We start from the raw sequence: 131,685 nt of genomic DNA on the forward strand, positions 1-131,685 counted from the left end.
AGCCCATGTGTTCTTCCAGACATTCTACATTCTACATTCCAAATTTCATCGAGATCCGTTGACTCGTTCTTGAGATACCATCTAACAAACATCCATCCATCCCTGTAAAGTTATAGTTTAAAATATAAGTAAGATTTTAGGGAATGAGAAAATTAATTTAAAATTCAAATTTTATAACACACGTTAATAACTTTATATTGAAAAATATTGACATAGATTTTTAAATAAAGCGAATCGTTTAAAAAAATGTTTTGTAAAATTGAACATTTTGCTAATTTATAACGAAAACTTGATAAGCAATTTCGATACTCAATTAAAATGTCTAAGCGCACATCGTAACGAAGTCTAACGATGTATAAATTACACGCTAACCGGTGTAAACTGTCTTTAAAGAAAATTCAGTTTGGCAGCTAAATATTTACTAGCGAAAACAGTTTCCTTCTCAGTCGCCCGTCAAAGTGGAAAAAGCTTTGGTTCTAGTAAATACGTCTCTTGAAAGGTTCGCACACACGTAAATATAACGAAGACTGTTGTAGATGAAGAAAATGATGACTTGGCAAGTCAAGTATAAGATAACTTATCACAAGAGATGAAATCATTTGTATGGTGTCTAGATCAGAGCTAACATAGACATAATCCTTGTGTAAGGCCAGCTAACATAGTCCTTACCTTGGATAACGTCCTTGGATCTTTGATTAAATGGTTAATTATCTTATTTGATAACAATATTTGTTTGTGCAAGTAGCGTACCAATATTAAGTAAAAAAATGTATATGTATAATCAATCCAATGGTTAATGACCGTTTTTGGAACAAACAAACAAACTTCATTCATATTGAATACATTGAGAATGTTAAATGTTTCAAGATAATCATCTTAACTATTACAACAGCATAAACAGCATTTAAAGTACACAAATATATTTGTGGTGTAAAATAAACTGATTACGTGATTCGGTTTGTACGACCGCGCCACGCCGTGGGGACACAAAGTCAAATTTTGGGCTTAATTGGTCGCCGTCTGTCTGTGACTGCGTCGTTCAACTCGACAGAGACGGTTCCAAATATTTTGCATTCAGTGCACAATTTAATTTAAATTATATTAAACCTCTCTATCAAGTTGTATCATAAAAGCGATGAAATGAATCTTTAAAATGCCTTTTATCTTATAATTTAAATTGTTATTTACCTTTTATTGTTATATGATAAAATTAAAAGAGAAAGGCAATTATTAGAATCATTAAACGTTTAAATGAAATCTGTCTGATTGACAAATGATATTTACTACGTTCACTTCCTTCTTTCGTTGCATTTACTATTAAAGAAAACCTGACAACATGGGAACAGTCAGAGTTACTTTCTTTGTAAATAATACGAACATGAAACTTTATAAAAAAGTAATCCAATGTTCGGAAAATATTTCGCATGACTAATCACAGGTGCAAGAGTAACTGGGCGTTTGTTTCAAGTTTATACAGTACACGTCAGAGTGAGCCGTGTTTGGGGCTTGCGGTAAACATTTCCCCACGTCCCTCCGGCGTTCTAACTCGTGTTTCTGTATTTTTCTACCATCAGTATTTTGAAAATATTACAATGAACTAAGGAATACCTTTGACGTCACAACTATAATACCTTTAAATCCCTATGCCCAAAATTTCAAGTTCGATCCTAAATTTTAAACTTGTCCTCCCTATGTTGACTTTATACTCCTCTTTACTTATCTTATTTTAAACTGGTAATAAGTCTGTAACCTGATTTAGCTAGAAGCATCAATGCTAAGTCAACTTAGTCCCTTGCTCATCCGCCTTTTAATATATGTAGGTTTTCCAAAGGTTTATTTTTTAATATCGTAGCATCGTAGTATAGCATAAGTATCGTAACCTAATCTACTCAGAACGTATATAATTTGGAGCGGCGAAGGAATGCAGTATCCATGTTTCCCCTTCAAAACAACGCGCCATGAATATTTTGTTGTTCGCAAAAATTTCGAAGTAAAAATTCGTCACGACCCCTGTCGTGCAGCGGCCAACAAATGCATTTACTATCTCTCCCTTGTGAATACAAATCGCCTTCTTCAGTGGAAAATAGGCGCGGAGGGGACGCATATATTACTAGAACACATTTAATATCTTAAAATGTTCCGACATATTTTAGCGAAGCAAAATAAAAATAGGATTTTCGTGCGCGAAAGAATCGTTTAAGTGAAATATTCACCCCGCACAATAGACATTATTGATATTAGAATATCTAATAGCCACTAGAATTTCCCATGAGCGAGACTTGGTTAACTTATTGTATTCCTTTACCATCGATTTATAGTCTATAGATAGAGTGTTTCGTGTAAGTTTGTCATTTGATCGAGAGTCAATTTTTGTGATATCGGTAATATATTTTTGCGTCACTTTTTACTAAAGATTAAGTATCTTTTCATTATAAATCTATTTCCCTTATTGTGGAAATTATTCATCATAAAAAGCACAAATAAAAGATTAACTTAATAGTATCAGAGTACACTTATGTAACTTTATGTTACGAGATGAAAGACATAATATTGTCGTTATGTAAGAATACTTAACTACTCTCACTTTCAGTCGAGTTACTTTAGTCGATAGAAGTTTAGAGTGTGCGTGTTTTTGCTGTTTAATCTTTTAATCCCCTAAGCCTCAAAGCCTTGACTACTTATAACGCCCTCCGCGGCGCGCTGTCGATTAAACGTTTGATTTAAACCTTTGCTGTATTACCTTATTTAACTCTATAATTTGTTTTAAAGTTGTTGTTACTAAATGTTGTTGCCAGAGACTACGCCCGCTTCGTTCCGTTTTACAAAAGAAACTTAGTTAAACTATGATTATTTATCCATCTCCGTTCCTAATTTTATTCAATTGTTTTCAGCTGTTCTAGAGTTATGTGGTGAAGAAGATGCGTTCATCCATACTTTCATATTATAATATTAGGTAGGACTGATATCATTCTTTATTCAAGAATTATTTTCTATCTTGAATATTGTATGCCTAATCTATCAACTCAAAAAAGCACTTCAGAAAATATTATGAGCTACCGAGCTAATAAAAACATGCAAAACTAACCGTGCGTTTCTGAGAATAAAATTTTCATTTAAAACATATTATTATCTCTGTTTTGTCAAAGATATTGACAGTGATGGTCATATGTTTCATACATAAATTTTTGGCCTCAGAAACCCACAGTAAGACGTGAGTAATATTGCGAGTAGAATAAAATTTTACCATTATAAATAAGAAAATATTGCCAATCTTCAATTTCAACGTTAATGCAATCAAAGGGTAATTTTACGAATCGACCATTTGGAAAAAGATCAAAGACATTTGAAACCAATGTAAATAAAGGCGATACAAAGTACTCGAGCGGAAAAAAACAAAATGAAGTACAGAGAAATTACCTCTGCTTTACAAACTCGAGTATGAAATGCGAAAAATATTCTCCAACCGCTCCACTCCACACCAATAACTAAATTGCATGTCGAATGAACTCAACCAATGTTGAACTTATGTTTAAAAGTTTCCTTTATGTTTGATGTAAAAACTTCGACTGAAAAATTCAAACTTTTTTGGATTTTTTTATATCAATTAATATTTCGCTTTAACTGTGTATGTTAAAAATATCAGTACTATTAAAATTGTTTATATTCCAAGTTCAATTGTGGAGAGCAAGCTGTACCCGCGATTTCGTCTGGGCTCAATTAAAAAAAAAACTTAATAAGTAGCGTGTGTGTCCTTCCAGAATATGTTCTAGATCTTTATCAAATTTCATTAAGATCCGTTGAGCCCCATTGGTCTTTCCTTTCACCTTTCAACTAACATCCATCTATTCATCGAAACATTCCCATTTATAATATTAGTAAGATATTGATTCAATTACGAGAAAAACTTATAAAAATGTAAGCTATAGGTATGTACAGTATGATTTAAATCAACTGGCTTACTCAAGTTTTAATTTCATTTGAAACTAATCGAAGGAGACTAAGAGCTTACAAATGAACCTCTCCAACCGCCCCTTGCAGGTAAAGGGGCCCTTACTAATTGCACTTCACTCATTAGTGGTTAAGGCTTTTTAAATAAAGGATAAACAAGCACTCTGTATACGAATGCATTAAACGAAGTGCATTATACTCAACACAGAGATTTTTTTTAGAATTTTTAGTCCCTTTAAAGCACTAGCTATTATTTTTATTAATATAATTTTTTTGTATGAAAACCATGCAACGATAGTGAAGTGGCTAGACATAGTACTCCTGTGTTCTGCCACTCACTAGCTTTATTCAGACCTTTTTTATATTCCATAGCGAATAATGACTGTGTGTGCATTTGAGATATACTACAACTAGGAATAGATTATCTCTTTGATTTCTTATGAAAGATTAGTGGTATTAAACATTTAACTTTATTAATAATTCAGTGTTATTTTTGTTTGAATTTGTAAGTATTTTTAGTGGTTATTAATTAGAATCCTTTGGCGCAAATAACGTGTTTTCGTTACAAAGCCCAGTGTCAGAATGAATAGTGAGGGGACATAAACGACGTTTTAGTAAGGCTAGTGTTGCGTCAATACACTGGCACATTTTCGAATTTTCTTCCGAATATGAAGAATTTTGGTCGTAGTTCGAAAATTTTGTTTTTAATATAGTAATATATAAAGCTATGTAACATAACCCAAATCAGCCAAAATTCTTTAAAACAATTTAAATCACATGTCATAAACTTCTTTTATTATTCGTCAATCTTCGTATTTAAACCAGTTAAACCTGAGAATCCCGCTTGTCTATCAAACAGAGCAGAGCACTAGTGATTTCCCCCGAGGCGGACTACGTTAATAATTCAAACCGTCCCATGTCCAAACCTTGCCTACCTTAGTTACAAGGACGAATAATTAATTTACAAGTACTGTACCAAGTTTGTATCAAAGCCTAATTCGTGAAATTTCAAGAAATTTGATTAGGAATTTTAGTTTTAAAATTTAATTTTGAAAATTAAATCCTAGACAATAGACATCTTCCACCTGTTTTGTTCCCACTCTAGAAGATATGTCAGGTTTCCGAGGCCTTGTAGACAGATATGTACTTCATAGAATCTATAGGTGAACAGCCAATACAAGGCCCTTAGTAGGATCGAATTCCTATACCATGTTACATGGCGGTAAAATCTTGCTCACAAATGATTCTTTGCTACTTTATTTAAAAAAAAATTGCAGTTTGTGGAATAACCTAAAACACGTTACCTCACACATGCCTGGTGGAAATATACGGTTATTATGAATTCTGTACAATTTTTCGTAGTAAAAAAAGTAAATAAAACACAAACTGCTCTTATTTTTCACAGAAACGGCACATTGCGGAGTTCAGCCGGCTCAGGCGATATAGCACTCGGTTACGCTGCGTGCTTCCCGCAAGCAAAGCGCCCTGGATTCACTATTCAAGTTGATTTTTATAAAAAAAAAGTATTTTTGCAATTTATGCAAAACGAAAACCAACCAACCAACCTTATATGCTAGCTAGGTAAGCTTCAGTAATTGTCATCAGAAATTCGAAATGTATTTGACTTAGTAGACTAGGCACTTAAGCAATATTTATTTACAAGCATTTTTATAAGCAGTAGGCAACTAAAAGCTGATACGAAGAAGGTTATTTTGGAAAGAATCTTCCAAAATTATATGTCTTAAAAATCTTGAATAATTAGTTTACTTGCTGTTGCCCGCAACTCCGTCCGCACGAAACTAATAAAACGTAATTAGTAGCCTCTGTATTCTTCCAGACTATGTTCTACATCTATGCCAAATTTCGGCGGGATCCATTCATTTTTTTTTTATATCATAAGGTGACAAACGAGCGAGCGGCCACGTAAAATCGCTGAAATATATGCGTTGCCTACCTTTAATCGATGGAGGAGAGTATGCACAGAAAGAAAATATTTTCCCTTCCCATGCATCCTCTCATCCGGAAAGTCCAATTCCACTTCCCATCCTTTCCTTATAAGAAAAAGGATGGGAAGTGAAAGAGGACTAAATTAGGCCTCCGGGACGCACACTCATCAGACGAAACGCAGAATTGCTTCCACTTCACGCCTGTCTTCTGTGTGGTCGTGGTATTTCAGCGGGCGAGCCGGGCCAATTCGTGCGAAGATGTTAAAGCGGGTTCTACCACTGTTAAAAGCTAGCTGTTCTGGAGATATCTTCAAACAAACGTCCATCCATCCATCCAAACATTGACGTTTATAATAATAGCAAGATATATTTTAGTACATCAAGAAAATAAAGTATAAGCCGTGTGATATTATTATGATGACGAGTAAACGTTACCTCTAAACCTATTGCTTGGTGAAAATATATTCCGTACGTTAGGGAAGATTGACGGGCAATTTATGACGCTGTAGGGGGCACAGGTCATTGTAATTGTTACACAAGTATCCCATTAGAGGCCATTAACCTCGTCTGTTACAAAAAACAAGTAATAAATTATTGAACCGCAACCATGTATCTTCCAGCCCCTACTAAATTCATGGCGAACGAGTATCCACGGCAACTGCCCACAATAGACTAGTTAAACTCTCAAATACAATTATATTTTTAATTATTTTAGTCATGGTTATATTTAATGAAAGGCTGTGAGCAAAATTATATTATGCAGAGAGAAATTAATATTTGTTAGATATAATATATATGTTATCGGAAATGTATGTAATCCGTCATTGTATACAATTCCTAGGAAATGTATGTCATTCCTAAAATCGCACAAAAATGTGTGAAATAAATTATATTATACTTACACATTACACATTTCCTAGGAAATCTATACATTTCCTAAATAGCAATCGGAAAGCTCCGCCTGTCAGTCAAAGCCTGTAGACTTTTAACATGTAGATATTTTATCATCCGTAAACTTGAACCTTTTCACAGATCAGACAACATAACCTCATCACAATTTCAATTTGTTCTCATAGAATATGAAAGTATTTTTTTTAATTGAGCAAAAATAAATGCAGGAACTTTGAAGTCTCTACAGTTTCGTTACTCTATGCCACATTTACGTCCCGCGTGGAGAGGTATTATTCACTCCGATACATCAATAGGAATCCGTACTAAGTTTTAATAAAGAGTTGCGCAAGTTAATTACTTTGATATAGAATTTTAAGATTTGAAGTAGCATATATACGAATATCATAAAGAGATAAGATTTGATTAATTATTTGTTGTTTGCATTGAATATGCTCCGTAACTACCAAAGCGATAAAGAATATTTGTCACTGTTGGAAAGATATACTATCCTCGTGTGACAAATGCTATACTTATTACAAGAATTTTTTGCGTGCGGACGAAGTTGCGGGCAACTGCTAGTTTACCTTAACGCACATTTACTTCTCCTGAAAAAGTTTCTTAACAGTTCTGTTTACCAATTAAGTTTTAACCGTTTTATTTTTCAGAATAATTTTTACATCACCTTTGCCTTTTTTTCCTCTATTTTGTTCCTCTTTTTAGCCGAATTCAAAAAGGAGGTTATCAATCCGTCTGTATGTTTTTTTTAAATAGATATATGATAACTAAAAATACACGCATTATTCGTCAACAATACAATTAGTCTAATAAATCTAAATGATGCATAATAAATATGAATAATACGCAAACATTCGCTAGTGTCGGAATATTTGATGGCGGGTGGAGGCGGGCGTCGGCGCTGAATAAATGATTTTGTGTTGCGGCTCCAGGTGTCGCGTTAGGCCTACTTGTTCACAAAAGTTCATTTTCAATTTCCATAACACTATTATGTGCCAATTTACATTTATTTTGGACAATTATTTCCGTCTAGATTTAATTTTTGCTCGACTGACAAAAAGTTGCAGAGTATGTTTGTATGTATGTATATTCATCCCATTCTATTTTGATCTGATGTCGACCAAACGGCTAAAATGATTTGGACAAATAAAGTATTTGATTCCTAATCTTCCTCATAGGAGGACAAGGTGCGAACGAGCGTGAACACACGTACCCTGAGAAGACGATCCACATTCACGTTCACGCATGTACGCGGAGCTTCGCGGCAATTATTGCGTGTGGAGTATGGCTTAAATCGGTGATCTAAAATTAGCGCACAATAAGTTCATATCCTGTACGTTTTTATTAGGTTCAAAGCTGCCAAATAGACTATACAATAATTTTTAATTGTTTTCACAGTATTATGCAAAAGTAATAAATAAAATTAATTTCACATACCAAGTAAACGATGAATAAATAATTATTTTTACTTGGATTGATTTGCGATTGTCAGTTTAAATGCGGAAATTAACTGTGTTCGGAATTAATTTAAAATTCAATAGCAATTATTCAGACTCGATTCCATTTTAGATCAGCGTGATTACTTTTAATTTATTAATGTACGAAAATTATTTATTATTTTCAAGCAACATGTGTTTAATTCTGGCAAACTGGCATTCTAGATCGTAAATAAGGTAAAAATAATTATCAAAGTGGACCTTGATCTTTGAGCAAAGAATGAATTATTTAGTTATAAATTTAAAGTGACTTTTATAGTTCATTCAATCAGGTTTGTTTGTCAGCCATAAAGAAACAATTGAATTAATTCGGGTTACTTTTGCACACTAGATTGCTCTGCTCGTATTTAAAAAAAAGCCTATGTGTTTTCCCAGGCTAGATTCGACATCTATGCCAAATTTCGGCAAGATTCATGCAACTGTTCTGGAGGTATCTTCTAACAAACATCTATCCATCTAAACATTCGCATTTATAATATTAGTAAGATATTGCATGATTATTTATGAAGACGAATAGACAGACGACTGGGACATTTTAAAACTAATAAAATGTCAATGAAGTAAACTACATGCACCGCTACCCGTGCGCAGTGGGGGCTAGTAATAAATACAATTTACTTGGACTAACACAATTTGGATTTGCGATCAATTCCGTATCTGATTATCGCATGGCTAACGTGCACGTGATTTCGGATCTCGATCACGTCGTCCCTCCCCTTGCCCCCGACCCCTTCCCCGATGTTTGAACGTCGCCTGTTTGCCCCATCCTACCTCGTGTGTACTTTTAACTTTCATTTCTACGTCCTTTGACGTGTAGTTTATAATGATTTTGAAGTTACCTTTACAACCCGTGTAGTATATTAAAGTTTATTGATAATTACCATTGTAATGAAATAAATTTTAGCGAAGTTTAAGAATGTATGAAGTTGAAGATAAAATTCTAAAAGTAAGTAAAATGCATTAGCTTAATTAAGAGAAAAATATTATTTATATTTTTCTCTTATTTATTCAATTATGACCATTAACAGAATTATTTATCACTAGCAGTCGCCCGCGACTCCGTTAGTGCCGAATGAAAAAACTTATTAGTAGCCTATGTGTTTTTTTCAGACTGTGTTCCACATCTATGGCAAATTTCAGCGAGATCCATACGGCCGTTCTGAAGATACCTATTAACAAACTTTCTTATTCAGAATATTAGTAAGATTTCATTGGCTTATTCCGTGTCATGCAAACATTACAAAAGTGTAATTATTTAATTTATATTTTTGCATAGTTATGTTGGTGTTAGCATAAGAATTACAAAATTTAAATCCCCCTTTCCTATTCCTCGGACATCTCGACACAAAGACTGTCCGTCCTTTTGTTGCGGACGTGCAATGCGTATGAACGAATACGAAGAAAATCTTTGCTTCCACTTTTAATACAGTATATTACAAGGATCACTTTGTAACGTATGCAGGTCCCCTTACCCTCTGATTGCAATGTGAATTTCAAGATAAAAGTAAACAAGCATTTTCTCATTTGACGATTCCGGAGTCAGACAGACAGATACTTTTATATAGTAATTATACCATAGAGTAAAATACAGTTTTAAGCGAACGGTATACATAAAAATTTTATGACAAATTTATTTGACATTAAATATATGGAAAGGCAGAAGAGAGCAATTTTTGAAAAATATTTTTTCATGTTTCTACTCTGTTAACGTTAACAAACACTTTATTTAAGGTTTTTTTTTTATTTACTTTTAATTTTGGCCTTTCATCGTGTAGTTTTAATTAGTATATAAAGGTTAAAATTTTGAAAAGATTAAAAATAAATATGTTCTTACATCAGGAAGAAATTGTGTCAAATTATTTAAACTTTCGTGAGACATTATAACAAACTGATATAAAAACTGCTAAACACTCACGTAGATGGGCCGCGTCCGCGAAATAATACCAGTAGCACTCATCCAGATGAAGGGTCCCCGATGGGCTCGAAACTAGTCGGTGCCGATTTAGTCGTTTTTATATCAGAAATTGTGGTATTAAAAACCTACATCTTTATAAATTTTATCTACCATTTTATAGGAAACAGTAGGAGAGTTGAAGCACTATAAAAGTATCAGTTGCCCGAAGTAACTACGTATTGGTCGGGAAATAAAATTATAGAGTACCTTTTTACAGAGACCGTAACACACTCGAGCCGTGGTCCGCATACTAAGTGTGGAGTACTATCTGCCTTCTACCTGTATCGATTTCATGAGGATACTATTACGCTTCTACAAGTTCACGTTATGTATACCTATTACCTATATCAATCTTACTAATGTTAATGAGAATGTTTAGATCAAAGGATCTTTGTTTAAAGATATTTCCAGAACGGTTGAACGGATCTCAATGAAATTTGGTATATATGTTTAACATAAGTCTGGAAGAAGACATGCTACTTATTATAAATATACGAATATCTTAAACCAATGCTACTGACTCATGGATTAATTTGTATTGTTCATTATATCACAGACCTATGTAGGGTTTTTTACAGCGTGTTAATTTAAAACATAAATTAACAGTAGTCAATACAAACGCAAGGGGAACGAGGGAGCATCGTTTTCTCTTAAGCTATTAGAAATATTAACCAATATAGCATTTCATACGTCTGTAAATAATTCATTGTATCAAGCTTATTACTCGTATATCACCTATAGTTTTTTTAATATTTTTTTATATTAGAAGCAACGACATTAAAAGCGGTTTAGTTAGGAATGACGGTAACGTTCGAGCATTTGATTGAGTGGGATGAAGGATGAAGCGAAAAGAGCAAAGGTAAATCCCTCCTGACCAAACAGCACTTAAGGGTGTCCACTTAGCGATTCAAGAGTACAAATGAAAGCGGTCTGCTGCCTCTAAACACGATACGACGGCTGGAAATAAATGAAATTTCTTTTTACCCGGATTGTAAAGACTAAAGGTCGACGTGGTTAATAAAAGATAAATAAAAGGCTTATGAATGTCACAAAGAATGTAATGCTTTTTACCTTCATATAAACAGTATAAATTGGTAATAAATATAGATAAAAACCTTTTCTTTTATTCATTAAAAAGCTAATTTCCATAGATATTTTATCTACTTTTTTAAATTAATCATAACTATATCACTTCAATAATATTATTAAAGTAAAAAAGTAACCATTATAATATAAATTAAAAACACAATAAGCCTTATGTATATTTTGTATGTACAATTTTTTTTATTTCTCAGTTGCAGTTATCATGGGAAATCATAATATTAGACACAAGCACAAATAAATCCATGCAACTTCCGTCAAATCAAACATAGTGCGGTAAAGTTTGTTTAACATGGCCGCTGTTTGCGGAACCGCGGAAGTGGCGAGTCGAGATTGATTGCTTACAAATAACACGCAAACATGCTCTAATTACATTTGTTATTCAAGATACGCGCATTATCTTACATGATGTTATTACTATTTTTTTTAATTGCTCTTCATATGCTTGCTATAATCCCACAATTACCTACGATGTACCGAATCATAGAAATAGGTCTTTTAAATCTTGTTGCGAATCATAAATGGGAATTCTCGGATTTTAAACTTATATAATTTGCTTGTTTAACAAGACAAAATGTTCTAGACTTTAGACGTAGGTTCTATAGATTATAATAGGTCTTGTATAAGATGGACCAAAAATCTCTAAATTGGGGTTAGTATACACATATGACAAAAACGTACAACACAGTTTTTTTCACTAAAATTGTCATGTTTAAAAAAAGCTGTGTTAAATTTAAAACTCTTCTAAATACGTTGATTTAATATAGGACTTATAAATACATAGGTTTGATATAAAGCTTAAAATGTGTCCGAACCGGCGGCGCATCGTCGGACACGTGTCGGCTCGTGTTTAGCGCTCGACGTGTCAACCCTGACTCCAGCCAGACCTTTATTCTTTGTGGCCATAGAATGCAATGTTAACTTTCTTGTATCATTTCAATTCTATTTAAATTATTAAGTTTGACAACCCTAATGGTATTCGAAAGGGGTTCGGTAACCCTAATAGAATTAAAATAATATTTTTTTTAATCGATCTTGTTTTGTTTCTTAAAAACAACGTCTAGTACTTTAAGGCGTCGTAAAATAAATGACATTGTACAGTGCATTGATCATTTAAAAAATAAATAGAAATATTAGCTACAAATCTACTGGAACTGTGGCCCAATAAATTAAATTAAATATTTCAGTATTTTTTTATAATAAAAGATAATTTTCGCTTGGACTCTTTTAAACGTGAACTTCTATTGCTCAGTCCAATTGAGGTTTTAATATTTCATAGTAAAAACTAGGCAATATAATTTGCAATGCCACCTTTACAAATTCCGAGATACTTAATGGCATTCAACGTATCTATACCGCTGTATTTTCAATAGGGTTTCGTGGCCCCGTTTTCATTACCGTCCTCGGTCGAGTAGAACTTTGCTATCTTGTGATTTACGTAATTCAAAAGCATTTGCACCTAATTCTTTTAAATACAAATTCAACAGTGTCTAAAATCACCATGGTTATTAATATTAAGGTCTAAAAAATAACAGAACAAATAGGGTGGGTTAAAGGAACTAAGAGAAATAAAAGGGGGAACTGGACGGAAATTTTTAATTAAAAAAACTGGCTCTTGACCATCCCACCTATCTATCTATCTATCTAGGGCTCGGAGCCTACCCTAAGTTAAGGGGTGATTAGGCCATAGTCAACCACGCTGGCCTAGTACGGGTTGGTTGACTTCACACATATTTTTGAATTTCTTCTCAGATATGTGCAGGTTGCATCGGATAAATGTATTATACATATGTAAATTGAAAAACACTTTGGTACATGGCGGGATTCGAACCCAGGACCTGCAGATTGCAAGTCAAGTGCTTGAGCCACCGACGATCTATGATGACGCTCTACCGATATTAAGTGATGTTGTGTAAATCATAACAAAACAATCATTAAATAAACAAAAATAAATTTATTTATTATAGAAAAAAAATCAATAGTTATTTTAATCCAAAAACTGGAGAAAAATCAGATTATAAATTCGAATGTCATCAATATACTGACAGAAAAACAAATCCTAGCATCAGTTGACGTTTTCAATTATTTACATCAATATAAAAGTTTATTATTTTTTTTACTGTACCGATACAATATGCGAATATTGATATTTTTATAGAATCGTAAATATTTCCAATTCACAAATTTAAATAGAGCGTTTGTAAAAGATGATTTTCATTTCATACATTTTAATAGTAACCTATTTTTGTGTCAAATAAACCAAATCCACATATCATCTTATAATTTCGAATCACATTAGTAGACGCAAGCAACATCAGTTCTTCTTCTTCTTCTAGTGCCTCTTCAGTCTTGAAGGTTGGCCGCTAACTTCGAATATTTGGTTCTGTCAAGCGCAAGGCGAAACAGTTCCTCTGCTGACCTAATCCCCGTCCACTCCCTAATATTAACAAATTAATTAAACATCAGTTAGACTAATGGAATAGTATGACCAGTGAAATACCACGAGCATACAGACGTCAGGCGTCAAGTGGAATCCATTCCGCGTTTCGCCCGACGAGTGGATTAGACGAAGTTGGAGACGCAGACGAAAAATGTCCTCTTTCTACTCCCATTTCGGTCGACTTAAGGTAGCAGTCGCTTCGTAATTTCTGCCTAAAATCAGGTGTACGCTTGCTCGTTTCCCACCTTATGACTAAAAAATTTTACTTTCTAAAGGATTAATATTAGGAATAGAGAGAAAACTACAATAAGGAAAACTGAAGAAAACCTGGTACACTAAACAAAGAGTGTCATGTACAGTAAAGAGAACTATGTACAGTCAGCGTCATATAGATCGTCACAGACAAGATATGCAAATATATAGGTACACCAAAAGTATTCAATTATATCGGTACAACAAAAGTCCTCAAAATAATAGATACATTCACCCTGCTCAAATACATCGGTACATACACAGCGTCAAATATATGAGTACATGCAAGATGCTCATAAATATCGTAGCAGCCACAGCGTCATATGTAACGAAGCAGTCAAGGTGCGCAAAAATATCGGTACATTTGACAAAATTGAACTCTATATCTATATACTTGTAATACAATTTGGAATAAACTACTTCTGTTACATTCATTTGACACTTTGCATCAAACCATTTTTCAAAATTTACTAAAAGTATTCGACGCGGATGACAGATATTAGGTAGATAAAACCAACATCAAATTTAAGTTTGTCATCATATATGCTAGTTTGGTCTCGTGGCCTTACCGTTCGCCGCCGTTGGTACGTAAGGTCGGCGGTTCAAATCCCAAGCCACGACTTTTTTTTTGATATTTAAACTTTTTAATTTTAATATCGAAGCACGTGTAATTAAATTCTATCGCCGTAGTTATTAGGTACTTTTTGATATTGCCTTGGACTAATGAGTTTGACCGTTAAAGTACTTTTCTATTTCAAACAAAAATGAAGGAGATAAAGCGATGCTATTGGCATGTAATTTGTTTATTACTCATGTTTGTTAAACTTGTACCGGTAAAAATAACACTTTTACTTTTACCTTTTACTGATACTGATTATATTTAAGAAACAAAGAAAAAAAACTGAATGTCAATATCCAAACTACATCAAATTTTTGGTCGATTGCAATAAACATTCCAGTGTGCGTGGGCGCGCACACATATGTAGATAACACTTGTACGTATAGTTTCCGCGCGTACCATTCTTAAAACCCGCAAAGACAATCCACGCTCCGCCCACTCACTTCACCCGCGATGGTCTGACCTAATTGTTGTTAACTTTATTTAAATTTCTTTCTACCCGACAGCGAAAATTATAAAAAAAAATTGTCGAGCAAAATTTTACATTACCAAATTTTTACTGGTTATGAAAAAATAACCCCGTGATTGATAAAATGAAAAAAAAGTAGCCTGAGATTCGAACCGGTAAACTTACATATTACGGCAAACATACTAGAATACTGCGCCAATCTAGTATTATATATATTGTGACAAGGCAAAATTTGATATTAGTTAATACGTATCTGTCATATTCGGCGTGACAAACTTTTATATTTAAGCGTTATGACAGGAGAAGAAAAATATTGGGTTGCCCAGTAAGTTCGTGCCGCTTTATAAGGAAAATTGAAACCCTGTTCTCTTAAATTTTTGGAAATGTTTTTAAATTATATTGGTACGACTATATACCTAAAACGTCTTTTATTATTGGATAAAATTTTAAAAATTAGTTTTTATCTCAACCAATGAAATGAAATTATTCACAATATAGAAATTTTAGTGACGTTTGATAATGTTGGAAATCCGAAAATGAATTCACTTCAGCTACAGTCTATTGTAAGCTTTATATCGAAAATCAGAACGGACTTTCCGGACAACCTATAATGTTAATACAAAGTGTCAAATGAATGTAACAGAAGTAGTTTATTCCAAATTGTATCACAAGTATATAGAGATAGAGTTCAATTTTGTCAAATGTACCGATATTTTTGCGCACCTTGACTGCTTCGTTACTTATGACGCTGTGGCTGCTACGATATTTATGAGCATCTTGCATGTACTCATATATTTGACGCTGTGTATGTACCGATGTATTTGAGCAGGGTGAATGTATCTATTATTTTGAGGACTTTTGTTGTACCGATATAATTGAATACTTTTGGTGTACCTATATATTTGCATATCTTGTCTGTGACGATCTATATGACGCTGACTGTACATTAAGATTGTTCAATCGAATGTTATTTAGTGATGCAGAAAGAGCTAAGAAGACGTAGAACTCACGTCGTCTATAATAAGTCGTAGTCGAAAGTTTTCAACTTCAACAAGTTTAAATGAATCGAACTATCCACTACGGAAATATCATGTCGGAGTCTCTTATCAAAGTAAAATTGAATTCCGACTGTTCTTTTTTATTTTAATTAAATTTCATTCCTCCTTCGTAAGATGTCAGAATCTTAATATTATTCTACTTCTCAGATAAAGTTAATTAAAGAACCACCTGCATATTTTAATTAATGAAACATATAACTTACTAGCTGTCGCCCGCGACTCCGTCCTCGCGGAGTAAAAAAAAATCTTAATAAAGAGCCTATGTCTTCTTCCAGACTATGTTCTACATCTATGCCAAATTTAAGCGAGATACGTTGAGCCGTTTCAGAGATACCTTCATACAAACATCCATCCATACATCTATCCAACCATCCATCCATCCAAACATTCACATTTGTAATATTAGTAGTAAGTAGTATTACGCGGAATAAATCTTTTACTTTCCACAAATTGTGTTCAATATTTTCTATAATGTGGGCTACGTCTGCAGATGCCTTTGTACCTTCACCAGAAACACGTAAAGCAAATAAAAAGAAAATATTAAAATGTCTCAACAAACTCGACGTCTCATAAAAGTACGAAACTCGTAATGACTGTGTATCCACTTAGGGTAATGGAAGAAAACACTTGGGTTCGGAAGAGGCAAGTTCCTTACGATATTCGAAGGCAAGGCGCTCGTAAACTGTAAACATTACACTGAATTTACAGACCGTCTGTTACTTCCCGTTCATCGACAATTTTTAATCAAGTTTCCACTGTCGGAAAACACTTACAAAAACATAGTGTTAGCAAGGAAGCCGATGTCTTTGCCCATGTGAGAAGGTACGGTAAAATTAAAAAATTAAATTATTACGTTTTTTGTTCATGGTTACGATAGTATATAACTTTTTAATACAGTTTGTACAGCTGAATATTTACTAACAGATTTTAATAAATTCTTGTTCGAAGTATTGTAAACATTTGAGTTACTTCGTGAACTATGGGATCGTATTATTGAAAACGAAATTAACAAAATCAAACTTTGTATCGAACAAAACTTTCGAATAATTTTAATAACATGTATCATGCGAACATTTATGAAAATATCGTATCGTAATTAGAAAATTCTCGACGTTTCGCCGCAAAAAGTTGGCACAATAAGCTTCGGAAACTCGTCTGTTCTACGTCAACCACCACATTATTGTGGATTAAACAAAACAGATAATATAATGTTTCTTATCTAGATATTAAACATGTAAAATATATCTGAATGATAAATGGATTATTTCAAAAACAAGAGCTTTTTTATATCATAAGGTGGCAAACGAGCGAGCGGCCACATGAAATCGCTGAAATAGCGAAGTGACTGCTGCCCATAGACATACGCAATTGCATATGCGTTGCCTATCTTTAATCGACGGAGGAGAGGATGCACAGAAAGAAAATATCTTCCCTTACCATGCATCCTCTCATCCGGAAAGTCCACTTTCACTTCCCATCCTTTCCTTATAAGAAAAAGGGTGGGAAGGGAAAGAGGACTAAATTAGACCTCCGGGACGCACACTCATGAGACGAAACTCGGAATTGCTTCCACTTCACGCCTGTTTTCTGTGTGGTCGTGGTATTTCACCGGACGAACCGGGCCAATTCGTGCGAAGATGTTAAAGCGGGCTCTACCACTGTTAAAAGTTGATGCGTATTTGCTGCAGGATTAATTACCATTTGTTAATGCGAGACAAATCCAGATTATTATCGCATCTAAATGAGAGATCAGATTTTTCGATAGATATACAGACATGGATGAGATATTGAAACGAATTTGAATTAAATTAAAAGCGTAGAACACCTCGGTGTTCCCGCGTTCGTTTGCCCCCTTCTGTTATAAAAAAAATGAAATACAACTATAGTCCCAGATTTGAAAAAGTGGTCAGACATAGATTACTGGGTATGTCCGCTATTCAATGGCAATTTAAGAAGTTATTGACGATATTTACTTTGATTATAATCGCGTATACAGGTATTCTAATTAGTTCCAAAAAATCTGTATCTTTTAGTTATCATCATCATTATTCAGAATAATATCCAAATTAAAAGAATTTAATAGCGTTGAATTTGAACTAATTAAATTCCCGACGTTTCAACTGGCTTTACAGCATCCGTGATCACAAAAGGTCGTGAGCTTAAACAGATTAACTGTTTGAATTATGGCAGATAGTACAGCTATTTCAATGTAGAATAATCGACTTATAAGACGCAATATAATATCCTACATAGGTATAATAATTGTACAATAGTAACTTTATTATCGAATTTACACCATTTCTAGGAGACAAATGATTTTCTAAAGTTATGTATCTTTCTAATGTTTTTTTTCAGATACGAGTGAATATAAAGCACCGTATTGCTTCAAACTTTTACTGTTTCTATTCCCAACTTTTTTTCATATGTTTTTTTTTCATAATATAAACTTTAATATATTGAGAGGAAATGGAACAAGTCGAATGTATTTGAGCGAACGTCAACTGTGTTCAGTTTCCGTATTGACTCTGTATAAATTTTGTTTCGAACAACGAGTTATGTTTTCTCAGTAAACGTCGGCTCCGCGTTTCATTGTTCTTTGCCTCCTCAGAGAAATGAGGTATGTTTATAATTCAAAGATTTCCGAATGTCGAATTGTATTCCGTTCCCTTCTTATCAAGAATTTGTTACTAAAGCTATTTCGCAAATTATCAAAATAATGTTTAGAATTTATTGAACTTTAAATGATTTTGAACATTGTTTAAAATAATAGACACATAAAGGCAAATTTAACTCTATGAAGAGTTAACAGCATTTGCTTTAGTTGAAATTAAAATATAAAACCAAAAAAAAGGCTTACATTTATCATTTACCGGAAAGTACGTCTTAATTTTACGAATTCCCGAGTGGTTACCGCAAATCGTAAACTCGCCTGAGCTACAACAACGCGAACTCGTCCGAACTAGACCTGACCGCGGCATTATTTTGCATGTTGTTAACCTATCACTCCGCTTTTCTAACCAAATTAAACACACGAATTTAACAAGAATACAACTTGAAAATTGTTTCATTTTGTAATACGAAATTAAATACACTTAACCCACAGGGTAGGCAGCGATTCCAGTCATAATAGATGTAGACAAGATAGAAAGCAAACAAACGGACAGTTTTTAGGTGTATCATATTGCGAAAAGCGATATCAGCCTGACAGTACTAGTTGTTTGTTCAATGTTATTAAAATTGCATATAAAATGTACGTGTTATAATCATGCAGTGCTTTGTCTCTGCCAAGAAAGACGAAACAAAAGGCAATCTACCAAATACTTGAGACGGTCACAAGAAGCTAAAAGTACCGTCTGCGACATAAGTATTGTTAAAAAGATAATTAGATGGTGCAACTTTTGAAAAATCTTTTATGTCAATGTTTTTCATTTTTTGTCTAAGTATGCAAACGAGATCGAATCGTGTCACTTTCAAGTCCTCATAACGATAATTTTATAACTTTGTGAACATTGTTTCACACGAACTCGTGACCTTGAAATACTATGTCAGATGTTAAACTGTTCTGAGTGACTGTTGAAGTGTTCATTTGTTATTTTGGAAAATAATGTACCTATAATTCGATGTTCATAGTTCACCCATCGCATAATATGACATAATCCTCTTCTCTGCAGCCACCGGCCAGCTATTATGCGAGATCACGTGCGTGCTCTCAAATTTACAATGTATACATGTAACACATTGTTCAGTGTCAGCTAACAGTTTTACAAAGACCTTTAATAGCTGCGGTCTGCGTTTTACTCAGATCAAAGTAAAATAAATAAAAAAGAAAACTTACCACTTTCCTATAAGATCCTATTTTATGGTAGATGGAAATTACATTGTACTATTATGTTGCCTTAGTTAATAAAGCTGTCAACCGCGACACCGTCCGCGCGGAATTAAAAAAAACTTAATTAGTAGCCTATCTTTTCTTTCATTTCAGCGAAATCGGAATAAAGATCGGCTGCATTTTCTGGAGATACATAATAACATTCATACATCCAAATATTCGCATTTATAATATTAGTAAGAAAGTAAGAAGTCACATCTTGGACTTAATGTCCATCTGATTCAGTATGTGGTATACTGAAAATAAATATACCAAAAATAATCTTATTTCTATAAAAGTCATCGGCAATCTTTTAAAATTTTCTTATTTGAATAGAATTCGTCAAACAAAGTGCGTACTTAAATTAAAAAAAACTTAATTAAATTTACTATGTAATTGAACAACTTTCAGAATCCATTTTCTATGAGAATTTAACGCTATTACTTCGACTTGTTTGTAACTACTAACACGTCAAGTTGACCGATACGAGGAAAAAGTAAAAGGGTTATCGTTTTGAACGCGGCAACATAACGATTGAGAGGTGCTCAATCTATCCACACTAAAAACGAAAATAAAAACGTACGACTTAACTTCTTTTTAAAAGAATTTAAAATATGGTCGATATAATGAGAAGCTCTTACTTATAAATCAAATAAAGTCATTTTAAGCTGCTAAAATCGTGAATTTAATCGTCAATAGCCTAATGGTTAAGGGATTTCCGATTAAGACGTCGGGGATTCGATCCCGCCATTCGACTATTGTCGTAAACCATATAATAGCACAAGCATAGAGCTTAGTTGGAATGGTAAAAGAAATATTAGTAAATTTACACAAAAAAAAACTGATAATATTTAATAAAAAAATTCAGTGTCGGTACAAACTCGTTAAATGATTAACTTACATGTTTTCACGATTTTATTAGGTATTATGATATTTTAGTAATATTTTTTTTCAATTTTTTTTATAAGAGAAGGGGGCAAACGAGCGTCGGAGACACCGAGGTGATCAACGACACCCATGGACATCTGCAAAACCAGAAGAACTGCAGATGCTTTGCCGGCCTTTAAGGAAATGGTATGCTCGCTTCTTGAAGGTCCCTAAGTCGTTCTACCTGAAATGTTGTATTAAATTTAAAAATATCAGTATCAAGTTGGAATAGAGCCAACTTAAATGATGTGCAGAACCAAACTTATTCACATTTTCAAACGGTACTTTCATTGCGCAATGCAATATTTAATGTCGGTCAAAAAATTGCAGCAACATTCTTAACCTCAAACTTATTTTAAATTTAAACCAAACCGTATCGATGTTAAATATAATTTTATTCTAAACTGATATATAAACACGGCTAAACACTCACGTATTACGGGTACTGGTATTAGCGGTACTGATATTATTTCGCGGACGCGGTCCCGTCGCTCGCAGTGAGCGAACCACTCATCCTGAAGAAGGGCCCCCGATGGGCTCGAAACTAGTCGGTGCCGCCACCGGACGAATGACGAATACGTGAGTGTTTAGCCGTGTTTATATATCAGTTTAGTATAATGTCTCACGAAGGTTTGAATAATTTAAGAATTCTATTCACTTAGATCTGCTTTAATATCAGAATATAAGCAATATTGGTTTATTATGTTTGTGATCTTATACAGATTATAAAAAGTAAGATTTTTATATTTACCGTTAAATCTGTTTTTTTTTTTCAATTAGGTTGATACGATCTACGACTAAAAAGAATGTATTGACTATTTTGTAATTTTTCTTTCTTTTCATTAGTAATAAGAATTAACGTGAATTATTTTTAATATAGCTTTGTATATTAAGTATGAGGACTGATTGTAGAGTAACTGTATGGAAGAGTAATACATACTGTATCATGAGCTTATCACCACCTCAAAGGCCGGCAACGCATCTGCGGTTCCTCTGTTATTGCTGATGTCCATGGGCGTTGTTGAACACCTCGGTGTTCCCGCTGCTTGTTTGCCCCCTTCTGTTATAAAAAAAATACTGTATACTCCGTAGGGATAAGGGCAGTTTGATGATGAGAGTTGGTTTATTTTTATTTATCGAGCAAGGCCGGGTCCGAGTACAGTCTGTCACATAAAACTGGGCACGTTATTGCCGTCTGTGGCCATAACGAGCCCTAGATAAACGTAGTAACATCAACCGCGCCACCGCGCCACCGGGCTATTCCATACATTCTACTAACAAACATTTCTGTTACCTATGCTTACTTTTTAATATAGTTTTACCGTTTTATAGCAGCGTGGAATTCATATAAGGAAATTCTTTTGAGTTCATATCACTGAGGTATGTTTATATTACTAGATGGCGCTTGTATGTTATTAAATAGTAACCTATGATTAAAGGTTTTCCTTAGCGGCCAATTAAAGATGCAAGTTAGGCAGTTAATCTGGTAAATATTGTACGCAAAGAGTTATGTTAATAATTACAAGGAATTAATCTTTGTCTTGTATCTGAAAATCATAACTTTGTACAAAAAAAAGGTTTTTTCCTTTATTCTTTGGATTTGTAGATATACGTCCCTCCTAACTTTGGTTACTTTATATCTTAACGTTTGAGTAAAAACCAAAATAAATCTTAATTCACATTAAAGTAACTAAGTGAGTCAGACACGGAAGGTGGCGTGACAGAGACCGATGTTTTAGACAGTGCATTTTCTTTTAATGAGACATTCAATAAATATAGGTCAGTCTGACAACTTTTACGAAAAATCATTAATACATATTTATATTTCTAATATTGTTTTAAATAAATAGAAAAAAAAATATAAAAAGCTGCTTGCATCTATGAGATAAGTAGCATAATCTTTTGAATTCCAAAATTTTTTTTTTATATGAAGGTGGCAAACGAGCGAGCGGCCACCTGAAATCGCTGAAATAGCAAAGTGACTGCTGCCCATAGACATACGCAATTGCATATGCGTTGCCTACCTTTAATCGACGGAGGAGGGGATGCACAGAAGGAAAATATCTTCCCTTTCTCTCATCCGAAAAGTCCACTTCCACTTTCCCTTCCCATCCTTTTCTTTATAAGGAAAAGATGGGAAGGGAAAGAGGACTAAATTAGGCCACCGGGACGCACACTCCTCAGACGAAACGCGGAATTGCTTCTACTTCACGCCTGTTTTCTGTGTGGTCGTGGTATTTCACCGGGCGAGCCGGGCCAATTCGTGCGAAGATGTTAAAGCCGGCTCTACCACTGTTAAATGTTAAGACTATTTGTCCGCAACTTGGATTACTTTTTATCTTAATTAAGTTATAGTATCTATTCTTCTACCAGATTAAGTATTATCTACGTTTCCTGATCATATATTTAGTGCGAAAATGTAAATAATAAATATACATAAATTAATATTGATTGATGTAATGGAATGAGTTACTTTTCTAATGAAGATTTATTAAGACGATTTATTTATTTACCTCTGTAAGAAAATGGTTGTTATCATTGTGTTGTCTTCTTTAAAAAATTGTTTCCCTTCTTCACGTATTTACTTTTAGACTTATACTAAGACATCTCCGTTTTATAGATCCTTGTTGAGCGACCGAAAGCTATTGAAAGCTGTAAGGAGCCTCTCTCCTTGTCCCTTCCGGTACGTGTCGTAATAATGCAACTACAGCGCTGACCTGTTTACCCTTTTGCTCCAAATAAGTTAATGAAAAAATTAATTATTTGACTTCAAAATATTTAAAAAATATTTAAAAGATAGTGAGATATATGTTCTCAAATCATACGTAAAAAAATCTTTATTTAAAATTCGTAATCAGTAACTTGATGGTACATTTTGCTTGTTATGCATATATAAAGGTATCAAAAGTCTAAATGCTATTTAAATTACACTGTTGGGACTCGTAAAAAACTTTACATACACATATTTTTATACCAAAACTAAATTTATACATCACAATGTGTTACACAAATGGAATTACTCGGTAAATATTAAATGGCAACGAAATGGAAGGCCTACGGCGTAGCATTCCGTGAGATATTGCTACGGCGGGTCGTAACGCGCGGCGGATAAACGAGCGGACATCAAATTTTACCAGCACATGTTCAATCGTTGTACCTGGTACAATAAACACTGCTTTATATAAATCAATTGTTACAATTGTAAATTATTTTATACATCAATTAAATTAAATCTGTATTGTATTTACGATCAAGAATGAAATAATTTTACTACTTAAAATTTAAAATATGATTATTCTTTTTGCAATAATTAATGAATGTTGTAAGTTTTTAAAAAAATATGCCTTGATCTCACAGTTAAATATTGAACTAATTTTAAATTATAGTCGTAGCACTTCTACAAGTACCAAATTAAAGTTTATAGTTTAATTTTAATTAACTATCGTTGTGATGTAAAATGATACAATAACATAGCGCAGTAAACGCGTTGATAAAATCGAGCGTCGCTTTGCAGTCACGTTCAGTTCACCTGAGAGCCGTTGCGGTTGATTTATGAGTCGAGCCTCGCAACCATTTTCACATTGTATGTGATTTTACAAACAAACATGTGAAATAATGGTGAACTTTTATTACCAACAAAATTGCCGGCGTTAGCTTTTTGGTCAAAATATGACGTTTGGAACTTTTAGAGTAAGAACACCAAATTCCTAATTAGGAATGTGGCACATCAAGTGGAATCTCGTTTAATCAATAGAAAAAGAAACAGTTTGAATAAATGGATGCCTTCACAATTTCGACGCATGAAGCAGTTGTCGAGTATTTAATCAGACCGGACCTAAACCTATCCCAGTATCTTTCGATTCCCTCCATGTACTAATGTGTTTTTCAATTTTCGAATTTTATAACGTACTTACGGTGAAATACAACATCATGATGCCTGCACTTATCGACGAATAAATTCAAAGTGTGAAATCAACCAAACTGCACTGGTCTATTTTGGCGTCGTCACCCCTAAGTTGGGTATGCAATGAACCCCTCGGTGCATGAGCTTACGACGACTACGACAATTTTAATAGGAAACCTAAAGTATGCTTTACAGATCTTTCACCAGAATGTTAGAATGTAGGTGGGAAGTATTTTACCTTTTAAGTTTCACACACCACCTACAGTCTTTCGTTTAAAATTAAAATCAATATTCAGCTTGCAATCGCTAAGAATAGGTCAAGTAGTGACTTAATGTTAATTTTCCGATCTTCATAACCCCTACATAAAATTGAACTTACCTCTTAGTTTCGGTTATAAATATCGTAGCATCTGTAACTTTACTTGAACCACTTACAGGGAAATGTAACCATTTTAAAAACACGGAAAACAGGAAAGCAATATTTTTCTATAATTTCATTGGAAGTAAGTTAAGTGACTGTGGCACGGAAGTTCGCGTGTTGCGGCCTCTGAGATGTAGCTGACATGAGCTCGCTACTAGACTGTTTAAATCAAGTATAAGTATATTGAAAGTAAATTAACAAGTAAATATTTTGCATTGACAGAGAAACAAACTTTGTATTTCTATTCTTTATTTATTACTAGTTGTCGTCCGCGACTCCATCTGCAGGGTATGTGGTATCCAGAATATGTTTTACATTTATGCCAAATTTCTGCGAAATCCATGCAGCATGCATTCTGACGATACGTAGTAACAAACATCCATCCATCCATCCAAACATTCATTAGTTACATATATTAGTAAGAAGAGTAATGTTAAGAATATTACAATGTCCTTTTATAATTTTGATTTTATGATGTAAGTTAGTGCTTACAATTGCTTAAAAATATTAGTTATATTCTTAGGAATTCCATTACAACTTTTTATTTATATTTAACTAATAATAAAAAATCTTTAGTCAACAATTTTCATATTCTTTTTATATAAAATATATCTAATAAATAAAAACAACAGTACAAAACTATCCTTGTACTGTATCTGAGTAGACACCGATCCGAAAACAATTTCCTCGGGCGAATTCAGTAAATTACGTAAAGTAAGAAACGAAGTCTTGATTCAAGAACAACAGTTACATCGGGAAGATTTATATTGTATCAAGAGTTCTTCGTTTGTTCTCTATTTAAAGAATTAAATTAGAGTAACAAGGGAGTAATCGAATTTTAAAGTAAATAAAAAGAACTAGGAATTACGTCAATGTAGCTTCAACGACTATGTCTCCGTTATTGCGACGCTTAACCCTTATGTTTATTTTGTATACTATACAATACATACAACTTTATAAAAATATACGATCACTAAAAAAAAGTAATTTAGTTTTTCTTAACTTTGTTTTTTGCTTTTCTTCAAAAAAGGATTCTTGCCACAATAAAGGTTCATTAACATGAACCTATATCAGTTGGTTGCTATAAAAAGTAAAGGTACGTTTCCATTGGCTCGCGTCGGACGCACCGCCTGCAAGGGCCGCAACGGATCGTTAATAAATGCCATCTTTCGATGCGGACGACACAGATAATGGACGCGCTATGTGAAATCATACAAAGCAAGCTGAAATTTTCAGAGTAAAAGTAGGTTATGACGATGAATACTTTGTAAGAATTACAAGTTTACGAAAATTATTCACAGACTTGCTATATACCGTGGTTTCGCATTTAAGTTATAAGTAATTATAATATTATAAATAATTAAACTGAAAAGTTTATGACTTAATTTAGAATAGGAGTAACTTAGAATTAGGCTACATATATCTTTAAAAAAAATTAACAAACAAGCTTGCTTCTATCTACATGAATGTACGCTACATTAATTTAGAATTGAGGTTGAATTAACGTTACCACTAAGCCTAAAATAAAATGCTAATTTTTGTAAACAGCTTGGATCATTAAAAATAAAAGAATAAAATATTTAGGTTAACCCTTAAAATCGCCCATTAAACCTTTCTAAGTGGAACAGTCTTAATTAATAAATTTTTGAAGTTATAACCTAAAATATATTTAATAACAGATGTCGATGACTGTTATTCTCATGAAGCTTACTAATATTATAAATGCGAATGGTGGATTGAGGGATGGATGTTTGTTTGAAGGTATCTCCAGAACGGCTCAACGGATCTCGATGAAATTTAGCATATATATAGAACATAGTCTGGAATACATAGGCTACTTATTTTTTTTTAATACCGCGCGCCAGTCGTGAATATAAAATAAAGCTACGCATACCTGCATTAAATTAACTTAATACAGAAGTGATAGGACAGAATACAACAAATGTGTTCGCTCGCTCCAATATTGCCCTACCCAAAGGAGTGATTAATCTTTCATTATTACTACAAAAAGATTTTTACTGGATATTGTCAGGTCAGTGACATATACAAAGCATGGTTATGTTGTTAAATTGAATAGGTATGTTTTTATTATTGTGAATTATGATTTTATAACACTTTTAACTTTAGCAATAAATTTTCATATTTGGTACATCGGTTAGTTTATGTGTCTGGTTACCTTCGATAGGTTTTTGACGTTAGTAAAAATATTCTTTACAACTATTGTTATTTGACTTTGGAATCAAATTCATTTGTCATTTACCCAAATCATCTGTCATGTCATTGAAAAATGACATCGGAGTATTCGAACCGACGACCCCTCTGTAATTAGATCGGACAAACAAATCACGATTAAAGCCCAGTTCACTTTCATCTCATTAATGTCGTAGACGCGTTTAATTAAAATTCACCCTCCGGAGCACAGACTTTATCTTTGTAGGGTTTGACGATCCCATTATTAGCACATTCCTCCTTACGCGGCCGCCCGGCAAATGTATCCCGAATTATACCACTACAGGCCATTATGTACCCTAAACTATAGCTGTTAGGGACTAATTTGTTACGTCATTATTTTATACTGTATGCCTTATTTACGAGTAGAATGTCTTATAGTTAACATCTTTTACTCTTTGCTTTTACAGACTTGTAAATCAATAACTCGAACAATGTTATGTTCGTCAGCTTGTTTAAATAAAAGAGAAAAATACTTTCATAATTTTATCGTGTTTAAATTAATTTAATTTTAACTTTTAAAATTGCCAACTTTTCGAGGGCTTCAGCTGTCTTCATTGTCCCTGACAACCGTCAGCTTTCAATAATTAATTATTTTTGACATCAACGTTCATCGTTTGAAACGGCAGCAAAGATTTCAACAAAAAAAGTTGAAATAAACGCGAGAAATTTCGATTTTACTGTTTCGAAATTTAATGAATACCTATTTTATATTATAAAATGTTGTGTTTGGGGTAAAAAAAAATATGTATTATAACAAAACATGTCTCATAATACTTATACTTTTAACTTTTACAAATGTTCTAGCAAGAAGCCTATTAATAAAATGTACTTTTTGCTTAAAGCCTTCAAGTTTTAAAAATGTGTTCGCAACCTTACAGCGTTTCTACAAGGCTAGATCTCATTTGTCTTAAGCTCCATATAAATTGTACTTTACGGGGCAAATAAGGCTTATGACACACTAGACGTGAATGTATCGCTTAAAAATGGAGGTCACGCGGTAATCCTGCGTTTCGTTCTAAGCGATTATGCGGGACTGAGTAAGATTGATGGGGACCAAGGAACCGCTGCTTCGCCCGACTTAGCCCTAAATCCGATAGATTATGAGAAATAAATAGCTATTCATGTTAGGCTCACCGGCACCCATGTTTAATTCTAGATGTTTAAACTTTATTCCTACTAAAAAAAATAACATTGAAAGTTTTGTTGTACGTCTACAACGCCCAATTTTCACTACTAAGAAATCAGACATCACACACACGAAACATAAAACAGGAATAAAAAAAAATACTCTTTTTCCTTTCACGTTAGAATGCTGAAGGCTTGTGATACATCTGAAGGCCTATCTACAAAGATATTAATACGAGTATCTCTATGGCGACAAGAACTCGCCAAAGTTTCCGCTTAATTCTGACATGGGCGCCTTAAATAGCTTAATAGTCGCTTACCAAACGAGTACAATTTTTCGATCACATTTTTACATAACATGCTTAATTTCCTTATTTCTAATATGTTTCAATCCGCTTACAAATTGTCGCGATATAATCTACCATATTTAATGTTTAGGGACATTATAATAAATTCCCACCCATAAAGGCTCACACGTCTACGAAGGGACGCGATTACTGGCGACATCTCTTAAGCCTAACAAACGTCGCTCCAAATCGACATTATTTAGCACGCTCAAGTTACTCTAATTAAGGGAGATTCCAACTTTTGGAGACATCTTACATAACCCTTAAGTTTTATTAATGGCTAACTGGATACATCATTTTTATAGAGTTAATTCATGCAATACTGAAGGCCTACGATAATTATAATTGATTCAAAAATAATAAATATATATTTAAACACTTTAAATTACTCACTTTTATTTTTAATTGAAGACAAGAGCAGTTTCCCACCGTATGTTATGGCGATCGCGAGACGAAATGGTGCTGGGTGGACGAGAAGTGAAACAGTTTGTCCTCTCTAAATCTTTACAAAACAAAATTACAAATAGGGTATCGATTAATAGAGTAGGTTAGCGTTAAATCTTTCAAATTACCTTACATTAAATTTAACATATTCAGTCGAAAAGAAGTACTTTTTGAAACATTAATATCCACATAGAACTTTAAAAGTATAAGCGTACTCGTGCCAACCGCTAAGATGAATATTAACCTAGTTTTGTAGTAAACTCATTTCTCATTTAGCATAGCATTAGGGCTGTCAGTTTGCACTTTATCTTAGACTTTTATAACATTAATCTTGACTACAGAAATATTATTTTACATGTTGTTATTCTTTTAACAGATGACGAAAGGACAGAATGATTTTTGTCAGAACGCAACAGAAATAGAATAAGGAGTATTTAATTGGCTTATGATGGCATCTAAGGAATTTAAATAAAATTCTGTTACAATACTGGCAAATAATAAAATTTACATTTAACGTGTAATTTTAACGCACCTTATTTTTACTGAAAAAAAAATGAATAAATTAAACAGTCTTTTTGTTAGTTATGTTATATTTCAGATATTCAAAATTATTTTTGTGCAAAAATCCGTCGGTACGTTGATATGAAAACCGATCCCTGAATCCGTAGCCACACTCAAGGGTGCGCTTAACCTATTTTCGTTTCCTTCTTGTTTTTATTTCGCCGGCGTTGCGCGGGCCGGGCGAGTGTGCGAAGCTTTTCAATTTACGGCTCGCGAGAGCCTTCTTTGAAAATAGTTTTCTGGCCGTGTTTCGGGCGACGATTACAATAAACTTTAACGAGACCAACTAATAACATTCCCACGCTCCACTTCAACTAAAAGGATAATGTTCTTCGAGTAATTTTTGTTTTCTGTAATTGCTTCTTTTCTTAAGACTCGTGTTTTCACTACTAGAAAATAAAGCTAGACTCAGATTATTAAGCTGAAAGGTAAATGCTAAAAGTATTGTGGTTCTGTCGATATGGAACTTTATTATTTAATAGTAGTCTTTTGTCTTCTTTGAAATAAAAATAATAATTAAACCTCGAAATTTATTTCTTCTTTAATAAGAATGTTAAGATGGATGCATGAATGGATGTTTGTTAGAAAGTATCTCCAGAACGGCAGCATGGCACTGAAATTTGGCATAGATGTAGAACATAGTCTGGAAGAATACATAGCCCACTATTAAGTTTTTTTCTAATCCCGCACGGACGGAGTCGTGGGCGGCAGCTAGTTAAATTATATACACAACAGGATATAGTGAGTTTTATGAATGTTGTAAGTAGTTCAATTCACCTAGATTTTCAAGACATGAACAAATCATCTCTGATAATGATACTTATACTCATTGTTAATGTTAATTAAAAGGCAAAAAATAGTATTTGAGATATTCCATACAGAAATGCTATAGCATTTGAAAACGTAGTCATAAGAACCCTCCAGCTTTCTTTTCTAGAGAGCACTAGACTCGATTAACTGGGAGAATGTTTGTGTGCCAACAATACTAATAAAGTGAGCCTTGGAAATGTTTTTTATATCAAGTTGCAGTATCTGATTTCTTGCATAGAATAAAACTGATTAAAGATTATCTTATAATGACATGCATTTAACCTGCGGAGTAATGAATGTTTTCTAAAACTTAATTAGCCTATGTGTTCTTTAAAACTACGTTCTACATGCTATGTCAAATTTCAGCTAGATCCATGGAGCTGTTCTGGAGATACCTTCACACAAACATCCGTCCATTCATCCATCCAAACTGTTCGCGCAACCGACGTGCGGTGGCACGAAACGTCACTTGAACTTCCGCTTTCGACCGCCGATGCATACGCGCAACGATCAATTTGTCTATTTGTAACTCTGTATTTACCGCTTATTAAACCATTACAACCAAATAATTGTGTTTGGCCTAAACACAAACAATTGAATTTATAATATTAGTAAGATAGTATAGTACGTACAAACAACAGCAGATTCTGCTTTCATTAAGAATAACTTTAATTAAGATATTCTGAAGTAAGAACCTTTATTGTTAAGCAGAAATTGGTTGCTGATCGCTATTTCGATCCTCTTTTACAAAAAGTGTTCTTATTTTAAAGTATTCCGGAGTCCTAATTTTTTCAGGAAGACAAATTAAAATGTTTATCAATTATTTTTATATAAAAAGAAATGCATGGAATTTAGGAATGGGAAACTTATTAATCTTTTTAGTCTAGAGAAAGACGTATTCAACTTAAAAGCACTTATTAGACCTCTTGTATACGATAAAAGTGTTTCATCTTGAACTAATCAATAAAAACAGCATATCATGTAACAGCTTGTTTAATAAAATCGATGTAAATTAAAAATAAAAAGCTATAAAACATTTAAGAAAAAATTGCCACAACTTTTTCACGTGCAATTAATTATTTAATTAAATTCAAATCCAAGGTCCAAATCCGCAATTTAATAAAGGATTTTTTATCACCGTAAAGAATTTTCCGTTCCAACAGAAAGCCATTCGGCTAACTCAATAACAGCCGGCAACGGAAAAAAGGATTTGAACATAAAATTCATCAATTACTTTTAGCTCAATGCCAAATCCGATCCAGATTACAATTTAACGTTAAAAGTTTTCTTACATTCATACATTCACTTTTAAATTAAGTTATTAGGTACCCTTATAACATTTTTTCCGACTTACAGTAGGGTTAATCATTTTTAAATAATATAGTTTTAGTATACTGGTGCTCACGACTTCGTCAACGCGAAATACTGTCTTCTGGTGGCATTTTTAATGAATATACTTAATAATTTTACATAAAATAATAAAATATTGCAATTACAGACAGACAGAGTTACTTTCACATTTATAATATTAGTAAGGATTGTCAAACACTTTAATAATTTTCAGAGAAATTATTACTTTAAAGATACTTATATTAATAACTAGCTGTCGCCCACGACTCCGTCCGCGCGGGACTAAAAATAGATTTTTCATGAGAATCGGACAAGCCGTTTCGGAGGAGTATGGGAACGAAAATTGTGACACGAGAATTTTATATGTAAGACTATTGTTTTATTCATGGAAATTGCGAGCGTAACAATAAATTATTAGCCATAAGCGATTTTTTTCATTAACACAACAGTTTTCTGGTTAAAAATTAAATAAATAAAATATGCCATTGACAATCAAGATAAGGTAGAGCGCCGGTGACTCAGGGGTTAAGCACTTGACTAGTAATTTGCAGGACACCAGCACCTCCTTGGTTCGAATGACGTCATGTACTAATGTTATTTTCGATTTACATAAATGCATTTATCCGACGTTATACTGTGAAGAAAGACATCATGATGCAACCTGCATATATCTGAGAAGAAATTCAAAGATATGTGTGAAGTTAACCGACTCCGAGGTATTGGCAACACTCTTTCTATTTGAAAAGAAGAGAAAACAATATATTTTAATTGCTGAGACAGTGGTATTTAAAGGTTAAAGAGTTCATCTTTATATTTATAGAACTAAACAAATTGAATGAAGAAATTAATTCGAATATTAAATACCAAGTTACATGAAAGTATGAGATTGCTATTCTCAAGAATTTCATTTTATGGGTATCTAAATGCAATGGTTATATTTTATGAGGTTTCTCTTGCAATTTTAATCAGAACTCATTGACTACATTTTTTCAAGAAATCAAGATTACTGACGATGGAGGCAGCCATTAAGGTTCATTTCGACATAAGCCGATGTCGTACGAACAACGCTCGTCAGCCGCGTCAAAGCGGGACAAACTTATGTTCCCATATGTTTGTCTCGCTCTGACGCGACTGCCGAGCGTTGTTCATACGATTTTTACTGTCTAAATGAACCTTTAGAATTCAATGAATGCTCTGCCTACTACTACGGTTAATGCTTGAAAAATATTTAATTTAAAAAAGGAATTTTTTTTTGGGAACCAGGGGTAAATCTTCGTAAGATGCCTTTTGGGACTAAGACAGGGTTATGTGAGATTCTTACTCACTAAAACCCCCTCGGTGGCCAACCTCAAGTGCGAACGCAGCGGAACCCTTTGCACTGGGCTTCTGCACAACTCCAGGAAAATACTTCCTCGTGCCTTCGCAAGATTCGGCAACATCGGACCACGCAATGTTGCCGTCTTCTCGGGATTGCTTTTATTGGCGATTACGGCCCCCACCCAAAAATAAAAGAAAATGCCTTTACTTAACAATTTTCTAAAAAATCGATTTAAAGTACGAATGGAATTCACCTTTAAATATTATATAGAAAAAGATCTTATAATATTAAATTAAATTATCATAATTAATTACTAATTAAACAGAATTTTTTTCTCTAATTTTATTAATTTGGAAGATAATTTATTTTTATTATAAAATTAAAAAATCTGTGTATAATAATCATCACTAAATTCAGATAGACTTTACCTTATTTTAAGGTCGAATTAATTTACTTGCGACCGTGTTATTAAATTCTTATCCATGGGCCTCATTAAACTTATAATAATTTAATTAATTATGAAACAATTTACTGATACTTTCTAAATTATATACAAAATTACTTTATTTTTATATGTTTTTAAATTCTCTTTAACTCTAAGCAAATTAAAATAATCAAATTAATTCTGATAACGGAGTTTTCTATTATTTTTAAATGAAAGCCTGGAAGTAACATCGTTTCATGTTATACAAGCATTTGATGTTACATTTAATTTTTAAATTAAAAAATAGAACTGTTCGGTACCTTTAACGACATAATTTTGACCCATTGAAGTCGGCAAATTGTAATCTCTAAATTGGTATAGATATAGAACATAGTCTGTAAGAAAACATAGGCTACTAAGTTTATTTTAATTCCGTGCGGACAGAGTCGCGTGCGAAAGTTAGTATTTAAATAAATCTGTTATTTTCAAAGTCGAAAGTTTCATCGTTAGAGCACAAACATTAAACAATTATGCTCAAAAGGATGAAAATCACTCGAAGCGATCATTCAAACTTCCTAATCCTCCTGTGTACCGGGAATTAGTGAGTTACGCTCAATTAAATCGAACCCAGTTTCTCAAACAAACTAAGATATTACTCGATTTAACAACTTTATAAACGCTGAAATATTAATTGATGATAAAAAGTATTTTAAACTATTAAAGCACTTTTGATATTGTTTGACCACCAGGTTTTTTGGCCGACTTAAAAAAAAGGAGGTTATCAATTCGTCTGTATGTCTTTTTTATGTGTTACCGCGTATTGTTTCGACATTGTATTTAAACAATCTCATATATAGAGTGCTAAGTAGTATCTTATATCTTATGAAGAATAAATTCATTTTAGAGTGCTGGAAACACCAAAACTTAACCTTTTTATTGAGATGGAATTGTCGTTTGAGCAATTACCAGTTTTTTTTTTATTTCTTAAGGAAAGTAAACAGTAGTAAGCGTACAATTACATTCATTTCATATTTGATCTTAGACGCCTAGTAGCTACTGTCCAGATACGTATAAGTGCAAATATGCAGTACATACCATTTGATGGAGTCATAAAGATAACAAAACAACTCAAATAAGAGGGGTGCGCTCGCCAACACTGCGCTCTACAAACATTCATTCCTTGTCGCCCTTCTTCAATCGTCTGTCCATAAAAAGGGAGGAGAAAATTATCTCCTGAATAAATTATATTTTCCCCTTTTCATGAAGACAGTAGAAGTACATTTCTGTATTTTTTTTCTTTTATTTGCAGTAGATCAAAGACGCAGCAACGTCTGAAAGTCCGCAAATACAAATGGGTGAGAAATTTAATGTGATTTGATGTCCCCCGGATAATGGCTTTAACATAATTCAAGCGGACCCTCCTCGACCAACCTTGTTTGTTTTACAATTCAATTTATATTATGCTTTTTTCTTTTTTTGAATCTATTAAAGTCTCGCGATTGTTTGGAATTAGGTTTACATTTTTAAAATCGCACTACAAAAAAATTTATATTGTCTACGTAAATTGAAATATCTTTATCTTTATATATATAATTCTTCTGTGCGTGTGTATGTCACTGAACTTCTCTCAAACGACTGGACCGATTTTGATGAATTTTTTTGTGTGTTCAAGGGGATCTGGGAATGGTTTAGATTCACAATTTTGTCCACTGGACAATGTTTTTTTAATTAATTTTTAAATTTATTAGTAGTTGTTGATTTTGGAATGTTTTACATTGGAACCGACAGACGGCGCTACCGTCGCAGTGTCAAATTTTAAATAATATTCAAAATAAAGACGTGTAGACAGGACAACGTCTGTCGGGTCCGCTAGTGTTATATAATATCTTAAATGAATAAATGTCAATTAATAAAATTAGTGTCTCTGTATGTATTATAGAATATGATGCAACTGCAACTTGCTATCGCCCGCGACTCCGTCCGTGCGGAATTACAAAAAACTTAATAAGTAGCCTATGTGTTCTTCCAGACTATGTTCTACATCTATACCAAATTTCAGCGACATCCATACAGAACTCGAGATACCTTTAAACAAACATCCATCCATGTAAACATTTGCATTTATATTAAGTAAGTTTGTGTTTCCGATAACGACAATTTTTTTTTTATTTTTTGTCTGTTTTTTTTTAATTTATGTATGATTATTTTTTCTTTTTTAAAGTGAATGATAATAATGACAGTGGGTACTAATGGTGGCCAGTTACACTGGTCATCAAACGTAGCAAAAAAACTAAAAATACGGGAAAATAAAACAAATACATATTTAACACATATTTTGTTCTAGTTACAAAACATTCCTTTATTCCTCAACATCTTTAGTTTCATTGATGCATATATTACAAAAATGGACATGTTTAAATGTATTTCTACCAAAACAGCTAGTCATTACTAATAGATTTAAAAACTAGTTACTACTTAATTGAAAGATTTTTTTATTTAAGGTGGCAAAGAAGCAAACAGCTACGATGTTTCGCTAAAATAGCGAAGTGACCGATGCTCATAGTCATCTCCAGCAAGATTTTCGTTGCCTACCGTAAGTGACAGAGGAAGGGTTGTGTCGTATCCCTTCACCGCCGAGTTCCCCTGCTACGCTTTCATTCTAAGGAATAGCACAAGAAGGGGACAAGAATTTTGCTACAGGCTTTCACTACTTGAATTATCAATTTCACGAATATCTAGGATTTACACTACAGCTACCTAGTTACAAGCTAAAGATATAAAAAAATGTATTCTACATATTCCGATCTATTTAGGCCATGTTCCAAATTAGGCCAGTTACAAAATTCGTTTTAATATCATTAATCTAATAACTTTTAATTATAAATGTTTTAATTTACAATAACAAACTAATTGTACTTTTCGTTGTAACAATATTGACAATGTTTTTTAACAGCACTTATTCATTCCCAGCTGCCAGCTGTCAAAATATGCGGCAAAGTGCCCGCGGTGGGCACGGAATAATGTTGCCACTCGGAAAAAAAGTTGAAAGACCTATTAAAAATTGCAAACATTATGAGAGACCCAAAATATCTTGAGTGAAATGGAACGTTGCCGCAGAAAAGATCTCGGTATAAAATATATTTTCGTATTATATGTTTTATTGTACAATTTTTGGATTTTTTTTAAATAAAGTTGCAAATGTCAAGATGAATTGGTAGAATATAACATATTTGTAAATACCAAAGTTCACAAGATACTCACAAAAAATAGGTAATGGGGGCCAACTGAACGACACTAATTTTTTAAATATCGATAAATTGACGATAAGCCCTTCGCTATTTAGCTTGTTAGGTTGATATCTGTATTTCGTAGTGTTCCATAAAATTCAAATAAAATATTTATTCTGGCTACTATTTACCTCACAAATAGAAACATTTTCATTTTTCTAAGTCCGGCCTCTTAATACAAAGTATTTACTTACTCTGTCATACACATCACTACTACAAATACGATTAGTATTTAAATCTTATTTTTTTTTAATAGTTCACATAAATATACTTCGTTATTTAGTTAACAGCCAGTACTTGGCACAATCACATGCAAATTAAATTTATAAAAAACTTTATAAGCTTTAAATATTTCATATAAAAATCATTTATATAACATTTAATTACTACTAAATATATAAATATAAGAAACATAATATGTTAATAATATTCACTAAAGATATAACTAATTTTCACATACCATACTGAAGTTCATACACTTTTAGTGTCATTTCACTTTAACACATACACACACATTTAAAGTCATATTAAATGCACAGCACTTTAGAACTAAGATGGAAGATACACTTTCACTGATCTTTAGACAAATGGTGTACCAGGAACGCGTCAAATGGAAATCCTCTCTACCTATTGTACATCCTGTCTATTGGGGTACAGCCATGAGACACATTCATCGAGATTTCCTTCATCCATCATAGACCCAAAAGGCAAAATGCAAGGAAGTTGGAACATCAGTCTTCATCATCTATGTCATCATCACTCATCTCCTCCTCGCTGGTGCAGTCTGGCTGCGAACCTTGAGCAAGGCAACGCTCACACCAACAGACAAACAAATAATTCTGTGCCAGTTCCTAAAATGAAAAACAAAATTGCATTATATTAGTATGTATTTTTAAAAGATAAGTCATAAATTATTAAGTTCCTTGACATTATGAACAGGGTTGGTTAAAATAATAATTTAGTGATTGTTATATATGAAGAGTATTAGTTTGGTAAACCATAGATGACATAAATTTCAATGAATCTAATTAATTATATTGCGTAGACTAGTACTTAATAACCTATCTACCTATTTGTTAAGACTTTTGAAAGTATTATACAACTAAAATCCACTATTAATTAGCCCGGATTATAGTCAACAGTTAAATTATTATAATTCAAAAGATATACCTTCTGTCTAGAATGCCTGGACCTCTGAAGTGAGCACTCATCTAAATAACTTATAGATATCTCATCTCCAGGCATTATAAGATCAATTGCTTTCAACTGTATTCTATGGTTGCCATACGGAAACGATGATTCAGCATTAGGAGCACAGCTGTGATTGCATGCACTCTGTAATCTGAATAGTCCTGAGCCTTCCGTGTTTAAGAAAGTACCGGATTCTGTAAAAAAAAGTTTAAAAATGTTAAATGTTATATTGTTTATTTTTTTTCATTTCTTTATATGTTGAAAATCACTCGAAAATTGGTGTTTAGTATTGGCTGCAGAGAAAAGTAGAGTGATAAACAAGGATGCAAACTTTCTAATTTGTTAAGAAAAAGATAAAAACACAAAGTAGTCGATGTTTATGCTAAGCGCCCTTTGCATCCTGGCACTTCAAGCCCAGTGAGACTGTAAATGCCTCATGGCAAACAGTGAATAGTCAGTCTAACAAAAGTATTGAACATAGGAATCATACATATCTGTGTAAATTCTTACTCTTGATTAATAAATTTTATGGAAATAAGATACAAACCAACAATCAAATAGATTAAAAACTTACCTTGTTCCACATACTGATACAGCTTGTCGATAAACAAATCAAGTTGTTGTCTCTCATCATCAGACATGGTCAGTTCTGACACAGAGTTCACCCACAAGGCAAGTGGGCTTGTACCTATCCCCTGACCATTTGTACCAACTAGTGCCATCAAACTGCAAAAGCCTTCCGGTGTCAGAAACTGAAAATTATTTTTTAACTACTATTAATTTCAAAGATAAGAAAAAAATAAGTCAAAAAATAGCATAATTAACGTTTTCGGAGACCAAAATCCCTGTTTAAAACAAAATCTCAAATCTTTTGTCAAAAATAACAACAGGGATATGTTTTATACAGATATTTTGGGTTCAGAAACTTACAGTAAGAGATGTTACAGATAATAAATAACTTTTAGTTACCAATTTTTAAACATATTTAATATTTTACCTTAAAAATCAATATCTAGTTCAATTATTAAAAGTCAAGATTAAATTACAAAAAGGTGATAGTACACAAATTTATATTATGTCGCTTCATCCAAGGAAAATCCGAACTTTCACCAATTAACCTTATCATAAAAACATGAATAAAAAATCACTACCTCTTGTATATATTCTCCATTAATAACATTAGCTGTCATATCTCGTAATGTGTTCAGCTGGTCAGTGAACTGTTCACCGAGTAACTTGTGAACAAGTTCTGCATCTTCATTTACTGTTCTATGACAGAATTGTTTGATAACATTAGCTGCTGCTGTAGGGTCATTACTCTGTTCAATAAAAGCCAATATTCTCACTAAAAGCATTACACTTGTTGTTTCCGGCGGATAATGCATTTGTCTGGAATAACAGTAATGTATTAATATTAATTATATGTATGTTTAGACTTCTTTCTAGACATGGTTAAATTTTTTTGACATTTAGTTTTGTTTCTTTACTCTAGGTGCCTAATATTAAAAACTTTGATAGTAGATGTGTGTAAATCAGCTCTGAATTGGCTCAAAAGTTCAGCTCATACAGGCTTAAACTCTTTATTCTAACTGTACTTTTTAGAGCAATACAGTAGATATTTATTTATCTTTTTTTCAAGTATATTTTTAATGTTAATAAATATGAGGATCAATAAAACCAAGATTATCAAACATTAGCCTAGTCTTACCGACAAAAGAAATCAAATTCAGGTCTAAATACTGCTAAAGTTCAGTCGCAATTCATTTAACTTTGGTTCTACTAATTAAAAAGATAAATTACACTCACTTCCAAGTCTCCAAGAGTATCACTATAGGGTGTTGTGAATCAGTTGTATCGTAACATAAACTTCTATGATAAATATTAAATGCTCGTTGTTTGCATTCCTCTCCACAGTATAATATACCGCATTGTTCACAACTAGCTATATTCTCCAGATTTATATCAAAACAATTGGCATGTGGTAAGACTATATCTGGTTTACAGGATAATCGTCTCACATTTTGTTCTGGCGTTTCTAATGGCCTAGAAAATTATAAAGTGGTTCTTATGTACTGAATTGTAGTAAACAAGAAGCTAATAAATAAAATAAAGAGTGATCTAACCTCATACAGTAGTCACATGCTAAATATTTGTATGCCGCATTCCAAGCAAATTGGCACGAAACTAAAGGGTCTTCTTCCAATATAATATCGCCTTTGTCAAACTTCTTAGTTGCAAACAATCCTTTTCCCTATAAGTAATGAAAAAGGTAAGTCAAAACTGATTTTTAAAATGATGTTGTTTACAAAAGCACCGAAATTACCTTCTTGCTATTTGAAGTTCTTACTTCAAATCCTGCCATATTATGTGTTAGACTAAATGTTTCTTTTATTAAATAAAAATTTTCCACTTTTTTAAAAATAAACAAAGCTTTTGGAATGAAAGTTTACAGAAATTAAATGGAATATAACCTACTGCTCATGACCACAATGACAGCAAGTGACAGCTTGATGATTAGTCCATAGGGATGGGCCAAACGTTGATCAACGATTCGACCGTCCACCGTTTTTCATTCAATTAGGTGCAAATGACCATGTTGCAAAGAATAGGGATAACTTTATGACTACTTCACGACTCTCCATATACCTTTGTTTAATGAGATTATTTACTTATATAGCTATGTTGGAAAAATCATTGTATCTGTAACACTTTCGAAATTAAGCGTTGTTGTCGAAGTTATTTTTGTCTCTTTGTAGTAGTTCCCTGAATATAATGTTAGTAATAAACGACTTCCAATCAAGACAGAGGAGGAAATCAAATTAAAAAGGAATTTTTCATAAATAAAACCATCACATATTATTGAAAATTACATATAATATTGCTTTGAATATGTATTTTCACAAAAGACCCGTTTACAACATGCTGTATTAAATAATCCTTTTACAAATAAAATAAAGGTTTTGGCTACAATATACTCGTACTGTAAAGTGCCATATGAGATCGACGGAACAATTTTATTTTATTATCGATATTATAAAAAAAATATTAATTTCAAGAACACAGAACAAGTGTATCATATATATTTTCTTTCACTGGCATCGGTCTGAATGACCTATGTAAAATAAATTTAATTATAAATATATTAAATTAACAAAAACAAAAATATTAATTAAAGAAAGGCTAACAAAGACCATGCTAGGGAGAAGGAGGAAACGGCATAGCTTCGCCCATAAAATATACTTAAAAAAATTAATACAAAGTAATACATAAATAGACAAAAAACTTAAACTTAATACGCGTTTAATAACGTTAGGTTAGTTTTGTTTTCATAAAGCTATCTCGTTACTACATAATTGTATTATGTACTTATATCTATATTAAAACTATAAGAACACTTTAGTTATTTTCTTTACATATAAAGAGCGCATTTAATATTAATTCGTGACAAAAAATAATAGAAAAATTTACATAAACTTGGCACACAATCGTGATCTATTGTTGTGAAACTTTTTACAAACTTAATTATTGTCTATGTTTTTTCAAAGACAAAAAGTAAAATTTCTGTGGAACCGTTTATAAGAACATTTGGGTACCGTATCCCATTTTACAATGCGGTAATAATTTTCTCTCTATAATTATCCACTTGCGCTATAGTATCAAACAGCGGTAATTTTCTCGTTTCAGGTGTGAATGTTAGAAGTAGAGCGGAAATAATCGCTGTAGATGCGAACAGGAGCGATGGTAGGAACGTAATCTCCGCTGACTGAAAAAAAAATATTAATAAATTAATTTTAATACTTAAACTATTGTAAGTTATATGCTAAGTATTCATTGTGTTTTAGGTGTTACTCAAATGCTTAAGTTAAAAAAATAGTCTAGATAATATAAAAAGTTGCAAGCCAAGATATAAATTTGTATTAATTATTACATGCATATTTTAATGATAAACTTTTAATTTAGTCTTGTTTTACCTATGTGTACTTAAAAATGGCATTAGAAATTCTAGTAACAAACCAATAAAGGCGTGAGCGGGGCAAGCATGCTTCCAATTCTTGCAGCTGTGTTTCCCCAACCAATAAGTGAGCCTCGTACACTCGTAGGGAACAGTTCTAAACTATATGTGTAGATGCCGGTAAAGCATACCACGACTCCCACTTTACCCGCTAAAAATAATGCTACTTTTAACCACATTATGTCTGTAACAAGAAAGAAATATAATTAAAACACTACAAATTATTGAAAAATACAAGTTATTTGTGAATTATAAAAAGAGACGGCCATTAAAATGACTCAGATAGCCTTAAGTTAGAATTAACTAAAATACGTAATAAGTGAATTCGTTTTTTTTTAATTTCTCGATATTACCGAATACTACTTACCATCAGGTGAAAATGCTTGTGCTAATAAAAATCCGGCTGAAAAAATATATCCACATTGCAACGTTATCTTCCTGCCAAACTTTTTGAATGTATAATATGCTATAAAATCTCCAGGGAACGATGATAAAGATGTCAGAACGAAATTCGTATATTTATTTCCCGGTAAAAGTATAGAATGTACTGCCATTCCGTAATATATAAAGCTGGATGAGAAAAAACAAAACGACGCGACGGTTAAACGAATCATTATCTCTTTAGAATTGATGATATCTTTCATTGTCTCTTTCTCTTTTTGTACGACAACATTGAATCTAGATCTTAAGTCGGCATCACTTATTTCATTTATTTCTTTATCGGTGACGTTTATTTTATTCACTTTAGCAATAACTTTAAGAGTCTCTTTAGCTTCTTCAGTTTTCCCGCGTAACAATTGCCATCTTGTGCTCTCTTTTAATATGAATACGTAAAAAACGAATAAGAACATCGGTGTGTATACAATTAATATTAAAGTCTTCCAATACTGAAGTCCCATCGCAGTGAAAGCGAATAACATCTCTCCGATGTATACTGCGTAAGAGAATATAACTCCAGCTAATACTCTTGTCGATTCACCACCGACTTCTATTACTGAAATAGAAATGGAACTTGTAAAGAAGAAATATGAAAGAACAAAGAATTATGATAAACTAGCTGCTACCCGCGAATCGCGATTTAATTAGTACCCTATGGGTTCTAGACTATGTTCTACATCTATGACAAATTTTAACGATATCCATGCCGCTGTTCCATCGATACCTTCAAACAAACATCCATCCATCTATCTAAACATTCGCAATTATAATATAGTAAGATAGGAGATGAAACTGGAAATATAAGTAAGACCTACGTTAATATCTGATTATCCCTCACTACATTATAAGAAACAAGTATTTGTAAGTACGTCACCGACTGCTCTCATCGAACTATGAACTAGACATTTTATAAATTGCCAACAATTAAAGTTTATTATGCCAGGTTCGATCACAAATTGATGAAATTAACAATCGTTCGGTGATAAGATTACGATGTTGTATACTTTATTAAAATCGGCTTGCCTAATCTGAGACCAAAATCTTCGTTCAAAATATATTGTTGTCTCTATATTGTCAAAGATAATGATAGGGATGACGATAAGATTTATATAGTCATTTTGATCTCAGAAACCAACAGTTATTTATGCAGCAACTGGTATCTATAACTACTCTATGCTGTCGAATTTAAACAAAGTCTTGTTACATTCAAATTTCACAATGAACTCAAATAATATTTCCACTTACATAAAACAACATTGACTGTGTAAAGGCCGGATGCAAGCATAGACTCTAAGAATTCGACCGCTAAGTACGCGTAATAATTCTGTATAAATATTTTAAACACGCCGACAGCTGCACCTATCGAACACACGATAATGGTTGGCTTTCTGCCGATTCTGAAAGGAAAACAAAATTATTAACAGTCAACAATAATACAATGAAATAAATAGAGAAGTAGAAATTCACCAGCCACATTTACAGTAAAAAGGCGTAAAAGTTAGGTTCCACTCTCCATAATGCAAGAAAAAAGAAAACCAGAAGTCCGTCATAGAAAGAATTACGTTTTTCTTTCAACCTCTAAATTTCAAAAGTACCAACGGCGAAAAACCAAGAATTAAATGATTGTGGTAACCAAACGATGTACTTGTGAATGTTCGGTATTTTTGCTTCGATAACTTGAATCATAGAAGATATTGCGAAATACTTATGTAAAACTTACTTATCTGCGATCCATCCAGAGATCATGACTGAGGCAATCATGCCGGCGTTGTGAACACTGCCAACCAGTGTCGACTTCCATGATTGACAACCAAGATTTAGCTGAAAGAAAAACAACAAAATTATTAATTTAAATTGTTATTATTTCCAATAATAACTTCCAAACTAAACTTTGTCAGCGCGGAATAATTTTTTTTTTATATCTTAAGGTGGCAAACGAGCGAGCGGCCACCTGAAATCGCTGAAATAGCGAAGTGACCGTTGCCCATAGACATACGCAATTGCATATGCGTTGCCTATATTTAATCGACGGAAGAGAGGATGCACAGAAAGAAAATATTTTCCCTTCCCATGCATCCTCTCTTTCGGAAAGTCCACTTCCACTTCCCATCCTAACCTTATAAGGAAAAGGGTGGGAAGGGAAAGAGGACTAAATTAGGCCTCCGCGGCGCACACTCATCAGACGAAACGCGGAATTGCTTCCACTTCACGCTTGTTAAAAAAAAAATTAAAAACGGCCTAAGTGACTCCCGCACACCTCAGTAAAAATCCCGTAGAAATCGGTCTAGCCATTTCGTAGATTACCCGGAACAAACGCGTACTTTCGGACAGACCGACTGATATATAGAAAATTTGTTTTCGTTGTTGTAATGTTCACAAGTTTTTAGACATTACATACGGACCCTCCAATTTTAACGTATGTACAGATACATGTCATTCGCATCGGTACAGTTGGTAAAGGTCACAGTCATATTTGAAATTATTTTTAACATATTATTATGTGAATAAACTAATTTAGATAAGAAACTGCACATCAAATATAATTTAACATGTAACTAATAATCTAGGATATAAAAGAGATTATATTATGTTTACATTACGTGCATTTTATTTACATTATCATAATAAAGATCAGTAACACAGAAATCACTTTATTTTCAGAAGCCGTTGCCGGGGATTAAAGTCGACGTGGTAGTCACCGACATCTGACAGTTTTTAAAACTCAAGTATGTACTTGGCCGATAATGTTATCGGAATAGAAAATTGTGAATTATAATAGAAATATCATAGTATATATCAATTGTGTGAAAAAATCCTATTGAATTTATCCAAATAGATACTACACGAGACCGCGTAGTATGCGCGAGAATGCAAAGAACCGCCATATTCTCGCTTATAGAGATTCCTCTCTTACCCAAGTTTCTCGCTTATGGAGGCCATATAAACATAACGTACTACTGTCTACTGATATTGGAATTTATAGTAATTATAATTTGAACACATCACAACGGTGCGTCACATTAGCCTACTTATAACGAGATTACGACGCGTACCATAACATACAAAGCTTAGTGTTTATACTTATACATAGGTACCGCTAAGTATACCACTAATATTTACTTAACTGGTAGCTAAAACTTTTCACTTTACGATAAATGTTAAATACAACGTTACAATAAGAAAAATCTTACCAACCTCATTTTCAGTTAAAGAATCTAAAAACCTTTAAGTGTTAAATTCTATTTGTTACAAAAACGCATCCGTATCCGCTCTATCAGATCATCCGAACTGGGCCACGATTTGTGAATGAATAATTCAAAAGAACCAGTTTTCGCTTATATTTTTAAATTGTTCCATACTCACCGCGGCAACTATTGAATTGTGATTCTCGTAGATCCACTCGTGACATTCTTCCAATGTTTCTTCGAATGTTGCGTTCGAGCAAGTGTTATTTGATTTACCAAAACTATTGACATCTACAACCGGTCGGAAGCATTTTGAGTCCACATTTTTGGGCCACCATGGAGGTATTTCTGCGCTAGCGTTCGTACCATCGCATTCGGGTACGCGGCATCTGAAACCAGTTTTCTTTTAATATTTGAATAAATCACTAATCAAATACTCCTAATTTATCAAATAATAATAATAATCTGATTACGATTTGCAGCTGCGGTAATATAATTTAAGATTTATTTTGTGTCTGCTATTTGGTTTATACAAACTAAAGAAGAATATTTTTAACTAGGATAAATTGTGACCATAAAGTGGAAACTCGGTATGTCCTACTATGCCATACATCTCTATCAGCTGTTATATTATGTTTGCATTTCCCTTCTTAGGCATATCTTTCGAGAAAAAAAATTGCGTTAAGTTTCGTAAAAATAAATAACTTGTGGTGTGTAGTTTTAATGAGCTGTCCAACAATGGGTCATGGATATGGATCCTTTTGAGAGGCTTCAAAGACCTCTAAAAAGTATTTATAAAGAATCATTCCACAAGAATTATCCATTAATTCTGTGTGATCTTAAAAGAAAATTAATAGAATTTATATTCGTAATAGATACATTTGGCGAAGACGTGATCCTCTCAGGTCGCCGGATGTGTAGGTGCGTCAGATGAATTTCAATTGTAGCTTGACCACTTTTTGGGTTTACGTCCCGTGTACGACTAATACGCAAATACTTTCAATGGAATGTGTTTTGGTAAGGATAAGAAACAAGTTTTCTGCGTCATCAATCACTTTCAGTCCTCGTAATTATTATGAATTTAAATACAAATTTAACAAAAGTAGAGCTAAAGATGATCAATACTAAGGTCGATAGATCCTTACGAAGAGTTTGTACATTGAAACGGGAGACGTTTCACCAATTAAAATCAATTGCTAACGTATCAGATAATTTGGTCGAATTGTTTTAACGATACGTTCATTGTTGATTTACGAACACAAGTATTATGTGATGGGACTTTACAAACTAAACTGACTATTACACAAAAGTTCTAAAATAAAATATTAAAGATACAAAAACAAGGAAAGAACAAAATATATTATTATATTATAGTCTATGATGCTTGTGGATATTTTCTGTCGACATAATTAATGAATCGGCCGAAATCCATGGTTACGGTGAATGTTCAAAGATATGCGTGAAGTCAATAAACCCGAATGTGGCCAGCGTGGTTGGCTACGGCCTAGTCAACACTAACTTAGGTAAGCCTCCGTTTCCCTCAGTGGGGACATATAGAGAGCTGAAACATTCTGGATAGCTATTAAGATAGTGGACGATGAATGGTGAATGGATGAATTGTTGGAAAGGGGTAAACCCTCCGTACAATCCATCCATGCTTACGTATATGCGAATTCAGATATAATAGCTGATAGAGATAAATTGAATCGAGGGATGGTACATATTGTGCTGACCCGACCTTATTCAGGGAAAAGAGAAGGATACATTTCAGTATGTCCAACCAAAATTATTAAATTGTTGAACTGAATTTGACCTCGAGCCACAAAACAGCAAAAACAAGGCATCTGTGTATTTTAATTAAGATAAACAGAATGATGAGTGCACGATATTAAGATATGTAATCCAATATGTCGGCACAGAATGTCTAATCAGTTGGATAATTTTAATTATTTATATTGATAACATATAACATTTGTATTGTCATAGGGTTTTTTCAATTTTACATATTTCTCTTTATTGGGCTCCTATAATTGATTGCAGATAAAATAAAAACTAAATTGCTAGTTGAGATAAAAAAAAAATTATGCACCATAAATAGTCCAGGATCTCACTAAATGTCTATCCTCAGCGTTAAAAACAATGTACTCGTAAGTTATATAGGGCATGTCAAATAAATATTTTCGCAAACATATAACAATTTATGTTTGTGTCAAAGTTTTATACGTAAGTTCAAGATAGTATTGATTCACAACCACGAAAATATTTAACCTAATTTTCTCTACAATAGTTCGCCCGCAATCATCTGAATTATTCATTAAACTTTTTCATTGATTTACATTATGTAAAAATCCCTTTATATACATATACATTATGTATTACGATGAAAATAGAAGCTAGAAGCTTCGGGTCAGTGTGGTCACAAGGCAAACTTATTTTAATACTAACTGTCTTTCCCGACTCCGTCTGCACGGAATTAAAAAACAACTTAATTAGTAGCTTATATGTTCTTCCAGCCTACTCTACATCTCTGCCAAGTTACTTTGACATCCATGGAGCCTTTCTGGTGATGCCTTATAACGTCCATCCATCCATCCATCTTTTTATTGACAATGTCGTATTAACACAAACGTCGAACAAAGGTAAAATACGTTGAAGCTAAACTAATTCTTGCCAAATGCGCGGTTCACGTAAAATATTAAAAAGTTACAAAAATAGATTGCCAAAAATTTAAACATATTAATAGAATGGCCTTTGTTTTAGAGAATAACTTTTGTATGTACTCAGAATCTTTTTAGTTACTAAGAAAAAAGAAAATAATACAAGGATAAAACAATGAAATATTTTTTCGACAAAAAAGCTAAAAAGCTAAAAAGCTTATTTTTTAAAGAAATTTGTAACATGCTTTTGAATGTATATAAAAATTAAAAATAAATAAAAAATCAGTGCTCCATTATCTCTTCTAATGAATATTGGTTAAATAAATAGTTCGTTATGAATTTTAATTACGTGTTACTAAAAAAAATTGGTCAAGGTTGCGGGAGTGCAGTGGATGCGGGCGGCACAGGGCCGGGCGTTGTGGCAATCGATGGGGGAGGCCTACATCCAGCAGTGGACAAGTTTAGGCTGAGTATGATGATGATGATGAAGAAAAAAAATTAAATGTCATAATAAAATATATTACAGTATAATATATTATATACTCTATTAAATTCTATCGAATTCTTTTTAATTTTTGAATCCATCACGAATAAATTAAAAACATGTGATCCTCAGTTAAATAAGCATAAAACTATGAATATTTATGCAATGGTTGTTTAAAACTGTCACAACAAATTATCACTTTTATGAATTTTCAAATGTTTTATGACACTTCGTACTTAAGCTTTTTGCACAAAACAATACCTGACTTAACTTATTCCAAAATCACTTAACTCCTACAATACATTATTTCAAACTTTCTAATTAATAATTACGTAATCTGGACGTAGGAAAAAGTCGTGGCTACGTAATATTAAGGAGTGGACGGGGATTAGGTCAGCAGAGGCACTGTTTCGCCTTGCGCTTGACAGAACCAAATATTCCAAGTTAGCGGCCAACCTTCAAGACTGAAGAGGCACTAGAAGAAGAAGAATTAATAATTATTGTGATAAATATAACATAGGAACTTATATGATAGAAAAGAAAGTTCACGCTCTGGAAATGTAACTAAATATATAGGTAAAAATTACATATTTACACATTTAATAAAACCTTACCTATGGGGTATGTCTTCAGCAACAAATATATAATTAACATGAACCATAGATACCATAACAAGAGGCAAACTGATTAAAATATATTGAAAAAACTGATATTTTGAAAATTTTTCAAAATCTTTAAACACATCACTTTGAGCTGTATTTACATTTAACACAGTCATTTTTTTATTTTTAAAATCTTTTATTTTAAATTAACGTATTTTTCTTTTTCTTTTTTTTTTATTTCGTACTATTTGTAACACTGTAGCATACGGATGCCGCCAAACTACTAATTGTACGACGCGACATTACTATAGGATACGTTTTGCGCGCGCGTACGATAAGCGCGTAAACTTCGAAGATTTACATATATAATTAATGACTGTCTCTAAACTACTATTCGTAGAATTATTTTTTTAAATTACACTAATAAAATATGACAAAACGGACATAAATTTTTCCAGAGATTGTACGTGTTTTAAGAACAAATATTTATTTGTATAGAGACGATGTCGATGTCTGATATCCGTTAGGAGGTTGGCAGAAGGTTAATAGATGCAGTAAATGTATTATTTCGTACTTTTACTACATAAATATTGTTAAAGATAATTGTGATTTTTTTTCTTTTATTTGAGTTAACTTATTTGGCCAATTTTAATAAAAATAAAAAGTCTCGTAAAGTTGTCTTAATCTAATATCTAGAGTAGGATTCTTCACCGAGACAGAAATTAAGCTAACTTCTACCTATTTATGAAGAAAAACATGATTTTTTTTATATTAATATACTTGACCTTATCGTTTAATAACATAGAAGTTTAGCTTTATTACAACGATGGATTAGAGATGCAGAATATGGCAAAGTATATATTTTAAATTTCAAAGCAAAACATTCATATATAAACATATTGTCATCCTTTTGATTCTCCATAAGGCAGTGAGAATCTACGTTATAATCACCAAGGTTTTGAACTTTATTGACAATGATATTGAGTTAACAAATTGACACAAAAGGAGCACTTCGAATAATAATTATCACATGTTACGTCAACTTATATGAGACTGGCGCAAACTATATTAAAAAAAATCCTGAAAGATTTCCACTGAAGTTACATTTCTTTATAACATAGATGTCGCCCGCGACTTCGTCCGCGTGGGATTGAAATATTGATAGTAGTCGATTCTTAGACTTATTAAATATATGCAATTAAAGTTTCATAAAAATCGGTCAAGCCGTTTCGTAGAAACTAACATTGTGACACGAGAATTTTATATATGAGATTTAACAGTGGTAATCATCTGTAGCATGCAGCTTCATAAACGGACCTCTCGACCGGGGCAATACTACGAGCACACAAGACAGAAATGAAACGGATGAAATGGTATTTCACAACTCAGTCATAAACAGTTTGCTTATAAGCCTACTTTTGAAGGACATTTTTCTGCTATAATGTTTTAAACGATTTCATTTAACTTGTTTTGTTTATTTGTCCTTTCTCAAACTGATTTGAAAATTGGTAGACATCTTTAGTTCCGAACAATACATTAAATGAAAAAAAACCGCTTGATGTTCAAAGTTTTTTGAACAGATTTTATTGCTGAGCTGGTACAAAACATGTCTAAGCATGTAACAAATATTGTTATTCTCTTTGCTATTAAAGCAGTTAGCACATGTAAAGCATGCAAATTTTTAAACAAGGAAATGTCAATATTTTTTATGTTTACTCTGTATTTTCTCAGTAGTTGTACAAAAATATTGTTTTGATCTCAAGGTAGTTTTTGGTAATAAACTATTGTCTTAAGAAGCTTTCATATCGGTTATCACTTGAAAAATAATTTATTCTACTACTATTGCTGACTCTATTTCTACTATAGTTAATTGATAATAATCATAATTTTCTTCCAAACATGTCATGACAGTTGTTTTAACACATCTTAAAGATAAGGAAAAAGTCGTGGCTATTATTAGTGTAATATTAGGGAGTGGACGGGGATTAGGTCAGCGGAGGAACTGATTCGCCTTGCACTTGACAGAACCAAATATTCCAAGTTAGCGGCCAACCTTCAAGAGTGAAGAGGCACTAGAAGAAGAAAGATGCTGTTTTGAAGTGGATGGAAAGGCTACCATGATAATTTTATTTATTAAAAAAATCCCTCGTAAACTCATATAAGACATCTATGTAATTTAAAAAAAATTAAACCAAATGAATATGTCCTTGATTTTTCCGAGACTTTATTAAAACCAAATATTGACATTTGGGTACCTATAGAATGAACTGCTGACCTATTATATCACTCTTCTCTTGAAAAACGAGTTCAAATAACTTGTCCACACTTATTTTATATTTTTAAGTATTTACGACAATTAGTACCCGCTTTGAATTACAAATTCTTACAACTCATAAAATTGTTGATATAAAAATCACGTAGACTTTGGCTTTGATTGTAATAGAGTTTATTTTACTATAATCGATAAAATAAATCGACGAAAAATCGTACAATCTATTTGAAAATACGATAAACTAAATATAAACAGGTTTAGTCAAGGCCATTGACGTTTAAAATGCCTCTGACATGCAAAAAGGTGCCAATATTTTTTGTTCCCATAACAAGTCAGGTACAGCTGGAAAAAGGAACAGAACCAAAATTGTGTGTACGTTAAAAATAGTTATCGAATACTCTGTTTTGAATTTTGATTAATAATTGGTAATTGTTATTGCTAATGGAAAGTAGCGGGTTAAGGAAAATATCTCCGGTCAACGCACGCCTCTCGCCTGAAGGTGGTGTCGTGTCGCTGATACGAATGCAACCGTTGAGTATACGATGGTTATTTGCGGTTAATAGTTAATAAATGTTTTGGCCAACAAAATGGCCCTTAAAAAAAACTTTCTCCATGGAAAAAAAGTTTTATGTAATGTTCTAACTTTTAAAAACGTGCGAGTCGAATGTACAATGTAATGATTACGACGGAATTTGGTGAAATTCGTTAAGTAAAACTTCCAGTTAGTGCGTGGTATATCACCGGTCCCTTCGTCGTATTAATAACCGGATTCAACTATATTGTTTTCATCTCTAGTATTTTAATACCCGTAATTAAATTTTGTTTCATTACTATACTCATGTCGACTGTATCCAGCAAAAAAACCGGATAACGACGTAGTATCTTTGATTAATTACTGCCATAATATTGAATAGAAATAGAGACGTCTAGAAAAAAAATAATAATTCTGTGTTATTATTAATATCTCATGATCATTTATTTTAATATTTTATGATGAACTCTTAAATTACCGTTTAATCAATTTATTTCTCCTGAAAAATAACCCCTAGATGTTATAATATTCCCCTTGTGCAATTTCTAACATTCTTTGTCGTATCGCGCCGACACCAATTATTATTAAGAAGACTAACTAAAATACAGTCTTGAGTTGACGTACGATAGTCATTTTAAAGAATTATTTTGATATTCTTGTTTATGTCTTGGAAAGATTTATGGTTTTAAAAAATACTTTTATGAATGATCAAGAATGTTAATACCATGGCAATGAATTTTTTAGTAAAATTGCTGTTGCTCTTATATGATATCGCCTTCATACGTTCTCCGCAAAATAATGAGTTTTCTATTTTCTGCGCCGGACATTTAGATAATATTTATTTTGGAACGCACCCAATTCCCATGCGTACTCTTTGGTGACGCGTAAAGCGCGCGCTCGGCTAACGTATCATAGACAAATTTATTCTCTACGCGCCATGTTTTGACAATGACATCTGTCAAGCCGTCTAGTTTCTAAGTTTTTGTATGTTTTCTAATAAAAATTTCAGAAATATAGTTTTATAAGAGAAAGCTGTTAATCCAATGTTTTCCGAGATTTAATAATCTAATAACATATTAATGATTCTTCGTCGTTAAACATGCACATTAAACAGGTAAAGTTATATTGTAACATAGAATGGTATTGGTGTTAAGATTCTATATTTATAATTTTGTTGTTTAATGTTATTATTTACAGGTTATTATACAAGGGTTCAAGAGTTACCGTGAACAAATTGTTGTTGAACCCTTTGATAAACGGCATAATGTGGTTGTAGGACGGAATGGATCCGGAAAGAGTAATTTCTTTCATGGTAAGTAAACTTTGTCATTCAATACCTTCTACATTGTTATAAAGCATTAAAAAGTATTTTTACAGCAAGATGAGGCTAAACCTTAAAATGAAAATTAAGTGCCAGTAGCTGACTACAGCTATAGTTATTTACAAAATATTATGATTTACCATAAAAACAAAACATATTTCGTTGTATTGGTATATCAATCCCCATGTAAGTGGGATAATGTCAGGATCATGATAGAAACATTTTTTGTTGTGATTAACATGTACAACAATATAATTAAACTAGAATATCATAAAAGATAATTTACCATCACCTTTTTTTTTCTCTCTCTTTCTTTCTTCTATATTACTCATATGACATGTAAAATATATTAAAAAAAATATTTCAGCTATACAATTTGTGCTCAGTGATGAGTTCTCACATCTCAGACCAGAGCAGCGACTGGCCTTGCTTCACGAAGGTACTGGCCCAAGAGTCATATCAGCCTTTGTTGAAATCATATTTGACAACTCAGATCACAGAATACCGGTAAAATATTTTTTAAACAAAATCTTTTCATTAAAACAGTCAAAATAAACATAATTACTCTAAGTTAATAATCTTGTTTCCTTGTTTTCTAGATTGAAAAAGATGAAATATTCCTAAGAAGAGTGATTGGTTCAAAAAAAGATCAATTCTTTCTAAACAAAAAAGTTGTACCCAGATCAGAGGTTCTCAACCTTTTAGAAAGCGCTGGATTATCTAATTCTAACCCATATTATATTGTTAAGCAAGGAAAGGTAAATTGCGCCATTTTAAAAGAAGTAATTTATAAAAAGAAAATCTTTAAATGACAACTACTAAATTTGACTTCTATAAATAGATCAACCAGATGGCCATCGCACCAGATTCCCACAGACTGAAGCTCCTTAGGGAGGTGGCTGGGACAAGAGTTTATGATGAACGCAGAGAAGAATCCGTTACTATTCTGAAAGAGACGGTTGGAAAGGTAAAGTACACCAATATTAATAATTCTTTTCTAAGGTTCTTCTTATGACCTAATACAATGAAATTAATTAAAAACTATATTAATTGGGTTAAAATCATTTTGTAAATATACATATGTAAATGTGTTTGTTTATTAAGTCAATGAGACAACAGATAAGAAGTAGTAGAATATGTTCAGGGAAGGGAAAATTAAATACACTTATATTTAAAATTGTTAGCTTTTATAGTTCTTTAAATTATTTAGGTATTATTGTGTTATTAACAAAATTAATTGTTTCTTTAGGTAGAAAAAATAAATGAGTTTTTGCAAACTATAGAAGAACGTTTGAAGACACTTGAAGAGGAGAAAGAAGAGTTGAAAGAGTATCAGAAGTGGGACAGAGCTCGGCGAGTCCTGGAATTCATTATACACGATACCGAGCACCGGGAGAACAAACGGAAGCTAGAGGAGGTAAGCAATATAGTGGAATATAATTAGTTAACAAATGGACTAATAAGGTTGTTATTTTATGGGATTAACAAAAAATTACTACCAGCAGATTCTTCTTTTTCTTTATTTGGATTTTGGATTGGAATCTGCACAGTTTGTGCATTAGCCATCGTCAGGTAGAAACCAGCAGATGCTTCAGTTGCAAATTGAATAAATATGATATTATATGCATAGATTATTAAAATTAAAATATTAAAAAATGCACAGACAAAAAAATTTGGCAGTGTTTCATTAAACATGCAGGCACTAAAAATTAAAATATTCCTCGATGTAGACTTTAGTTGTGATCTCCATTCTAACTAGGAAGGAAATGTAATATTAATATTTGTCACAGTTAGAGAAGATGCGCTCAAACAGCGGCAAAGAGCAACAGCATTATGCAGACTTGGTTAGAGAGGCACAAGACCATGTGAGGGAGGCCAACAGGTATTTGATATACTTATAAATAGTACTACTAAGTATTCCTATAATCAATGCCTCAAAAATAAATAAACTTTTACTAAAGCATTTCGGCTGTCCACATTTTTTTTTAAATTAAAATGATGGGGTTTAAGTTTTGTCATATAATTTGCTATTACTTGTAGAAAACTGAAAGAAGCTCGCAAGGATGTAGCAGCTGCTAGAGAGGAGAAGGACATCCTGTCGACGGAGCAGCAGCAGCTGCTGCGTGAGAAGACAAAACTGGAGCTCGGCATCAAAGATCTCACTGATGATGTAGACGGAGACAACAAATCTAAAGTTAGTGCTGATTTATAAGTACTTTGTTTAATAACATAATATAAAAATGTACCTTCTTTTTAATTAATTTTCTATTTAAGGATACCACAAAAAATAAATATATGGAGTAAACAATATAGTAATTGCTATATAATCATTTGTACAGTGAAAGAAATATTAAGTCTTTATAAGTTAATATTAAAAAAATAAAATGTATTTTTCACTTTTAGGAAAGAGCGGAAGCAGAATTAGAAAGACTGAGACAACAGATAGCGGAGAAGGAAAGAGAACTAGAAGAGTTGAAGCCGAAGTACGAGGAGATGAAGGCTCGCGAGGAGGAGTGTACTCGAGCGCTGGCCCTCAACCAGCAAAAAAGACAGGAGCTGTACGCCAAACAGGGGAGGGGAACACAGTTCACATCAAAACAGGACAGGGATAGATGGATCGAGAAGGAATTAAAGTATGTCATAATTATTTACCATTGTCAAAGTGTTAATGAAATGATAGTGTAATGCAAGTGTAGCGAACCTTTACATAAAAAGTTAAACTTACCATGAATTTTGACTTTGTGATTATTTGCACCACAATGTATTATAACTACTCTGCATTATTTTAATATATTTAATATAATGAATTTTGTGATTAGTGCAGTGCCCAAAATATTATATGGTTTCCATTGGTTCGTCATCCCTGGTGGATTTTAATTACCAACCAGTTTTCTAGACACTAAAATACACTAGAGTTTTATATGAGATGAACATCATTTTGTTGTGGAAGAATTTTGTGTTAAACCTTTGTTTTTTTATTATTTTTTAAGTTTATATGGTAAACATAAAATTCCAGATCTCTTAACAAGCAAATAAAGGACAAGAAAGACCATGAGAATAAACTAAAGGAAGATTTACGTCGTGACGCAACCAAGCTGACAGAGTTACAGAAGAGAATAGAAGATACGACGAAAGAGATGGAGAGACAGAGAATAGCCATCGACGAGCACAACAAGCAGTACTACGAGTGCAAGAAAAGGAAGGATCAAGAGCAAAGTACTAGGAAGTGAGTTTATATTAAATCTAATTGTGTTATTGATTATAACAAAAGTTATCTAAAAATATTCCAAAGGAAATTATGAATCGAATTACACCTTATTCAACGATTTCAACAGAAACATTCATGTTTAAGTCCTGTCAATATGAGTTCAGCCATTTCGGAGATTTATCTGGAACAAACCCTATTCAGACACAGACAAAAATTTTATAATTAGTTTATCGTTATTAGCAACGAAAATACATCATGTTTAAGTTTTTTTTTTTCTATATTACATACAGACACCAATTTTATTACTATGTATAATAAGATAAATAGTATAATAATTCAAACTATTATACATTAGATCACAGTGAAAAAAACAAACTTTTGTCTTCAAATAATTGTGGTAAAAAAGTAATCGATGTATTATATTTAAGGTTAAGTAATTTTTATTTATAATTTTCAGTGAACTTTGGCGTAAGGAGACAACATTAACTCAAAACTTGTCATCGTTGAAAGATGATTTGGCTAAAGCGGACCAAGCACTACGTTCTATGGCTGGAAAGGTATATTAAGTTATTTTAACACATACAATGCCATTACGATTTTTAAAATACTAAAGTGAACTCACCGAAGGAGTCGGTAGCATTGGAAGTGTTAATAAGTTGTGACTTAAAATGTTTTTTCTTTTCCTTTTTAAGAATGTTGACATGTTTTAGCCTATTTTAAATGGACGTGACAGTGTACGTAAAGTGTTAGAGACATTCCAAGAGAGGGGAGGAGAGTGGGCAAAAATAGCCACTCAGTACTACGGACCTGTTATTGAAAACTTCACTTGTGAGAAAACTATTTACACTGCGGTTGAGGTAATAAATATACTAATATCTTTTGACCGAATCTTCATCATCAGCTCAGTATACGTCCCCACTGAGGGGCTCGGAGCTTAGCCTAAGTTAAGTGACTAGGATATAGTCAACCACACTGGCCCAGTGCGGGTTGACTTCACACATATCTTTGGATACATATGTAATTCGAAATTCGAAAAACACATTGGTACATGGCGGGATTCGAACTCAAAACCTGAAGATTACAAGTCAAGTGCTTAACCTCTGAGCCATCGACGCTCCTTTGTTGGAAATCGTAAAATTTGCAAATCTTATGTTAGAAAATTATATTTATCGTGTTTACATTTTTTGTCTGTCATCAAATTTTCTTTAACAATCTGTATGTTATTTTTTATTTGTAAGTAATTTTTCTCATTTCAAATTTATTTTTTGCCTCCTAGCACTTCAAAACTACAAGAAACGGACAAACAGATCTTCCAAAATACAACAAAATAGTAGATTAATAAAATACATGTGTTTAGGTGACAGCAGGCAACAGACTGTTCCACCACATTGTGGAGTCAGACACGGTGGGCACCAAGATCCTGAAGGAGATGAACCGGCAGAGTTTGCCCGGAGAGGTCACCTTCATGCCACTGAACAGGCTGCAAGTTCGCGACATGATATATCCTAATGATAACGTAAGCATTTACTGTAATTTTCCTTCCTACTAATATTTTAAACTAGCAGTCGCCCGTGACTCGGTCTGCGCGAAATTAAAAAAAAATAGTAGCCTATGTGTTCTTCCAGATTATGTTGTACATCTATGCCAGATTTCATGCAGCTGTTCTAGAGACACCAACAAACAAACATCCATCCATCCATCCAAACATTCTCATTTATAATATTAGTAAGATTCGCAAGTATTTATGTAGGGATAGATGTTGGTTACTGTGCAACTCTAGAATGCCTGAACGGATTTGTGTAAAATTTCGATCAGAATTAAATTACAGTCTGTGGTAGCACATAGTCTGATTATTGAATTTTGTTTAGTTTTTTGCAGCCGAAGTTTCGGATATTAAGCTATTTTATGAAATTGCATAATTACATTGGTTTTTAAATTAAATTGCGTTATGTGTTGATAATTTTTGTGCAGAATACTTGCTTTGTAAATCTGTATTTTAGCTATAAAAAGATTCTAGGATACTGTAAAATATAGACACTATTGTAAACAAATGATTTATAGTAATAAATATATTTCAGAATGCGATCGCCATGGTGCAGAAATTAAAGTACGATCCGAAGTACGCGAAGGCGATGAAGTATATATTTGGCAAGACTCTCATCTGCAGGAACCTTGAATGTGCCACCGAGCTCGGCAAGCAGTTCCACCTTGACTGTGTCACGCTGGAGGGGGACCAGGTAACACCACAAATATATCCAACTCACTCACGCCCGTAACTCAGAGATATAGGCAGAGACCGAGAACTTCCATTTAGCAATAACAGCAATAACTAAACGATTTGCTATTGGTTATAATAATGAATTCATCTTTAGGCTGTTGTTGTTAATTTTGTATTCCTCGGTTAAATGAAATAAATATTAGTGAACTAACTGATGCCCGTGACTCCGTCCGCGCGGGATTTAAGAAATCTTAATTAGCCTATGTGTTCTCCCAGACTATGTTCTACATCTATGCCAAATTTCAGCGAAATACGTTGAGATGATTTAGAAATACATTCTAACAAACATCCATCCATCCAAGTAAACCTTCGCACTTATAATATTAGTGATATTATTTTAAACATCTTCTCTTTCAAACAAGACTCAAAGTAACCCACTATTCTCTGTCAGTTCCTTAGTGTAGACTTCTACTTAATTACTACGCTAAAGGGATCCCTAAGCAATAAGTTCTTACCAAGTTCACTATTCCAGGTATCATCAAAAGGTTCATTGACCGGTGGCTACTTCAACCAGTCTCGGTCTCGGCTGGAGATGCAGAAGACACGTTCGGAACTGATGGAGCAGATAGGTACTCTGGAGCGCGAGCTGAGCGCGCTGCGGCAGGAGCTTAGCAGCACGGAGACCTCCATCAACTCTATTGTCTCCGAGATGCAGAGGACGGAGACCAAGCAGGGGAAAGCTAAGTCAGTATACTGTATATCATACAAAAGACAGGTCTCAAATGGAAGTTACTCCGCATTTCGTTTAGTTTAGTCTAGTTTCCTTTCTCACCGTTTTTTTTATAAAGAAACGATGGGTAAGAAAGAAAGTGGATTTGACAGTGAAGGAGACACAAAGGAAAGTGATATTCTTTGATTAACGGTAGGCAAGGCATCTGCAATTTTAGATCGTTTTTAAATGAAGTGATGTTACAGGGACATCTTCGACAAAGTGAAGGCTGACATCCGTCTGATGAAGGAAGAGTTGGCTTCCATCGAGCGGTTCCGCGGGCCCAAGGAGCGTTCGCTGGCACAGTGCCGCTCCAGCCTGGAAGCCATGCAGGCCACTAAAGAGGGCTTAGAGTCTGAGTTGCATCAGGTCAAACTAATTCCTCATTTGAGTAGCTAGCACCTATACCCTAAGTATATATGAATCCCACGACGTCCTATAATAAATATAAAATAGAATTATTTCCTCCCATTCTATTGCATATTAACCCATATTTGTTGCTACAAAGTTATCCTGGCTATTGCAATAACCAACTTTATCAACAGTTTCCAAGTTAGGTAACTTAACTAAAATTATAAATAACTTTCATCTTATTCAATATTATCTTTATAATAAAATCAAAATTATCTTTATCCAGGAGTTGATGGAGCAACTGTCGACAGCTGACCAGGGTAAGGTGGATGAGCTGAACGACGCCATCCGTCGCCTAACCCAAGAGAACAAGGAAGCGTTCAGTCAACGTATGAACCTCGAGGCGAACAAGAACAAGCTCGAGAACTTGCTCACCAACAATCTTATCAGGTATCCTATCCTTTGAGGAAGACCTAGGTCTGCGTAAAAGAGATTGCCCATAGGACGAAGTGTATTGCTCCTATAATCAAGTGAATTGCCCTTAGGGCAAAGTGCGTTGTCCCTAGAGCGAAATGCTTAACTTGTAAGTCAAAAGTTAAATGTTTGTTTGTAGTTTGAACTTGAAAACATGTTGTTTTTACTTTTAAGCCATTTATTTTAGTAACTAGCTTAACCTTCAACTTATTACCCCTACTCATAATTTTGTGACAAAGAAAAGATGGAAGGGGAATTTTTTTAATTGATATGTTACAGACGTAAAGACGAGTTGGTGCAGGCGTTGCAAGAGATATCTGTGGAGGATCGCAAGCGTCGCCTGGCGAATAGCAAGTCTGATCTGGCGGCTGCTGAGAAGAGGATCCGACAGATTAACAAGGAGATGGAGGAGGTGGAACGTAAGGTCCAGGCCGCTGTCAAAAATGAAAAGGCATTGAAACTGGAACTTGATAAGTGGAGGAATAAAGTATGTTCTTTTTTAGTATTTATTTTGTGGTATTTACATAAACTGATATATAAACACGGCTAAACACTCACGTATATACGTCCGGTGGCGGCACCGACTAGTTTCGAGCCCATCGGGGGCCCTTCATCAGGATGAGTGGCACTGGTATTATTTGGCTCACTAGTGAGCGACGGGCCGCGTCCGCGAAATAATACCAGTGCCACTCATCCTGATGAAGGGCCCCCGATGGGCTCGAAACTAGTCGGTGCCGCCACCGGACGTATATACGTGAGTGTTTAGCCGTGTTTATATATCAGTTTAGTATAATGTCTCACGAAAGTTTGAATAATTTAATAGTATTTACATAACTTTCGGTTAGATTCACGTCTAGATTAAGAGATTAATTGTAGTCTATGGGTTCATTCAGACTCTATTCTACATTTATGCCAAAATTCTGTAAGATTCATGTAACCATTCTGGAGATATCTTTTAAAAAATATCCATCCATCCAATCATTGGTAGGATTAGTGAGATTTGGCATAGAATCGTGTTACAGGAGAAAGAAGCACAAGATAAGATGGAAGAGGATGCTAAGGGTCTGGAGAAGATGGCTTCGAAGGAGGTACTGCTGCAGGAGAAGATCCAGGAGTCTCTGGATAAGATTGCAGCGCTCGGCACGCTCTCCAACGCACCGGAGCTGCACGCTAAGTACCAGAAGATGTCGCTCAAACAGGTACACCGTTGATGTCGTTCACTCACTCACTGAATGCCTTACTGATCAAATAACTGAGTGACTCACTGACTGATCGACTTACTTACTGACAAACTCAATGACTGATCAACTTAGTGGCTGAGCGACTCGCTGACTTATTAACGTGACGGACCGACTTACTGACGATTCAATTACTAATTGAGTCATTCACTGGCCGAACTGACTGAATGAATGTTGCTGCCTGACTGACGAGAGGGAAGAAATCGTATGACACTTCACATTTTATGTTAAAAAAAATCGTAAAATGAAAAATATTTTTGGAACACAATTTATTCTCACAATCACTATTAACTTATTTTCTTTAATGATAATTTTATTTAAGTAAAATATTCTACCAAAATCCCTTTTTTATTTTACAAAATATTATTCTTCACGAACAGAATATTATTTTAGTATCAAATATTAAAATGATTTATTAATTTAGTTGTTCAAAGAACTGGAGAAAGCGAACCAACATCTGAAGAAATACAACCATGTGAATAAGAAAGCTTTGGATCAGTTCATCAGCTTCTCCGAACAGAAAGAGAAGTTGTACAAGAGGAAGGAAGAATTGGATATAGGGTAACATATATAATCATTTATTTATTTTTAACAATAATTTACAAACATATCAAACAAAATTTAAATGAAGAAAAAAAATAAGACTAAAATTATTAACATGATAAAAAAATTATATTTGTAAGTGCCGTTGTTCAGAAATTTGGTTAATTTAAAGGAATTTATAGTTCGTTAAAAATAAATCTACAAATAAAAAAAAATTAACTCCATACATAATAATTGTTAAAGCTAATATACATAGTAAGTATTATGTAATTATATAGAAAAAACGTATATTTGTTAAAATTAATAACAGTGTTGTCTATTGCAAAATAAATTTCATAGTTTATCAAATCCTGACTAGATGATAAAAAAAGTTTTTTTTTACTATCACGGACATTTAACACTTTCTAAGGATACAGATATTTGTGTTTCATAATAATAAATTTGTTTAATAATAGACAAATATATTAATTCTTTAGCGATATCAGCGTACAGATAATCCAAATGATTGAAATCATCAATATAATTGTCTATATGAACTTTCAAATGTGACTTCAGTATGTCTACATCACGAGGATCCGATAACCAATCGTTTCCACTATAATATACTACTATAGGTATAGAAATTCCACTTAAATCATAATCTATGGGTAACTTAGATCCATAGATTCTTAAATTATCTTTTTCACCACGATCGTAAGAACAAAATCTACCAGATTCTACCAATTGACCATAGTGTACGAATTGTAACGTAGAAGAACCTGCAGGCATATGTCCCAATATAATTGATAACATAGACCCATTTATATGTTTGAAATCGTACCCAATTATCAAATTGAGTAAACTATCACATCTGATAGGTAAAAAGTTACATATGATATTAGTTACTGTATTAAAATATTTCGTTGTATGTGAATATGCATTGGAATTAATATATCGTAAGATTTTGTTCGCCGGCGAGAACATTTTTACTATAGGACTTTTAACATGACCCATCCAAGCGATCGGTGCTAATGAAAACATCATTTTAACTTTATTATTATAATTAGGTTTTAAGGATAACATTACGTAAAAACTAGTTGTCCCTTGTGAATGTCCGATGTAGTACAATGTCTTCATTTTAGTCGTTTCTAGTATGTAATCGATCATTGATGGTAAATCGTATTTTCCGATTTCATCCCATGTAAAATCCCAGAATTCTGACTGTGAAGATTCCAATTTGATATGCGACAATGAATGTTTGTTACCTCTCGCGTTACCCATCCATACATCGAAACCTGTCTCTGCTAAAATGTAACCCAAAGATTTATTCGGTCCTTGAAGTATCCAACTGTCGGATGAATCTAATATCCCATGCATTAGAAGTACTACTAAATCATTTCTAGTGGAATTTCTACCTTTAGGGATTCTGTGAAGGGATAGAATGTAACCATCTTCTGTTATAACTTTATGTACTTCCATAGGGTAATGATATTTTTCAGCTAATTCCGTTATATTTAGAAATATGTCTTCGTGTTGCATTTGTGATATACTCTGACCATTTGTATCACTGTCCGCTAATACTTCGAATACATTTTTCAAACTGTTCAATAATCGTACCGTATTCGATATACCACCGACAACTTCGTATGCAAAACCGAACATATTAAATATATCCATTTTATATTGGAATGTTCTAGAAAATACTGGAGTTATTATTAATATGATTACACAGATATTTTTATACCAATCCATTTTAAATTCACAAAAATAAGGAGGAGGAGTTCAATCACACTTTATACACCATCACTTGAAGCCAATCTTGTCCTAGTTATTAAATTAAGTCTAACTATGAACACACTTAAATATTGTATTTTTAAACGTTTTTTTTATCTGTAGTCTTAGTACACAGTGTCTTATGACGAGTCTGAATAAAATTCATATGAAATTCGAACACGCGTCTCCACACGATCGCAAAACATAAATAATTCATACGTTAAAATGAAATTACGATATCACAACACGTAATGTTTAAATACAGTTATTGTTTGAACAAGAAAAATGTAAACAATAATATATACACGTTATATTATTGTACGCGTAATTACGTAAAAATATTGATGATAAAAAGATGTCATTCAATTTGAAATTTGTTTCATTAAATTCGCTTATTTAGAGTTAGTGAATGAGCAATCGTCATTATTAATTGTATTCATAAGTATAATCTATTAAATTTCAAGTATGCCTTTAAAGCCACGCTTAGAAGAATTAATTTGGTCAGCTTATAGTGAGAGAAATCTACACTAAGGGACTGCTTAAGTTACTCTTAATCTATTCTGAATAGTGTGTTGGGTATACCGTGAACTCCGATAATGAAAGGGATGCCATTATGACATACATGTGTCATAGCAGTAAAAATCCTTTAAACAATTATTCTATCATGCAAATATAATACTTATAAAGCGGACATTATGAGGAATTTCAAATATTTTGAACATATTCGTCAAAAAAGTGTCAAAATAGACAATCGAAAATTTACCAATTATACAGTTATGAAAGTAACATTTTGTTTGTAAATCCTGTATATTATATTGATGTGTTTACTGTTACTTGTGTCAGAGGTGAGAAGATTCGCGAGCTGATCGAGACACTGGAACACCGGAAGCTGGAGGCGATACAGTTCACATTCAAGCAGGTCAGCAAGAACTTCACGGAGGTGTTCAAGAAGCTGGTGCCACATGGACGTGGTTCACTCATAATGCGGGTAGCTGCTGATGACGTCAGTGACGCCCTTGCTGAGGTAACAATTTCAAAGGTTTTTTCAAACATCTTAGTAGCTCAAGGTCATCGGAAATCTCTCCCTATATTCCTTTATGTAGAGCTAGCAGAGGGGCAATATTAAATCGCACTGAGCTCTGTAAATGGACTGGCTAAAAGACGTTGTATTTTGTGTCTATTTGAATATCTTTTTAAAACTGTATAATAGTAAAAAGGTGGTACTGGCCACTAAGAATGTTGACCACAACACAAAAGAGGTTGAATATGTTGCGTTATGTCAGCGCGCCAACGCGGACCAGTTCACCGGAGTGGGCATCAAGGTGTCGTTCACCGGCGGCGAGGGAGACATGCGCGAGATGAACCAGCTCTCCGGCGGACAGAAGTCGCTCGTCGCCCTCGCGCTCATCTTCGCCATACAGAAGTGCGACCCCGCACCGTTCTATTTATTTGATGAAATTGATCAGGTAACTTTATATTATATGTACTGATAGGAAATATGAATTTGTGTGTCTGTGTTATAAAATCCAGATTTTTAACGGGACTTCTACTAGAAGTTACCTAATATATTCGAGCGTTACTTAGGCTTTTTTTAATTTTAAAAAAACAGGCCGAATTACCCTTCTATTATTAAAGTAACAATGTTTTAATTTTTCCAAATAATTTCAGGCGTTGGACGCGCAGCATCGTAAAGCGATAGCCAACATGATCCACGAATTGTCTGCGTCTGCGCAGTTCATCACGACGACATTCAGACCGGAGCTGCTCGAGCACGCGCACAAGTTCTACGGCGTCAAGTTCCGGAACAAAGTGTCGCACGTCGAGTGTGTCACACAGGACGAGGCCCGAGACTTTGTTGAAGACAGCGCTACTCATGCATAATACTTATATATCTTAACCCACCATATTTCAATACATTTTGTTATACAATTTACTATTTTTGACAAAACAGACTATAGTAGAGTTCTATTGAAAGTCCGCTGCTGGTCTTCGGGCTTTCTGAAGACGTCACGTGGTTAAAAATTCTCGTCCCCATTCGTCATAAGGATTTTCATGTCCATGTGACATGGGATTGAGGAATCGCATTTTTATAATATCAGGGGACTAGCCTAAGGGCATTCGCTACGAAGCGATTCCACAACGAACTTCAAAAATGTATAGAACTGATAATAACATTCGATAAATCACGTGACTGTCGCGCTTCAGTTCTATACATTTATGAAATTCTCTATGGAATCGCATCTAAGCGAATGCACTTTGTGTAACCCTTCAGTTATTTTATTAGGATTTAAATTAAATTTGAAGCAAATATTTTTTTATATTCTTTTTAGTAATAGAATCGACCATTAGTAGTTTGAATGAAGATTTATGTCAGATTTTTTATTGATTAATTTATAATTAGTTCCAATTTAATAGTTTTTTTCGAATTTTAGTTTGAATATCACCAAAGCGCGATGAATTGCCTGACAAGCGTTACGTTTTACGTAATGTGTCTAACATATCTCTAATTCTAATAACATATATTGACATTCAATTACAAAATTTTTGACATTAATAGACATAATGTTCATAAAAAGAGGTACATCCTTATATCTTATCTACTGAAATACATGAAAAAACATCAAATTGACGAAGTGAAGTGGAGAGAAAAACTGAAAGCTTTATGTCGATGGCGCCACCGTCAAAAGACCGCTGTCATCTGCCAAAGTATGCGTCATTCTCGCAATTTAAAAAATCAATATGTATTCATTATTAAATAATAAAAAACTAATTAAATTAAAAAACTACTCCGAAAATTTGATCATGCTGACATCTGTAGTAAGCAAAAGGCAGTTTTTCTCCCCATTGACACAGATGATTAACATTTTTGTGTCCGATTCTATAGAACAGATTTTTATACAATTAAAGGTCAAGATATGTTTGTTGATAACCAAATCTTTATAGTTCATCTAATTCTGACATTCTTTTTAAACCTATGAAAATGTCTTCTTTTATATTAAAATTTTATTATTTAGAAATGTAACTGAGTAAGGTTGATGTTATTTAAAAAGTTAAATTTTTAATCTTAAGAAAGTGTCTGTTATGATTCGTATTGTAACGTACTTGTTTTTTTATTAAAATTATATTTTGTAAAGGATATTTCTAGTTAATTTATTTAACGATCCCTACTATTTTTTTATTTTGAAGCAAGAAATAAAAAAATACGAGAAGTAAAGAATTATTTATTAATACATGCAACACCAACAGATTTAGAATATCATTCGTATTGTCTATGACCATAGAAACACTATTGCTTTCAAAGTTTACAAGTTACAATCAATTTAAAAAGATAATAAAATATATAAAAAATACAACAAAGTAATATAGAAATACATAACGAACTTGATTTACTATGACATTAAAACTTTTAAAACATTTCTTCATTAACTAAAAATTAAATATGTCATGAAGAAGACATAGAAATTTAATTTAAAAAAATATTCCATTGCACCAAACCATTATATACTAAAATAAAATCGTACATCTCGGTAACCAATTAAACCAAACATATATACTAATTCTGTATATAAAGAAATTATTATATGAATTTTAGCAATTTGATATGTGAGCAAATTTATAACATAGACAATTCAGCATTTACAGATTTTTACAAAAAAAAAAACTGCAGGAACATGACTTTTAGTTTCATATGTTTAGATAAAGATTTTAGATTATCACATACCAAAAATTGAAAGCTAGTCAAAAATTTAATACTACATTATGTACAAAAAACATATCTGCTTTGAAGAATGAAGGTGATGTTTTTGTACACGTGATCGATGGAAATAGAAAGGTAACATGAAAGCGGTCTGTAGACGTATAGAATTAAAATCTACAACTAGAAAGATATAAAAATCTACCTATAGTTAAAATCACGCACTGAATCTCGCAGAATTTGAAGGCACACCTTACAAATAGTTATTTAAAACAAAAGCCTGCTTTTAGCTAGACTTCGAAATATTTTAAAATTAGGACTAAAATTAATTTTTCGAATGGAATTTTTTTTTTAGAATATATCATTTGTAATATTAAAGTTAGTTGTTACTCAGAATGTCTACAGAAATAGTTGTTTTAGGTCTGTTATCTTAAACAATTAATAGGAAAGAACTTTGCGATTATCAAGCTAGTATACAAAATTAAGATTGCCTTTAAGTTTAATAAATTGGAAAAGTGACGCATTATTTTTAGCATAATCATACACAGTTTTCCTTGAGAATTAAAACATATCATACATACCGTTTAATTAAATTCATCACAATTCACGTCTTGGTCCCAAAATAAAGTACAAGTCAAACAATAAAAGTATCGATCAAATATTGCGATCACGATGAGATAACAAAATATTTTTCGATATAGATAATTCTGTGCAAAATAAGTATAAAAACTATTCAAGTATCATAATTTTCCACACACACACACACACATTAAAATCAATTAAGTACAAGACATTTACATACAAGTATTGGCAGGTTTTTCAAGATGACATTTGGTTTGATGAATGCCCCGCTATAATTTCAAGAGAGGCACAGCGTAGGGCGAGGTCCAATCCCTCTCGAAGACTTCCTGCAGCTGCATCCTGATATCCTTGGTGGCGTTGTGAGGGCCCTCCTCCAGGTCCTGGAAGACAAAGGAGACGCCCGCGGTGGTGGTGAAGTAGTCCCCGGACCAGTTGGAGGTGCCGATGAGCGCGGTTCGGTCCGTCACCATGTACTTGTTGTGGTTAACGCGCGCGAACGGTATCTTATCCTGGTCAGGTGTAGATGGTACTACGAAGCGTTTCTGAAATACGTTGTAAAAGTTGATTAAAAAATTACTAAAGCTGCAAAAAAAAGGTAAATTTTGACTGAAGTGTAAAGGAATAGAGTATAAGATTCGACTGTCGAGGAAGTAGTGAGAACTCACCACTTGTATATCTACTCCGGGCAAGGCCTGCGCGAGTGCGGTGAGAGAGCGCAGGTAGTGGTCCTGCGCGGGCAGCGAGTGCGACCACCAGCTGATGAGCAGGCGCACGCGCACGCGTCGCTCCAGCGCCGCCGCGCGTATCGCGTCGTCGATCTTAGGCCAGTACCTAAGAAATAAATTATTTCATTTACAATCCTGCTGTCTTGACCTCTTTGCATTTGAGCAGAACTTTGCATCTGGAAAACCTTAAATTATTTTCACCAACTACGCCAGAAATTTCCGTTTTCATAAAAAATCGTAGTAGCATGGAAAGTGTTAACAGGGTTTTTTTATAATATTTTAGACATTTGCCTGTTATATAGTGATTGTTTTAAAAATAGTTGATAATGTAGTGAAAATTGTTATTCTAATAATGAAAGGAATAACTAAAGATGACAAGACTAATGTTTTAGTAGGTCATATTTAAGAATTTAGAAAATGTTAGGTTATATTAGTGAAATGGACTCGTGGTAAGTAAAGGGGGTCATATAGTTCGTCGCTGTGGTGTCATATAGTTCAAATTTACGAGTGCAATTCCGCGTGAGTTTTACAACACTCGCCACCCATAAAGCTCACGTAGCAGTCACGGCGCAACGACCAATCACTGACCGAGGAAATGCATCAAACTTTAACACAAACGAATATAAAATTTAATGTCGCGCATAAACGTAAGTTTTTTAGTCGAACGCAAACAAGACAAAAACTACACCACGGAAGACAACATCCTATAATACTTTTCAATCAAAAATTTCTTTATGATCCAAATAATAAAAAAATGACTTCCTAGTGATGACTGGTGATGAAATAGATCACGATATGATTTATTAGTTACTAAACAAAAAAATAATGTGTTAGCTGTAATTCTGGGTCCATTTTCTTTCGCGTAATGCCTAACCGATAAATATTCATATAGGTATTTATTTTTAAACTTACTCGAACTTGTGCGTGTAGACGAGTGCAGGCGCGTAGTCCATGACCGCGATGTATATGAACCGCTCTGCTGATTCTATGATGGAGACGATGGCGTCGTCGTCCGCGCTGCGCCCCGCCGGGCTGAACGGCGGCGGTGAGCTCTGCAACAACAAACTGATTATTCAAGTGACTAATCCATTGAAAACCTACTTTTTAAACACATCCAAAAGATTTGATATCTCACTATCTTACTAATATTATGCAGCAAAGGTTTAGGATGAATGAAAATTTGGTAGAAGGTATCTTCAGTACAGCTCATCGGATCTATATGAAATTTGGTGTAGATGTAGAACATAGTCTAGTTTACTTATTAAACAGGATAAGCTTTATTTTCTGATTCTTACTACAAAAACAGTAGATATTAATTTCATTACAAAACAGCCACTTATTTTCAAGGATTTGTTAAAAATGTAGGAAATGTGACATCGATTGAGCTGCAAAGTGACAATGGGCAGTCATACGTCACGCGACATGATACATCGAAGTCGGACACTTTACGAGGTAAATTGGAAAATAATAGCCAAGATCGAACGATAAACAAACATATAGAGACGGCACGCATTAATAAAATATAGGGAAAAACAAATAAATAAACACAAGTTTTTACCAATTCATTTTTCAGAATTCAGTTATTTCTCGAGACATTTGCCCTTATCTATCTTTACGAAGTCGTAAAAGTGAGCTTTAAATTTACTTTCATTGCTAAATTGCAAATAATTAAACTATGCAACTATCAATATGTACAATTCCGTGCAAAATATTCGATGTAGACCAAGCATCTTTTCAAACAATTTTGGATCGGTCTCATAGAAAATGGACGAAAATTAGGGGCACTTTTTACTTCCCATGTTTTGATGTGCGCTATAAAGCCTATCTTCTTTTCAGATAGCTTTGTAAGTAAACTCAACAATAAAGCTTCTACGTTAAAATATTGCGCCGCGCGGGTTTTCCTTTGTAGTCTATGTAAAGTTTGTTGCTGATAGACGACTAGTCATTATAACTTAGCGTAGCATCTACGGTCTACGGCGTAGCGCCCGTAGCTACAAAGGTCACGGCATTACAAATACCGTCGTAATTTATTTTCTACTAGTTGTCGCCTGAGACTCCGTCCGCGCGGAATCAAAAAAAAACTTAATTAGTAGCTTATATGTTCTTCTAGACTATGTTCTATATCTAAGCCAAATTTCAGCGATATCCATGCAGTCGTTCTGGAGATACATCCATCCATCCATCCAAGAATTTTTTCTTCCATAAACAAATAATGCAATCAAATACATTATTACTGAGGGGGCGGGATATATAATCTCCTTATTCATCGAATGTGTATTTTATGTGATCTTAAATATGTGCATCTTATTCTCAAAAACTATTCTACTAGCATGAAAATTCTAACACCAAACACTTTGGACAAATTCGTAGAAGAGTTGGATGATTTTTCGAACAACTTGAATTCCGATCGTGTATTTCAAAAAGCCAAATGTAATTAAAGGCATCGTGGCTGCCGTCGAAGTTAATTCGCGCTAATATTCGAGGAAATTCATGGAAATCTTACACCCCGATAACTATTATGAGATTTTCTCACGAAGCAAACATTTTGGTGGAATGAATGAAATAAAAGAAAACGCGACGGAACGAAAACTTTTTTAATATTGATTTGTTTTTACAAATATTCGTTTGGATTTTGTTTAGCTATTTTGTTATTAACCTATATTGCTGAAAAAAAAACGCTACGCTAAAAGTAATGCCAAAATGTTCTAGTAAAAACATATGTTTCAAGTAATTTGGCTTACTTCAAACTTATTACACAAGCAAGTGCCCGTGACTTCGTCCGCGCATAATTAGAAAAATACCTAGCAATAAATACGGTCTATGTCACAAGAGGATAGTGGTGCTTACCAACTGTGAAAGATTTTATCAAATCAGTTCAGTACTTTTAGAGCCTATTCAATCCATCAAACAAACTAATCATTCTTCATTTTAATAGTAGGTATAGTCTATATGTAAAGCTTAGACCAAATATTAATTTCACTTCATATTTTCTGTTCCCTTGAGGGATATTAAATTTTATTATGTTTACGAAAGCCTTTTACAATATTATAAAAATTATATCACGCTACATTTCACAATATATCAAATTCATACTTTTGCAAGTATATTAAAATTATCAGTCTAATTAAGCCGTAGAATGAATCAAGAACATGGAACACTTTATTAAACAACAATTTCGTAATTACATCAAATTACTAACAGAGTTCAATTACATTAAACCGTGCGCACGGTTTTGTTGCGTGAACAAAAATGTCAAGGTCGTTTTTTGAAGATTAGCATGAGAAATTATAATTGTACTCAATTTAATATGTATTAAGATCTTAGAAATTTGGACAGGAGAGAAATGCTTTTAATTTCAATATTTTATCTTACTAATGTTACAAATGCAAATGTTTGGATGAATGGATGTTTGAAGGTATCTCCAGAAGAACATAGTCTGGAAGAATAATTATATTTTTTTTAAATCCGCGCAGACGGAGTCGCGGGCGACCGGTAGGACGGCTGTAAAATCGCTGGACCTATTTTGAACAGTGAGGAGTATAGAATTGTATTCTTCTATCGAGTTAACACTAGGGGTACATTTAATCGGGCAGGTTGTTTTCTTTTAATTAAACTAAGCCTACGTTTAATGTTCAATTTCAACGTGCTATAATGTTTCAGCAAAAATGTTGATACACTAAGTTTATTGTGGTTAGGCTCTGAATATTTAGTTTATATTGAAATTGACGTATTGCGTGGTCCTGACACATCTCTATTGCATCTTCTAAATTTATACATCTACACAAACATACAAGTCGGTTTCGGATGCTCATTTCTACCTTATAATATATCTTTTATAAATGTGTAGTTTTGAGACATACGGCAAGTGACAGACTTGATCAAAATTGTTCAAAGTGGCAATATTGCGTTTGATGTGTCATAAAACTTACGAGCGATCGCTTTCTGATACATTCGGTTATTGGAAATGACAACCGGAGCTCGGCATATGTCAGAGAAATGATACCCGGGCGCTTATAATCAAATCAAAATTCAGAACAATATTTTATGGCGAACTTGTCATTTCATCAAAGATATAATAGACATTAAATTTTATTTCTTTAGTATTGATCTCGAAAAATAAAATATAGTTTTATGGTAGTGTGTAAATTATATAGCATTTTAATTCCGAGATCCTCGCGGAATTTAAAAAAAAACTTAATAAGTCGTCTATGTATTCTTCCCGATTATGTCCTACATCTATGCCAAATTTCAGAGATATCCGTTGAGCCGTTCGGGAGATACTTTCAAACAAACGTTCGCATTTATAATATACTAGTAAGAAGTAATTAAAGTTGTGTTATGACGTCTTATTAAAAATATTTTTAGAATTAAAATCAACTCTATAACTAGGTCAAAGTAAGTTAAATCTAAAATTGATTATAAGTTATTTCGTCAAAGCACTTGGTTCTGCCAAGTTGACGTCAAGTATCGTAACTCCCCAACAAGTTCTAACTCCTGGCTCACAGTATTAAGTATTTGCGGTTACCACCCGAGGGAGGCATCGACATGACATCGAGCTTTAAGGCTTATTATACATTAAGTATATTAACTTTGGTAAGCAATAGCTGTCGCCCGCGAATTCGTCCGCGCGGAATTAAAAAAAAAAACTTAATAGCCTTTGTGTTCTTCAAGACTATGTTCTATATCTATGCCAAATTTCATCAAGATCCGTTCAGCCGTTCTAGAGATACCTTCAAACATCCATCCATCTAAACATTCACATTTATAATATTAATAAGATAGAAGGCATTAAGGCCGCAGATACGACATTTTCGACGAGCAGGTCGGCGCGCGACGGCGATGTAATCTAGTACCATACAACGCCTTGCATGTCACGAGCGGCAGCGGAGATCTACTGGTATTTACACCGCCACGCTCGCCGCTAATTACAGTCCCACGGCATTTAAGGGGAACTTAAGTCTTCCTTATTAATCATTAAACGTTCTATAGATTTAATTCGATTCGAAAATCTAATAGAATTGTTTTAGTTTTATTGCCAAGCTAATATTTATTCTGCATAGATAAATAACGTAGTAATCTCTTTAATCTTTAGCGTATACAGGTTAAATCTGAAACTATATGTTACACGGTGCTTTTAATTCAATGGCTTATGTTTAACAAAGCGACGTTGAAGAATGTCAACTAGATATCACGGACGCGGCAATTTTTCTATGCTATATTTTCGATTAACTTAAATAGGTGTATGTTACGAGGTAATATTTTACTGGAATTAACTATTACGCATAACCTACTTAGGCTTTTATTTCACATTTAGTGAATACGGCTTTAATATTTTTTCCATAAAAATATTTAATTACTAATACTTTATAAGAGCGTCGGTGGCTCAGTGGTCAAGCACTTGACTTGCAATGTGCAGGTTCTGGGTTCGAATCCCACCATGTACCAATGTGTTTTTCATTTTCCGATTTATATATGTACATTTACCATACGTTCTTACGGTTAAGGAAAACATCGTGATGCAACCTGCACATATCTGAGAAGAAATTCAAAGATATGTGTGAAGGCATTCAACCCGTACTTGGCCAGCGTGGTTGATTATGGCCTAATCACCCTTAACTTAGGGTAGGCTCCGAGCCCCTCGGTGAGGACGTATAGTGAGCTGATGATGAGTACTTTACAATTTCTATATAAAGATAAATCAAGTTGGAAGTTTAATAGAATGTTAAGAAAATAGTTGTATAACTTGAGCATCCGTTTGGGAATAACTTAGCTAACTTGAAACGGTATCGCCGCAACTTGGTAAAGTTCGGGGTTTAACCAGTTAAACACAAATATATGTTCTTTAGAACTAAATTTAGCGCAAATGCATAACATAGTTCATCTTGGGAGGTTGCGAGTTCTATATATTAGTGACATATAGGAGAAAAACGAAAGAATTTCACTGAAGTTTTCTGAGAATTCTATTGTAAAAAAATACGTAGGCACTGGAACACATTTTGTTTTTTTTTCAAAAAGAATGAATAACTATGTCTTGTCGAGTTTAATTAGACGTTTCGAAATAAACTAAATTTCGTTTTTGTTGTTTTGACACGTGGAAATATCCTTTATGTGAGTTTTATGTTTTAGTAACATAAAAGTGTTGGCGTTATAAAGTGCTGTCAGTCATAATAGGTGACGTCGCAAATCGCCGGAACTACGCCATTTCCGGTTTGGCAAACCTCAACCCTAGCTACAAACTTTTATTTCTTTTATCCCTATTCTCAGAATAACAGCAATAAACTTTGGCATTTACGACCAATATTTGGCAAGTTAGCTTTGTAATCTTATGTTTTACCTGATTAAGAGTATCAAAAATATAAAAAAAAACAGTTGTTATTTAAAGAAAACCCACATATTATAATACGATCCTTAGCTCAAAAACAATTAAATTTACACTAAACTAAACTAGTAATTTAAAACAGACAAAAGTAAACGAGGAAACATACTCCACAACCTGGCAATCCATCCGAACAACAGCCTTCATTTTTGTTTTTATTTAAAAAAAACATTGGTAGTTTCGACAAAGTTAAAATTAACTAGAACAAAAGAGGTTAAATACCTCTTTAAAAAGAATTACGTGCATATTTATACAGCTGTATTATTCTAATTAATTTGGGATTTCACTTCGTATAATTACACACTAAATGACAGCGATAATGGTAAACACAGCGCAAAATAGAAAGCGCTTATCGCTGTACGGGAGGTGGTGTATGTAATTTTCACAACAGCGGTCGTTAGTGAGTCAGCGCTTGAAGCTTTTACCACCGGAGCGTCCGTTGTCATTAAACGGAATGGCAGCCGGCACTTTCGCTAAATTGCATTATTTTTATACGTTTAGTAGTGCTTTAACGGTAAAGTCGTGAGTGAACATAAAATACAGAAACTCTTAAACACCTGGGATGAGAGCCGTATCTAGTACCTAGTGAAATAAAAAAGCTCGTAAATAGAGGTGTAAATTATACGTAATATTTTTAACAAAGCTCATGTATTCATTACTCAAAGTATTACTTAGGGTAGTCTCCGAGCCCCTCAGTGGGGACATATAGTGTGATGATTACTCCAAAAACTTTAGTAAGACGCTGTTAACACGTCTTTTAACACTTGGACCGCTGATTGATATTATGAAAGTCAACGTGGTTTTAACTCTATGATACAAAATAAAATATTAAAAAAAACGAATAATTCACTAAAATATGTTATTAAAAGAAGTCCCTTTAGGCAAGGTCCCGAAGATACTGGCAGCGTTCCCCCTCTGGATGAGCGTTCCTACGTGGTTTTATGTGCCATCATAAATATATATCACCACACTGATTTTCGGTATAAATACTTTATTTAGTGCTCAAGATTGCATTTCTTATTGTAATGTTTCAACAACCATGATTTGTTTAAAATCCGCGCTGATTGATGTTTGAGTTCCGGTTGATGTTTGAGCTAATATTTGAAATAATTACTTGAAATTATATTCTTAATAAGATCTTAAACTCAAAATTTATATGTAGCTTTAGTTTAGAATGGGGCATTGGGGACACAGAGTGTGCACGTAATGGACGTATTCAGTGCATCTCTGAGGCTTGCGTCTAACGTTACACTAATGGCTCTAAGGAAACTGTAGCGAGTCTTGTTGTCTTTAGAGAGATAGGAAATTTAATACAATGATATTTTTAGTAACAAAATGTGCAATGTTGAAGCTTTGTTCCCATTATAAACGATTAATAAACAATACTATAAAAACAATTTATAAAATCAATCTAATTTATTTTAAAAATATACAGAAGATGTTGTCCGAGCAGACTTTGACTGAAGAATTCGTCTAGACTTCTAAAGATGATTGTTAAGGTTGGTCACACACGACCTTCGTTACTAAAAACTTTGGCCACATTAAGTTATTAAAGCACTAGCTATTGCCCACGACTTCTTCTACGCGAAATTGAAAAAAAAAACTAGTAATAAATATAGCCTATTAGCACTACAGGATAGTGTAGCTTCCGAACAGTGAAAGTTTCAAATAAATTCATTTAATTGGGAGCCTATTCAATGCAAACAAACAATCCAATCTTTCATCTTATTAATATTATATTAGAAAAGATGCCGCGATAGTATTTAATTTACCTTAAAGTTTTAGAGTACTTACCGTGATGTAAGCGCCGTAACTGCGTTGTCCATCGCTGATGTTGGCGGGGCGCTGCATGTTGATATCTGTGGCCAACGCGAATGGCCACGTGGCCGGCACAGAGTCGGCCACCCCCAGCTGCCAGTAAACCTGGCGAAAACATACAAAGAACACGCGTCGGGTAAAAATATACAAATATCTTGATACATGGCGGGATTCGACCCTGTTACCTGTAGATTACAAGTCTAGTGCTTAACCACTACGCCACCGAAGACGTAAACGTATGAAATAACTTTAAGATTGTTTACGTAGGTTATCTTATCTATATATCTTAATATAATATCAATTGCTGTTCTTTAGTCTCGCTAAAACTCGAGAACCGTTGAACGGATTTATCTTATCTTGGTCATGAAATGTTCGTGAAGTTCTAAATAAGTTTTAAAAGGTGTGAAATATTCGAATAATTACCGGGAAAACCCTAAAAAGAGCCCTTTTGTTTTTCCCATATAAACGGCTAAATGGATCTCAATGAAACTTGGAATAGATGTAGAACATAGTCTGGGAGAACACATATGCTAATAATTATGTTTTTTTTTTCATTCAAAGCGGACGGAGTCGCGGGCGACAGCTAGTAAGTAATAAAATTTTAATGTATTACTGTCTCTTTTAAACAACCATTAAATACCCATTTATATTAGAGGGTTGTTAAACTTTTATAGACTAGAAGAGTTCAATTACTTTGGTTGAAAGCGCAATTATTTTGACTCAAAGCGTTTCCTAACGTAGCGTTTACTTTGTGAACTGACTTGTTGACTTGCCAACTATTTCAATTAACGCTTTACTCCTAACTTTATAAAAACAACTTTAGTAAAAAAATAGAGAATAAAAAAACAAAGTATACTTATTACTTGTTTATTAAAACTTAGCTTAATTCTAATGTTAGCAAGAAAATTACCTGAATAATTTTGAATAAACTAGCCAGATGGCTTTCTCACTGTCTCAAAGATACATATCACGCAAATAAAACTAAGGCCAATAATCTGTTAAAAGACTTGAAACAAACATCGAAAGATTACATAATGAGAAAGTAACAAAAGTGTCTACCAATGCTTTTGAAATGGATGTATTATTTATTGCGGTTTGGCAAAATGCCAAGATTGAGCAATGTGCCAAAATTAGCTGCTTCATCTATTCATAGTCTGTGTACAAAAGCACCGACACAAATCATAAATGGACGCCGGATGGATTAGAATTTTGACATAGCTTTTGAAACAATACAAAAAGTATGCTGATTTGTTGATTCGTTATTAGGCTTTTGTTTTTTATATCCATTTTTCCAAAAACTTAAATTATACTTATAATATAAATGAGAATGTTAAGATTAATGGATGGATAGATGTATGAATGGATGGATGTTTGTTTAAAGGTATCTCTGTAACGGCTCAACGAATCTTGATAAAATTTCACACAGATGTAGAACATAGTCTGGAAAAACACAGGCTACTCATAAATTTTTTTTTTTAATTCCTCGCTTACGAAGTCGCGTGCGAAACCTAGTCCAATAATAAAAGCGTGTATATACTTCATAAGGAACAAAAAATATAATTGTCATTAACACTTTATGTTTTCTAAGCATGAGTTTCTGAGACCAAAAACTTTTTTTTCAAAGATAATGCACAACACGGATGACGATACGTTTAGAGATTTTGATGTCTCAAACCAACGGTAAGTCTTACGTTCTATGTAACAAAACAAACAAACCGTAAAACATAATGCGGGAATGGAATGACGTCATAATGAAATGTCACATTTTATTTCTATTATAACAAATGACGACCTAAAAATAAGCAATGCATATATTTGACCTTGTAACTTTATTAGTTATGCGGTGAAATGAATAATGGTACTTAAGGTGATTCGTCATTGGAATTAATTATTCGTAAAATATATAGAAAACATTTTTATAACAAAAGACTTTGTACCTAATATATAAGTGTCACACGAACTAGCCAAGGGCGATATTTATCAGGTAAATCTCTATTACCTATAATAGTATAAAGTAATAAAATCAGTATGGCTTTGTTTATTCGACAAATCAGATGACTTTGCAAGTACATAAACTATTTTGAAGCTTATTAATAAATGTGATAAAATATATAAAAGAAGAAAAAATTATAGGTTAAGTAGCGGATATAAATGCTAAGACGGAAATCAATTTTTTCGCAATGCAAAGGTCAGGGCTGTGAAAAAGATCTTCAGTACGGCTTTTTTCACTCGTACAAAGTGGGGATGGAAGGTCGGGGCTACAAAGTATGCATGAATATTTACCCTTAAAGTAATGATTTCTTTGTCGCCGAGACACAAGGGGCCTACATTGTATTCATGAGACCTTGGTAAGACTCCCGAACGCATTACCTGCGAGATACAAGTTAAACAAATGGAGACACGAGATTTAATATAATTCTTTATTAAGTGCTTTTTTCATACATATTACTAGGTTTAAATATGTTTACATTTTTGTAACCATTTCAAATACGCTCTAGGTTTATGCTAAAATATGTTCCACGTGAGTCACATAGCGAGATTCAATGTAGGGCCGCGTTATTGAATGACCGTACTCTTACCATTTTTCTCTCTAACCGGATTTCTAAGACCAAAATCTCCGTTCAATACATATTGCTATCTCTGTTTTGTCAAAGATAATGACAGGGATGACGATGATATGGTTTATACAGATATTTTGATATAAAATCAACGGTTAATTAGGCTATTAACACTTCATAGTAATTATAAAATAGTATGTGATGAACATAATTATAACTTCAAAACGTTCATAGAAAACATGTTGTCGTCTCTTTCTTTTCCTCTAAAAAGAAATGAGATCAACACATGTTTTATGTTTAGGCAACGCAAACTAATTTTAGTACCATTTAAATTGGTATTAATGAGACGTTTATTATTAGTATTCCATCATTCAAAACGATATTGCAAAATTAAAAATAAAAACGTAGCGCTTTTCGCAATTCGGTTGGTGGTGTGGGGATAGGGTGGGGATTAATTGCGTCTCTCTGTATGAACAAAGTCAAGGTTTAATTTTTAATACAGTACGGAAAAAGAAACTTATAAGGTCTTTAACACACTGCTGAGAAAGCAAATCGCAACCGAAGCGAAATTTAACAGCACGGCTAACTTGCGCTCAACCGAACGGGGAGCAAAATCTGTTATACGTTTTCGCTTTTGCTGCTGTGTGTTACGGACTTAAAGGCATAATGCGACAATTATTGTACTGTTAACACGACAAGCATGGCTTTATATAAACGGCTTTGTCTTATGAAATTATTTCTTGAATTTATTTAAATGAATGAACTAACTATAACTTATTTATGTGATTGTGTTAAGTTTGTTTAACAAGTTCTTGTTTAATGAAATGAAAATGGATGAAACTATTCAAAGAGTAAGCATTATTGAATAGGTTTATTAATTAATAGAGCATCGGTGGCTCAGGGGTCAAGCACTTGACTTGCAATCTGCAGGTCCTGGGTTCGAATCCCGCCATGTATCATTGTGTTTTTCGAGTTACATATGTACATTTATCCGACGTTCTTACGGTGAAGGAAAACACCGTGTTGCAACCTGCACATATCTGAGAAGAAATTCAAAGATATGTGTGAAGTCATCCAACCCGCACTTGGCTAGCGTGGTTGACTATGGCCTTATCACCCCTAACTTTGGGTGGGCTGCGAGCCCTTCGGTGGGGACATATAGTGAGCTGATGATGATTTAAAAAGAAGATTTCCAATTCGTCTGTAAGTTTTTTTTTAAATTTACTTTATAACAGTCCTTTTTCTGTTGTAAAGTAAAATATGAAGTTTTACGACAGTTTTTATCACAATACATGACCGACTTTTGTAACCTATTTTAAAATTAACATCACAAAATATTACTAGTAATTATGGTTCCTAAACACGTATGAACATTAGGCTTATTATTAATTAGGGTTAAGAGTACTTATACATACGGGTATGTGTATTCTTAAGTCGAATTTTTTTAAATAAAAACTTTAAAGTCAACACATAAAGTGTAATTTTGTATAATCAGCATTTAACCTATTATTTCAATAATGAAAATCTCTCTGAGCTTTAGTCGAGAACGGTTTAAAACTATTTCCGTTGTAATTATAACATTAAGTGGTAAGCATTAAGGTCTATTTTAAATTGAAGTAGCTGTTTATACGAGTTTATGACGTAGACGTTTTTTCGTTGTAGTGCCCGAGTCCTTGTAAAGAGGGCGCCTGTGTCGTAAGTTATTAAATTAAATTAAAATACAAAGTTAAAGAATAAAAGTCTAAAATATTCCCGTACCTAACGTCTTTTTTCAAATTTGTTAACCAGTAGTAGATGTATGAAGATGCGAGAAAGATGTGTCACGATCGCGCTAAATTGAAGTCCATGGTCTCTGTCTACCCCTCTGGGTTACAAGCGTAAGTTATGTTGTTTGTAACCGAATAAAGACTTACATCAAATATTTTCCCCAAATCATTGGCCATACACGAACAGTTATACGCCACGATGCCCAGCTCTTTCACCTGTTAAAACAAATAAAATAATTATTGCAAAAAAGTCACAATATTAAAAAAAAAATTGTAAGAAATTATTACAAAATATTACACAAGTAACGTTGTCGCTGTCTACCCTGTCAAGATTATTAATACGCTTTTATTTTTTTTTAAGGAACGCAAAAAAAGTAAACTTAAAAAAAATAAGTACAGACATTTTTCAGGTACCGTCCACAGCCGAGACCTTGCAAGCATTCAAGCTAAATTGGACTTAAGCTACGTTGGTTTTAGAGTTAAATTCTATTATTCCTAGACCGTACAGGTATGTTTCATTAAATTTTTTTCAATACACAACAAGGACCTACTCAACATTTACGATGTAAATTGTAGGAACAGCTGTGTCCTTTTGAGAATACGACGACGAGAAATTACAAATTTACTTTAAGATTACGTTATATCTTAGTCTTAACGGATTAAAAGAAAACCGGGCATTTAAAAGTTGAGATTTTAATACTGTTAAAACATAGAAGGAAATATTTTATACTACAATGAAAAAAGTGATCATATAAGGGTTTCGTTTTTTTCCTATGAGGTACGGAACCCTAAAAACCTTACTAATATTATGAATGCTAATGTTTCAATAGATGGATGGATGTTTGTTCGAAGGTCTCTCTTTAACGGCTGAACGGATCTCTATTAAATGTGGCATACATATAGAAAATGGTCTGGAAGAACACATAGAAGCCGCGGACGACGGCTAGTATCACATATAAAGAATTTACAAAAATAATAACTTGTTTACATTATGTCAGTACAGGATAGTATTGCTGGCCTGGCATGGATTGTTTGGGTTCACTGGCGGTAGTTAGTGTTTACTTAATTCCAATGCTGATTTTGAACACTTCTGTCCTACTATACTGGCATAATGGAATTATTAAGAATTGGAAATAAATAATTTTGAAGAATAGATACTGTTTGGTTGTATTTAAGATCAGCATACAAATATTTTTTATTTTTTTTTATCTTATATTACTTTCTTAACCTAAAAAAACGTTTTTTGTACAGAAACACAAGAAGTATACAGAGGTTAAAGAGAACAATTTTATTAAAGACTTTCACATATTTTTTTTAATAATAAAGTTACATACCTGAGTTAATGCTCGCCAGTCCATATTAGCACTGCCGATGTAGAAATGCGTTCTGTCCACAATCCAAAACTTGGTGTGAAGAACTCCGCCGCCCAACAACTTGGAGAAGTTTAAACTTCTTACCTATTATTTATAATTAAAAATAAGAAAAAAATCATATGTTACATCAAAATATAATAAGATGGTAATTATTTGACTTCAAAAAAATTACCAAGTAATGGCAGCCTAAAACGAATAAGTCAACGATCGCATAAAAAAAATAAAAAAACATAGGTATACGATTTACCTGCGCCGCTTTCTTCTTAACTAAATATTCTGTATCTATATTAGGATAGTCTTTACTGGGCCAGTTTTGAGCAATTTTTAAATCAATCTTCCTTTTTGATCCGGCGGCGTATAATGCTTGGAACACTTGCTCGCCCTACAAATATATACAGAATCGAAAACGATATGCCTTATTGAAAATAATAGCAAAGTTGTGTAAAAAAAAATTTCTACAAATATACAAGGCGCAAATACCGAACATATTAATTGCTATAAGAAACAACATAATAAAAATGTAACATCAACACATTACGATCCAATAAAATTTATGGTCAGAACTTTAATACACGTGTAATATCTTACGCGCCATTAAAAATGCCCTTGCCAGTCGACATATTTGATGACATAAAAACTTTATTGCTGTGTAAGTAACTTTTCTGTCAGAGAACTGCAGATTTGATATTTTTAATGTGTCACCATCTCTGTTATTATGTAGAGCAGATTGAACAATTATTATAATATTATGACCATTTAAACACAAAGAGTACTATTGTGATTAAGTACAGATATTAGGTTAAAAATATTATTTGTTCAGTGCCAGATACAAAAAAAAACACGTTTCTGACAGATTGTAAAACAGATGCCAAAAGGCCAACAACAATTAAATTCAAAATATTATATAGTAAAAATAAAAAAATATCTAATACAAACACAAAAATTATTCATTCCTCATACAAAAGAAATCAAAATACAGTGAAATTGTTCGATGGAATGAATTTATTATTTTATTTTATAAGATTAAAGTATATAAAGTAAATAAAAACACTTACCTCTATAGAAGAATTGTACGGATAAAATTCATTAAACCTAAGAGACCAATAAAAAGAGGCTATTTCTATTGTTGTTTGAGCTTCATCTATTAAATCTAACCAAACATTTTTTGTAGGTGTATGTGTCATATTAGGAGGATACATATGCCCTTCTGGTATACTCTCCACAAGGGATAATCTGAAAATAAATAATTTATTAAAAAAAACTAATAAACAATACTAGCTGACACCCACGACTCCGTCCATGTAAGTGAAAAGATACAACTTATTTAATATATTCAAGTTTTATGCAGAATATCAAATTGTTTTTATATTTAAATATTAATTTTAAATTGGTTGACTTTAAAATTAGTTATCAAAATAAAATTAATTGATTAACAATTTATTTTATGTTATAATCACTATTTAATAATTTATAGTCATCAATTTATTGGGTAGAATATCTTACCTACACTCATCTGAGCAATGTACCGTGACAGGTTGCTGACTTGAAGCTGCATGTGGCACATTGGGCTGGTCCAATAATGGCACAAGTACAACAAGAACTATCAGCAAAATGACTATAGAAACAGGGATACATGATGGCCGACACCATATACTGCGTTTCTTCCTTCTGCAATAAACAGATCAAATAAATAATTTAAATAATCAGTTTTCAGTGGGATAATCAAATTCCTTCTACTTGATAATATTAATATGAATACAATTACATTACAACTTAACTAAGTTAAAACTTAATAGAAGTATTGAATAGTTTTCTTACAGGAAAAGATATTCAAGGAACTTACTTGTCATTATAGCTGTTTCCATTTTCATCCCTCATCATGAAAATTTGCTCCCACTGCTCGAGCTCCTCATCAGAGGATGACGCGTTCCCCACACTCCCCGATTCTAATACAGTCTAAAATAAAATGAATATTAAATGTTGTGCAAGCAAAATGTTTACAAACAAATTATTGCAACGAGCAAAAACAAACTTTTATTCGAAACTTAAAAATTTTAAATATCGCTTCCAAATATCCCATTTTACATACAATAACTTAAACAAAACAAAGGAACTAATGACAGAGCATTACTTAATAAAAAGTTACGTTGTTTTGTTTTTGTATTATTCTTGACGTTTGAACTTTTGATTTGACGTTTAATTCACATCGCACTGACATTTGACGTCGATACAGCCGGAAATGAAATTGGACATTACAAATTTTCATTTCTATGCAGAAAATATAATTAAAGATTCTTATTATACCAAATATATGTTAAAACGTAAATGTATATTAGCTATTTAAAGATCAATATAAAATATTAAAAACTAACCATTTATGTAGAAATTGCAGTAACGTTGGTGCAAAGTAAGCCAAATCAATACTCAATGAGCATGCATCACTGTAAAAACTTTTTAAAACGTAATCACGAATACAATACGTTAATAACTGCATTTTCGTGTATCCTGGTGCTCCTTTACGAACCGTGTTGGCGCAATAGTAGCAAAAATATTACTGCAAAGTGGATGACGTCGGCAACCGCCGCATTGTTCATGTGCATTTTAAATACTGGGTTAGTTCAGACCGTAAAACTATTGAGGGCAAAACACAGTCATTATTATGATATCACGCAAAAGGTACAATTTACCTGCACCATGTATTTTTAAGAATTTTTCATCGTTAGCTCGAACAGTAGCGCTTACAGTAAATCATTGATAAAATAAATTACACTACGAAACTGTTTTATGTGCCTACTTTGATGACTTATTGGCATGCGAATGCTATATGTCTCTTCCGGTTGGTTAAATAGATTTGAAAATTTTACTTATATTTCTTCCCGAAAATTTTCTTCCAGTTATAAATAAAAAATATGGTATGATTACAATTATTCTGTTTTGTTCTGTTTTAGTATCAAACTAGTATTCTGAACAAAAAAAATGATACAAAAAGTCCGTTAAATGAAAATAGATGAAAATGTAACCATAGATTATTTTAAACCATACATTTTTTTTTATCTGACTACAACGAGTATTAAATTGATGTATATAAACTTAAGGATGACCATGGTTGACTCACAAATTTACTTACTTTTTAAATCACTACGCCTATGTGGACGACCTTCGAGTTAATTGAGTACGCTTTTTAAACAATGGAATAGGTTAACCTTTAACAAACAGTGTCAGCGTACGCTCTTTGCGTGTGTTTTCACAGCTACAAGCCGTGAACTACGAGATTGTTTTCCGTTACACCCTAATTTACTTTATCGAACCAGAACCAAGTACATCATAAAAAATTCCACCTCAGTGTCGTGTGAACACGATAACAGTCCAAATTATACTACCAGTGACAAATGGATTCGCTTAAACATTAGTAGAACTTGAAATGTTGGTATTTGTGCTACCATTATAAAGCTGTCAATATGTAAACAGAATAATATAAATGAGTTCATGGTATATATCACTGACTTGTTCTGTTTTGAACCATGTTTGTTACTTTATAGTTTTTAAGACTTAAACTTTAAGCAATGATTTTTATCATACTAATACTAATTACTAATATTACAATATTAAAAGTGCAAATGTTTAGATGGTTTGATGTTTGTTAGAAGGTTGTTTGTCTCCAGAATGGCTGGATTTGGATCACGACGAAATTTGGCTACAGCTAGTTTGAAATAAATCACGAAATAAATACATGGAATAAGTAAAGGGGCTCAGATTCGGAAATTCGGTTATCGCTTATAAACTTCATACATAAATAATTTTACCACGACCTAAAATCGCATATAGAATCCGTGACATTTAACTTCTTGCTCATATTATAAATGCGAATGTTTGAATGGATGTTTGTTAGTAGGTATATCCAAAACGGCTGCATTGATCTTACTGAAATTTGACATACATGTAGAACATTGTCTGAAAGAAGACATAGACTAATTAAGTTTCCTTTTATTCCCGAGCGGATAGAGTTGCGGGCGACAACTAACTCTAAATTAAAACTCGTTGAAATTGGAAAACTAATCGCTTAATAGACATCGTATTATCCATAAAAATTCGACGAATAAACAATGTCACGTTTATTTTTCGCATTACTTACTTTTGAATATTTGAATAATATTATACAAATGTCTTTGGAACTTAATGTATAGTATAAAATTCGCAAAACCTTCAACATTTGTTCAACCTTGTTTACCAAGCGACATGTTATTCCATTTTCAATATCACAAATGCAAGTAAGAATATATCTGAAACGTGTAAAAGAAAAAGAAAACTTGTTTTATGTTGACAGTATCATAATTAGTATTTGTTCTATTTTCGAAAATAAATGTTGTAAAAAGATTGACAATATAATATTAAGTAACCAGTTCAAAGAATGCATTTTTGAAAGCTCCTAAATATATTGTCTACCATCCATATAATAGTATCATTTTTTGTTAACATTTCGCTATATTCTTTGACTAGCTATCGCCCGCGACTCGGTCCACACGCAATTATTAAAAAAAACTTAATCAGTAGCCGTGTTTAGCCGTTCCGGAGATACATTCAAACAAACATCCATCCATCCATTTAATCATTCGCATTTATAATATTAGTAAGATTTAAACAGGTAGTAGCTGAAGTACACTGGAACTATAACATGTTTAAATTATATTTTCGAATAAAGCCTACTCATATATTTTTTATCTATAATATTATATCTGAGTGAGGTTACTATGAAGAATTAATTCATTAGCAATACTTAAATTTTGATTTATTTATGCGATTTACAGATTAAAAATATTTCGTTACGATTCCTAAGTAATAGTATTTTTTTTCTTTACATTTTTTCATTTCTTATTTCGAATATGAAAGCTATGAATGAATGTTCATATTATAGTATACATAAGTTAGGTAAACTAAGTTATCGTGTATATAAAAACTAGTAAATATTTATTTATACTAGTTCCGTATTTTGCTTATGATTGTTTAGTTTTATAATCGTGTGTCTAATTACTTTTATACACACGACATCTTTAAAATTATAGGTTAGTGTGTTAAAAATATTCATGTATGTATATGTTAGAGGAAATGATAACGTGCTTTTATCATCAAGCGACGCCCACATTTATAATGCAGTATCATTTAAAATATTGTGAGAGCTTTTGTTGACGTTTGAGTTACGTAAAATGAAAATCATTTTAAAAAATCTTAAGTGGTTATAAGTATGTACAATAAGAATACATATAAGCAAATTCTATCAAATATAATTTGATGTTTTGGCTACTGCGGTCACAAGGTCGTATGCTAAGTTGTAAATATTGGTTGAGAAAAAAGAACCCACATTGGCTGTTGCCATGGAAACGTGCGTACTAACAGAATTATGCAAATGTCAAATGGATTAATTGTTTAAAACCGATTATGGAACGTTCATTGTCCTAAAGTAAAATACGAGTATAATACCGAAAAGTTTCCGTTTTCCAATGTAAATCGATTAAAAGTACTAAATCATGAATGTTCTGATGATAAATTGCCTCCATCTTTAAGAAATAAAACATACTTCTAATGGACTACTTAAAGACATATGGTAGGAACGTAGACACGTTATTTTAAGTTTTGTAAGAGTTAAGTCATCATCATCAGCTCACTATACGTCCCCCATATTGTCAAACAGTGGTCCAGTGCGGGTTGGTTGACTTCACACATATCTTTGAACTGAAGAATTAAGTAATTCATGACAAAAGTGATCACAATCATTATGTGTGGATCACTTATCATGTCAAGGAACAAAGTTAGGTCTGGAACTTGGTTAAAGTTTAAGTATTTCCCAAGTTACAAACAGCATCTATTCAGTTCATACCAAAAGATAATATTTATATACGAAGTAAATTTAATTAACTACTCCGTCGAGAATGTTAGAATAATAACGATGGTTAATTTAGAAAAACACCAGCTGTACCCACGACTTCGTTCGCGTCTGGGTAGCATTTTAATTATAATATTATATATTCCATTGTAATTTACAATAATATAAAAATAGGTTCCTCCTCCAATAATATCGTTGCTATCTAATAAGGGGTATTTGAAAACTCCTCGAAAACAGTTAGGACTAATGGCCCCAAGACAGTTAAACTAATCTTTTTTATATATCAGAAAAATTGTTATTATAATTGACCTACTTTCAAATATAATTGAAACAAAGTCACACCTCGCAGCGTTAGAATTTCAAATGTCCCTATCTCTTTATCAAGCGACGCCAAGCCACCTGTCAACATTCAAAACATTAGCGATAAGAGCTCTCTGCCTTTCAACCGGTATTCAATTCACTTCACTGTTCACGATCGTTAAACGTACTGGCCGTAAAATTTTATAAAGTAATGAATACTAAGGAGGCCAGATATTTTACTTAACGGTGGTTTGGTATTTTCTTATCTGTGTACATTGTGTCTTTATTTTATTATTTATTAAAGAGTTTTTTTTGAAACTAACCACAATCGAAAAACTTGTTTAAAACCATACTTATAATATTAAAGTACAAATCTCTATTTTACTAAAGAGAATCAGAGGATGAAAATGAAAACTCGTGAAAAAAATATACCATGTTGTCGAGAGTTACAAAGGAATCATATAATTGTTTTTTTTTTCAGCCAGAACACTTTGGTCACCTTCGCAGCTTATTGGAATCTACAACTTCAATTGTTTTTTTAGCACATTCATTTGTCTCGACGTTGTTCATATTTGCTACTTTCAAAACCGAACGAGCGCTCTTACAAATTGAATCGCGCCTGTAAGCTATCATTGCAATAATATGTAATTACTGAAAGTGCAAACAAAAGGTTCTCAATTTCACACGAGCGAAGTGTGATCAACCGTCAGAGGTCAACGCCTCTAAATAATCCACTAGACAAACATAAGCGTGTATTATGTTGAAATATTACACGAACGATACGTGCTCCATTTTTACTTTCTTGATGCTCCATTTGTTGAACGTGACTTGAATTTATTACTTACAAAGGTATAGCTAACGTTCTTAAAACATTCTCATATACGTATTTGACCATCAATATTACAAAAGTATAACATTGCAAACTTTTCTCAAGGAACCCGAAGGAAGGCGGTGAAAGGAAAAGTCAAAGATAAATGTATTTATGTTATTTTGTGAAGTAAATTTAGAAATAAGTAAAAAATTAAAAATACAGCAAAAACAGAAATATACCACTTCTCTAAGTGTACCTTGTCACATAACATCCTAGGAAAAATCGCCACGTGACGTCGTAAACTCGAAAAGCCATTTTTCTTACTAGAACAACGTTGTCGTAGATAACAATATTTATTCCATTTTCCTGATATTGTGAACGTGGCGAGTGGACAGACGGACGCCGGAGATAGACGACCCCGAAATAAATTTAAACCCGATATCGATTTAGAATATTTTTGATATATTTCTTGTTGCAAACATTCGTTTTCCATAACTTTTATCATAGTCTTTCAAAAAAAAAAGAAAACTACTATTCAATTTCATTTCCATTTGATTAAATTGATTCTAAGCGGCCAGTATTTGCCCACTACAAACTTCTCCAAGTGACTTCAGCTAATGTAGACCTGTCGTAGTACACGGAACTAAAGTGGCTTTTATCGCTTGATCTACAAGCACTTACTGTACTTAGTTTTTCATGCGACTCTGTACTAACTATAGTACATATTATCATATAATATCAAATTTAACATTTAACGTTTTCGGAATTATTTTTGAAAACTAAATACATACCTCTACAAGAACTTAAGCGATATCTTAGGCTTTTCGTATTTTACTAATGTATTAACTTTTTATACGCCCTGTACAGTACAACTAAATTTCCACTACACAAAACAATAAAGGATGTTGCTCACTTTCGAAATAGTCTTCAATTGTGAAATTAAATGCACAGATTATGATAAATATTGTTTTCTTAATTACACTAAACATTAAGCTACTACGATAATAATTATATAATTTCACGTCACGTCAATCTTTCCAACGTTACGGCATTACGACATTTGGACTACTGTTGGTGATCGTGAGAAAGTTTATAAAGTTGTCGGTGAATATATAAAACGTATAAATAATTGTAAAATAGCGTGCGCCCTCTACCGTAGCTACGAGCCGTCAAAGTTACTACCGTAATCGTGTTGTTTGAGGTTTTCGTATACAAAGTGGGAAATTATGCTACGTTCATTAGCTTGCAAGAATTTTATTTCGAATACAAAATTACCATGAAGAATTAGCGAGAATTTATTCATTTAAATTAACTTTTATTACACTTAATAACTCACCAATCACCACCATCACCAATCACCACCATCATTAAATTGCGGCATTAAAAAAAACTTAATATGCATATGCGTTCTTCCAGACTATGCAGAATTTCAGCGAGATCCGTTCAGCCGTTCCGGAGATACCTTCAAACAAACATCCATCCATTCATCCATCCATCCATCCAACCCTCTAAACATTTGTACTTATAATATTAGTAAGATAGTAAAATATGTTTCTGAATCATAATGCTTAAAGATTTCCGCAGCATAATAAAAGTAATTACCATGAAAGCAATGACACTGCTTGCTTATTTATCAAAAATACGAAATTTACATCAACTTTTTAATTAAAGAAAATTTTACATTGATAGATATTGAAATTCAACAATAAGACAGTTCAAAGCACGTTAGTAACCATTAATGATTGATCTACGATTCAATCTATTCAACAGAGTGAAAGATAGTCGCGTGTTAAATTCAAAATTCAATACAAGCTACAGGTAAACACCGATAGTTAACAATATGTCAGTGTAATATGAAGACAAAACATTGTCCAATGTATAAACAGCATTCAATAAACTTCGGAACATAAACCAGATACAACTAGGATGTTAGGAACTATAAAAGTTATAAAGTACTTGTAAAACATTATTAGAATATGTTTACAACCACTTTAATTTCCTTTCGCTATTAAAAGATAAGTACAAAAACAATGCAATAAAGTGCAATTTAATATTATGAGATAACACAAGATCCTAATAATTTTCAAAGCTTCACTTTGAAAAATAATATCGAAATATCGTAATTAATAGCATCACTTAATGATAACATAACCTACACTAAAATAACCACCGTGAATCGTGATCACGTTACTTATATGAGTACAGAATTTCAAAAATTAATACGGTGAAAATCAATGTATACACGGATATGAATTTCTGTCCCGATGAGAAATAAAAAAAACACAACTAAATTATGTGAGCACACTAGCGCCCTCCAACATCGTCAAAAAAGTGTCATGATGCCATTTTTGTATTCGTATAGACTTTTGAAAAGTGTTGCTACACCTAGGCTTTTTTTTGAACACAACATCAGTCTTTTAAATTAATGAGTTATTAAGTTAAATATTATCTACATTCCATGTGATCGTCAATTAACCATTGAAAATTAACAAAAAAAAACTAAATAAACGCCTGATATTCTTTTACATAAGGTAAATACACATAAATACATAAACAATTGGCAGTGTAAATTCCTATGATACTTGACATTGAAACGAAAATTCCTACACCTAGATTCCTATGTAACATACTTATTAAATAAAAAACAAAGCATGAGTGTTATGTTGTTAGAAGGTTTCAGTTATTCATAACTTGCGTACTAAAACGCGAAGTGAAAATATAACGTGTTTCATGCGACAGGTAAATAACGTTAACACCGTACACTTAAGTACAATAATTAAATATGTAACTCTATTTGTGAATTAAAACTCACACACAATTACAATCAGGGGAAGAATACGAATACAATGACAACTCACTCGTCAAAATCGGATCAATGGTTTAGACTACAGGATGTTACAATGAACCTACTTACGTACGCAAACAAAATATTACCCGTGCATTAGTATGTTAAAAACATATCTTCATTCCTCTCACACTCGATGAATCTAACAGAGATACCAATATGTTCTCACGAAGGTATTTCGTCAATAGAAACTCACTGTAACTGTCAGGAAACTTTCACAAAACATTACTTTAAACTAATATATTTAATGCATTACAATATTTGGTCGCCTGACCTTGACCCAGGTAAGGCGGCACCTTATCCAAATAATGAACGAGCTACAAAGCTTTTTAATAATGTATATAATATCTGAATAAAATTTGAACTAACCGTCTTTAAGAACGAATTATAATTACCTTAATGACATCATTAACCACGATATTTAGTCGATCACGAAACTACACCGATACGTTGCTTTTTACTATATTTTGTTGTGTAAATTATGTTAAGAAATATTAATGAAACAAATCGACTTAATAATCACTCTTAAGTAAGTTAATGTATTAGTAATTTAATTTATATTTCAGCATAATCAAAGAAATGGAACCGCTCGTGAGAATAACGAATAAAAAACAAAATCAATAAAGTACATATTAATGCAGTGAACGCACGCAATTAAAATATCAACTTCGTTATTTAATATAATGCAGTTCTAAGAAATATATGTTTTCAAGTATTGAGTTTCTTAAGTGGGTCACCTTTAAGAAAGCTATAGCGGCAAAGATATACGATAGTCCTAAAACTAGGCCACTCCACTAAATAACCCGCCTTACTACGGTCTACGTTACGCCTACGATAAAACTTGCTACGAGATACATGGAACAATTTATTTCGTTTATCCATTTAAATCTTAGTATTATTATAAATGCAAATGTTTGGATGGATGGATGGATGAATCTGAAGAATAAAGTTGTGGTAAAACATTTATTAAGACTTAAAGACGGAAGGTGGACAAAAAAAAAACAAAATATTTCCCCATTGGCAGCAAAATAAGAAAGTGGTGCGACGACATAGAAAAATCGCTTGGTTTAGCTGGACCTGACTTACATCGGACAGGAAGAAATGGATGAATCTGGAGGAGGCTTTTACCGTTTCAGGCGGCCTTTACACAGAAGATCAAGGAGAAGAGACACTAACCATCCTAACTTTTAATTATTAAGTTTAGTTTTTCCAGTAGTTTCTGTAAACTAAACACTATACACAAAACTAACTTATATTTAATTCTAGTTGTAAATATTTGTAATTTTGTATGATACATTTAAAAAGACGGAGACAAACGTCTCCATCCTTTTATTAACGAGTCTCTCAAAGGTATTTTATAAGACCATTCTGAATAGCTAAAGCAGCATCCGGTTTTAATTATAAAGTACAAAGAGCGACTTACACGGCACAATATATGTAGAAACGCAAAGGTTATAAAAATGGTTTTTTTACTCTCTTCACAACCTATTTTACATTTTTCCCTTTTACTTTATTTCACAAAGTGTATGTAAATGTCATCAAAGGTGTGATAATTCAAATGATGTATGGTCGTAGCCACAAAAATCTGATATCTTGCTCATGGAATGATTGCAATACGTATCGGTTTACTAAAAGCTGAAATGATAGCCGAAAAAACATCCAAAGTGCCGACTAATAGTGAGTAATCGGAACAAGGTCGAACCACGGCGTTTGCAGTGTCTTTCTTGTACGTGTAAAATCAATATGACGGGCAATGCTTTGTCGCACGCTAGTGTAATAAAAAATTATAAATTACAACGTTCGTTTACCTCAAATTGAATCAGCTTGTAATCTATCAACAACAGAAACTTGCAAGGAGTTCCGCAGCATGCGTTTTGAACACTAACTCGCGCTGATATATCGATGGAGGGTGAAATGCACATGCCGCCCGCGCCTATGCATCTTTAACACTGACAGCAAGGACGATCGCTTAACGCTTAAAAAGCTTTATAACTTCAAACGTATCCGTCATTTCATTTCCACTCGTAGTTATGTAGTAAAGTTACTCTTCTGAACATTGTCACACGCAAAGTTACCCTCGTGAATTACTACGAAGCTTTATTTTTGTTCCGTACTATCGTTATTATATATTTTATGTGTCGGTTTTATTTTAACTTTTTATAGGAACGTTTCAATATGCTTTACGCTTTTAAAACAGCGAAGTGACCGCTGCTCATAGAGACACGTACTTGCAGATGCGTTGCCTACCTTTAATCGACGGAGGAGAAGGGACGCAAAGAAAGATCACATTTCCATCATGTTCTATTAGTAAAAAGGCAGAAAGGGGAAGAGGACTAATTTTAGGCCACTTGCGCACAGACTCATCAGACCAAACATGGAATTTCTTACACTTCACGACTGTCTTCTCTGTGGACGTGGTATGTCAAGTCGGCCCATTCGTACACCAGATGTTGCCGGCTCTACCACTTAAAAATTAAAACAAATGAATTGTGTATTCGTCTTTCTTTGTAACATCTAGATAAATGCAAATTTTGACCTCTACAATGGCGGCAGAATTTAATATTTTACCGAATTTATTATAACTTATTGCCGAATAGGAGAACGAAGAACATTAATCATCCAAGAGTATATTTTACGCTTAATAAATAACATTATTATTACCGCTTTATAAAAACGTTAACTAGTTGAGTATAAAAATATGTCATTGCGTGTCAAACTGGTAGTAAAAGCAAAACTTTTGTCGTTAGAAGTCATCACGTTTGGCTTTTTCAAGCGACAGTTGTTCTCAAACTGAAATCGACAAAGATCACGCTTTTGCACGTGAAACCTTTGTTTTGTTACTTTTGCTTAGGTCAATAACCTAATGTTTACGTGTAGAACGATTTATGTCTATCATAAAAGATTTCCCGCAATTCCTAGTTTGCTTAAGTAGTCATGAAAAACGAAATATTTAGACTAAATAAATGCATAATATTTTCTTAAACAAATCCTCTCTTCCACAGGTTAATATATATGTTTAATAGTCTTGAAATCATCTTCCTTTAAAGTAAAACGAATAAAAAGCAAACAAACAATCCACTCACTTGACTAATAATACGTTTTTCGGAGTCTGGAATAGGTGTAGTAAATAATTCGTAGCAAACGTCTACGAGGTGGCTACGATTAATCCGTAGGCCTACTGTAAACTATTGTTGGTAAATTGATGGACACTGATTTGCAATTTATTTCGTTACTTATGTATTTGTTGGAATTTCTTTTATAATTCTTTATTGTTATTTTTTATTTCTCAAAATTAAAAAATAATACGCTGACAATTTGATTATCCTATAATTTATGTCCCTGATACTTAATGAAGACTGACTTTAATTATACATTGTTCCATTACAATGTAATAGTTTCGAATAAAAGTTGGTATCAGTATTTTTAATATTAAAATAATAAACATTACTCACCGATAATCCTGGATTACAACCGGAAGTGATAGAATTCTTCCTGAACTTGGGTACACATATCTGCATTGAACTTTTCCCTTTGGGGGGCCCGGCGCATCCATACTCGTCGCTGCGATCATTTCTCGTCAAATTTATGTTATTCGTGTTGTTAACCTTTACTAAAATATTACAAGTCTGCGAAGCAATCTGGAATAGACCCTCCTCTAAGTTTCTCTTATTTGAATACTGTCGATTAAAGTGTAAATAGTCCCAAAGTGAAGGCATTTTTATTCAAGAATCGCGTATGGAAGTTACTGTTTTTCAGTTTTCGGCAGTGACGTGCGACCGGTCGGAGTCGCTAACCCGATGTGTCGTTGGGGGTACAGTTGCTGTACTGTTGTGGACTTGCGCGTTAAAGTTTACTTTCGACACGGTACTGTCGCGTGGTAAATTGCTAAAATTTTTCTATTAGTTTTTTTAAAACACTGTGATAAATTAGTAAACAGCTATTAAAAAATAATCCACATTTTACCCATTATTACAAAAAAAACTAACCATGTTTAATTTACTTTACAGGCTTACATTTATTGTAAGAGTGTCAAGATTCTTCTTTGCTAACTTAATTACTTAAACTTAAATATAGTATGCATTGATTAATTTTAGTTTTATTGTATACATTAATTTATGATCCTATATAATTAATTTGAGAAATCGATGTTTTTTCTACATTTTGTAAACTTTGTGTACGTGATGATACTGAACCGATCAAACCGCTCAACGAAGTTTTACATAATTAAGTGAAGCGAATGTATTAGGTAAATTAATTTCATTAAAAAAATGAACTTCGTGGATGAAAAATTACTTTCTATCAATTAATTCACCTTTATAGATTTCTTTTGGGAATATATAGAAATATTGCGTTAATTTGTTTGGTTTTCTGTTTTACAAAATTTATTAATACTTTATCACGATTTGAAAGTTTTATTTTTCATTATGAAATGAACTCACACTCGCCTTATGTCATTGAAATACTGCGTAGAAACTTCCTTTTTCGAATCGAATATGAGCGATGATTTCCAAAGATTGAGTTCACAATAAACTTTATATGTTTCAGCAGTATGAAATGGAAATTACATTTTAAAAAGTATATACGTGTTTGTAGAATAAGCAAATATGTGTACACGACAGTGAAGCCATTATTAAAACATAATTCAGTACTCATGGGCTAAGGTAAACAACGGAATTGTAGCATTATTTACACTCGAGGTAAAATAAAACGATACTATCAAAAATAAAACATAGTTTTTCGTCAGCCAACTCCCTAAGCGTCCAATTTACACGTTAACTACGCAGTCTAGCTCACCATTTTAATATTTAAGGAATTGTACATATTTGAGAACGAAAACTGAGTCTTTCGACCTTGATAATAGCTTTTATTGTTATACATATAAACGTTTTGAACAGAATACCTATTTGTGTAGTCCTTTATGTAGAAAAACTGACGATTATTTGTTATTTACGGTAGTTATATTTGTACGTCTTCAGAGCGTAATCTTTAGACTTTTTACTTATCTTTTCAGCTGTTATTACAATAAAACTATCCTTAACACATTCTATGCCACAAGATTTTTTCCGCAATGTATTTAAATGAACTTGCCACTTTGCTCGGTGGCACTCAACATGTTGGCCAGAACTAACATTTTTCCAACAATTTCTGTACAAGCATTAATCCGGTGGAGAGGTATAAGGAGTACTGATTTCTTCAGATAAATTATAAAAAAATAATGACAAATTTTATTTGTAAAATAAAAACTGGTTTATTAACTGATTTCTATTTACTTTTAGAACCTTACTTCTAAGTTAATCAGTGGTAATTATTTGTAGTCATGGACCCTGTAGAACGACGTGTCTCTGGGGTTTGTACACCACTTCGTCGTGACTCTGGTGGGGTTTTTTCTTCTTCATCTTTCATGTCCACATCATCAGAAATGGAATCGGTCTCATCGGAGTCATCTAGAATGGCTTGGAGCTGATGTATCGAAGTAACCAACACATGGAATTGCTTCTTTCTTAATGCTAACCTGCTTTCCAATTGCTGTTTTGAAGCTTCTAAGCTACTTAATTCTTTTTTCAATGTGGCAAGTCTTTCTAAAGTCTCTTTTCTATCAGGCTGTTCACTTATTACTTTTGCTAGTACATCATATTCTATACGATTTTTACGCACAGTTTTTGCTTGAGCTAAATCAGCTTTGCTTTTCTCTATGTTATTTTTAGCAACTTCTATACCATTTTCTAATATTTTTGATAGTGATTCGTAACTTTTTAATTCCGCAGCCATCATGCCTGCACCCAACTGAGATTTTGTTACAGCAAATTCACACTGAGCAAGCTGCGCTAACATTCTGTCATGAGTTGATTTACTGTAAAAAAAAATATATTATTAATATCACTATTGAAATAGATCGGAAACATTCAACCATAGCAATAAGAGTTTTCTAACCTATCTTCAAGTTTTTCATCAGTACTGTTACACCATTTTATCAATGTTTTCAATAATACATTTAATCGACGATCATCCCCTGTACCATCGCCATCAATAAGTAGTCTTCTTCGTATAACGTCTTCTGTAAAGTTGTGATTTTTAGATAAATATATAAATAATGTTTATTCAATTCGTTGTAAAAGTTGTACACAAAAAAGTTACTTTCTGTAAACTTTCCTACTTACCATCACCCATGTTTGAAAATTGTTTATTTATTGGCTTTGAACAGTAAAAAAATAAACAATAAGCAACTTGTTTTTATTTTATGTAGCCTTTTCAATTATTTGTTTTGAAGTTTTGAAGCTCACAATTTTTTTAACAAGGCAAAAGTTTTAGATCATACAGCCATTGACATTTGTAATAAAGGTTCATTTTTTTTTGTTTTAGAATTTTACTTTCATTGTTTTATTAAGTTAGAAATATTTTTTTTTACCTTTAAACATTTTGGAGATTTTCTCACCTTTACTTTTTTATAACAATAATTTCACAGCACAGTCACTGTACCTAAATTCTAAACGTAAATGTCAATTTTATTTTATTCAATGTTATGATTCTTAGCGAGTTTAAGTCCATATTAGAAATAATGGATATATTCCTAATTTTCCTTGATTTCAACCGACAATCTTTGTATCCCCTAGTGTTCTCCATATAGATTTTCTATTGATAATGTCCGTAATCATGGAAAACAGAAATTTCAGTGATAAAATTGAAGCTTACTTTTCGGAGCTAGGGCGACGGTTAGTGAAATATGATTTTATTGTGTTTCATATCTTAACTTTAGAATATATAACATGAAAAACAATTTTAAACAATGGTTTATTACAGGAAAGTTTGGCGAAGTATCATGCTGGGACAAATATTGTCTTTCTTATTAAGTGGCAAATGTATATTAACAACATTGCTTCAGAGTGCTACATGGCAATTTCCCACCACGGCTCAGCTCATTATTCCGTATTTATTGCTATTTATTTTATTTACACCATCTTTACTTTGTGCGGACTTCAAAAAATTAACCAAGTAAGTAATTTAACTTGAAACAAATCAGAAAACCTTTCAAAATAATACAAATTGGACTTATGGACTCCATGGATGTATGAAAGACAAATGTATTCTATAGCTTTAATTTGCCTAATATTCTATCTATATTACATTTTTCACATTTTATTGCACATACTTATTAGACAAAGTTAGATAGAACTAAAACTTTAATACAGTTCTTATTTCAAAAGCTATTATTATTATTATAACAGTTCTTTTTATTTTAGAAGATGGTGGGTCTTAATCATAGCATGCACATTGGATGTGGAAGCAAGCTGGTTGTTGGTGTTGTCCCAAAGATTCACATCTGTACTTAGCTGACAGCTGCTTGCCTGCAGCGGTGTGGGCGCAGCCTTAGTGGGTGGGGCATGGAGAGGACAGAGGCTGGGAGTTGTTCATGTGGCGGGAGCTACCCTAGGACTTATGGCTGTTGTTTGTGTGGTCTGGGCAGATGTGGAAGGTGCACCTACTGATGGTATGTATAACTTATGGACAAATTATAAATTTAATTAATTTCAAAATAAAATGAATTCCTACATAATATTAGTACAGCCTGCCAAGATGTCTTGTGCACAAATGTGTCTGCAAATATAAATGAGCAGTGGTCACTTCGTCATTTTGATGAATTCTGGTGTCTACTTGTTTAAATCAATCAGTGCAGTAAAGATATTATGAGAGTGTTTTAACAGAAATATTGAACAGTAATCTGATAATATAAATTATTGAAACATGTACTAAAGGAAGTGATTTGTTGAAACTGAGGTGTCTGGATACATTTAATGGAGATAATTTTTATTACAGGTAAAAATCAGCTTGTAGGCGACATGCTTTGTCTGGCCGGTTCATTGGTCTATGCCTTGGTGACCATTCTTCAAGAGATGATGCTGACTAAGCAATCTTGCTCCGAATATCTGGCTTTACTTGGATTTATCGGAGGAGTTGTTTCTTGTACGCAAACGTTTCTTCTGGAATTTAACGAACTACTTATGTTCAATTGGTATGAATTGGAAACTATTGTACAACTTGGCAGTTTCTGTGGATTGCAGACTATATTTCAAATACTGCAGAGTTTTATGCTTAGAGATGCAGGAGCCATAATACTGCATCTCTCGTTTTTATCGTCCGATTATTACACACTTATTGCGGGGATGTATATTTTTCAATTTAAGGTAAAGTTACAATATTATTATAATATTTTATAGAAAAGCTAAACGCTTGATAGTTGCAGTCTTACAGCACTAGTCTATTCCTAGTACTATTTATACTTTAGTGCTTTAATTGGTATACTACTACTATATATTTTATTTTATTATAATCTTACTTATATTATAAATGTGAATATTTAAATGTTTAGATGGAAGGATGGATGTTTGTTTGAAGGTATCTCCGGAACACCTCAACAGATGTTGATGAAATTTGACACAGATGTAGAACATAGCTATACATTTAGTTTTATTTAATTCCGCGCGGACGGATTCGCGGGCGACAACTATTAATATATAAATTCTAATGTTTGGATGGATGTTTGTTTGAAGGTATCTCCGGAACATCTATATGGATCTCTGAAATTTGGCATAGATGTAATACATAGTCTGGAAAAACTCATAGGCTACTTGTTATGTTTTTTTTTAATTCCGCGCAGACGGAGTCGCGGGCGACAACAAGTATTCTTTTTATTATATATTTCTCTTAAGATAATTGTTACATAGGTTTATATTCCCCTTTTGCAATAACTAGGATAACATATTTTGTATGATTGTTGTGATACTGAAAACTGAATGTTGATTAATTTACAGTTTCATGCGCTCTACTTCTTGTCATACCTCCTGGCAATGGTGGGTGTGTTCCTGTTCTGTTCAAGGTCTACGAAGCCCCCACCTTCCCCGGAAGCTTTGCCACAGATTGTGAATGATGCTGTACGCTCCCAGGACAATTTGTCTCTGTATGTATGATTTTAAATCTAACATATGAATGGTTGAATAAAATTAAGATGCCAGTAGCATAATGAATAAAAACTTTTTGGAAATTATCTTTTTAATTTATTCCAAACATCAGCCTGTATATACTGTAACACAATGAAAAGCTACATTTCTAATAATAGTTATTTTAAACATGGTTGAAATGGAATAAATATTAAAAAATATGTACAATAAAGTTTGACTAAAATAATAATTATGATTTCAGAGAATACACAGTACCAACATTGGATTGTATACCTATAGAAGGTCTTGAGCCCCCGATGAGTAGAGATACAACATTTACATCATTTCTCGGAGCACCACAGACTAGTGTACCCAATGGTAACTTACTTATGGGACAAACTCATGATAACCAAAGTCCTTCTAAAGATTTGTAAAAGTTTTTCTATCCATACCTGTATAAAAACATATTTTACAAAAGGAAACATGGATAAGACTCAGTATTTCTACAAGTCTAAGGATGTAAGCAGGTATGTTTGCTTCATATGTTATTGTTTGTTAGAGTTTTCCTTTATATGTATGCTATAAATGTACTTAAAATATATATATATATATATATATAAGTAGTGTGATAGATATATATGTTAAAGTCTTAAATAGACATGTTTTTGCTTTTTTGTGTAAGAGATTTATTAATTTCTAAAAAAAAAAAGATTTTACTTTTCTTTCTTGGCAACATTTAGAAATTTCAGTCTTATGCTATAGTGTGACAGTTTAGTAAAGTTAAGAATTTACAGTGTGACCATATAAAATTTAGGATTGCCATATAAATTGTGTAATTTATAATATTAGTAATGATGATTGTAGGACGATATTTAAATATTATATTAATGCGTAAGACATTTTGAAAAATCTCTAACTTTTGAAAATCAATACTGCCACGTAATCGAATTTTTAAAGAATTTTTTAAACCTGTTTAAAATTTTTGCAACTTTTGTGAGGACTTTATAGAATAGTTTCTACAGTAAACTAAGGAATTGTAACCAATAATATTCTAGACAATTTTACTATATGTATAGATAAGTACGATTATAAAATAAATTAAGAAAAATAATTCCCTAGGATGTTAAGAAACAAATTACGTGTACACATTCCATTTATTCCATATTACGCGATATTGAATCACGCCATAAAATATTTATTATGTTTTTCTTAATAAGGGCTAGTATTTTTTAACAATTCTCGTATATTCCATTTATCACATAAAAAAATATTTAATATAGTTATACAAGATACTAGGAAAAATATAAATGTAATATTTATCTTTTACCAAAAATATCTTAGTGTAAAAGTAGTACATGTTATTTATTTAGCTTACAAATATTAAAAAGACAACCTATTGAATCGTATTAATTTTACCATTTTTTGTTGCTGGTAATAAAAAAATTCTAACATTTCTATTAGATTTAAAATCTATTTTTATGTATGTGTAATCCAATCATAAAATTCTATATAACATTTACATTACTATAGTAATACTAATTAGCATTTAAAATTACTGGTAATAGCAATAACATAGTAAAACACCAATTTACTGTCTTAGCACAATACATGTTTGTCGGAACAAATCTTATATATTTTTATTACTTTTATATTATTTACTAACAACATCGTATTATGCCGTTAAGTGTTATTTTTTATGGCAATGTACTGTTTACCTTTACAGTAAAAGCTTGCAAATTATTCTATTAATTAAAAAAATTGTACTTTTTAAATAATGAAAAGGAAACTGTTATTGTCTATGTTATGTTTGCTCAATTTGTGTTTATTGTTATGTTTGAAATATGTATTAATTTTAATGGATTTTGTGATCATTGTTATACTATCTGTATCTTTAAGCTGAAAGTTGTTTTTACTGTGATTTAATTAATGTTTTATAAAATGCATTGAAATATTTTAATTTTAAACATGTTGCTCTATGTACTTTGATTATGTACTATTGTTAATAATATCGCTCAATTACTGAGTAGTTTTTAATATGGGTTAATTAGTAAAATATTTATCCATTAGATGAAATATGCTAGATTTAAGTTTTTTTTTTCAATAAAAACCAAAACATTTTTTGTGTTATTATTCAAAATAGTCCCGATTAGAATAATCAGCTATGAGTCACTGAGATTTCAAAAAGACAATTGTTACTCCAAGCACAAAAGTGGAGTGAGTTACGCGAATAAATGGAAGACAAAGCACTTAATTATCGCTCTATAGTCTCTTTTTTTAATCAATGATTTTTCGTCTTTTTAGCAGAAAGCCTTATAGTCAAACTTAAAAAAAAGGATAGACAAGTACAGTGACATTTTATTTGACAAGTTGACAACGTTACTTTGTTAATCAAACATTTCTTTTTCAAAACATTTCTTGTTGGCGTCCCCTCTTTTAGTTGTTAAAATGTTAAATGTTCTTGTGACGTAAAAAGTTATTTTAATAAGAACCAAAATGTCGCTCGAAATACCATTGATGAGCACAGATGAGGTAATGTGAAAGAATGATCGCGGTATACATTTTATAGTACTGTCAGTGTTTCATAACTGGAATTTATTACTTAGGTGATCGAGTTGGATCCAGAGCAGTTACCATCGGGGGATGAAGTACTAAGTATATTACAACAAGAACGTCCGCAATTAAATGTTTGGATTAATGTTGCGGTATGTATACATAACCTCTTAGATAGTTCTCCTTAGTCTGAAATTAAACGTTATAAAACATGATTATATTATCTTATAGCTTGCATACTACAAACAAAAGAAAATAGAGGACTTCCTTAAAATCTTAGAAGCATCCAAAACTTATGGAAACCTTGACTATCGAGATTATGAGAGAGATCAAATGCGGGCCCTCGACATGGCGGCTGCATACTATGTGCAGGAGGCCAACAAGGAGAAGTCTAAAGACAAAAAGAAAGAACTTTTCACTAAAGCCACATTCCTATATACTATGGCAGACAAAATTATCATGTATGATCAGGTATGTGCGAATATATTACAGTAGTAGAAATGGTTTAATCAGATATACTTTTTCCTCAATTTTTCAATTTTTTTAATGATCTAGAACCATCTCCTTGGCCGAGCATATTTTTGCCTTTTGGAAGGTGATAAAATGGAACAAGCTGATGCCCAATTCAATTTCGTACTTAATCAATCACCCAACAATGTACCATCTTTACTGGGAAAAGCATGTATAGCGTTCAATCGCAAAGACTACAGAGGTGCTTTAGCATTTTATAAGAAAGCTCTCAGGACTAATCCTGATAGTCCTGCAGCATTACGTCTTGGCATGGGACACTGCTTTATGAAATTAAACAATCAAGAAAAAGCCAGGTATATAACATTTTTTTTTCTCTTAATTTGTAAGAGATGGTTGATGTTTCAAATAGAAATTGTATACTAAGTGGTTTTATTGTGCAACAAACTGTAAGAATAATGTATATTCTTTTTTATGTCATAATGAGCGAGCAGCCACCTGAAATCGCTTAAATAGCAAAGTGGCCGATGCCCATAGACATACGTAACTGCATATATATTGCCTACCTTAAATTGACAGAGTAAGAGAATATTTTCCCTTGCCATGCATCCCCTCCAGAAAATCCATTTCCAACTCCCATCCTTTCCTAATAAGAAAAAGGGGGGAAGGGAAATAGGACTAAAATTAGACCTCCGGGATCCGGACGAAATGCGTAATTACTTCCACTTAACGCCTGCCTTCCTTATGGTTGTGGTATTGCAACCGGCTAATTTGTACAAAGATGTTAAAGCGGGCTCTACTACTGTTAAAAATTGTATATTCTTTTAGTTTAAAAGTAAATGTTGTTTTCAGGATGGCTTTTGAAAGAGCCCTACAGTTAGACCCACAGTGTGTTGGAGCCTTAGTAGGCCTGTCAATACTAAAGTTGAACCTACAGGAGAATGAGTCAAATAAAATGGCTGTAATCATGTTGTCACAAGCATATGCAATTGATCCTAAAAACCCTATGGTGTTGAATCATCTTGCAAATCATTTCTTCTTCAAAAAGGTTTGCTTTCTATAGATTTCTTTAAAAAGCGTATGTTAAGGCATGTAACAGATTAGTTCCCTTAGAAGCATTATTTCTTTTTTTATGTATTTTTGATTGACTTGTTATTTTAACATGTCAATCAAAAAGCGACAGCGAAAAGTTTCCTTGTATAATTTTATCTAGAATATTTATTTTATATTATAAAATACAGGACTATGGAAAAGTGTTGCATTTAGCAATGCATGCTTACCACAATACGGAGAATGAGGCGATGCGTGCAGAGAGTTGCCATCATCTGGCTCGTGCATTCCATGCACAGGGAGATTGCGATCAGGCTTTTCAATATTATTATCAGGCAACACAGTTTGCTCCACCTAATTTTGTGTTGCCACATTATGGACTCGGACAGATGTATATTTATAGAGGAGATACTGAAAATGTAAGTAACAGTAGATTTTTGTTTAATTTAAGTTCGAAGTTAATTAGGGTTCTTTTTTTAAAAATCACAAAAATATGTCGTAGCACTTTTTCTGCACAATACCTTTAATTACATCAAAATCACCAATATTCATGTTTAAGGGTGTCTAAATATGTATTAGTTAAGTTTGTTTATATTAAATAATGGATTCTAGAATTATTTTCTTGAATTTGCTTTCCTCAAGAAACAACTGGACATTAATAAAATATTTCACAAGCATAACTATTATCGATACCACCGAAATACTGGTACAAAAATATATTCTTATCCCTCTCATCCTACATGGAAAGACAGAGATAGCACACTGTTTTCATACAATTTAGCAGTTAAATACACAAACATTCAAATTCTGTCTTCCTAAAAATAAACAAGTAATATTTATTACAGGCTGCACAGTGCTTTGAGAAAGTGCTCAAAGCTCAGCCAGGGAACTATGAAACAATGAAAATCTTAGGGTCATTGTACGCCAACTCTCCATCACAATCAAAGCGAGACATTGCACGGCAACATCTGAAGAAAGTAACGGAACAGTTTCCAGATGACGTAGAGGCATGGATTGAACTGGCACAGATATTGGAACAAAATGATTTACAGGTATTTTTTATTTAATTGTATTGATATAAACAGCGCTGCAAATATCTGAAAAGAAATTCTTATAGTCAAGTCACCCGACATGGATAGGGTCAGCATGGTTAACTAATGCTTAGTCATCCCTAACTTAAGTTACACTCTGAGCCCCTTAGTGGGGATTTATAGTAAGCTGATGATGATACAGTAAAGACTGATTAAATTGGTTAAAATGATGTGTCAGTGATGGAAATAAAAGCCATAGATCCTCCATAAATTACTTATTATTAAAACTGAATCCTTGTTTATGACGTTACTTATAACGGATGCTTGGGTCCAATGGGAATTGTTTCCTATTGGGCTGATGGGTAAATTGATGAGTCCAACGGGAAACACCCTTTATAACCATTTTTGACTTTGTTTTTTTTTGACTTGAAATTCTTCATATTGTATCTTCATGTCTACTTTTCATAGGGTTCCCTTAATGCGTATAGTACAGCGATGAAAATCTTAAAAGATAAGGTAAATGCAGATATACCAGCGGAAATATTGAACAATGTGGCAGCCCTACATTACAGACTCGGCAATCTTAGTGAAGCTATGAAATACTTAGAAGAAGCTTTGGAAAGGTATATGTATAAAGTTATGGCATAACCCATTCAACATTTTTTTTAAAAGAAAAAAAATATATAATTCTACTTACTAAGAAATTTAAAGATATATGTAAAGTTAAACAACCCGCACTTGGCCAGTGTGGTTGACTATGGCCTGGTCACCCCTAACTTAGAGTAGGCTCCGAGCCCCTCGGTGGGGAGATGTAGTGAGCTCATGATGATGATATAATTCTAATTCTATTCTGTCTTAATCTAGATTGTAGTCTACTTGTCTTCTAGATATCACAGAGATCCGTTAAGCCGTTTTGAAGATGTGTAGTAAGAAACATCCATCCATCCAAACTTTTTTTTCATTTATTATATTAGTAAGTCTGGATTGGATACATACATACATTTAAACTATTACTATTTGTATGAATGGGTGGATGGATGTTTGTTTTAAGTTATCTCCACAATGTCTCCATGGATCTTGTTGAAATTTGGCATACATGTACAGAATAGTCTGGAGGAACACATAGGCTACTAATTAAGTTTTTTTCAAATTCAGCGCGAACAGAGTCGCGGGCAATAGCTAGTATATTTTGATGGTTATAATAAAATAGATTAATTTCAGAGAGAAAGCAGATGCAAAAACTCTGGACGCTCAGTACTACAATTCAATAGCGGTAACAACTATGTACAACTTGGCGAGACTGAATGAAGCACTTTGTATATATAACAAAGCTGAGAAGTTATATAAGGATATACTCAAAGAACATCCTAATTACATTGACTGTTATTTAAGGTAAGAAATATTCATTGAAATTATGGTAAATTACAATTTTATGATTTAGTTATTTATGTAATTGTATTGTTTATTTCGAAAATAACCTTAAAATCTGTTATAATTATTTTGACTAATTTTGTATAGTGATGTGGGAAAAGTGTTTTTCCTTAAATTTAATTTAGTTCAGTTTGTGTATGACATATCATTTGTATAGGAAATTTAATATGTAATTAGGAGCTAGATACTTGCGATTGCTCGCGTGGAATAAAAAAAAACTAAGTAATTTTAGACAATATTTTTTGGAATTATTTGGCGCGAATGACATGCTTTCGTTACAAAGTCAAGTGTCAGAGTGATTAGTGAGGGGACATAAACGTCGACATTTTAGTAAGGCTAGTGTTGCGCCAGTACACCGGCACAGTGTCGGATTTTCTGCCTAACAGTCTATTTCTCTAGACTATATTCTACATCGTAAGTAGAGAATAAGAAACCTCAATATCAGTATGATGTGTCAGGTTGGGATGCATGGCGCGCGACAAGGGGCGCATCTACGACGCGTCGGACTGGTTCAAGGAGGCGCTGAAGGTGAACACGGAGCACCCGGACACGTGGTCGCTGCTCGGCAACCTGCACCTCGCGCAGCAGGAGTGGGGACCCGGACAGAAGAAGTTCGAGAGGATCCTGCAGAACTCCGCCACCTCTACTGACGCTTACTCCTTGATCGCACTCGGTCAGTTATACCAAACTAAAATATAATAATACTTACTTAATATTATAAAGTTACTCTGTCTGTCCTTTTTTCACGGAAAAATTACCCAACGAACTCACCACTAAAATTCATATTATACAGGCGCCCCCTGTTGTCAATAAGTGCCATTAGGTTCTTGTTGTGTCATGTTTTGTGTGTCATTGCGTTTTATCAATAGTAAGTTTTAGTTATAAGTTTTCATGCAACTACTTCTAGTGGGTTTCCGAGACCAATGTCTCCGTTTAAAACATATTGCGTTCTGTCAAACATGAAAGACAGGGATGACGATATGTTTTATACGGAGTTACCCACAGGTAGTGCTCCAGCTGTAGTCTGATAGCCGTAATATGTTGTATATTGAACAGGCAACGTATGGCTTCAAACATTGCATCAGCCGTGTCGTGAGAAGGAACGCGAGAAACGTCACCAGGAACGTGCACTTGCTATGTACAAGCAAGTTCTCAAGAACGACCCTAAAAATATCTGGGCAGCTAATGGCATCGGCTGTGTCTTAGCACACAAGGTAACTAAGTAATATGAAAAAGTTTTTAATACATTTTTGTAACGAATTCTAAAAAAAAAGAAGTTGGTAATGACTTTATGTTCTTGATTATTTATTATTTTCATTCTTAAAATAAGATATATGTTACAGGGTTGTATAAACGAGGCGCGTGACATATTCGCGCAAGTGCGCGAGGCGACTGCGGACTTTCCCGATGTATGGATGAACATCGCGCATATATATGTTGAACAGAAACAGTATATCAACGCCATACAGATGGTTATTATTTAATTATTATTTTTAGTATGTGAAAGATACAGAGAGCGTGAGAGAGAAATGTGGGCATATTAAAGTAGAAAGGATAAATGAATTTAAAACATAATAATAATATTATATGTAGTACGTAAAGACAGAGAGCGATACTAACGCCATCTGCGCTCTACAAAGAATTAAAAAATACAGACAAAGTAAATGCGAAAATAAACAATAATTGCGAAAAGTTATAAACTGGCGATCTTAAGTTAACATTTGAGTTATCTATCAGGTTATTATATTTTTAATGTGTGTATTACTGTATGTAGTACGAGAACTGCATCCGCAAGTTCCGCATGCAGCACGACGAGGAGTGGCTGACATGGGTGGCGCGTGCGCACGGGCTGGCGGCGCGGCCACACGCGGCACGCGCGGCGCTGCTGCGTGCTCGCCGCGTCGCGCCGCACGACCCCGCGCTGCTCTACAACACCGCGCTGGCGCTGCGCCGCCTCGCCGCACATGTGCTCAAAGATGAACGATCCGAGCTGGCGGTCGTGCTGCGAGCTGTACACGAGCTCCAAGTCTCACATCGGTACCTATCATCCGCCTTTCTAGATTTTGATCTCGGAAACACACTGCGAGGGATTCAGAGCCTTCTTTAAGAGTGATTGGGTCTTAGTTAACGACGTTGGCCCTTTGCGGGTTGATTTGATACATATTTTATTATTTTTTGGCCTAACTGTGCAGACTGTTTCATCACGATGTTTTCTATCACTGTAAGAATGCTGAATAATTCGAAAAACACATGGGTATATAGCGTGGATCGAACCCAGTTTTACATGACAACTGCGCCACTGACGCTCTAAATAAAACCTTTTTTAAGATAAAAAAAAAAATATTTAATTATTATAGAGACGTACTCTCGCGCCCTTTGATCGCTCTAGCATAGTTATATTTCAATCTGATGAATGGTTTAGAGTGATATAGAGGACAAAGTAAATGATGATGTTCGTATGCAGGTACTTCCAGAGGTTATCATCAGTGAGCGGCGAGGGTCAGGAGCGCACTCGGTTCGAGGCGAGCGCGGCGGCTGCGGAGGCCCGGCAGTGCGCAGATCTGCTGTCGCAGGCGCAGTGGCACGTGGCGCGCGCACGCAGGCAGCACGATGAGGAGCTCACGCTGAGGGACAGGCAGCGAGAGCAGCGCGAGGCCTTCCGCAGGCAACAGGTTGTATTCCATTTTCTTATAAGGAATTATGATATTTGTAACTGTTTTCGTCGCATGTACTATGCGCATTTGTTACTATATTAATACATTTCATGCCACTACACTCACATTATCATAGTGAACATAATGCGAGTCGGTAGCATTTAATGTGTTAAAATTGTTTGAATTGCACTCTCACTATATGACCGATAACCACTGATTATTACAAAACCGAAATGAATCAAAAACTCAATGCATAAAATCAAGTTTTATGTTATTAGTATAAAAAAGCGATGTAATTTGCTTGATTCATTACAAAGTTGCTTATTTAAGATAGTGGAAAACCCTTGGTTACTCTTTAATTTTGTAGGAAGAGGAACGTAAGCGTCGCGAGGAGGAGCAGGCGAAGAGCACTGTGGAGATGCTGCAGAAGCGACAGGAGTTCAAGGAGAAGACGAAGAACGCACTGGTGTTCGCCGACATGCCGGCGGAGGGCAAGGCGAGAGCGCGCGGACGGAGACGCGACGAGTACGTCTCCGACTCGCCCGCCAGTGGCAGCGACGCACCACGAGAAGAACGGTCAGTTACAATCATATTAATACAAAGATTGCGACAACTAAATGGGCGTAGATTTTGGTATCAGAAACCCACTTTTAATCGGTAGACGTTTAATTTACAAAAGGTTTAAATATAATGCATAATTGTGGTATAATAAGTGTTGTATTATTGTAGTCGCGAGGCTAAGCAGAAGAAGAGTCGCAAGCGTGAGGGCGGTGAGAGCCGCAAGGGCAAGTCGCGACGTCGCCGAGACCGCCCCTCGGGCAGCGACAGCGACCCGCCCGCTAAGCGCGGCAGGAAAAAGGTAATCTATGTGCAAATTACTGTCATACACATCCATACAGATACACACAAACTTTCTCAATATACCGCTAATAGGTGGTTAATCGTACGGACATCCGATATGTGGTCGTGGGTCCGAATTTGACTATTTAATCAAGCACGAGCCTCGTAAGTGATTTACAGTATTTTAATACAGCATTTTAATTTGCCGTATTTTAATAATAAAAAATGTTTAATTCTAATAAATAAAATATGAATCTATTACTATGTCACTGTCAGCTGTAAGTGATTATTTATTTTCATAGGGTGAGAAAGGAATCGGCAAACGTGAGAAAGGATCCAAAGGGAAGGCAGACGAAAAGGGCACGAAGTTGCGCATGAAGATCGTGTCCAAAGAGACGATCTCTACGTCCGAGTCGGACTCGGAGGCGTCGCGCAAGTCGCGCAGTCGCAGTCGCAGTGGTAGTCGCAGTCGCAGTGGCAGTCGCAGTCGCAGCCCGCCAGCTACCAAAGGACGCAAGAGAATCGTGTCCGCTTCTGATAGCGATCGGTAAGAGTAACAATATTTCAATTTCTATTTCACTTGGGGTTTTGAATGAAGTGAAATTCACATTCACACATTGTCATCCCTCATATTTTAATTGAAAAAAAACATGAAGAACAATATGTGTCAGTATGGCGGAAGTTTAAATTCGAAACCCACATTAAGAGTGTAATAACGCCTTTTCAACCTAAAATTACCTTGTCTAAATGTATGTTAAAGATACTCAAAGTATTCTTCTTTGTAGATCACGTTCGAAAAGCCGCTCTAAATCGCGTAGCCGTTCACGCTCTGGTTCTGCGAAGAGTCGTTCTCGCTCTAAAAGCCGATCTCGCTCTAAAAGCCGATCACGCTCAAAGAGCCGATCTCGCTCCAAGGGTCGCTCCCGCTCTAAGAGTCGTTCTCGCTCCAAGAGTCGCTCTCGGTCTAAGAGTCGCTCTCGGTCTAAGAGTCGATCTCGATCAAAGAGCGGATCTAAGGGCCGCTCCCGCTCCAAGAGTCGCTCACGTTCGAAGAGTCGATCAAAGTCTAAGAGCCGATCGCGCTCCCGATCAAAGAGCGTTTCAAGGTCTAAAAGCCGTTCAAGATCCAGGTAAATATAAAAAAATATATTCAGTTTAATAATTTAGACGAATCAAATTTATCAAAACGTCATATAACCTACCTACCTGTCATCTTTCCAGGTCTAAGAGTAGATCACGATCGAAGTCAAGGTCTCGTTCACGGTCCAAGAGTGGTTCCAGAAGTCGTTCCGGTTCCCGGTCGCGTTCCGGCTCCAGGTCTAGGTCCGGATCGAGAAACTCCAGACCAGAGACTCCCGTGTCTAGGAAATCAGTTTCCGCAAGTGAAGACGAGGCGTAAATTAGCCACACTGCATATCTATATAAACTCAATTTACCGTTGTGGTATAAATGCCCATGGTTACGTTTTCTGTGTATTATAATAGAAATATTAAACTTAAATAAATGTATTTTTGTTTCATTTGTCCCCGTAGGGTTGGAAATGTAAAAGTTCAAAAATGAGTTGGTTACGGTGTCGATTTACTAGTAATTTTCTATTAAAGTTTTCATAACGAACTGTAAAGAAGGTCCATTCACTGACTTAAAGATCTGGCAGTAGACTAAAGTGGTCAAAGATTGAATTTTGGAATTCTTTGTTTTAAATGTGTCAATGTCATGTCATTGGAATCTAATGGCGCGAATGTCAGTGTCAGGAGATTTGAATGTAAATATTATGTTTCATGTTCACTTAACCATTTGTTTTAATAATTGAAACAGTAATGATTAGATATCGCGATTTTAAAGAATTTCATGACAAAACAAAGTCTACCTCTTTTAATTAGTTAAGAATATTTAATATGGATATGCTGGAACCAGGTAAACGAATAAGTTTAAAGCGCGCACGTCCTAACCCTCTGTTTCAAAGCTGGATAGAGGAACTGCAAGAAGAAGCTATTCAGAAGAAAAGTAAACTTGAAAATAAGTTATCAGTGGCTTTGACTTCTCTTTCTAAATATCCTTTACCATTACAAACAGGAGCTGAATGTGCTATCCTTAAAGGTTTCGACAAGCGATTATGTATGTTCTTAAACAAAAAACTACAAATATATAACACATTCAAAGGTATATCTTTAAGTTCTATTGACCGGATAAGTAAAGAAAATAGAATAAGCCCTATTTTAGATAGACTAGATTCAAAAACAAATTCTTATAGCACAGAAGAATGTGATGTAGAAATAATTGACGTTGCACCAAAATCTAGTAGCCAAGTAAGTAGCAGTCCACAGAAGTCAGAAAGTCCTACTAAAACTAAAACTTATTGTGACACAATTTATAAGCCACCATATGGATCTGGAGGATATGCTATCCTACTGGCTTTACTCAAACAGTCTAACAATGAAAAAAAGGAACTGGACAAGGAAACCTTGATTGAGCATGCTGAAAAATATTGCAGTACATCATTTACTATCAAAAAGGCAAACACATTCTATACAGCTTGGTCTAGTATGGGCAAATTGATAACAAAAGGCTTAGTCAAAAGAAGCAAAAGTGGCAATAAAACTATATATTCTTTAACAGCTGAAGGTTGTTCAATAGCAAGAGATTTATCCAAAAATGTTCCAAAAACATCAATTGCCGAAGATATAATTTATGTAAATACAAGTCCTAAAAATACCATACACAATGAGATTAATAATTCAAAAGATCACTTGGTAGAAGAAGCTTCTACAAATAGTCAAACATCTTCGGTACAATATTCACAGATTGTTTGCATAGAATTGGCAGCAAATTCATTTGATATCATTTTACTTATAGATAAACAGGAGACAAGTGGGTATGTCAACATTTTTCTATACATTTTGAACTTTAAAACATTTGTTAAATCCTTTAAATAACTCATAATTTTATTTCTAGATTAAACAATAAAAATGATCCTACAGTTGCACAATTTAAAAAGTACACTAATATATGTCATGAATACAGGTCACTAAAAGTTGGTGACTATACTTGGATAGCTAAACATCAAACTACTGAAGAGGAATTAGTTCTACCTTTTATTGTGGAAAGAAAGAGGTTAGATGATTTAGCAGCCAGTATTAAAGATGGCAGGTTTCATGAACAAAAGTTTAGATTAAGACGTTGTGGTATAGAAAATGTTATATATTTAATTGAAAATTATGGAGGCAAAAAGAATGTTGGGTTGCCTGTACAGTCTTTAATGCAGGCATTAGCAAATACAAGAGTTAATGATGTTTTTAAAGTTCATATAACAAAATCTTTGATTCATACAGCAAGATTTCTGGCAATAATGACAAAAAGATTGGCTTTCAGATTTCAGGTAAGTCCAAATTGAATATCATCATCAGCTCACTATATGTCTCCACTGAGGTGCTTGGGAGCTTACCCTAAGTTAGGGGTGACTAGGCCATAATCAACCACGCTGGCCAAGTGTGGGTTGGTTGACTTCACACATATCTTTGAATTTCTTCTCGGATATGTGTAGGTCGCATCAAGATGTTTTCCTTACCATAAGAATGTCGGATAAATGTACATATGTAAATCGTAAACCGAAAAACACATTGGTACATGGCGGGATTCGAACCCAAGACCTGCAGATTGCAAGTCAAGTGTTTGACCCCTGATCCACCAATGCTCAACTATCAACTATTACCTTATTAAACTTAACTATTTATTATTTTGAGCAATAATACTGCAATTTAACATGAAACAGTAACTTAGTATAAAATAATCCATTTCATTTTATCTTGTCATGTTTCAGAATAAAAACTTAAAAGGATGGAATGCTGCACCTGAGGGTACAACATTAATGACATTTGATTATTTTAATAAAAGTACAGTTAAAAATAAACCTTTAACTGTTACTGAGACATTTATTAAAATACTACTTCAGTTAAAAGGAGTTTCTGTTGAAAAAGCTTTAGCAATAACCAGCAAATATACAACTCCTCATTCCCTTATAAGTGCTTATAAAATCTGTAGTCAAAAAGAAGGCGAATTTTTACTTGCAAATTTAAAACACGGAGAATTAAGTAGAAATGTCGGGCCTACTGTAAGTAAGACAATATATCAACTTTTTTCAAGAACTATTTAGGAATGTGATAGATTATTTTGGACCATGAAAACTTGATGTACCGACCATGTAAAGGGGGATGAGAACATGGAGATAATGTATTTAGCTCAAGAATGTTTATTTACCATCAAAAATGTTTCGAGCAATATATATTCTGATAATTATATTTTTTTACATTTCATGATAAAAACAAAACAGTACCTACATGATTTGTGATGAATAAAAACAATAACTTTTTTATTGCGCTTAAGTTTTCGAATCAAAATGTTTTTACTTAATTTTTATTGTGCTGGTATGTTTTAAATTATGACTGATTTTTTTTTTAATATTTATATAACTTAATGTATTATTTAATATTTCTTAACTTTTTTGTTTATGAATGTTATGCTGTACTTTATCTTGGACATTGTGAAATAGGCCCTTTAAAAATAAATTATTAATAAATAAACATTGTTTTTGTCTGTGTTAATAATTTTATTTTGTTACTAGCTGTCGCCGCGACTCTGCGCGGAATTAAAAAAACATAATAAGTAGCCTATTTGTACTTCCAGACTATGTTCTATATATATGCCAAATTTCATCGAGATACGTTCAGCCGTTCTGGAGATACCTTAAACAAACATCCATCCAACCATCCATCGAAATATTCACATTTATAATATTAGTAACATAATGGTTATGTAGTTAATTACTGTTCAATTGAAGCATTTTTTTAAATAAAACGAATAATATTCACATATATATCTTTATTAACACAACTATTGACGACAGTGACAAGAATAAAAGAGCAGAATAATTGAGGATAATATAAGCCTGTAAACACTCCACAACTAACCCATAAATAGATGAGATTTATAAGAGCACTTTAGGATGGAATGAACTTTCCCCAGTTTACAAAATCACAAAAGCAAAATGCGTACATTGGTTTAGCACATCAACATTAAGCAATACAAGATACAAATTGTGATACATTGAGAGATTCGAAAAGGTAACTTATAAGAGATTCAGAAAAGTGATTGAATTGTGCCAAACCAATATTTTACTATTTTTAGACCCTTATTTTCATCATCACATTGCGTTACCTTACAACAACACTTAATAATATGCTTACAACTATTTATAAAATGAGGATTCCGTGCAATCAATGAAGTGATTCTACAATACAAATATGTTTTACTGTAAATAAAAATCTCATCATTGGAACATGGCACAGGCGAATAAGAGAAATCCATCCCTAAGATTAAATTACACATCTTTTAACATCAATTATATAACATGCATATTCAAAACAGTTTATAATTTGGAGTATTTCAACCTTATCTTTAACATCTAATAAATTCACAAAAAATCTTAGATATTTCTCAAATTTACACAAAATTATCAAAATGTTATATATTGAATATGTTTGCAATAATATAAATTTTGTTTGGTCTTAGGCAAGTGAAAATGTGTTTCTGAGAAAGAAATAACGATTACCTTAATTCTTTTGACATGCAAAATTAAACTATAATATCAGCATAATAATAAATGTAACATATAAAATGTCCCAGTCCCATTATAATTCGGTAAAATCAATCTCAATCTTATAAGAAACGAAACTAGGGCAACCCTGTTAAAGACATACTGGCAACATTTAGTGCACAGAGAAAAAAATAAAATACACATCTTCTAATGTAACAAAAATTTAAAACATATGGGTGTTTTAATGTGCCCCTTAAAACATAACTAAGGAATAATATAGTGCACCTTAACTACAGAAGTCAAGCTTAACTTACATTACACTTAGAGAGTGTGGTAATTCCTTTCGGTGTGATTCTTGTAATATTTGAAGCCAATAAATCCAATTGCAAGCAGACCAAGTGTAAGAATTATACCACCAATGAAACTGGGTCCATCGAATCTGCAAATACAAAACATTAATATGAGTCAAAAATCAACAAGGAATAGACATATATTAAGGTTTTAAGTAGCATTTGTAAGATACAAAAGAAAGGAAAGTTTTCAAAACAAATCAGTTTAAGCACAACAAAGTTCCTCTCTCTAACAAAAACTTAGGTAAAAATTACAAATATTTCTATGGTAAACACATCTTACTAATATATATGTATAAATAAAGCGAGTGTTTAGATAGATGGATGGTTGTTTGTTTGGAGGTAACTTGGAATGGTTCAACAGATCTTGCTAAAATTGGCTACTTATTAAGTTTTTTTAATACCACGCGGACGGAGTCGCTTGCGACAGCTAGTTGTAAATAACCTACCCTCTAGCTTGGAGTGTTGGTTTATCTTCATCCTTTTTAGGTGCTTCTGTGGGTTTAGTTGTCACAGCACTCTTTTCAGTGGAGGTAATTGGGGCCTTCTCGGTTTTTTCTTCAGGTTTAGCTGGAGTGACATCTTTCTGTTTCTCTGTGCTGGCTTTGGTTTCGGGCTCGGGTTTAGCAGGTGCCATTTCTTTGGCAGGATCTACTTTCTTTTCGGCTTCTTTCTGAGGTTCCATGTCTTTTTTGGTTTTGTTTTCACTTGCTGCAGTTTGTGACATGTTGGTTTTTTCATTGGGGACTGGTGTGGCTTCTGTTGTGTTGGCCTTTTCGCTTGTAGTGGTTTGCGCAGGCTTCTGTTCAGTTACAGTGGTAATGGCTGGAGATTTTTCAGTTGCAACAGGAGTTTTTGGATCTGGGGTGGCATTTGTGATCTGCGGCTGAGTAGGTTTCCCTGTAATTGTAATAAATTTATGGTTAACCAGATTTACAGTTAGAGAACACCTATTTAACTTTAACAAATCTTAAAACTGTATTGGCTACAGGTATTTTATTTATAAATATTCAAATTACCAAGAAATCAAATAATATGAAAAAAATTCAAAATAAACGCAATTTTGTGGCACACTCCCGTAATCTAACAACAGAAATGGTCAACATATGCCAACTTAAAGCTTTAAAATATGATGTAATACTTTTTCACAACATTTTTACAATATCATCTCCCAGACAATCCCACTCTCATGGGATCAGCAGACCAAGTTTTATAAACCTTAGTATTCTTTTGTCGCCAGAACAACTAAAAATTATAAATTACGAAAATACAATTACATTTATATATTTACACAGAAATACCATGTGATTGGATAAACCAGTTTTGTTTATTTTAAAGCAAGATAGTAGTAATGATAAGTAATTGTTGGATTTTACCGATCACTAATTTGTTCAAACTTGGTCTTGGTTATAGTCATTTTATTAGAATATACATTATTGAAATCTTATACACAGTAAGTTTTGATCTGGTTATGCAAATGAGACACACCAGTTATCTCACAAGATACTTTATAAAGAATTTTGTTCTGGGTAAAGCACAAATTATTTAAATAGCTCAGTTCTCACATATATTTATGTATAATTTTATGGCTCTTGGTTATCTTTAATAAACAAGATCTATATTAACATTTATTAATACAGTGGGTTTCATTGTCATGAAACATGTACAAAAACATTTTCTTGCCTTTCATTATGTTTGAAAAATATCAATGTGTTTTTGTATGTGTTTCACAGTATATATAAAATAGTTATTTATAGATGGAAGATTTTGTTAATACATATGTATTAGGATTAGAGCCTATAATATTATTAACATAAATGTGAATGTTTAGATCAATGGATGTTTTAAGATATCTCCAAAACGGCTGAACGGATCACAAGGAAATTTGGAATACATATAGAACATAGTCTGAAATCCAATTTTAGTTGAATGTTACACAATTTTATGGTACAGTTATTTTGAACTGTAATTTTTTGTAAATTAAATTTTTACAGCAGTAAAAGAGTATAGAATCCGCTGTTATAAATATATACAAAATAAATATGTATACAATAGATATTAAAACCTGTCTCTATCAATACAGAGTAAAAATAATATTTTTATTAATTAATGATTAATAGTAGTTTTACAACACATTTGATATTTTTTTTATAACATATGACAGATCTCAGAATGGTAAATAATATTTGTTAAGTTTTAAAGTAAAATTTCTCAAGAATATTACTATACTTAAGTTATCCTACCTTGAGTAGGTTTCCATTAATAGCTTTTATCTTATTATGTTGTAAGTTTAATAACTTAAGGAAAGTTGAAAGTAATAAGGTTGGACAGCAAATAAATCAAGGCCAATTAACTTTGTTTTGACATGTAAATAGTGTTTAAAGTTTAATATAGCATCTGAGTTAATTATGTTCTTGTATATTTAGAGCTTGAGAGATTCTTACAGCAATACTAAATACGCATATAATTTGTGTTTTTTCGAAATAGTAAAACTTAAATTTTGTAAGACAGTTAACTATTGAAATTGGCAGTAATATCTATAATTATAAAGAGATAAAATTAGGTCATTACTATGTTGCAAACTGTTTTAGCTTCAAAACGAGTTGTGCACATTTTGCTTATAAACGGAATCAAGTTTAAATACGAAACTATTTGATATAGTACATAAAATATCATATTTGTGAACTTAAATATATTACTTTTTATTGTTCTAACATTTCAAATTAAAGACAACGTGAATAAAAGCAGACTTTTTTTTTAAATTAATTAACCGGAAATGAAATTTTGGCTAGACAGTAAACGACAAAACATGAATGTTTAAAATGGCGGTATTTCGTTATTTCCTAAAATATGAAAGAAAAAATATACACATAATTACACACGAGTTAAATGTACTTTATCAAAATTAATTCATATAACTGTAACCACAGCGATATAAATAACGATTGAATTGATTCTTTAATTTTCTATAACAACGGTACATGTCATTATTTTGCAATAATCGTTTGTGTGATTGAGACATGTACACATTTTTAACAATAAATGACTGTTATACAAGATAACAATAACATTGAAATTGTACTTGTCTCGATTTCGTAAATGATTAGCTACATAAGTACAAATACATCTCATTGTATAGTGCTAAGTAATCGAACCCTTGTATATAGCTTGATATATCTCGGCGAGATCAAGTAATTTTGTCAGAAAATATGATGAAATTTAGCCAGCGCGTTATGGGAGAAACAAGTTTTTATGACAATGTCACAATGAAGAAATTTTTATTGCAACGCAATTTTGTTGAAGTTAGATTGATCCATATTAAAGCTTACCTTGGTCATCAGCTGGCTTACTCAGGCAGAACGATAGTGACAATAAACATAAAAATATTACTTTCTTCATCTTTGAAGTTGTGAATAATCAGTCTACTGTATTTTAAATTTAGTTAAAATCTAGAGCAATTGATTAACGACCCAACACAAGCAAATTCGTGGTGAAATAGAATTAGTGATGTGCTTATGCATAATTTAACGAACCGAATCCGAAGACGACTATCTACCAAAGTGATGTGACAAAAACCGTTATTGGTTTAGTTCATTTTATGAATTAAAGAATTTTCATCAAATAAAAATAAATGAATTATAATCAAACAAAAAAAATTAGGTGAACAATAATTAGTCTATTAAAACAGTTTTTTAGTATCTAAAATTCTCAAAGATCTATATCTGAGACGTAAAGAATACTTCGTACATTGGAACACTCTAAATCGAACAGACGCCATCTTAGTCAAATGTTGTTTTATTTTAAAAGGTATATCACAGATGTCACTATTTAACAAACTTACGATTTTTTATTATATTGAACAATTTGATTTAGGGCAAGAATTACCGTTTTTTAATAAAAGAAATAAAAGTACTAGTTAGAAACCCATAAAGAAGAAAAAAATGAAAATGTAATTTGCGTAAATAATATGAGAAAGTAAAAAAAAAAAGTTGATTTGGGCAGAACATTTTCTAAGTGATTATAGGTTATCGCGCTATCGTAATTAATCAATTTTGGGATTTTAATTATTGTTTACAGGAGGATCATAGTTGGATAAACTTTTAAGTCCTTATCACAAGTTTTAATACTTCTAATTCAAGTCTAAGCTACTCTGTGTTTTGTCCGTGAAACATAAACTCTTCGGAGATTCCATTAAAGTTTTAGCTTTATGACTAGTTAGTTTGAGAGGTAAATTAAATTTTAACCCCTGTGATAGATAAAAAAAACTCCTTTTATGACTAATACATTCCAGGAACAATACGCGAGTTGTTGTTTTTTGTTTTAGTTTAAATTTTAATATGAAATTATTACAATCACATAAAACAACATAATACGTGTATCTTGCCTTGCCTTGTCATGTAAATTGCGAGCTGACTTTTGCACGACTGGTACAAGATATATAACTATGATACTTGTCGCTTAATGTCTTCTGTTTTAGATTTATTTCTACACTTGTGAACTACGTATAAACGAAGTATGGAGTTATAATATAAATAAATTAAACTACGCACAGTTTTATTTCGCATTTTTTATGGTTATATGTTAATTGAAAAATTTTTGTTATTCAAAGTATGAAGATTTTTAAATAGCAGTTTTCCTATAAAATATATGAGGTGTGGCAGAACAAAAAATTATAAATCCACAATGACCAATTTTTTTTTAAATCTCAAAAACCTGACACCTATTTATCTTTGTAGTATCGGAAATGATCTGCATCGAACTGTCAACTTTAGAGACTATTTGCTAGAGGAATTAAAGCGATTTGAACCACACCAGTTTGGAATGTAATGTAATTTACGGTACTCTCTCGAAGTCTTAATTAATCTTTTTTTTAAAGTGGAATTATTATTTTCTGTTCCATTACACCTGATATAGAATTACGATAAAAAACGCGACAAATAAATAAAAGTTGCCAAATTACGTCACCATAAAAAAAATAGCAATATGTGATTTAGTGCCTTATTGCACAAAAACCACTAAAAAATAGTAATTACATTTGTAACTGATAAATGTTTTGAAGAGTGCTTCCATTTAGTTTTCAATTCAATTCCCTATCCCGGGCAACGGATTTAAAATATTGTGCAGCAAAGCGAGTTTAAAGTGAAAATCTTCCCAATATTTCAGCGCATCAACTCGAATAGAAAGCTCTGGACGCATAAATGTAAAAGGTTTATTAAATTCGAGATGATTGTGACGAATAATAAAATTTAAAGGAAAAAACTTTAACAGTGTCTCAACTTTCGTCTAATCTAAGATTCTTTTTATAACGTGGACGAATACCATTGATACATTTGCCCAGTTTTAAAAAGCTTAATTTTTTTTAAATGAGACAGAATCACGTATATTAGCTAATGTAGGTCACACACGGTAGGTGTTACAAGGTTCAACCATGTTTCTAGTTTAAAATACACATAACTATGTAGTTTCGTCACATACCTGCTGATTTTTTTCTTTCCATTTTTTTCTTATGTAGAAGCGATGGGAGGGGGAAGTGGATTTGACGGAGGACACATAGGAAAGGGAAATATCGTCTTTCTGTGCGCCCCCTTCTTCGTCGATCAAAGGTAGGCAGCGGTGGCGGTCGGTATTTCGGCGAATCCAGGAGCCCGCTTACTCGTTTACCATCTTATGATATAAAAAAGTAATCAAAGTATAATGAGAATAATATATGCTTAAAAGGATTCATATTATCCAATGATTTCATAATAAAGTACAAAGTAAAAACGAAGACACAATATTTTATCTTTTAAAGTGAACAACGGGTACAAAGAGAATGGACTTCAAGTGAAATTGCCAATTGAAATTCACAAAGTAACGTCGGAACGTGTCGCCTTGTGACAAGAGCGGTGGCTCAGACATTTCTCTTTCGAGTCCCATGTTTCAGTTGAAAAGCTACTTTTTATTACAGACTAGTTTTCGTCCGCGACTTCATCCGCACGATTTAAAAAAAAACTAAATAAATAGCCTTTGTGTTCTTCTAGACTATGTCATCAATCAATCAATCATCAATGCCAAACTTCATAGACATCCTTTGAACAGTTCTGCAAATAACTTCTAACAAACATCCATACTTACAAATGCTTTTATATATGTATTGTTTACATTACGAATCAATAAATGCAATTAAAGTCAGTTTTGAGCCTGATTCATGCTTAGGAATATTGTTATTTTAAGCTGTACGTAGCTCAATTACAACTATATGTGTTAGGAATTTAATAAATCATCGTTTTTAAATTGCATTTTTGGGCAGATAAATATTAATAATATATTCACAAATATAAAAGCATATTAAAGCTCTTTTGTTATATTTTGTGCAAAATCACATAAATTTATTTTATCGTCCATTATAAAAAGGTATGCATTGATTTATATCATTTGAAAATGTATTTTAAAATATGCATTGTCAGCCGTAGCAATGATATTCTAGAAATATCGCTGGATATATTCTGTTCGAGCATTTTTCTAACGTCAGTTAAATTTATATTCTTGCATCACCTGAGCACCGCGTATTATTTGAAATTGCAATTTACATAAGACTATTCAATTGCATTTTATTCTATCATTTATTAGTAGATATTTGTTGTTAAATCCGCAAAAATGTGGATAAGTCACCCATAGCGACTAAAAAAATTTAAATTTGTCGCTGGTGTCATGCCAGTACAGTAGGACATTAGCGATGGCCTGGTATTTTTTTTTTATAAGAGAAGGGGGCAAACGCGTGGTGGGGGTGGGTCCACACCAGATGATCTGGTATGGACAGCTGTGGATTACTGGCGCTAGTCAGTGTATATATTTACATTATGTTAGTTGAATACCAGCGCTGATTTTAAGCGCTGTCCTACTGTACTGGTATAATATAAACCCGTCAAAAACAGAATTGTGAAAGTGGAAGATTTACTAACTTATCCTATCTGTTCTTTTACCATATGACCTTTACATTGAGTTTAACTTAAGGTACGATAAATAAAATATTATATTTGCTCTTTCATTTACGAATAAACTTTTGGTCTTATTAAATATACGATTCAAAGCCTAAGTCTTTGAGCTTTAGTTTTCAGGACTTATGATTAATGGTTTGTAAGCTACGGTCTAAAATGAATCTTTTTTTTGATGTTCTTTAGACTTGCACCGATCATTTTTAATGTACAATTTTTTTGGGTTGCCAAATCGCTTAGCGTTGATTTCTGAGTACAAAATCTCTAAATAAAACATATCACATCACATCATCCCTGTCATTATCTTTGGCAAAATAGAGACAATATGTTTTAAACTAGTCTTGTGGTCCCAGGAACCCATGGTTAGTCTTTGAAAACAACATTTTTTTCTATTTCTTATTCTTTTAAAAAACTAAATTAATTTAATGGCGGTGGCCAATTACTTTTATCGTGACAACAAAAAGTTGTCTACGAAGTGCAAAAAACGAGGGTTAATTTGTCTACTAACTTCCCTTGATAAAAATTTACATAATGAAAGAGGAAACAAATTTGCCGCGGGCTATTCACTTTCTCATAATGCTGAGAAGGAAACTGAGTATCCATTATATCATTAATTTACAAAGTAATTTGTGTTTTTAACGTTTAAGAGTGTTTAGGACTAGGAATCTGAGGGCCTATTACGAATATTTGGAACACTCGCTGCACTGTTACGCTAATAACGCCAACTATAAAATATGTCAAAATTGTAAGAGATTTGTTGGTGTTTTACGCCTTTACGTAAATTTTAATACAACTTTTCTCGATAACGAAAACGTTTTCACAATTATTCGTGTTAGGTGCACTGTTATGCGTTGCAACACCATCGCTTGAAGCCGAAAATGTCACTTTAGTCTCTTGACCATTTTTGAGTTTCTTTTGCTTATTGATTTTTTCTATCCTGAGCAATTTGATGTTACTATTTATTCGTTATTCATTTGTGTTTCTATGAATAGTAAGGTGATCGAAATTATCACCTATCGTGTCCAATGAGTATAATAAATCGATGTAAGCACGCGATAAATCTGTCTAACAAAGTTGTTCAACAAATTGATTGTCTTTGTCTGGTAAGTTACGACAAACTAGCCCGACACTAATATTAATTCCAGGGAGAGTCATCCGTCTGAGAAGGCAAGGGTCAAAGGCGACGGTTGTTCTAAATTGTCTTGTCAATGCACGATTCAAACACTTGAAATTGTCTATGAAAGACTTAAACTATTTTTTTGTCAGTGTAGTCTTTTCATTTTACAAATGGCCAGTATCACGGATATATATTTTCGGACAACTTTCACAATATACAAAAATGCATATATAAAATATGAATGTAGAAAATATTTTAGCTTGACTTCTAATCTTGTACGTAGGTTTGTTTTGAGAAGATAAAAGTGCAACATAAATTAGGACTCTGGAAAGTTGCGTATTTAATAACTGGGCTTTTGATTAAAAAAAAATGATACGGTCATAATTATTCCCGCAGTATTTGTACAATTCTTTAACAAAGGGTGCAAGCAACCATATAAATTATCCTTAACGTCCAATAATGCAAGAAATAAAATATACGGGACCGTATATCAAAATTCGCAGGGTAATATCAAGAGCCATTCTTCGCCATTACACCATTTATTTTATTTAACTACTTTGCAAAGGTATCTTTACTACGCAGAGGTGTATTCTTATTTGGTATAATTTATTGAATTATACTTCTGAATACATGTAAAGGATTTAAAAAAAAACTTAAGTGTTACCATCACATGCTGACTAAATAATGTTACATTTTTATTATAATAGATGGCGCTAGTTGTCATATAAATGTAACTATTCTAGTCAAGATAATTAACAATTTATGATAGCTCTTGGGATAGGCCTATGCACAGCAGTAGGCAGTTAAAGGATTTTGATGATAATTATAGCTCTTGTATTCGATTACTGCTAATAATAGGCATAATTTTTTTTTTACTATTTTTTTTAATTTGTCGTAGATGAAAAATGATGATGTGTGAGTGTTAAAATTCTTCATACAAATGCACTTATATTCTTCACATTGTGTCGTATAAATCTACGTTAGAGTCCATTATAAAGCTAACACTGATTTATATAGCTTTCAAATGTATTAATTTGCATAGTTAGTGATGAAAAGTGTTTACTTTAACAATGGCAGTAAACATTTTAATTACCTTTAAATAACACAGTTAAAAGAAAAAAATACAGGCGATTGGAAAGTGATAGACTATCATCATCATCCAATACAGTGTCTTAGTTACTCCATAGAATTTTTGAATGAATCTGAGAGAGAGAGAGAGAATGTTTGGATGTTTATTTAGGTAACGCCAAAACGACTGCATGGATCTCGTTGAAATTTGGCACAGATGTAGAACATAGTCTAGAAGAACACATAGACTATTTATGACGTTTCTTATTTCCGCACGAACGAAGTTACGGGCGACAGCTACTAAAATTATAAGTGATAAAGTTCTTCAAAGAATAGGCTCTTGGGGTTATGACTAGAATTTTATTTTATATGTACATAAAAAGCTTTTATATCTTCAGATCGTATCTTTAATTAGGTTATTAAAGCTACAATGTAATAAAGCAAGTTTATAAGGCACTTTCGCGTAGAGGTGTTTACGTTTATTTGACTTTGAGTGATCGTAAAGAAAGCCTTGTCACGTCTTTGAAGTTTGAACGTGAAAAAGGCGATTAGGTTTATGATTAAGCTATTTATGAGCTTAAATTGAAATTATGTTACAGAGAAAATTGATATTTTTGTGATTTATGATTGTACCTTTTAGGTTTGTCGATTAAATGTTCATTTTCTGAATTTTTAATCTATCGATGCTGCTTCGACAGCATCTTGATATTACCGATTTGAGATTTTTTGTGTCCTATTTATGTTAGGACATAGGTACTTGGTAGGACTTGGTAGGCCAAGGTAAGCCAATTAATCAAGGTTATTAGCCGTTACGCTTACTAACCCTGGCTTTCCACTGTTACAAAGCCAAATACAATACTTTTAACGGTGTTTGTTAACTACGAATTAACTGTAAGATAAACTTCACCAATCTTTTTGTAAGTATAGCATTTATATAGAAGTGAGCGTTATTTCTGTTTGAACGTTAAATCATAAAACAACTTTAAATGCTAATATAGTCTGTGTATACATTTATTAATTAAACAAAACAGTATCAAAGCAACTCCCAGTTGAAGTACAATAGTTTGGTGACGTATACGAGCAGAGTTTAGCATTCATTAGTTCAAGCAGTAGCAGTACGTTTGCTTTGTTGTTCAGTGGAGCGAAGTGTGAACAATGTAGAGTTACAAACGTGATAGAATCGACGCGACTACAATGAAATGTCACACGTGGAATACACAATAATATGTACTACCTAAATATATTACTAAAGGTACTCTACGTTTTATAGTTCCTTTTCATGACTTCCGCATTTGCAGATGCGTACCTACCTACAGCGGATATGAGGATATAGTAAGAGGATATTTACCCTTCCTATGCGTCTCTTCCTCCGCCAATTTCCCTTCCGGTCTGTTCGTTAAGCAGTCTTTTAGTGTAGATTACACAAATTAAATCGACACTCCCTTAGCGTCCACAAACCTGAGTAACACAAATATTATTCGAACCCATTGTGTCTAAGAATAAACGTTTTAATGAGGTGATCTTCAGGTTAAAATTAGTTTGAAAAATCTACACTAAGGTTGCTATTAAAGTTACCGTAAACACCTTTTTGTGCGGTATCCGATGATACTTACGAATAGATATCGTATTAAAATAATCAAAAATAACGTAATTGAATATATATAATTAGTCGAATTTCAATCAATGGGCAGTACCGGCGTTAGTGTGGGGCGATCGCCCAGGGAACCGGGAATAACGCCAGGGTCGGATATAAAGGAATGTCTGCCATATTTTTGGAACAATTCCTTCGATACAAAAAAAAAGCGCCGCAAACTCTCCCAGGGCGCTGAAAATACTAAAACCGGCTCTACCAATGGATGAAGACTCATTATTTTAAGCAAACGAATTTTTATTATATTAAGCAAAACGTCGACGTCATAACACTCAATATTATGGGTAAATCGACCTCATAAGTCATCGACATACAAGCTTATTCATAATTTTCTACGTCAGTAACATTTCCATTAAGGGATTGAAGGTATTATTAATTACGGGGATAATTAGATCTACGACTAGAATCTCTGTATGTGGCGGCTATATTAATCTGTTAATGTGCTATAGATTTGTTAATTGTACGTACATTAATTATTATTTGCAATTACGTATAATACTTATCATCAGCTCACTATACGTCTCCACCGAGGGGCTCGGTGTCTACCCTATGTTAAGGGCGATTAGGCCATAGTCAACCACGCTGGTTAAGTGCCGGTTGGTTCACTTCACATATATCTTTGAATTTCTTCTCAGATATGTGCATCACGATGTTTTCCTTCACCGTAAGAACGTCGGATAAATGTACATATGTAAATAGGAAATCGAAAAACACATTGGTACATGGCGGGATTCGAACTCAGGACCTGCAGTTTGCAAGTCAAGTGCTTGATCCCTGAGCCACCGACGCTCTTTACTTATTATATAGACTTACTTATATTACTATTTATGACATTTTAATCAGTCCAATGCTGGAAATAAATGTTTCTTGATACTTTATTCATTTTAAATTAATTTGATATTTTATGTCTTTACACTTTTAGTAAAATTGGTCCTAAACACGATTAAACAATTACCTTTTTTTAATTAAAATATAGCACATAAAAAGTATTTAAAAATTTCGTTAATTTAATTAGTAAACTACTGACGAAGAAATTAAGTTGTTAATGGAGCTTAGTAAAATAATTTAGTAATACATAAAGCCTATGTCACCTGGGGAATAGCTTTACAACAGAGAAAGAACTTTTCAAATCGGTTCAGAAGTTTCACACCTTATTCAAAGGAAACAAACAATCAAATCTTTTCTCTTTATTAGTATATATATAAGGCTTTGTTTAGTAAAAGTAACAAAATCCTGGAATGCATTGTAAGGACATATTAATTTTTATACTTTTAAGTAAATATAATAAAAACAATACAATTAAGATTGTAAAAAGCGCCATCTATTTACAATTATTACAACTTTATACTACTTAAATAGAGCAGCTTGTTTTTACTTTAAAAGTAAAAACAAAATAGGTATTTAAAATTCCCAACGCATGTTCGTATGTGTTTAATTTATCTACGTAACTGTGGAATAGGACCTTTGCCTTTGACCTCTATCTTGAGAGATGGATGACTTTCCCACGAATTGATATGTGTCAGCCGCCAGACAAGACCTACATACGTACGGGTTACGAATATAAGCAATCATTATATTATAGGTTAGGTTTAAACCAAAAAAAACGTTACAATGTGTTTAGTTTACTACAGAAACTTGCTTATGATTTACACCAATAATTGAATTTTTCTTCAACAAAATGAAAGTTCTAACAGTTTTAAAATTAACTCTCATTTATTTAACCTTGGATGAATTTCGTATTTCCTTATTTATTTGTATACTAGCTGTCGCCCGCGACTCCGTTTGCGCACAATTAAAAAAATATTTAATAATTATAATTAGTAGCCTATGTCTTCTTCCAGACTATGTTCTATAACTATGCCAAATTTCATAAAGATCTATTGAGTGGTTCAAACATACATCCATCCATCCATTCAACTATGTAAATTTCGCATTTATATTACTAACATTAGTAAAATAAGATGTAGCACTAATTTAAATTACTTTTATAAATCCAAATATATTTTTCTTTCAGGGGCACGACTTAAATAGGATTAATGAACAATTTAAATAAACCTCGAAAATAATACCAAGACAAATCTTTAGATTATAAGATTACATTCACAAATCAAATTAACGAGCTTTAAAACTACCTTTTAATATGAATGAGGAATAATTTAGCTTTTAAATATTGATTCATATTTTTTCAGTATTAAAAATTTAAATAATGCTTCTTTATTTAATTTAGATATCATTTGATTTTTATAACAGTTCGTAAAATATATGGAGCGTTAAAAGTAACGAGCTGTATCTTGTAATAGTAATAGCTTTAGTCCCAGTCGACACCCGGTCCCAAACGCCCGGTATAAATCACCCTGTACTTCGACATTCTTTTTCGGACCTTTTGCTATCATAGATTCTCAGTTCGCAGCAAATGTTCCGTGTCAGAGTTACAATTTACAATGACATGAACATTTGTTTGATACAGCCTCGTGGATTTTGATTGGGCTTATACTATGTGGGTATGATCTATATTACTAGAACAGAATAAGTTCAAGCCTCCCCAAAATCCTGAACAAACATAAATATAGTACATGATGATCGTCAACTATTTAGAATAGTTTTTAAATCGCTCATAATTTTTTTGAATTTAAATTGATAAAACATACACTTACTAGTAACCCGGAGATTATACCTTACTTATATAATAAATGCGAATGTTTGGATGGATGGATAAATGGGTGTTTATTAGGAGGTATCTCCAGAACATCTGCATGGATTTCGCTGAAATTTAGCACAGATATAGAGCATAGTCTGGA

General features: G+C 33.0%; 9 protein-coding genes across 11 annotated transcripts; 4 read left to right on the top strand and 5 right to left on the bottom strand.

Moving 5' to 3' along the window:
* Positions 1-37,616: 37,616 nt before the first annotated feature.
* On the bottom strand, positions 37,617-40,898 carry Smyd5 (SET and MYND domain containing, class 5). The gene is made up of 7 exons (XM_013318177.1): positions 40,722-40,898; positions 40,522-40,649; positions 40,205-40,441; positions 39,550-39,787; positions 38,973-39,150; positions 38,378-38,592; positions 37,617-38,058 (listed from the first exon to the last, which is right to left on the bottom strand). The coding sequence occupies exons 1-7, from the start codon at positions 40,758-40,760 to the stop codon at positions 37,939-37,941; spliced, it is 1,155 nt and encodes a 384-aa protein (XP_013173631.1). The 5' UTR covers positions 40,761-40,898; the 3' UTR covers positions 37,617-37,938.
* Positions 40,899-41,257: 359 nt separating this feature from the next.
* LOC106122283 (organic cation transporter protein-like) lies at positions 41,258-49,924 on the bottom strand. Its single transcript, XM_013318215.1, has 7 exons — positions 49,789-49,924; positions 46,212-46,422; positions 44,569-44,669; positions 44,094-44,245; positions 42,778-43,404; positions 42,413-42,594; positions 41,258-42,161 (listed from the first exon to the last, which is right to left on the bottom strand). Exons 1-7 carry the CDS (start codon positions 49,842-49,844, stop codon positions 42,003-42,005), a joined length of 1,488 nt encoding a protein of 495 aa, XP_013173669.1. The 5' UTR covers positions 49,845-49,924; the 3' UTR covers positions 41,258-42,002.
* Positions 49,925-53,525: 3,601 nt separating this feature from the next.
* Positions 53,526-66,725, top strand: SMC3 (structural maintenance of chromosomes 3). The gene is made up of 23 exons (XM_013318035.1): positions 53,526-53,694; positions 53,778-53,892; positions 54,269-54,408; positions 54,501-54,659; positions 54,743-54,868; positions 55,151-55,318; positions 55,692-55,783; positions 55,942-56,095; positions 56,305-56,534; positions 56,918-57,127; positions 57,567-57,666; positions 57,820-57,966; positions 58,467-58,625; positions 59,188-59,346; positions 59,860-60,071; positions 60,303-60,465; positions 60,734-60,897; positions 61,201-61,408; positions 61,944-62,120; positions 62,584-62,720; positions 65,298-65,478; positions 65,738-65,920; positions 66,123-66,725. The coding sequence occupies exons 1-23, from the start codon at positions 53,680-53,682 to the stop codon at positions 66,333-66,335; spliced, it is 3,612 nt and encodes a 1,203-aa protein (XP_013173489.1). The 5' UTR covers positions 53,526-53,679; the 3' UTR covers positions 66,336-66,725.
* Positions 66,726-68,909: 2,184 nt separating this feature from the next.
* Positions 68,910-96,963, bottom strand: LOC106122269 (phospholipase D3). 3 transcript variants are annotated; one of them, XM_013318196.1, is made up of 11 exons: positions 96,633-96,963; positions 85,190-85,302; positions 84,850-85,014; positions 84,402-84,579; positions 83,594-83,728; positions 83,308-83,430; positions 82,121-82,189; positions 77,626-77,754; positions 70,368-70,507; positions 69,396-69,561; positions 68,910-69,272 (listed from the first exon to the last, which is right to left on the bottom strand). In XM_013318196.1, the coding sequence occupies exons 1-11, from the start codon at positions 96,894-96,896 to the stop codon at positions 69,000-69,002; spliced, it is 1,755 nt and encodes a 584-aa protein (XP_013173650.1). In that variant the 5' UTR covers positions 96,897-96,963; the 3' UTR covers positions 68,910-68,999. The 3 variants fall into 3 exon arrangements, with proteins under 3 accessions (XP_013173650.1, XP_013173652.1, XP_013173651.1); XM_013318198.1 differs by lacking the exon at positions 96,633-96,963 and adding an exon at positions 85,478-85,561; XM_013318197.1 differs by lacking the exon at positions 96,633-96,963 and adding an exon at positions 85,379-85,535.
* Positions 96,964-98,408: 1,445 nt separating this feature from the next.
* On the bottom strand, positions 98,409-99,369 carry thoc7 (THO complex subunit 7). Its single transcript, NM_001312790.1, is given in 3 exon segments — positions 98,409-99,031; positions 99,112-99,235; positions 99,339-99,369. Coding segments are annotated over 3 exon segments (690 nt in total). The 5' UTR covers positions 99,349-99,369; the 3' UTR covers positions 98,409-98,475.
* A 339-nt stretch (positions 99,370-99,708) lies between these two features.
* Positions 99,709-102,711, top strand: LOC106121978 (solute carrier family 35 member F2). Its single transcript, XM_013317817.1, has 6 exons — positions 99,709-99,890; positions 99,979-100,170; positions 100,419-100,666; positions 100,993-101,360; positions 101,988-102,133; positions 102,376-102,711. The coding sequence occupies exons 3-6, from the start codon at positions 100,615-100,617 to the stop codon at positions 102,545-102,547; spliced, it is 738 nt and encodes a 245-aa protein (XP_013173271.1). The 5' UTR covers positions 99,709-99,890; positions 99,979-100,170; positions 100,419-100,614; the 3' UTR covers positions 102,548-102,711.
* A 1,761-nt stretch (positions 102,712-104,472) lies between these two features.
* On the top strand, positions 104,473-113,643 carry Ctr9 (RNA polymerase-associated protein Ctr9). Its single transcript, XM_013318055.1, has 19 exons — positions 104,473-104,642; positions 104,717-104,815; positions 104,895-105,134; positions 105,219-105,487; positions 105,984-106,179; positions 106,373-106,600; positions 107,027-107,233; positions 107,681-107,835; positions 108,434-108,604; positions 109,102-109,316; positions 109,700-109,857; positions 109,987-110,115; positions 110,418-110,680; positions 111,108-111,315; positions 111,665-111,873; positions 112,027-112,156; positions 112,440-112,684; positions 112,923-113,267; positions 113,359-113,643. The coding sequence occupies exons 1-19, from the start codon at positions 104,607-104,609 to the stop codon at positions 113,534-113,536; spliced, it is 3,681 nt and encodes a 1,226-aa protein (XP_013173509.1). The 5' UTR covers positions 104,473-104,606; the 3' UTR covers positions 113,537-113,643.
* A 232-nt stretch (positions 113,644-113,875) lies between these two features.
* Positions 113,876-116,490, top strand: mus81 (mus81 structure-specific endonuclease subunit). Its single transcript, XM_013317732.1, has 3 exons — positions 113,876-115,009; positions 115,090-115,513; positions 115,955-116,490. The coding sequence occupies exons 1-3, from the start codon at positions 114,033-114,035 to the stop codon at positions 116,285-116,287; spliced, it is 1,734 nt and encodes a 577-aa protein (XP_013173186.1). The 5' UTR covers positions 113,876-114,032; the 3' UTR covers positions 116,288-116,490.
* A 557-nt stretch (positions 116,491-117,047) lies between these two features.
* On the bottom strand, positions 117,048-121,535 carry LOC106122233 (sialomucin core protein 24-like). Its single transcript, NM_001312843.1, is given in 3 exon segments — positions 117,048-118,166; positions 118,527-118,977; positions 121,407-121,535. Coding segments are annotated over 3 exon segments (639 nt in total). The 5' UTR covers positions 121,477-121,535; the 3' UTR covers positions 117,048-118,048.
* Between the last annotated feature and the right edge of the window lie 10,150 nt (positions 121,536-131,685).

The sequence above is a fragment of the Papilio xuthus genome, unplaced genomic scaffold (genome assembly GCF_000836235.2).
Source record: "Papilio xuthus unplaced genomic scaffold, Pxut_1.1 DF826933.1, whole genome shotgun sequence".
Lineage (NCBI taxonomy): Eukaryota > Metazoa > Arthropoda > Insecta > Lepidoptera > Papilionidae > Papilio > Papilio xuthus.

What these genes read in the sequence shown, in the direction of transcription:
- Ctr9 (XM_013318055.1), top strand. Translation starts at nt 104,607, where the DNA reads ATGTCGCTCGAAATACCATTGATGAGCACAGATGAG. An exon ending in TACATTGACTGTTATTTAAG is followed by an intron (nt 108,605 to 109,101) that starts GTAAGAAATATT and finishes ATGATGTGTCAG; the next exon opens with GTTGGGATGCATGGCGCGCG. An exon ending in GACGCACCACGAGAAGAACG is followed by an intron (nt 111,874 to 112,026) that starts GTCAGTTACAAT and finishes GTATTATTGTAG; the next exon opens with TCGCGAGGCTAAGCAGAAGA.
- LOC106122283 (XM_013318215.1), bottom strand. Translation starts at nt 49,844, where the DNA reads ATGGTATCTATGGTTCATGTTAATTATATATTTGTTGCTGAAGACATA. An exon ending in GCTGAAGACATACCCCATAG is followed by an intron (nt 46,423 to 49,788) that starts GTAAGGTTTTAT and finishes AACTGGTTTCAG; the next exon opens with ATGCCGCGTACCCGAATGCG. An exon ending in CCCCGCTCACGCCTTTATTG is followed by an intron (nt 42,162 to 42,412) that starts GTTTGTTACTAG and finishes TTTTTTTTTCAG; the next exon opens with TCAGCGGAGATTACGTTCCT.
- SMC3 (XM_013318035.1), top strand. An exon ending in CAAGAGCAAAGTACTAGGAA is followed by an intron (nt 57,128 to 57,566) that starts GTGAGTTTATAT and finishes TATAATTTTCAG; the next exon opens with TGAACTTTGGCGTAAGGAGA. An exon ending in AGAAGATGTCGCTCAAACAG is followed by an intron (nt 62,121 to 62,583) that starts GTACACCGTTGA and finishes TTATTAATTTAG; the next exon opens with TTGTTCAAAGAACTGGAGAA.
- LOC106121978 (XM_013317817.1), top strand. Translation starts at nt 100,615, where the DNA reads ATGGCTGTTGTTTGTGTGGTCTGGGCAGATGTGGAAGGTGCACCTACT. An exon ending in GGAAGGTGCACCTACTGATG is followed by an intron (nt 100,667 to 100,992) that starts GTATGTATAACT and finishes TTTTTATTACAG; the next exon opens with GTAAAAATCAGCTTGTAGGC. An exon ending in TGTATATTTTTCAATTTAAG is followed by an intron (nt 101,361 to 101,987) that starts GTAAAGTTACAA and finishes ATTAATTTACAG; the next exon opens with TTTCATGCGCTCTACTTCTT.
- mus81 (XM_013317732.1), top strand. Translation starts at nt 114,033, where the DNA reads ATGGATATGCTGGAACCAGGTAAACGAATAAGTTTAAAGCGCGCACGT. An exon ending in GATAAACAGGAGACAAGTGG is followed by an intron (nt 115,010 to 115,089) that starts GTATGTCAACAT and finishes TTTTATTTCTAG; the next exon opens with ATTAAACAATAAAAATGATC. An exon ending in GATTGGCTTTCAGATTTCAG is followed by an intron (nt 115,514 to 115,954) that starts GTAAGTCCAAAT and finishes GTCATGTTTCAG; the next exon opens with AATAAAAACTTAAAAGGATG.
- LOC106122269 (XM_013318196.1), bottom strand. Translation starts at nt 96,896, where the DNA reads ATGCCTTCACTTTGGGACTATTTACACTTTAATCGACAGTATTCAAAT. An exon ending in GGAAACAGCTATAATGACAA is followed by an intron (nt 85,015 to 85,189) that starts GTAAGTTCCTTG and finishes TGTTTATTGCAG; the next exon opens with AAGGAAGAAACGCAGTATAT. An exon ending in CCGGAGTAGATATACAAGTG is followed by an intron (nt 69,273 to 69,395) that starts GTGAGTTCTCAC and finishes AACGTATTTCAG; the next exon opens with AAACGCTTCGTAGTACCATC.
- Smyd5 (XM_013318177.1), bottom strand. Translation starts at nt 40,760, where the DNA reads ATGGCAGGATTTGAAGTAAGAACTTCAAATAGCAAGAAG. An exon ending in ATACTCTTGGAGACTTGGAA is followed by an intron (nt 39,788 to 40,204) that starts GTGAGTGTAATT and finishes CTGTTATTCCAG; the next exon opens with ACAAATGCATTATCCGCCGG. An exon ending in ATGGAGAATATATACAAGAG is followed by an intron (nt 39,151 to 39,549) that starts GTAGTGATTTTT and finishes AATAATTTTCAG; the next exon opens with TTTCTGACACCGGAAGGCTT.